The sequence below is a fragment of the Schistocerca serialis genome, chromosome 2 (assembly GCF_023864345.2).
Source record: "Schistocerca serialis cubense isolate TAMUIC-IGC-003099 chromosome 2, iqSchSeri2.2, whole genome shotgun sequence".
Lineage (NCBI taxonomy): Eukaryota > Metazoa > Arthropoda > Insecta > Orthoptera > Acrididae > Schistocerca > Schistocerca serialis.
The window spans coordinates 522,224,782-522,346,677 of record NC_064639.1 but is presented as its reverse complement, the minus strand read 5'-3'; the positions used below and the strand labels follow the sequence as shown (position 1 = coordinate 522,346,677).

The 121,896-nt window shown below is 42.2% G+C and overlaps 1 protein-coding gene across 1 annotated transcript; it reads right to left on the bottom strand.

Annotated features, from left to right (window-relative positions):
• Positions 1 to 5,665: 5,665 nt before the first annotated feature.
• LOC126456172 (uncharacterized) lies at positions 5,666 to 58,213 on the bottom strand. The gene is made up of 3 exons (XM_050091925.1): positions 58,141 to 58,213; positions 33,456 to 33,738; positions 5,666 to 5,921 (listed from the first exon to the last, which is right to left on the bottom strand). Exons 1-3 carry the CDS (start codon positions 58,211 to 58,213, stop codon positions 5,666 to 5,668), a joined length of 612 nt encoding a protein of 203 aa, XP_049947882.1.
• Positions 58,214 to 121,896: the final 63,683 nt, after the last annotated feature.

Here is a 121,896-nt window from a genome sequence, read left to right as displayed (position 1 = left end):
TCCTCAGGAGGGGGGAATTAAGTAGGCTGAGGAATAAATCAGCCTAAGCTGCGTATCTGAACCTTTGAACAAATAATGAACTACGTAAGTTAAGTTTCTTCGTAATAGTAAACTGAAAATCTTAACTACGCCTCGTAGTAGTACGTACAATATGGTTACTGATTTGACCTATTGCTATCTTGGCGACAGATCTGCAATTCGGCATAAAAAGAAAAAAAAATCCCTCTTGCTATTAAGGGGGAACGAGAGGGGACGGTTGAGAAAACCCGACCATTTTTACTACCGAATTCGAATGTATATATACTGAAGAATTATTCCTCAAAATAAAGATAATGTGAGCGTTTGAAGCCGTGCTTGCATGTAACGCCTCAGCGTTAGAGAACCGGTTCCGCGCTCACGCTCCCTCCGTTGCTAATTCTAATGGTGCAAAATTTGAGTAAACCTGATTGCTGGAGGGTTATTTGCGCGGTTTTACTCAAAACGTGAACGAAGGTTTCAATAATCTCATTTGGAGATTCACTCCAAAAATAACATCCAACCGAAGAAAAAAATGGTCAACATTGCTTCAAATTTGGTCGTACGTCTATTCGGTGTAGACTATACTGCATTAATGCACATGGCAAGTGCCCTTCAAATCAAAATCGGCGATGAAATGCGTCGATTCTGTGAAGATGGAGTGGCCAACTGCGATGGGCTTAGCGACGAAAAGGGCTTTGAGGACGAGCATAAGGGTCAAAGTAGCAGAAAGCGGCCATCCACTAGCCGGGGCGATAGTTACTATGGACCAGGCGTCGATGATATCCCAAAGTCCCAAGCTTTTTCTCTTTTTTTATATGATAAATACTTATCAAACTTTTGAGCGTTTTTCGCAAAACCATGTGTTTCAGCATGGCTTTAACGATTTTTGATCTCCTTTGAAGCAAACTGAATTCTCTTCAGTTCATCGTAGCAGATTTTTTTATGTTGATATTTCAAATGGCTCTGAGCACTATGGGACTCAAATGCTGAGGTCATTAGTCCCCTAGAACTTAGAACTAGTTTAACCTAACTAACCTAAGGACATCACACACATCCATGCCCGAGGCAGGATTCGAACCTGCGACCGTAGCGGTCTCGCGGTTCCAGACTGCAGCGCCAGAACCGCGCGGCCACTTCGGTTGGCTGATATTTAGCAATTTTTTTCGCCCAAACTCGTAAGGTCCAAAAAATGGTCATTTTTCAGATGCCTTTAATTTCGGCCAATACTTTTTTTTTTTTTTTTGAAAATCCCTACGATGAACTAAAATGACATCTCAAAGGATCAGAGTGCATTTTTAATTTCTTGTTCCAGATAACCACAACCGGAGCGACGACAACCGTCGATCTAATTCCTTTCAGAGCCGTCGCAGGGAAATCCCAACTACACCGTAAATATATTAATATTTTTAAATAAAATTACCAATAAAAACATCTATGTTTACTTTATTCATTGCAACAGATCCTATTTCTATACTACATTCCAGTACAGAGAAAAAAAAAAACTGAATTTGAGCAATATTTTCGTCCACCAATCTGTCGTTCCCCCTTAAGACGGGTAAAAAAAATTCTTTTATCGTTGTACTCTGTCAGTTTTTGACATTAGTACAAACTTTTTGTCCCTCCACAGCTTCCCAAACTGCCTCCGAATCTTAATCACTGTTCACTAATCAGATAACCTGTCACCATCAGTCCTTACGATCATTACAGGGTGCTAGACACGCCATATGCAGCCGCAGAGCGTACAAGGTGTGACTATAATATCACGGGACTATTGGTGCAAAAAAACTTCATTTTAAAAAAATATATACCCAGTTACTGTCACCCTCAATATACGACCCTCTCCTCCATCCCTGCAACCTCCAACCCCTCCCCTCCCCCCCCCCCCCCCCTCTCTCCGAATTTTCCGTTGATGGAAACAGTGCTGGAAGTTTCCTCGGTGAGCTCCTTTATGACGCGTGCCGTTTTTTCCTCCAGTAATTGAACGGACTGGAATCTTCTTCCTTTCAATGAAGATTTGACTTTCTGGAATACATAAAAATTACATGGGGCTAGGTCAGGCGAATAAGTTGGATGGTCCACCATTGAGACGCTGTACTTCGCTAGAAACCTCTTACGAGATAGTGCGGTATGAGTCAGTGCATTGTCTTGATGCACTACCAGTGAACTGTGCTAGCACAATTCGGTTCTTCTTCACGGAGTTGAGCAACAGCCATAAAGTACTAATTTTGACTAATAGTCTGGCCTTCAGAAACCCAGTGAAAATATACAATTCTGTGAATATCGAAAGAAAACCAACCATCATCAGTTTGAATCTTGATTTGCTCATTATAGCTTTTTCTCGCTTTCGTTGAAGTTGAGCCCTTCCAGTGCATGAACTGTCGCTTAGTTTCTGGATTATAAGTAAAAAGCCAAGATGAATGACAAATTATTACTGTTACTAAGAAATTAGAATAATTTCCAGTGATATTCAAAGTGTCGGTACAAACATTTTCACAAGTTTCTTATTATTTGATTGTGTGATTTTTCGGCACCATTTCCACTCACACTTTTCTCATGTTATATTCGTTATGTAAAATTTTCCTTCAGCCTCATCCGTCGATTCCTACAGTTTCAACAATCAACAGAATACTCAACCGGTGGTCAGAGCAAATCAGATTACCTGCTTCTTCAATATTTTCATCCGTTTTTTTATTTACAAGGCCGTCCAGGACGAGGGTCTACTCCAAAGTCTTCGTGAAATCGCTTGAACGGCCCAAAATCTAGTGATCGTGGTAAATAGTCTTCGCCATAGACTTTCTTCAGCCATAGACAGGTATCAATAGTAGCTTTTCCTCATGACAATTCGTTGCTCTATTATTACACGTATAAGTTTTCCGCCAAAAGAAAATAACAGCTGTCAAACAAACGAAGGCCACGGACAGAGTGCATTGGACTGAGAATGCTTCACACTATACAGCTATTGGAAGTTCATCTTTGTGATATGCTAAAACTGGCCTCTAATATTATTTTAATTTATTTCGAAAGAAGAAAATTATAAAATTCTTTTTTTTTTCTAGGTTGGGCTAATATTTCATGAGCGCAGCTATAAATTCGTCGTGTCAAAGAGAAATGTGATCCAGCGTTAAGCGATATCTCTGGTCTCCCTTGAATTGTGTGCCAAGAGAGCACATAAAATGTGCTTTTCATTCGTATTTGGATTAATTAATTTCTCTCTAAAGGAAAACGCACTAAATTCTGCTGAAGCCAAAGTTATTGAGTAGCTTCGACTTTTGTGGTTGCGCTTAAGATATATTCACTGAACAAATGATCCACACCGCGCAACGTAAAAAAAATCAGACTTCGTAAACAAATAAGATCTGTAATTTTTGGGAACATGTCTCTATGGAGTACAGCGAATTATTTATTATTTAAAATTAAATATAAACAATCACAACAATAATATACTCATTTAATTTTTTGTGTAAGTTTACCGGTTTCAGTCCATTTTAGAACATCTTCAGACCCAAACCATGATGTTCACTACTAGCCATTAAAATTGCTACACCAAGAAGAAATGCAGATGATAAACGGGTATTCATTGGACAAATATATTATACTAGAACTGACATGTGATTACATTTCCACGCAACTCGGGTGCTTAGATCCTGAGAAATCAATACCCAGAACAACCACCTCTGGCCGTAATAGCGGCCTTGATACGCCTGGGCATTGAGTGAAACAGAATTTGGGTGGCGTGTACAGGTAGAGCTGCCCATGCAGCTTCAACACGATATCATAGTTCTTCAAGAGTAGTGACTGGCGTATTGTGACGAGCCAGTTCCTTGGCCACCATTGACCAGACGTGTCAGTTGGTGAGATATCTGGAGAATATGCGGGCCAGGGCAAGAGTCGAACATTTCCTGTATCTAGAAAGGCCCGTACAGGACCTGCAACATGTGGTTGTGCATTATCCTGCTGAAATGTAGGGTTCCGCAGGGATCCAATGAAGGGTAGAGCCGCGGGTCGTAACACATCTGAAATGTAACTTCCACTGTTCAACGTGCCGTCAATGCGAACAAGAGGTGACCGAGACGTGTAACCAATAGCACTCCATACCATCACGCAGGGTGATACGCCAGTATGGCGATGACGGACACAGGCTTCCAATGTGCGTTCACCGCGATGTCGCCAAACACGGATCCGACCATCGTGATGCTGTAAACAGAACCTGGATTCATCCGTAAAAATGTCGTTTTGCCATTCGTGCAGCTAGGTTTGTCGTTCAGTACACCATCGCCGGCCGGTGTGGCCGTGCAGTTCTAGGCGCTTCATTCTGGAACCGCGTGACCGCTACGGTCGCAGGTTCGAATCCTGCCTCGGGTATGGATGTGTTTGATGTCCTTAGTTTAGTTAGGTTTAAGTATTTCTACGTTCTGTGGGACTGATGACCACAGATGTTAAGTCCCATAGTGCTCAGAGCCATTTGAACAATTTTGAAGTACACCATCACAGGCGCTCCTGTCTGTGATGCAGCGTCAGGGGTAACCGCAGCCATGGTCTCCGAGCTGATAGTCCATGCTGCTGCAAACGTGTTCGAACTGTTCGCGCAGATGGTCGTTGTGTTGCAAACGTCCCCATTTGTTGACTCAGGGATCGAGATATGGCTGCACGATCCGTTACAGCCATGCGGCTAAGTAGGCTGTCATATCGACTGCTAGTGATACGAGGCCGTTGGGATCCAGCATGGCGTTCCGTATTACCCTCCTGAACCCACGGATTCCATATTCTGCTAACAGTCATTGGATCTCGACCAACGCGAGCAGCAATTTGGCGATACGATAAACCGCGGTCGCGATAGGCCGCAATCCGACCTTTATCGAAGTCGGAAACGTGATGGTATGCATTTCTCCTCCTTACACGAGGCATCAGGACAACGTTTCACCCGGCAACGCCGGTCAACTGCTGTTTGTGTATGAAAAATCTGTTGGATACTTTTCTCATGTCAGCACGTTGTAGGTGTCGTCACCGGCGCCAACTTGTGTGAATGCTCTGAAAAGCTAATCATTTGCCTATCACAGCATCTCCTACCTGTCGGTTAAATTTCGCGTTATCTTCGTGGTGTAGCAATTTTGATGGCCACTAGTGTAGATGACGTATGTGAACCGAGCAGGCACTACACATCCACTGAGCAGTTAGCGTTCTTGAAGGTGTAGTGCATGCTAGACCTTCAAAAAAGTTTATTGCGTTTGTGACTGTTTATATTCAATTTCAAGTAAGATCTATGCAGGTTCTATTAAACGAAAGATACAGGTATTGACTATTAATACTAGAAATAATTGATTATCAGTCCGCAAAACGACACTGGCTTCAGCTAGTACAGTTAAAATAGCCACTGCCGTAATACGTACTTACTCTGCGACAATAGTACAGTTATTTTATAGCCACATATCATAACATAACGTCTTCCGATTACAGCACTACCTGCCTCGACACCTGGAGGAGGCGACCCGTGACGAATACGCCACAACCCATTCTCTCGAACTCGAGTGTAGTGGCTTGACAACTGCCGCTCCTCGCTAGGAGCGACGTGTCAGTCGTTGCGTGACGCAGCACCAGGTGGTGGGCCATCCCGCTCGCCAGAAGACAGGGGCGGGGTCCAGCAGGTCCATTACGGCGTGGGAGGCGCTCCGCGCTGCCCGCAGCATTTATCAGCGGTGATAGCGTCACGCGCAGCCGCCGGGCCGCCCGCCGCCGCGTAATCCCGGCGCGACGGCCGCCGTCTTGCGCCGCGCGTGCATTTCTCACCGGCGGGCGGCGCCGCGGCGCTATTAATCATGGCGTGGACGGCGCCTGACGAGGCCTGTGGGCTGCGGCCGGCCGGGCCGGGCCGGGCCGGTATCGCCGCTGGCCAGGAGGAGCCCCCGCTGTGAAAAATGTGCGCTGGGCGCCGCAGGACGCGCGACCGACGAGTCTATCACGCCCTCCGGTGCCCTCGGGTCGGCTGCGGCCACTCAGAACCACAGCAAGGGTCACTCCTCCATCCGAGGTGCACACCGTGCTTGTTACGAAAACGCTGGTATACTACTGTCGGTTTTACTCTTAGCATAGATTATTAGTAGATGCGGCAATGCATCACACAACACCACGCAGATGATATTTAAGATTTAAGACTAGTTTCTATGTTCGATGCAGAGTGAATGGATAACATCATTGTTATTACTGCTGTAGCAGTACATTTACACTGAAGTGCCAAAGAAATTGATATCGGCATGCGTATTCAAATACAGAGATATGTAAACAGGCAAAATACGGCGCTGCGATCGACAACGCCTATATAAGGCAACAAGTGTCCGACCCAGCTGTTAGATTGATTACTGCTGCTACAATGGCAGGTTATCAGGATTTTGAGTTTCAAGGTGGTGTTATAGTCGGCCCACGAGCTGTGGGACGCAGTATCTCCGAGGTACCGATGAAGTGGGGATTTTCCCGTACGGCCATTTCACGAGTGTACCGTGAATATCAGGAATCCGATGAAACATCAAACCTCCGACACCACTACAGCCGGTAAAAGATGCGGCAAGAACAGGACCAACGGTGACTGAAGAGAAACGTTCAACGTTACAAAAGTGCAACCCTTCCGCAAGTTGCTGCAGATTTCAGTGCCGGGCCATCAACAAGTGTCAACGTGCGAACCATTCAACGAAACATCGTCGATATGGGATTTCAGAGCCGCAGGCCCACTCACGTACCCTTGATGACTGCACGACACAAGGCTTTACGCTTCACCTGGGCCCGTGAATACCGACATAGGACAGTTAAAGACGGGAAACATGCTGCCTGGTCGTTTAAAATTGTATCGAGAGGATGGACGTGTATGGGTATGGGGACATCCTCTTGAGACCGTGCACCCTGCAAGTCACCAGGGGACTCTTCAAGGTAATGGAGGCTCTGTAATTGTGTGGGGCATCTGCAATTGGAGTGACATGGGATCCCTGATACGCCTAGATACAATTCCGACGTGACACGTACGTAAACACCATTTTTGATTACCTGCATCCACCGTGCATTCCGACGGACTTGGGCTATTACAACAGGACAACGCGACACCCCACATTCAGAATTGATACAAAATGGCTCTAGGAACACTCTTCGGAATTTAAACACTTCCGCTCGCCACCAGAATCCCCAGACATGAACGTTATTCAGCAAATCCGGGATACGTTGCAACGTCCTGTTCAGAAGAGATCTCCAGTCCTCAAACTCTTACGGATGAACAGCCCTCTAGGAGTCATGGTGTCAGTTCACACCAGCACTATTTCAGACATTAGTCAAGTCCATGCTACTTTCTGTTGCAGCACTTCTGCGTGTTCGCGGCAGCTGAAATTCAGTATGGTGTTGGCCTACTCTCAGCATTGATGACAGCGTCCATACGTTCAGTCAGGTGCTGGAAATTTTCTTGGGGAATGACAGCCCATTCTTCACGGAGAACTGCATTCAGGAGAGGTATCGATGTCGGTCGGTGAGGCCTGGCATTAAGTCTGAGTTTCAAAACATCCCAAGGGAATTCTATAGGATGCAGGTCAGCATTCAGTGCAGGGCAGCCCATTAGAGGGATGATATTGTCGTGTAACCGCTGCTCCACAGGCCGTGCATTATGAACAGGGGCTCGATCGTGTTGAAAGATGCAATCGCAATCCCGGAATTGTTCTTCAACAGTGGGAAGCCAGAAGGAGTTTAAAACATCAATGTCGGCCTGTTGTGTGACAGTGCCACGCAAGACAAGGGGCAACCCTCTCCATGAAAAACACGACCACACCATAACGCCACCGACTCCGAATTTTACTGTTGGCACTATACACGCTGGCAGATGACGTTCACCGCATCCTGCTATCGGATCGCCACTTTGTGTACCCTGATTAATCACTGCACATATCGTTTTTCCACTGTTCAATCGTCCAATATCTACGCTCCTTACACCAAGCGAGGCCTCGTTTGTCATTTACCGGCGTGATGTATGAAATATGAGCAGCCGCTCGACCATGAAATCCAAGTTTTATCACGTCCCGCCCAAATGTCATACTACTGATGCAGTTTGGAATTCCTGTGTGATCGTCTGGATAGATGTCTGTCTATTACACATTACGACTCTCCTCAACTGTCGGCGGTCTCAGTCAGTCAACAGACGAGGTCGGCCTGTGCACTTTTGTGTTTTACGTGTCCCTTCCCGTTTCCAGTTCACTGTCACATAGGAAACAGTGAACTTAGGGATGTTTAGGAGTGTGGAAATCTCGCTTACAGACGTCTGACGCAAGTGAAACTCAAATACCTGACTGCAATCGAAGTCCGTGAGGTACACGGATCGCCCCATTCTGCACTCTCACGATGTCTAATGACTACTGAGGTCGCTGGTATGGAGTACCTGGCGGTAGGTAGCAGCACACTGCACCTAATATGAAAAACGTATGTTCTTCGGGGTGTCCGGATCCTTTTCATCACATAGTGTATGTACGTTATTATTCCGTTCCATCGGTGTGGCATTGGTAGTCATATAATCATTCAAACTGCTTTTATAGCATCGTAGGGCGCTCTGCTCCTTTACACGTCTGATAGATAATTTCAGTGCACCACAGTCACAACTCGGAGACGTCGCAACACCTCACTGGTAGAGTGAGTCAGGGCAACGGCCGTATTCAGTATGGATTCTATTTAATTTTACTCACTAATTCCTGTCAATTAGAGGTCAAAAGTATAACATTTATGTGTCTCGAATCACTCCCGTTTTTGGTAGTTTCAGATTTTTTGGCAGTTTTTATCCAGAGAACTCTTACATTAGTGTTACATGAGGTAGCTGTTCGGCGTACAGTAGAGAACGATTTCTCGAACGAAGCGCGTTTCTGCGTAAGACAGGTACGTAGTGATCAATGGGTAGTTTCTTATTGCCTTGTATACCTTGGTAATCTCTAAGCAGGGTCTCAGTTTTACGAATTTGTGGTGGGGTAGATACTACTTAAAAGTGGAAGCTAGTAGACAGGTGTTGGTCTGATTGTACCAGTAATCACGTGCATCGTGCTGATGAGCTGAACGTCGATGAGGCTGGTGTGACAACTAGTACGCCTCGATGAAGCACAATATTTTCTAGCTGAAAAAACCAGTGCAGGAGCCGATGTACGCAAAGTCTACATTGGATCCCCTAGGCTCTGCCACAGAGCCGGTGAATGATGTTTATTGAGTTTTTATCTTGGCTAATGTGTTTTCCAGACATTTTTTTAAGGCAGAAGCCATCGAGCTCGGTGCCAAGATACTTGGGATACTTGTTTTGACGGAGAATATTGACATCAAATTGTACCTTGAGCTCAGCGTTTTCTTGTTTATCGTTAAGGTGCAAGGCACTAACTTCTCCCTTTCGGGTACTGGGCTTCGGTCTCCATTTTTAAAATTATGCATTAAGGGCTACTAAGGTCTCTGTTAGTGTTCTCTCCGACTGACGAAGTTCCTTTGACTGACGAACCAGAGATATATCGTCTGCGTAACAGAATTTCTTGAATACGGATCTGGAAAGTCATAAATATAAAGGCTGAACAGAGAGGTGCGAGAACTGAGCCTTGTGGAAGGCCATTATTTAATTTCCTTACTGAGCTTCTATTTTCATCCACACAAACTTGAAAGTATCGATTACGAATCATGTTAGTAATAAGAGATACTCTTGTTGGACATTTACTTATTATAAGATATTTGTAAATCATCCCTTCCCTCAAGACGGTGTCATATGTTGCTGTAAGGTCTATAAAAGAAAAAGAGGCTTCTATTTTCTCCTGGAAACCGGTTTCTATGAAAGTTGTCAGAGCTAGTGCCTGGTCGTTCTACTAGAATGCGTTATGCAATACACCCACCAATTCTATTGTAAGCAAGCCTCTCAACGAGCTTCTACGTGCAACTGAGTGAGGAAATTGGTCGAAAGTTGTGAGGGAGATGTGGTGATTTGTTAGGTTTTGAGAGTGCCAAAATTTTTTTTCATTTCCTTGGAAAATGTTCCTGTCATCAAAATAACAGAGAAGAAGCGAGTAAGCCAGTTTTTGGCATTTTCCTCATGATGGTGTAAAAACTCTGAATGTGTAGTATCCATTCCCCGAAGCCTTACTACTTCTGGCCACTGCTAAAGCTACCTCTATTCCATGTAGGGTGAATTGGGAAGAGGAGTTTGAATAATCTAGAATCTGTGCTTTCAGATATGTTAGTATTTTTTGATCCTTGAGGTATGGTGTTAATCCCTGATCTTGACGTTTTTATTATGTGGTTAACAACATGATTGGCTGAAATACCAGGCTTCTGATCAGGTTTATTAAAGGAGCCAGTTACAGATCTAAGATCAATCCGTCCTACTTGAATGTTGGAAATACAAGTTTTCTATCGTTTCAGACCAGCGCACTTTCCTTTCATCGTCATGACTATGAAAAAGTTCATCTGCAATGTCAATCTGCACATTTCTGTTAAACTGTTCATAAAAGTGTTCACATATCTTATCTCATCCTGGGGTATATTCTCCCCTATACCGAAAAGGAATATGTTTCTTATCAAACACAAGAACAGCTCCATCAAAAAGGCTGTTGCTCTTTGGTTCTGATAAAACAAATATATTTTTCCAAGTGGCTGGAGAAACCCTGCCTGTTAGCCTATCTAAAGTTGTTTCTAGGTCGTGCCACTGTCTTAACTAGTGGGTTGGATAAGGCAGTACTGAAAATAAGCAGTTTGTCTTGGCTATGTGGGATGTCTGACAAGACTTTTCATGTTGTAGAAATTGGCTGGTTCTTGCGATCATGAGAGACAAGTATTGTTCATTGCCTTTCTGCCATGAATCTGACCTAAATGTATCCAAATCCCTGGCATCGAAGACTAGGTAAATGTAGTTACTAACAGACCACTCAACAAGTGCATTACCAAGTCCTTGCTGCGCGTACACTTCCACTGCTCATAGTGGTTTCTAAACGTACCAGCATACACTGATGGATGGAATTACAGTCCAATGCATATGCTCAATGAACGTTACAACACGAATGGTTGCGTTTGGAGTGGTGAAGTCACAAGGAATGATGAACTGCTTATGAATGGCGTCGCCATGGGTTCAGTTATGAGTCGGTGTTCTGCATTACCCAAGATGGCCATTGCTGGAGCGTACTGCGGCGACTTATGGCACCACGTGTATTACTTCAGGTCACAGCTGGTAGAGATTGACGTAGCTCTGACGGCACAAAAGTACATCACGGATATGCTGCATTTTAATGCAATACCTCTCATTCGACAGTAGCTAGGTACTGTTTTTCAGCACGACAATATTTGTCCACTCGTGGCACGGCATCCATGCACCTTTCTTGTAATGCCCTACGAAAAAGTGATCTCATACTGCCAAGTTATTTGTTTATGTATCGTAGCACTAAAATAGCACAACTTTCGCTGTCAGCATTTAAAGTTTAATTTAGCTCCCTCCTTCTTTTCTGGGCCCGCAGCTCGTGGTCTTTCGATAGCGTACTCGCTTCCCGCACACGGGTTCCCGGGTTCGATTTCCGTCGGGGTCAGGGATTGTTCCTGCCGGATTGTTCCTGCCGGATTGTTCCTGCCTCGAGATGACTTGGTGTTGTTGTGTCGTCATCATTATCATCATCATCATCATTCATCTCCATTACGATCGGAAGAAGGCAATGGCAAACCACCTCAGCTAGGAACTTGCCTAGTACGGCGGTGCGGGTTTCCCGCATCGTCCCTTACGCTCCTCAGAGTATGGGACCTCATCTCTCTCTCTCTCCCTTTCTGGAAGCTTCAGTTTCTGTGTCAGGCAGTGCAAGTAAACGACATTGTGGATAACACCGCAAGCTACATTGTGGATAACACCGCAAGCTCCGTGGTGCTATTCGTAGCTAATGTCACTGTAGAGAAGTCGCGTCCGCAGATAACCGTAGCAAAATGCAGAAAGACTTGCAGAGGTTCGACGCTTCTTCTGGAGATTGGCAGTTTAATCGCATCACAAATAATTGTAACGTTCTGCAGATAAAAGTTCGGAAATCGCCCTTATTCAAGGGTATCTGGCGAAGAGTCACGCAAGGAACGCTCTGACTTAATTCCAGTTTTTCAGTCGTTTCCACAAAGTGTAAGGAGATGAAATAGGGGTGATCTAAAGACAAGCAGCACGTTTCATTACAGGTTCGTCAATAAACGCGAAAATATTTCCGAGATGGACATAGAACCCCAGTTGAAGACTTTGTAAAAAGGAAATTTACTATTACGATATTACTTTAAAATTTGCAAGTAATATAGCGTTCTTACTCAGTCCCATTTCAGGAAATAAGAAAGTGACAGTGGTTCTCGACGTACTTTCCGTCACACTCTTTAAGGTTACTTCTGGAGTACAGATGTAGTATAAGATGACACCATGTTCGGTAATTTTCAGCTACATTTGACTAATTTCTCATGGTAGCAGGAACACGAGCAGCATGTCATTTGTCATGTGATGATCATTATGTTTTACATATGTGAGTTAGGGGCATCATTACTTACATCATCTCCTAGGAATCAGTGTATTGTATTTATTAATTATTGATGGTCGCCAGGATATGTTTGTCACGTATTTTTTCAGCGATAGGTAAGTATTAGGGCAACCTTCCTTAAGAGACATTATGGGTTTCACACATTCAGGGGCAAATCTGATTGATTTATGACCCCTTCTCCCCCCCCCCCCCCTTCCTTAACCTGTTGTTCTGATATGTGGTTTTCCACGTAACCCCTCTACCCTCCCATCACCTTAACTTATTGTTCTGTTAGTTTTTTATGACCCCCCTGTGGGTGATCTATCCTTCCGAGAAACCTCACAACCCCCTCCCCATCCACCTCCCGAACCCATCTGCGTAACACCATTGCCAATAGAAGTACACCTTTTATACGAAATTAACTGACTAATTAATTAAATCGATGAATTAATTAACTGCTTCGCATCTTTTATACCCCCCAGCGCCATCCCCCCGCAACTAAGAGATTGGCGGGAAAAAGACTTAAACTGTGCAGTTACATAGCAAAGGATATACTGTTAATTGCAAAATCAAATGGTCGAAACTGTCTTTTATTTCGTGAGGAAAACTCGGCATTCTCTTCTGTTTTGGAAGAAGCAAATCTTTCAAAATACACCAAAAATAATAATTACATTGATCACTTTCTTCCGATCTCGCAAGGAATACCATCACGAAATCGACATTTACATACCGCACGTAATTACATTATTAAATATCTTCTGATCATGTCTTCGCACCGATCATAGAGCAAAAGTATCGGAAGCCACGCTGGTCAGGACACTGCGTCTTCATGTGCCCGTTCACCAGCCGCTTACGTTGGCTGCAGCACGCGCCGGTCTCTGAACCGGTCAAGAGGCCACCCTACACCAGCTTAGGCCTGATACGCTGCCAGCTGCGCCATAGCCCCGTGGAGGACCGCCGGACATGTCGTAGTATTAGCACATCTCAAGAAGCCACTTCCTGTCGTGTGCCACTGCTGGGGGGAATTTCAACCTACTAGTCCAAGTCAGCAGACCACGGTGTCTCAGATTACTGCGCGATTTTCTTGTGACCATCTGGTAGTCGTATTACCCCACAGTCTTTCGTTCCCGGAGGTGTTCTTTGACACCTGAAGTCTCTACTTGTAGATGTGTGACCCAATCCTTTGAAACGTCTCGACCAAGGTATTCCAGAATACTGCAATCTGATGGGTCCCGTCAAATCAGTGGGCAGAGCTTGTCTATTCAAACCATACCCCTCTGCCCCTGCTCCCATTCTGCTAAAGCAGTCTGCAGTGGCATCAGGCAATAGCATTGGCAATGGGAATTACCTGGTACGTTAATATTCAAATCACAACTGTAACTTCGTCTCCCAATAAGAATTTCGTAGTAGCGATATTAAATGCATTTCGCCTTATTGTTTCAGCATACTTCCACCAAATTGTGGATGAGTTGGAGGCGCAGAGGTTGCAGTGGCAGCAACAGCAGCAATAATGTATATATATATCCTTTTTTGTATACGTGATACGCTGGAGTCAATTAGTGGTCAGCCAGAGAGTCTTCGCTGTTATACATGATTTGTAAAATCAAAATCTATAACTGTAACTTTTCACTAAGAATATCGTAGTATTGAATATATGTCATCTTATTGTTTTATTATATGTCCAACATACAGTTGGTGAGCTGGCTTCTGAAAGCCAGCAAGAGCAGCAGCATCAGTGTTGTAAGTTGTGCTTATATATAATATGTATACATAAAACGTTGTAATTTGACAAAAATTTCATTGCATGTATAATATGGTGCATATTATTTGTGGTTAATGTGCACGGTTTTCTGTCAGAAGAAGAGGAACAGGGTCGGGTGTGTGTTAAAGATAAGCAGCAGCCATCTCCTGTAGTGGATATTACAAGAAATGTTTTTTTTTTCCTTATAGTTTCTGCGTATGTATATGTTTTTCTTACTAAAAACCATTCATATGTGGTTTTAGGTCACATCAGTTCAGGCGAGGAGGAAATGCCACAGAGAGTGGTGGAGATGGAGTGAGACCTTCATTGTCATGAACAGGTGTTAGAGGACCTGAGAGACATGCCAACGAGCCAGACGAAATAAGTAATTTATATGCATGTGCTCATCCCACTTATAAATAATAATAATCTGTGTTCTTTCTTCCCTTGCAGCAGCAGCAGCTACCGATGTCTGGAACGGTGTACTTAATTTGCATAACTCTCTCTCTCTCTCTCTCTCTCTTTTACTACACTGGCTGCGTCAATGGAACAATTCCCACAATCCTCCATGGCGTGGGTACTGGGAGTGGTGAAGCCATCTTCACCAATGTGGTGTCCGGTGAGGCAGAGGAGGCAGAATTGGTATTCATCACGCAGGAAGCTGCAGCCACCACCGTCATTGCCGCCCCCGCTGCCGCCCGTCCCCACTGCGACCGCCCCAGCAGCTGCTGCAGCCTGCCTGCTTGCACTTAAGTGACACTGCAACGTCTCCTCCATATCCACCTTCTTATCCCCGCCAATCGCACAAGGTACGGCCCATACCTTTCTGCTCGACTCCGCAAGCAGCTTCATCATCATCAACTAGCTGTAGTTATAGTATTAGTAGTAGCAGCGAATGTGTAGCTAGCAGCACTTCCCTCTCCCCTCCTTTTATTGGAGGACATCAAGTCAGTGACGCCATACCGCAGTTACAATAGTCGAAGAGCAAGCGCCTTTGAAGAGAGGATCTTGTTCACTAGGATCGAGAATCAGGCAGGAGGGTACCGTGATCCTGTTGGGGTTCTAAGGGGGTGTTTCTCATGGTTGTTAAAGATCTGCCATATCCCGCAGTTAACGGGAGTTAGGAATGAATTTTTTTTCACGTTTTCGGATTTTTATTTCAATATAAAATCTGCGATTTTCCGAATAAAAAGTTATATATATCACTTATAAACTCACATGGGAAGTTTTTTATTTTATTTTTTTTAAATATACTCTCCACCGGTTGAAAATGTTAACAAGTTTTTGCGTTCATTACTTCAAGATCTAACAAAATCGGTGATGTTTATGTAGAAGGCTGTGGATTTCTGTGTTATAAAGGATACATTACGTGTTTGTATTGGTAGCACTCTAAAAAACAGTACTTTATCGTTTCATACTATAAACACGCGTTATATGTCGAAGTGCCAATGTTTTTCAGAGGAAAAGTGACTAATAGATTGGCAAATCTTTCGAGAAGTATAGTATGACGCCAAAACAAATTGTTTTTAGGAAAATGAAGCAGGCAGTATGGGCTAACTTCTTCCACAGACTGTCAACTAATAAAATACCAGTACACCACCTTTGCCCTCTTCCATCTGATTCATGGTGTAATTACCGCAATGCCCAGTACTCAAACAGTTCGTACAGCCATAAACATTCCATCCCAGCAGCAGTCATGGGTATCATAAAACCTGCCAAATCCTGAATTACTGAAGAAGTGTCTGCATGGTCATATTCAAAATAATAATGAGTCGTTCAATAATCTTATATAGACTCGTTTACCAAAAAATTGTTTGTCGGGATGAGGACACTTAAGTTGCGGGTCAGTGATGCTGTTATTGCTTTTAAGGATGGCAGCATTGGTAGGATGAAAGTGTTACAGCACAAAGGAGTTAATCCTGGAGGAAACTGCATCAGAGAACTTGAACTGATGGACAAGTTCGCATTGATAAAGCAGAGTACGCAGCACAGTTGGCCACTAAGGAGTCCACGAAGGAGGAAAAAAACTAGGAAAAAGATCAAGAGGATGATGTACAGTATGGCGCAGGGTACTTCCGAGTCACTAAAGATGTAAAGTTAAGCATATATTAAGTGAATTTCAGTCGTTTGAAACTTTAGAAGCCGTTCCTGAAAATCTACATTTTCTGTTCCATTTTCCTCCAGTTCTCAGAAATCACTTCGAGTTGAGTATTAAAACTTTCAATGAGTAATAACATACATATCCCGAGTCTACTGAACTAAAAGAAGAACATGATGTTGTATATAACTCAAATTACTAAGGATAACGTACAAAAAGGTACAAAAAATTTAAACGTGTAATTAATACATTGTATTTCCGAAAGCAGTGCCTGAGATCCAATTATTGTAGTTCAGTAGACGCAGAACATACAGTTTAATGTACTGTAAAAGTTTCCTGTTAATGGATACAGTGGTTTCTGAAGTATAGGGAAGCCAAGTCACTAAATTTAACATTGAAGGGACAGGGTGTTCCAACTCCCCTTAAATGCGATGCAGTACGGTGCATTGAACTGTAGCACCTCCCAAAGATGCTTTCGACGTTGAAAAGACAAGTCTTCATTATCGCTGGGGAAATGGCGTGATATTGTGAAGCATATCAGTTACCGAGTGGTTTCGTAAATCCACCTTGGGAGCTATACTGGCCCAGTTTTCCGAGACGAAAGTTAGGGGCTCATCTGAAGCACTCAACCAAATACTACGCCTCAACAGCCATACACATGTCTGTTGTAGTTGTTGTGGTCTTCAGTCCTGAGACTGGTTAGATGCCGCTCTCCATGATACTCTATCCTGTGCAAGCTTCTTCATCTCCCAGTACCTACTGGAGTTTACATCCTTCTGAATCTGCTTAGTGTACTCATCTCTTGGTCTCCCTCTACGATTTTTACCCTCCACGCTGCCCTCCAGTACCAAATTGGTGATCCCTTGGTGCCTCAGAACATGTCCTACCAACCGGTCCCTTCTTCTAGTCAAGTTGTGCCACAAACTTCTCTTTTCCCCAATTCTATTCAATACTTCCTCATTTGTTATGTGATCTATCCATCTAATCTTCATCATGCTTCTGTAGCACCACATTTCGAAAGCTTCTATTCTCTTCTTGTCTAAACTATTTATCATCCATGTTTCACTTCAATACATGGCTACACTCCATACAAATACTTTCAGAAACGATTTCCTGACACTTAAATCAATACTCGATGTTAACAAATTTCTCTTCTTCAGAAACGCTTTCCTTGCCATTGCCAGTCTACATTTTATACCCTCTCCACTTCAACCGTCATCAGTTATTTTGCTCCCCAAATAGCAAAACTCTTTTACTATTTTAAGTGTCTCATTTCCTAATCTAATTCCCTCAGCATCACCCGACTTAATTCGACTACATTCCATTATCCTCGTTTTGCTTTTGTTGATGTTCATCTTATATACTCCTTTCAAGACACTGTCCATTCAGTTCAACTGCTCTTCCGAGTCCTTTGCTGTCTCTGACAAAATTACAATGTCATCGGCCAACCTCAAAGTTTTTATTTCTTCTCCATGGATTTTAATACCCACTCCGAACTTTTCTTTTGTTTCCTTTACTGCTTGCTCAATATACAGATTGAATAGCATCGGGGAGAGGCTACAACCCTGTCTCACTCCCTTCCCAACCACTGCTTCCCTTTCATGTCCATCGACTCTTATAACTGCCATCTGGTTTCTGTACAAATTGTAAATAGCCTTTCGCTCCCTGTATTTTACCCCTGCCACCTTCAGAATTTGAAAGAGAGTATTCCAGTCAACATTGTCAAAAGCTTTCTCTAAGTCTACAAATGCTAGAGACGTAGGTTTGCCTTTCCATAATCTTTTTCTTAAAAAAAATAAGTCGTAGGGTCAGTATTGCCTCACGTGTTCCAACATTTTTACGGCATTCAAACTGATCTTCCCCGAGGTCAGCTTCTACCGATTTTTCCATTCGTCTGTAAAGAATTCGCGTTAGTATTTTGCAGCTGTGACTTATTAAACTGATAGTTCGGTAATTTTCACATCTTCAACGCCTGCTTTCTTTGGGATTGGAATTATTATATTCTCCTTGAAGTCTGAGGATATTTCACCTCTCTTATACATCTTGCTCACCAGATGGTAGAGTTTTGTTAGGCCTGGCTCTCCCAAGGCCTTCAGTAGTTCTAATAGAATGTTGTCTACTCCCGGGGCCGTGTTTCGACTCAGGTCTTTCAGTGCTCTGTCAAACTCTTAACGCAGTATCATATCTCCCATTTCATCTTCATCTACCTCCTCTTCCATTTCCATAAAATTGTCCTCAATAACATCGCCCCTGTATAGACCCTCTATATACTCCTTCCACCTTTCTGCATTCCCTTTTTTACTTAGAACTGGGTTTCCATCTGAGCTCTTGATATTGATGCAATTGGTTCTATTTTCTCCAAAGGTCTATTTAATTTTCCTGTAGGCAGTATCTATCTTACCCCTCGTGAGATAAGCCTCTACATCCTTACATTTGTCCTCTAGCCATCCCTGCTTAGCTAGTTTGCGCTTCCTGTCGATTTCAATTTTGAGACGTTTGTATTCATTTTTGACTGTTTCATTTACTTCTTTTTTATATTTTCTCCTTTCATCAATTAATTTCAGTATCTCTTCTGTTACCCAAGGATTTCTACGAGCCCTCGTCTTTTTACCTACTTGATCCTCTGCTGCCTTCACTATTTCATTCCTCAGAGCTACCCATTCTTCTTTTACTGTATTTCTTTCCCCCATTCCTGTCAATTGTTCCCTTACGCTCTCCCTGAAACTCTGTCCAACCTCTGGTTCTTTCAGTTTATCCAGGTCCCATCTCCTTAAATTCCCACCTTTTTGCAGTTTCTTCAGTTTTAATCTACAGTTCATAACCAATAGATTGTGGTCAGAGTCCACATCTCCTCCCGAAAATGTCTCAAAATTTGTCTTACTATTATATAATTCATCTGAAACCTGTTAGTATGTCCAGGGTTCTTCCATGAATACAACCTTCTTTCATGATTCTTGAACCAAGTGTTAGCTATGATTAAGTTATGCTCTGTGCAAAATTCTACCAGGCGGCTTCCTCTTTCATTTCTTAACACCAATTCATATTCACCTACTACGTTTCCTTCACTTCCTTTTCCTACCGTAAAATTCCAGTCACCCATGACTATTAAATTTTCGTCTCCCTTCACTACCTGAATAATTTCTTTTATCTCATCATACATTTCTTCAATTTCTTCACCATCTGCAGAGGTAGTTGGCATATAAACTTGTACTACTGTAGTAGGCGTTGGCTTCGTGTCTATCTAGGCCACAGTAATGCGTTCACTATGCTGTTTGTAGTAGCTTACCCGCACTCCAATTTTTTGTTATTCATTATTAAACCTACTCCTGCATTACCCCTATTTGATTTTGTATTTATAACCCTGTATTCACCTGACCAAAAGTCTTGTTCCTCCTGCCACTGAACTTCACTAATTCCCACTATATGTAACTTTAACCTATCCATTTCCCTTTTTAAATTTTCTAACCTACCTGCCCGATTAAGGGATCTGACATTCCACGCTCCGATCCGTAGAACGCCAGTTTTCTTTCTCTTGATAACGACTTCCTCTTGAGTAGTCCCCGCCCGGAGATCCGAATGGGGGACTATTTCACCTCCGGAATATTTTACCCAGGAGGACGCCATCATCATTTAATAATACAGTAGAGCTGGATGCCCTCGGGAAAAATTACGGCCGCAGTTTCCCCTTGCTTACAGCCTTTCGCAGTACCACAACAACATGGCGGTTTTGGTTAGTGTTACAGGGCCAGATCAGTCAATCATCCAGACTGATTCTCCTGCAACTATTGAAAAGTTTGCTGGCCCTCTTCAGGAACCAAATGTTTGTCTGGCCTCTCAACAGATATCCCTCCGTTGTGGTTGCACCAACGGCAAGGTCCATGGTTCATGGGGGCGACACATGTCTGTAATCTAGTAAATGGAGGATCTTGCTATATACTTACTTACTTTCCGTGTCCGGAACTAGACTTCAAAAAATTAGCAGCCAATATGGCCTTGTCATTTGCCTCCCATAAGTCATTCATTGTGCAGGGAGTGTCTAAATATGGACAGATAAGCAGGTGTTGAGGATCCTGGACAGAACCACACAGACAGAGAGTGTTCTTATTCTCTTTTAGGAATCCCCATTGCTGCAGGTTTGTCTTGCACTTTGGCACTTCCACCCTCATACGGTTTAGGGTTCTCCATACTGTGTTTGGTAGGTCTCCACCAGGCACCAGTTCTTCTTTTACATCTTTATGGGGTTTCTCAGTGCGATTTCCCACCTTTTCAACCGATTCTCTGCAGCCGACCCTTCCAGGGCTCGGGTATATCACAGGAAACTCTTCCTCGAACAAAGGCGTCGGTTATCAGGTGGTGTCCATATAAAGGGTGACGCATGTCCTTTTCTTGCTTGGTTTTTTCGGCTTCGGGAGCGATGTCACGTCGTATGTTGGGCGGTGCGATCTCCATGATTATCTTGTGCACTGGGGTTGGCCTCAAGCATCCGGTAACAATTATTGCCATTTCATTCACCGCGACATCAGCTTTTCTCGCGTGTGTTGATGCAGACCATACTGGAGAGGCGTATTCCGCGGCTGACACACTGAGCTCAAGGGCTGAAGTTCTCAGGACTTTTGGGTTTGCACCCCAGGATCCGCTGTTTAGTTTCCTGATGATGTTATTTCTAGTTGAGACTTTTTCCCTTGTGACATTACAGTAATGTTTATAGGTCAGTGTACGATCCAACGTGACACCAAGATATTTTGGCGTTTTACAATGCTCGAGACGTCCACTTCTCCATATTAGATTTAATTCACGATTTGCCTCCCTGTTCTTTAAATGGAATGCACAGACCTGCGTCTTGGATGGGTTCGGCCTTAGGTGGTTTGCATCATAATACTGGGACAGAGCTTCCAAGGTACTGGTTAGTTTTTCCTCTACATCCATAAAATTGTTACCTTGGGCTGCAACTGCAGTGTCATCGGCATACATAAAATGGCGCGTGATGTTTGGCAGTGGTGGGTCATTTGTATATATATTATACGGAGCTGGGGCGAGGACGCTTCCCTGAGGTAGGCCATTTCACTGATTTCTCCACCTGCTCTTCTTGCCCTGGAGACAGACGAAAAATCTCCTATTATGCAGGAAAGTACCTATCAGTGATGTTAAGTGGTAATCTCTTGCCACATTATATACTTTCCTAAGGAGCCTCCGATGGTTTACAGTATCATATGCAGCTGAAAGGTCTATGAATGCCACTCCCGTGATCTCTTTCCTCTCAAACCCATTCTCGATATGTTGGGTCTGGTTCAGGACTTGACCTGGTCGGAAACCTGCCTGCTGTGGAATGATCTGTTGTTCCAAGACGCTTTCTATGCGACTTAGCATCAGGCGTACCAAGATCTTAAAACAGTGACATAAAAGAGACATAGGTCGGAAGATTTTTGGGTCATCAGAGTCCTTTCTTGGTTTCAGAAGTGCAACCACTCGGGCTTTCCTCCACATCTTTGGAGTATGGAGCCTTTCTACAAATGCGTTTATCAAATCTAGCAGCCACTGTAGGGTATTACTGCCAAAGTTTGTAATTTGCTCGACCCTAAGTTCATCGGTAACAGGAGCTCTGTTAATCTTCAAGCTGGAAATGGCTGCAGTAAGTTCTGACATTGTAAATGGTGCCTTCAGGTGATGATTTTCCTCACGTGCTAATGGTTCCTGGTACTTTCTGCCGTGCCGTGGGTTTTGCCATTCATAAGGAGTGCAGTGGCAACTTGGTCTGCCGTGACGTTAGTAAATTTATCATTTGACTTTGTGGCGTCACCGTTAAAGTTTTTTAACAGTTTCCAAGACCGCCTACTGTTCACTTTCATGTCCAGGTTCTCTACGAGGTCACACCATTTGGCTTTGAGGTTCTCAGCTATGACTGACATGAGTTCATCGCCTGCTAGAAGTGTCTCATCATCAAATGGGTCGTTATCGAAGAGCTTCTGGTATCTTTCCAGTAGTGGCTTAGCGTCCTGAGACAGTCCCATAATATACTGTGTTGTGTATCCTCGCGGTATTGTTTTCCTAGACACCTTCTGAACGAGTTTGACAAAAGAGTCGTAAATCTCAGGTTGTGGGGGAGTTTTTGTTACTTCTACATCAATGAGCTCTCTAAATTTCTTCCAATGGGCCTTTTTAAAATTGAACCTTCTTTCGAAAGGAACTTGTTCAGACTTAACAACTGCATTGACCGTCCAAATTATAGGCCGATGCTGCGTATGGGGAATTGGCTCCCCAATCAGTTTACCCCATAGGCCAAAGAGTTTCTTGCTAACGAAGATGTTATCGGGATCGTACCATTTCCTTCATCTGCCACTATTAAAGGAGCTTGGCGGTTTCTGGTCATGTATGAGCAGTAGGTCGTGTACCTCAGCCCAGGACTCCAGTTCCACTCCGCTGCTGTTAGTTTCTTTATAGGCCCATGTAGTGCTCTGACAGTTGACATCTCCCAGTACAAAATTAAAGTCTTGGTAACTGAAATTGCCAGGCTCAGTGACGACAAAATCTGATTCTGGAGATTTGTACAAAGAGGTAACGTTATATTGCTGAGTTCGAACGTTTAATATCTCAATGTCTTGCCTGTTAGTCAGTGATGCAGACGTGACTCTAAATCCTGGCCTGGCGAAGATGGCACTACCGTACCGTTCATGTGGTATCTCCAAATTCATCTTCCTTCCATCTATTTTGGGTGTGGATCTTGTACTGCCCCGATGAGTTTTTTAAATCAGGAGTAAGTCACATTGATATTCTTTACACAAGTCAGATAATAAAACTTTTTTTGTCTCTCGATATTGCTTCAATGTTTATCGACATCATCACAAGTGGCCTTAGAAAAGTCCGTTTGGGTACGGTCTTATTGGTCTTCATTTTCTCAGAAGTCCGTTCCGGTTGTTGAGGGATTAGCCGCTGATAGATCAACATTGCTCGGAGTGCGCCCGATTGCGGTTCTCGTTTGTGTGTTGCTGTCGCAATCTTCGGAAAGGCTCCTTCATTGCACCCCATCTAGCTATATAGAGCTGACAGGAAGGCAAGAAAAAAAAATCAAAAGGATTGGGCTTGTTTTGCATGGACGATCCCGGATTGTAAGAGCAGCGCACATCTCGATACTGTACTTACCTTGAATACATTGACATACGTGTTATAGCTTCGATGATACCGAGTTTCCCATCAAAATCCAAGTCTTACCTAAATCTGAGGCTCAGAATATTGGAAAATCGGTTCACGTTTACGGTCTCGTGAAAAGTAAGTCAGACGAGCAGAATGCTCATATAGTCGTGACCCCTCCATTTCTCAAAATTTATCAGTGAATGTAAGCTTCATGTAAACATGCTCTAATTCACCATCGAGAAAAATAAAGAGAAAGGCAATTATCATTATGTTTGGATCAAAGACATGTCCCAACTTCTATCCTCCCAATTGTCAACTGACCACTGTGTAAAACATATTTGCTTAAGATGTATAATTCTTTTTTCTCACATAAGTTATAAGCAGTGTACCTAGGAGATTGCGCTTCCCAGAACCAGTTTTCTATGCCTATTGTGGAAAACAAACTCATAAAATTTAAACATGATCACCGTCAAAAGCCATGCCCCTTTGTGGTGTATGCCGACTTTCGATGCCTGCTCTCGCTCCTAAGACATGCTGTAAAGGTGACCCCACAGCCTCACATACGTGCCATGTGTTGCACTGTACCAGACTGGTTCGTCCTATGATTCAAGTCTTGTTGTTCTTGCGGTCTTCAGTCCAAAGATTGGTTTGATGATACTCTCAATGCTACTCTAACCTGTTAGAGCCTTTTCATCTCTGAGTATCTACTGCAACCTACATACCTCTGAATATGCTTACTGTATTCATATCTTGATGTCCCTCAAGTCTGCCGTACTAAATTGGTATCACTTGATGCCTCAGAATGTGTCCTACAAACCGATCCCTTCTTTTAATCAGGTTGTACCACAAATTTCTCTTCTCTCCAACTCTCTTCACTATCTCTACATTAGTTAAGTGATCTACCCATCACCTCCATACGTGGCCACACTCAATACAAATACTTTCAGAAAGGACTTACTGAAAAATCTATACTTGATGTTAACAAAATTCTCTTCTCCAGAAACGCTTTGCCAGTCTACATTTTAAATCCTCCCTACCTTCGAACATAGTTACTTTGCAGCCCAAAGAGGAAAACACATTTACTACCTTAGCTATCTCATTTCCTAATATAATACCTGATTTAATTCGACTACATTCTATTATCCTCGCTATGCTTTTGTTAATGTTCATCTTATATCCTTCTTTCAACATATTATTCATTACGTTCAACTGCCCCTACAACTCCTCTGCTGTCTCTGGCAGAATTGCAGTGTCATCGGCAAATCTCAAGGTTTTTATTTATTCTCTCTGGACTTTAATTCCTACTCCAAATTTTTCTTTTGATTCTTTTACTAGTTGCTCAGTACACAGATTGTATAACATCGGGAATAGGCTACAACCCAATCTCACTCCATTCTCAAACTCTGCATCACTTTTGTGCCCCTCGACTCTTATAACTGCCATCTGGTTTCTGTACAAATATTAAATAGCCTTTCGCTCCCTGTATTTTATCCCTGCCACCTTTGGAATTTGAAAGAATTCCAGTCAATATTGTCAAAAGTTTTCACTAAGTCCACAGATGCTACAAACGTATGTTTGCCTTTCCTTAACATCCTTTCTATGAGAAGTCGTAGGGTCAGTATCGCTCCAAGTGTACCTACATTTCTCCAGAAATCCAACTGATCTATCACGAGATCGGCTTCTATCAGTCTTTCCATTGTTCTGTAAGGGATTCGTGTTAGTATTCTGCAGCCGTGACTTATTAAACTGATAGTTCGGTAATTTTCACATTTTTAGCATCTGCTTTCTTTGGAATTGTGATTATTATATTCTTCCTAAATTCTGAGAGTATTTCGCCTGTCTCATACAACTTGCTCACCAGATGAAAGAGTTTTGTAGTAGTTGGCTCTCCCAAGGCTATCAGTAGGTCTAACGGAATGTTATCTATTCCTGGGATCTTGTTTCGATTTAAGTCATTTTGTGCATCGTCAAATTCTTCCCGAACTATCATATATCCCTTCCCATCTTCCTCCACGTCCTCTTCCATTTCCATAATGTTGCCCTCATCTACATCTTCCTTGCATAGACCATTTACATATTCCTTCCACCTTTCTGCTTTCCCTTCTTTGCTTAGGACTGGCTATCCATCTCAGCTCTTGATGTTGATAGAGGTGGTTCTCTTATCTTCAGAGGTCTCTTCAGTTTTACTTTAGGCAGTATCAATCTTATCCCTAGTGATATATGCTTCTACATTTGTCCTTTAGCCGTGTATGCTTAGCCGTTTCGCACTTCCTGTCGATCTCATTTTTCAGACGTTTGTATTCTCTTTCACCTGCTTCATTTTTATATTTCTTCCTTTCCTCGATTAAATTACGTATCTCTTGTGTCACCCAGCATTTCTCCTAGCCCTCATCTTTTTACCTACTGCACTGTCTCCTACCTACACTATTTCATCTCTAAAAGCCACCAATTCTTCTACTGTATTTCTTTTCCGTGTTCTTATCAATCGGTCCCTAATACTCGATCTGAAACCCTCTACAACCTTTGGTTCTCTCTGTTTATCCAGGTCCCATCTCCTTAAATTCTTGCCATTTTGCAGCTTCTTGGCTTTAATCTGCAGTTTATAAACAACTAATTGTGGTCAGAGTTCGCATCTGCCCCTGAAAATGTCTTACAATTTAAAATATATTTCCTAAATCTATGTCTAACCAATATAGAATCAAACTGAAACCTTCTGGTGTCTCCAGGTCTCTTCCACATATACAACGTTTTCTCATAATTGTTAAAACAAGTGATAGCAATAATTAAAGTATTCTCTGTGCAAAAGCTCTACCAGATGGCTTCCTCTTTCATTATTTTCCCTCAGTCCATATTCACTTATTACTTTTCCTTCTCTTTCTTTTCCTATTGTCGAATTCCAGTCAGGGACGACTATTAAACTTTCTGCTCCCTAACTATCAGAATAATTTCTTTTATCTCATTATACATTTCCTCAATCTCATCCTCATCGGCTTAGATAGTTCGCATATAAACTTGTACTACAATTGTGAGTGTGGGCTTCGTGTCCATCGTGGCTACAATAATGCGTTCACTATGCCGTTCATAGTAGCTTATCTGAGTTCGTATTTTTCTACTCATTATTAAACCTATCCTTTTTGCTTTTGTATTTATAACCCTGTACTTACCTGACCAGAAGTCCTGATCCTCCTGCCACCGATCTTCTCCAATTCCCACTACCTCTAACTTTAACCTATCCATTTCCCTTTTTAAATTTTCTACCCAACCTCCCCGATTAAGGGATCTGACGTTCCACGCTCCGATCCGCAGAACACCATTATTGTTTCTCCTGATAAAGACGTCCACCTGAGTAGTCCTCGCCTAGAGATCCGAATGGGACTGTTTTACTTATGGAATATTTCAGCCAAGAGGATACCATCATAATTTAATCATACAGTAGATATGCATTCCCCGTGGCAAAAATTGGGGCTGTAGTTTCGTCTGGCTTTCAGCCGTTCGCAGTACCAGCACAGTGAGGCTGTTTTGATTGATGTTACAAGGCCGGATGAATCAGTCACCAAACTGTTGTCCCTGAAACTATTAAAGAGGCTGCTGCCCCTCTTGAGGAACAGTAAGTTTGTCTGGCCTCTCAACAGACACACCTCCTTTACGGTTGCACCTACGGTACGGCTGTCTGTACAGCTGAGGAAAGCAAGCCACCCTACCAACAAGGTGCATAGTTGATGGGAAGGATTCAAGTCTAAACCGCTACACATCTTATATCAGTGATAATCCTGCGGTTTGGCTTTTCACTGAGCTCGAAAAACTTTCATCGTAGGTTGATAATCTTTACAGCGATAAAGTTACCATGACCAAGTCGAAGAAGAATAAGTATTTACACAATATCGCGGTTGACTGCAATACTTGTGGGCTGCTGTTAGACAGAAAAGTGTCAACGCCTCGTAGGGACCACTGTCATCAGACGGGGAAATCTCGTGGCGTAGCCCACAATACATGCAATGTCAAGCATACGTTACCAAAGAAAATGTCTGCTTCCTTCCACTAAGCTGGTATAACGCTCACTTTCTTGCTGAACGTTGGGTGCTTTTGGTATGGAGAAAAATCGGATGGGTGTCCCGCCCGATACTGTCGAAAAATATATTTCACTCTCCAAACGAACGACAGTGAGAATTACGCTCCACTTCATTGACTCGCTAGTCGTTGAAACTCTACCTTGGAAGCATTTGCACATCACTACGCATCACTACGCATTTCCAGAAGAGGAAAAGTTTCTATTGGAAACAGTAAGAGGGTTTTCCCATACGAATGTCTGGATAGTACGTTAAAACTCAACAAACCCAGGTTACACTACATAATTTCATTCTCCAGCAACCTTACAGTCGATGCAATAACGGATCCAGCGTAAGGTCATGCTGTGAATTTCTGGCGGGAATTTAACATTTCCACTCCAGGTGCGTATGCACAGCTTCACATGGCCATAGGTGTGGGTTTGCTTGCGAAAGTTTTCTAGAAATGTCGGAGTCTATGCATGATCACATATTCTCTAAATCCCGCCTTTTATTACACAGCACATAGGTTTTCCTGGGACGCTATGCTCAAGACAACGGAGCACAGCATCGAACTATTGACTGATATGCTTCTTTTCTTTGCCAATGTGCCCACAGGCATGCATTGCAAATAATCCACGGATGGATGCCTTGATTCAAGTTACATGAATTACATTGGCGTAAATAACTTATACAGCAAGCAACGCAACAACCACTGCCGATTGTTGAGTTTCGATGGATGCAAAAAGACAAAATAGCTGCAACACCACCAGTTAGTGAACCCATCGCTGAAAGATCTGTGAGGACAGGAATGAGGAAGAGGATAATTACACATGATGCCGTTGGTACCGGAAGAAGCCTCGGTGCTTTAACCGGTCCTTTCTGCTTCAGAGCACTTTTAGCTGAATTCATCGTCGCCAGCATACAATTTTTTTAGCAGCCCTTCTTCTTCTTCATCGTCGTCTCTTCTTCTTCAGTGCATGACGTGCAGCTTCCATAAATTGCTTGAATTTCACACCCAAACGTAACCCAATGTTGCCTCGCACGGTTTTTTTTCAACTATAAATACTACAGATTGCTGTCCTATACCAATATCTGTTCTCGCACGTATTGCCTTGGCTTTATCAGCTAAAAGTCGATCTGCAGCGTGTCGTCCTGGAAGATCTTTATGTTTTGTGTGTGCAACATCGTGTTTAAAATATGCCTCGTCACTCAGATTAACACCCTTATCACCACAAAGTTTTTGAAGCTAACTATACCACAGAATGTGTAGTTCAATGGGAAGTTTGTCGAGAGTATCACCACCTCCTATAATGCGTCTCCTGTCATGCATGTTATGTTATTGCCCTGGTTGTGCTCTGAGCACCTCATTATATAGCAAATTGTCAGTGTCATTACAGCTGTTTGGTGTTGCAGGAAAACCAAACCACCTAACTGGTACTGTATTCCCCTGACATCTTATATGAGAAACAAGTCTGGTTCTGAGCTCTTCTTGCATTTCCTCGGTGTAAAATCATCCTGAAATTTCAATGGCACTACTATCCTTTAAAACGTAAGTTCTGGGTCTTGTTCTCTGCACTTTGGAAACCGTGCATATCTCACGCGGCCAGTTTGGGAGGTATGACTTCTCACATGCTGTTTTGAGTTTTGAGATGAGTAGCAAATCACTCACATTAAATTTCTGTTAACCTGTATCAAGCATTTTAATACAATAGTACACCATATCCATGAGTTATTTTCCACAAACATCGACTGCTCTAATTTTTGTTGTCCTATGTTTGGTTCGATAATACTGTGCAATTATTTCTAGGAGGGTATCTATACATTTGCATGAGTCGCGAGTACTAAAACGCATCCACATTTGACCATTTATTGTTTTTTCCTTACGTTCCGCGATACTGTCCTTCAGGTGGGTGACTGTTAACTAGGGATATATTCCATACTGCTACATCACAGTCTTGAAATAAGTGTTGAAAAACTCTATACCGCGATTGCTTAGGAAGTCGTCTGGGCATCAATTAGTCGCTATCTGCAACAAACACTTAAACACCACTGTGACATTTCTCCCTGTTTTTATTTTAACACGTAATTCCCAGGCAGATTTAGAGCATGTATCAATAACCACTAAAATGTCCGCCCCGGTAGCTGAGTGGAAAAAAAAAAAAAAGTGGTCAGCGTGACAGACTGTCAACCCTAAGGGCCCGGGTTCGATTCCCGGCTGAGTCGGAAATTTTCTCCGCTCAGGGACTGGGTGTTGTGTTGTCCTAATCATCATCATTTCATCCCCGTCGACACGCAGGTCGCCGAAGTGGCGTCAAATCGAAAGACCTGCACCAGGCGAACGGTCTACCCGACGGGAGGCCCTAACCACACGACATTTCCATTTACCACTAAAATATATTTGAATCTACTATTCTCATGTGAATAGTCTCTCATATCTACAATATCAGTCTGCCATAAGTCATCCAAACCTTTAATCATAAAATACCTACAAGGCTATCAATTGTGTGCTGGTTTGTGCAGTTCTTGAACTAGCGTCTCCATAATCATTCGATTAAATCTCCTTCAGTAAGGTCTGAAATTGTTGAGTTAACCTCTTTCGAATGAGCAGTATTGCCTGCACCATCTGAGACCACGAGCAATCGTAGTTCATCTATTACCTCATTTTGGTCGTCGTAGTATATATACTGAGGGAGCTGATTCCTGATTCTTTGCGCAAAAATATTTCTCTTTTTGAGAGTTTTAGGAAAATAAGGTTCAGTAAACCTGATGTTACTTGAAATTCACCATCCCCTACCTATTGTTTCATTTAAAGTTACAGGCTGCGTGCCAATGTACAGTTTTTCCAAAACGACACCGAATGCCCTGTCTATCCAAGTGTCACTCTGACAGATGCTGAAACTGCAATAGCTTCGTCGTCATCGTTGTGTAATTTCGCAGAGAGCTCATCGAAAGATTCAATAACTGGTTTAAACATTTCCCTCAGTATCTGTTCTCGAACCAAATGTCCTAACCTTTGCAGCCATAATTACTCTCGAACAGCCTTCCGTGCAGAGATGACGTTATGCTTAGTCGACATCTTGCTGTATACTTCATGGACTACTTCACAGGCTGCACCTCATATGCATTTCACTCAACCCTTACAGTTAAGTAATGTACTTTTTTTTTTTGTAATCCAATAATCTTTACAGCCAAGTCGTCTACTTTCTTTCTCTGAATGTTGTAGGTGTACGTCTCTAGATCATTAACCTTAACATCCAATTCGTTGATCAGTCTCACAAGGGTCTTGGCATAAGTCACTAGCTTGTTAACTTTACGTTCGAGAGCCTGAAATTTTCCATCTATGTCCAGACGCATTCTCTGTCCATGCGCGCTTATCCTCTTGAGTGCCTGACAGACGTGTGAACTTGTCCACGGTGAGGCGTATAATAAAATAATTATCACTTTTTTCGTAGACACGTATACAGGAATTCCTGGAAGTTCCGTCTGTACCTACAGTCATTCATTCAGTTTTCTTAGTTTATCGCTAATGAGAAATACATACTGCGTGTCATTCCAGCAATCTGCGCGTATCTTTACAGGATCATTGAGTGACGCGGGCTTCGTAAATCTGTTTTGGATACAAAGTGTCATATATGAAAGCTGTAATGAGAATTGCATTATCACTCTCCAACTGTTTCGGGATTCAGGAACATGTATGACTGAAAATATGTCAGCACACCCATGCGACGAGCAAAGCAGACACATCGTAGAATATGACACTGGGTTTCCACAGCAACGTCGTCAAATACGAACATTGTGTTTGGCTTTACTTTGTCTGGCGGGGGATTACGCTGCTTTGACTGAATGTCGTGTATGTTACACCACCTACACCCTGCAGTATGTTTTACAGAAGCTGGTACATGAGTTGAAACAGCGTTTTTTATAATACATACAAATGCTCCAAGCGGACTCCAGAACCAGTACCTTATAACAAATTCTTTTTGTTTCACCCACCTTCCATGATACAGACGACAGCAGATGTTTGTGTAATGGGCTTTCATAGACAACTGAACGCTTGTAATAATAATATGTACCAACTATAGAGCAATCTATTCATATACTTCAGCACTGTTGCACTTTGAAGAGCCAAAGAAACTGGTATACCTGCCTAATACCGTGTAGAACCCCCACAACCTCGCAGAAGTGCCGCAACATGACGTGGCATGAACTCGACTAATGTCTGAAGTAGTGCCGAGGGAACTGCTATCATTGATCTTGCAGGGCTGTCCATAACTCCGTAAGAGTACGAGCGGTGGAGATCTCTTCTGAACAGCACTTTGCAAGGTAACCCGGTTAATAATGTTCATGTCTGGGTAATTTGGTGGTCAGCGGAAATGTTTAAACTCAGAAAAGTGTTCCTGAAGCCACTCTCTAGCAATTCTGGACGTGTTGTGTGACGCCTTGTCTTGCTGGAGTTGTCCAAGTCCGTCGGAATGTACAATGGACGCGAATGGATGCCATCTGTCAGAGTCGTGTCTAGACGTATCAGGGATCCAATATCACTCCAACTGCACACTCCCCACATCATTACAGCCACCACCAGCTTGAACAGCTCCTGCTACATGCAGAGTCCATGGATCCATGAGGTTGTCTCCATAAACGTACATGTCCATCCACTCAATACAATTTGAAACTGAACTCGTCCAAACAGGCAACATGTTTCCAGTCATCAACAGTCCAATATCAGTGTTGACGGGCTCAGGCGAGGCGTAAAGCTTTGTGTCGTGCAGTCATCAAGACTCCGAAAGCCCATATCGATGACGTTTCGTTGAATGGTTCGTACAGTGACACTTGTTGATGCTCCAGAATTGAAATCTGCAGCAATTTGCGGAAGGGTTGCACTTCTGTAACTTTGAACGATTTTCTTCAGTCGTCGTTGCTCCTGTTCTTGCTGGATCTTTTTTCCGGCCGCAGCGATGTCGGCGATTTTTTATTTTGCCCGAATCCTGATATTCACGGTACACACGCGAAGTGGTCGTACGGGAAAATCCCCACTTTGTCGCTACCTGGGAGTGCTGCGTTCCATCGCTCGTTCGCCGACTGTAACACAACGTTCAGACTCATTTAACTCTTGATAACCTACCATTGTAGCAGCAGTGACAGATCTAACAACTGCTCCCGACCTTTGTTGTCTTATATAGGCGTTGCCGACCGCAGCTCCATATTCAGCCTCTTTACATATGTCTGCAATTGAATACGCAAGTTTATAACAGTTTCTTTAGCGTTTCAGTGTATAGCAGCACATTTCCGAACACATTATTCACTTCTTGTGAGAACTGCCTATCATTAATCATTTCACTTCCATCAAAAGGCTACATTCGAGACAAATAACTACGGGAAAAGACTTGCTAACACATTATTGTTTGTGGTACATGCTAACGAGTTTCTCTAGTCCTGAAATTATTTTCATTCTATTGTCAGTCTGTATACTATATCCTCTGTATTTATACTATTATCTTTCATCTTTCATTCCCGACAAAAAATTTATCTACTGTATTACGTGTCTCATTTCCTAAAATAACTTCACGAAGCACTTTAGAGGACAGACTATTTCACGCTTGTAGCAAATGTTCAAGCTGCGTACGTACTTACGAAACTGGTTTAAATCACATACATAACGGAGTAACTTTTGGTAACTGACCGTTCAGTGACTCAGAATTTCACATTACTTGTTGGTAGGGCTTTTTAGTTTTCTTCCACAAGGTATCGCCTTCTCCTTTCTAAGTTTCTTGATTGCAGTGTTAGAAAAACGCTTCGAACAACTCAGCATCAATAAACGATAAGGGGTGCGTTGGGGAGCGCACAGCTGCGGCAGCTTCTGATCGGATATTTCCTTTGTTTCTCTCGACTGTCTGAGCAGCTGCTGTTCTTCTGCGGGAGTGAAAGCTTACGGGAGTGAGCCGCTGCCGGAGGCGAGGCTTCCTCCGGCACGTCTAAGAAAGACGTGCCGATATTCCGTTATTACCTCCTGGGGAGCATTTTGCCGGATCAGCGGTTTTGGAGGTGACCATTCGTATGAGGATGAGCGCCGGCAGGGCGTGCTCAGAGACGAGACGGAAGGCCGACCTTCACTGACTGAAGGTTCCCTCACACCCCACCACTGTGCAGCCGAGCAGAGAGATAGCTGTCCGGAGGCGGCGTTCTGCATGCAGACGGCCACGGCACGGTGCGTGTCTGTGGGAATCACGCACACCGCCTTCAGATTCAGAGACCACGTAGAAAAATTCCTTTGTGGATCTTTGTATCTCTATAAGACAAAGCAAATGGCTCATCCAATGTCGTCATACACTACTAACAAAAGTTGAGCATAATTTTAGAAAGGAGTCAAATGGGCAGGGGAGTAGTCATGGGAAATGAACGTTAGGGTTTCTTCGTAAACAGGCCCTGTGCTAAAGACCGGAAAATATTACTGTATTCTTCAAGTAAATACGTGGTTTGAAAACTATTAAAAGCAGTGAAGTATAACAACTGTGCCCCGTTTATGAATCAACTTTTGTTGCTAGCTGTTGGTGAAGTTAATATAGTAACTTGAGAAAAAGGCCATTATGATCGCATTTTGCCGAGCAGCATACTCATCGCCGAATGTATAAACCTCGCTGACTGGAGATTAACTTTGACAGTTGAAAAAATGAAATGAGTTCACGAAAACGCTTTGTTGTATATCTCTAAATCTCGGTTAACTGCACAAGTTTTGAACTAATTTAAGAGTGGCCTGTTGTAATAATTTGGTTTTAGATCTTAACGTCATAATCATCATTAAAACCAATGTAAAACATATCGGTAACTGTCAATTCAGGGTCACTGACGTTGGCCGTTAGGGGCGGCCAATTTAACTGAGAACATACACAGCAGACGATTGTAGTGTCTTGTCAAACTTTTGAAACGTTTGCTGAGCAAGATGAAAATACGCATATTACAGAACGCTGTCCTTGTATTTAAGTGGATATGTGTGTGTGATCCAAAAGGTTTCGGTAGTATGCAAGTTTTAAATTGCTGAAGGAAATGTCGATATGAAGAACGGCACAGAGATAAACTGACATCGTCTGCTTAAGCAGAGCTGTCATCAATACGAAGACTGTTTTGTCCACGACCGTGATTTACTAATCATGATTCTATTATAGGTGGTATACCACTAATCGCAGGTGGTATACCTTTCAATAGCCTCACCCTTCCAATACGCCGATGTTGATGGTTTGATGTGCACTTCAAATCGCAGTGTAATAAGGCATTTTGGCAATAATAAACAATATCAGAGGAATAAGAGGTGAAACAGAATTAAGTCCTAGGACTGGAATGAGACCGAACCCTACAACTTTAGATCAACAGTGCACAATTCCACATCATTATTCGTGGATAAATGTTAAAGTTCATGATTCACCATTAAGTGATTACCAATTCTATTCACTAACGAGCGTGCTGTTGTCATGCAGATTTGGCTCTTCTGGGCATTCAGTAGTTAAATCATCGCCCTCTCTGACTACTTAACTGTCTAGAAAGCGCTTTTGTAAGATATGTTTCATCATTAATATCTCTTGCCGTGTTTCGTAGGTCAACATTCAAAGGAATAGTTCGAATTTCTTCTTTTTACGGTGCCGTTAATTGCAAGCAGATTCCAAAGACGGCCGTCATTTACGAAATCATCAACATCGATACTGTGGGATGAATGTATGAGAAATGTGCTCTTCACAAAGGAACTTAGTTTGTTGGATGACTCTTGCCCCAAAAACGTCTGGAAGCACCTAAAGAAAAATTGTTTGCTGACCAGTATTAGTATGATCAATGTGTAATGTTAGAGTTACGCAAGGGACAGGGATTCAATAACTTGTTGGTCATCGAACGTGTCCCCTAAAAGATGACACTGACTTTCTCTTAACAAATGTGTGAGATCTTACAGGAGCGACTCTACCAGATCTCCTAGCAATGTTGGTATGAATTGATCTGCTCTGATGTTTACAGGTGAATGGTGGTGGTGGTAAGTTCCTATGGGACCAAACTGCTGAGGCCATCGGTCCCTAGGCTTACACACTACTTAATGTAACTTAAACTAACTTACGCCAAGGACAACACAAACCCATGCCCGAGGGAGGACTCGAACCTCCATTAGGGCGGGGGACGGGGAGGGGGGGCCGCGCGAAACGTAGCAAATCGCCTCAGATCTCGCGGTGATGTTAACAGGGTTTGACAGAATATAGTTTTAAAAATTTGGGAGGCTAAAGAGGATCAAACTTGGTACGTTTTGGTGTAAGGAATCTATAGCCGGTAACGTGTAATAACGCTTCTACAGCACATTGCACTTTCTATGTACTCGTCAGGCTAAACGAAACACCAGAATGCTGTTATTAGGAAACTTTCATCGATAAAACAATAGGGCACAATGAAATACTGAAAAACGAATTCAGTGGGTTGACTGCTTTAGAGTATATGATCAATGCGACTGCCACCAACATCGTTACATGACGTACGACGACGAACCATGTGCTGACTGATTCACGCTTCCTTCTGATGCTATCAAGTGCTGAAAGGTTGTCCTCAATGAGCTCAGTTGTTGAGAACACAAGAGACCTCACGTTGCCTGACACGACAAAATCTATAGAGATTGTGTCAAGGGAACGCGCTGACCAAGGGACTGGGCTTCTCTTTCCAATTACTCTCCGCCTGAAGTGTCTATTTCATAAGCCCTGGCCCGACGATAAAAGTCCATTAGAGCATCATCGTTCTGAAACCAAAAATTAGTGCTCTGTTGCAAGGGAACGTCCTGCAGAGGTTCAGGCAAGGCATTTTACTGAAAGTTCAGATACCATCCAAAGCGCAAATGGTCTGGTGCGATGTGTGGTCCAATCTGATACACCACAACTGTGTACTGAGAGTCGCACATGATAACTTCTCGTACAGATTTCCAACAGTCCGCTGGTGGCCTTATTTCACATTTCCAGCTGTAGGTTCCTGATATCAAAACGCTCAAAATTTCGTCCTCCACACTTTCCCAATTTTTCAGATATATCTCAGTTGAATTTATGTTCGACTCGGGTTGTCCAGTAACGTCTTCGAACCAGCATCCAGCTGAGTATGTGTGTGATGCAATGTACGAATGAGATTCTAATAATGATTCTGCAAACTTCTGCACGGGTCTTTCTTAGGAACGGATCGATGTCGCATAGAGCTCGTGAACTACCTCGTAGAGAACTTACCACACCTCGCCGAGACTTGTAGAACATCTATGTAAATCATACAAAGTGTTGCGTCATTAGTTGCGGAGAAGATATTCTGGCTTTTTGAATTTATAAAACTTCTTCTTCAAAGTACCCCAGGACCGAACAGACCGACTATATAGCACGCTTTTTTTTTTTTTTTTTGCAGTAATTTATTTCAGGTGCATGTAAGTGTTTGTAGGTTTCCGCCCTCTCCTGGCAGCCAGACGGTATCGCTTACTTGGTATAGTTGCGGCTGTTTGTCTTCTTCTCGTGTTGACTGGTGCCACTCGGTTTAGTAAGCGTTGCCTGTCCGCTAGTGGCAGCAGCGGCGGTTATGCATATGTATATAATTGTTGCCCTATCTTTGGGGTGACGTCGTTGACTATCCGGGTCGTGTGAGTGGGCCAGTTTGGTTGTGGACTCAGGAGGAGCCAGATCCGCGCAGTGCCAGAACACGCCAGGACTGCTGGTGGCACTCATGGATTGCTGGACGGAAGGGCTGTGGTCACGAGGGTGCACGACCTCGTCGTAAACCGGATCCAGCAAGCTTTAAGACGAGTTAATTTCAATCCAAGTAGAGAAACCTCCACATTGTGGTATCTCACGATTCTCCAGTGCCTTGAGTTCGTGTTGCTGCTCGTAGTGTCACCGAAGCGAAGACCAGCGAGTGGAGTGCTTGGGGAAGGCGGATCTGATTAGCTTTCCTGGTCTTCTAATTACTATTTATTGCGTTCACTCTGTTACTATTTGTTAAGTTCAAGCAGCGGTATTTTTCCTGCCTCATGGCCGCTAACGCCCCAGTTACCTGCCCTAGGGGTTAGTGTATGTAATGGCAGTGTACGTTTCCTCGCCTTGCCTCTGCTGTCCGGTGAGGCGTGTAGTTTTGACATCTTTCCTGAGTGTAGGTCGGTTGACGGTTCTTCTACTCTGGTGGTAGTGATTCCTTTCTCGTTCCTGCGCTCTAAACACAGTATTCTGGGGACGTTGTGCAGACCGCCGGTTCCGGCTTTGGTGTATTGTTGTGTCGTTGTATTTGGTTTATCGGGCGTCAGGTATCTCCAGCAAGATTATCATTAGTCATTCGCTAGACTGCCACTAGTCTGAGTTACCATTTTGTGAAGTGAATCAACTCTTGGCTGTTTACCTCATCGCTCGCGAAAGCATTTGTTGCCGGACCTTCTCAGAGATCGATTCCTGGAGCACCGTCTGTGGCTCCTTGGTTCTTGTAAGACACGTGTGTTCTAAAAGGAGGTGTGATGGCCAGTAGTTCAGTGTACGCTCCCTTAGCACACGCCTTCTGCGGGTGTAATCTGCATAGTGCTCAGAGCCATTTGAAAGGGTGTAATCGGCCTCAGTACCCTGTAAGGGACTTATATACTGGTCCCGGTGTTTCATTATTGTATTGGTTATTACAATACCTTATAATGCCTACATTAAATGTCATATATGTCTAGTTAATAGTTCTGGTCGCCGTCTGGAATAAATCTAGCAGTGTAGTGTTCAGTGGATGTTAAAGGTTGTGTTACAAAGTTTACCGTCATCTGATTTCACCCGTTTGGTGATCAGTTGCTTTTATTTCTATTAACCTTTGCTATTGTATTTGATGTTTTACAGCAGGTTTCTAAATTGTTTATATTATTGCCTTGCCTGGAATGTAAGGCCTTCAGCGTGATTGTGGTCATTTTCCTTAAAATTCTAATTTGGTATTTGTATTTTAGCAGTAAGCGTTAAAACCTTATTTACTGCCATTCCTGGTGTCAGATGCCTTCTGCTGTTTTTGTGAAGACTTACCTTTACTATTTCAATACCTGTAAGTTGTAAATTGAAGCGAGTTCTTAAACAATTCTTAATTTATTGCCATTCTTGGCGTGTAGGGCCTTCAGCCGTGATTGTGGTCACTTGCCTTAAAATTCTACTTAGGTATTTGTGTTTACGCAGTAAGCCTTTAAAACCTTATTTACTAACATTCCTGGCGTCTAATGCTTTCTCCTGTGTTTGTGGCTACATGCCTTTAATATTACAATACCTGTACTTTGTAAGTTGCAGCGAGTTTTAAACAATTCTTAACTTATTGCCATTCCTGACGTGTAAGGCCTTCTGCCCAGATACCACTGGCTTGCTTTTAAAATATTATCTGCTGTATCTGTGCAAACTTTTCGAGATTCTGAAAAAGTAGGGGTAAGCTATAGGGAGAGACGGGTCATATACAATATGTACAACAACCAAGAGGGAATATTAAGAGTGGACGATCAAGAACGAAGTTCTCGTATTAAGAAGGGTGTAAGACAAGGCTGTAGCCTTTCGCCCCCACTCTTCAATCTGTACATCGAGGAAGCAATGATGGAAATAAAAGAAAGGTTCAGGAGTGGAATTAAAATACTAGGTGAAAGGATATCAATGATACGATTCGCTGATGACATTGCTATCCTGAGTGAAAGTGAAGAAGAATTAAATGATCTGCTGAACGGAATGAACAGTCTAATGAGTACGCAGTATGGCTTGAGAGTAAATCGGAGAAAGACGAAGGTAATGAGAAGTAGTAGAAATGAGAACAGCGAGAAACTTAACATCAGGATTGATGGTCACGAAGTAAATGAAGTTAAGGAATTCTGCTACCAGTAAAATAACCAACGACGGACGGAGCAAGGAGGACATTAAAAGCAGACCCGCTATGGCAAAAAAGGCATTTCTGGCCAAGAGAAGTCTACTAATTTCAAATACCGGCCTTAATTTGAGGAAGAAATTTCTGAGGATGTACGTCTGGAGAACAGCATTGTATGGTAGTGAAACATGGACTGTGGGAAAACCGGAACAGAAGAGAATCGAAGCATTTGAGATGTGGTGCTATAGACGAATGTTGAAAATTAGGTGGACTGATAAGGTAAGGAATGAGGAGGTTCTACGCAGAATCGGAGAGGAAAGGAATATGTGGAAAACACTGATAAGGAGAAGGGACAGGATGATAGGACATCTGCTAAGACATGAGGGAATGACTTCCGTGGTACTAGAGGGACCTATAGAGGGCAAAAACTGTAGAGGAAGACAGAGATTGGAATACGTCAAGCAAATAATTGAGGACGTAGGTTGCAATTGCTACTCTGAGATGAAGAGGTTAGCACAGGAAAGGAATTCGTGGCGGGCCGCATCAAACCAGTCAGTAGACTGATGACCAAAAAGAAAAAAAAAGAAAAAAACTGTATTTAATGGTAATTTGCTAAATAAACCACTGAAAACACTATTATTTACACAGTTGTTTATTCTTTCATTAATAACGTGTGGTATTTTTATTTATTTTTGAGTCTGGAATTAATGGTTTAAAATAAATTGTATGTAACGGTAAAAGGCAACCAATAATAACTGATTACGGCCCCGTCCACAATCGTAACCGAATCCTGCCTTTCCTTGATTGCTAGGTTTCAGAAACGGAGGCGAATAAATTATATAAATGGAATTAATTACGATCTAGACAAATGACAAAACGACAGAAGCCTTTGCACGTCAGACGCTCACTGGTACCTTTCAGATACGCGCGGATCAGTTTTTCAGCACGGCAACGTGGCTTGCGCTACCTGCTTCAGAACAGTCCATCATTGCCTAGCTTCTGGTGTTTTCTAGGCAACAGAACGCGACTACTGTACTGACAATATAAAGGATTCGTCCCCCATCTGTAGTCAATTTTAGAAACTGTCTATATGCTTTGGTAATACACTGATGGAAAAATTCGCAGCACCAAAAATGTAATTTACGTAGAGTAATAATATTTCTCTAATACATTTGTCTAGGTAAAATATTAAAATGATTCACATTGCGAGATTGCAGGTCAATGTAAGCGCGTGATAAGCCATTGCAAATGTGGAATGGTGGTGGACCAATAAACAGTGTAACTGCCAGAATTGTGTTGCAGAAGTGACGGATGTCAGTTTGTGGGATGGAGTTCCATGCATGTTGCAATTGGTCGATCAATAAAGGGGCGGTTAATGCTGGTTGTGGTTGACACTGTGGTTGTCGTCCTATGACGTTCATTGGAGACAGATCGGGTGGCCGAGCCGGCCAAGGCAACATGTCGACACTCTGTAGAACATGTTGAGTTACAACAGCGGTATGTGGACGAGGTTATCCTATCAGGAAACACTGACTGAAATGCTGTTGACAAATGGAATCAGAGCAGGTCGAATGACCAGACTGACATACGGTTTCGCATTGAGGGTTCATGGAATAACCACGAGAGTGCTCTTGCTGTTATACGAAACTGCACCCTAGACCATAATTCCAGATGTAGGTCCAACCTGTTAAGCACGCACCAAGTTGGCCGCAGGATCTCAGCTGGCCTTCTTCTCCAAACGAACACACGGCCCTCACTGACACCGAGGCAGTACCAGAAAACGGACCTGCACTCTGCCCTCCAGTGAGTCGCCAACGGTGGTAGTTTTGGCTGAGTGGAATGCACGTTACAGGGCGTCTAGCTAGGAGCTGCCCTTGAAGTAACCGATTTTTAACAGTTCGTTGTGTCACTGTAGTGACAATCATATTGCTACTCATATTGTTGTTGCAGGGTCAGTAGGATGCGCCACAGCAATACACCGAACATGACGGCCTTCCCTCTCGGTAGCGATACATGGCCGTCCAAAGCGCTGTCTTTTTGCGACGATACGTTCTCGTGGCCACCGCTGCCATGTACAGTGGCTCCTTGTCGCCTTCAAGGCATACTTCACCAACACCAACTCATCGTGTCTAATCGCAAAGGTAACTAAGCGTGTATTTAAATTAAACCTCATTTGCATCCTCATAGTGGCGCTACTAGCTCCACTCTTGCGCGACTCTTGAGAAATTTTAATAGACATTATCTTTTGCACGTAGAAACACGGTTGCCATATTTCGCTAATGTCTTAAACTTCTTTTAACTGATGCGATTTTTTTTTCGTCAATGTATTCGCACAGCAAGTTCAAACTCCAGATGCGAATTATTTTATGTAAATTATGTGATTCGAACGTAGTCCACAATCTCACAAGCACCTTCATTGATGTAGTATGTAAGGGTTTCTTTAAATTACCGCTACCAGTGACAAACTTTGTCAACTTTTCTTTTACTTATTTATTTAGCGACATGTTTCGAGGTAATACCTCATCTTCAGCCTAATGGCGTTACAAAAACAACTTTACAATAAGGTTATACTGATGTTACATAGTCTTTTCGTAAATGCTGTGGTCATATTTGTTCTTCTGGCGAGGCAGATTCGTTCGGCATCATGAACTTGAGTGGCACGGACTCCCGTTCACTCATCGGTCGAAAGTGTAGCTCAGGTATTACTGTCCCTTCAGGCTGCGTCACAAAGTAGGTGAAGCGACCGATCTCATAGTTCCGGTCTTCAAGTAGGATCCGCTGGGATGAGGCCTCCCAGAGGGTTGTTGCGTCACCAAACAGACAGCGCGACTTTCATTAGCAAAGGCGGAGCCTGCCGCCAACCACCACTGTCTCAGCATACAGCTATTGGCGAAACGTGCAGCCAGTAATCTCGATCGGTTCCTCGGTAGCTACTGTCAAAGTTTTTACTGTATGCGAGGCATCAAATAATAAAGAACGTACGTGCTCAGCAACCCTTCTCGACTAGTCATTGCTGAAGTACTGGATAATTCCACGTTCCCCCATACGCTACTCAAAGTCAAGTCAGAGACAGCCATTCCATTGCAATGGGTACAGGTGTTGGTCAGTGGCTTCTGTACCCGTTAGCAAACATGATTGGGAATTGTGTGGCTTCTCACTCCTTACTATGAAACACTGAACTGCTGTATCATTTACTGCACAGTCACCTTTATATCCGTTCTTAGTGCCAGAGACACTTACTATCACTTTGTGTTACACAGTATTTAGGAGGTAAAGAACTTCCTCTGATCAAAGTACACAAATAACAAAACAGGTATGATGTCATGATAAACTCCCAATGCATAACTGGGTGATAAATTTCAGAAAACCTTCAATTTGGAGGTGTATAGTCGAAGGATAATCTATTCAAATGGATTCTTAGGCAACTAACAACAGACGGTAACCATTTGGTCATGAAGGAACGGAATTGAGCTCTGCTGCACATGAACTAGTACAAAAGTATGCTACGTGGCAGACTTTCTACTTAAATGTACAAAAAAGAATGTACAAAAAAGCGCTAATGTTACTGTTGGTTGGCTGCATGCCAGGGGCGAACGTATGACGTCACAATCTAAGATGGTGGTAGCGGCAAAATTAAAAAATGCAAGATAACAATGGTAAGAAATGGAAAATAAACTGCACAGGCGGAAAATTTTTAAACAGTTCTAGCATCTGTTAGAGTAAAACAGCCAATTTCATATCAGTATTTTGCAATGGGGAAGGGGTGGGCGGGGGGGGGGGGGGTTGCATAAAACAAAACAGAGAACTTGTGTATAGACTGACGTCTTCAAAGTATCCAACTATCTATCAAAGCTATTCACAGTTTTACAGCAATTCGAAACGTCATTTACGCTTCTATTGACCTGGTGTGGTGTTCAAAGGTATTCGAGGTTGATAATGTGTTTTTAGACGGGCATGCAGTGGCGACGTTGACGAAAGACACGTCTACGAGACATAGTGCTTCAATGCTGTTGCAGATAGAGCTCACAGCCAAATGATTTGGCTGGCGTGCACTGCCCGCTTATACAGGGTGTTACAGAAAGGTACTGTCAAACTTTCAGGAAACATTCCTCACACACAAAGAAAGAAAATATGTTATGTGGACATGTGTCCGGAAACGCTTACTTTCCATGTTAGAGCTCATTTTATTACTTCTCTTCAAATCACATTAATCATGGAATGGAAACACACAGCAACATAACGTACCAGCGTGACTTCAAACACTTTGTTACAGGAAACGTTCAAAATGTCCTCCGTTAGCGAGGATACATGCATCCATCCTCCGTCGCATGGAATCCCTGATGCGCTGATGCAGCCCTGGAAAATGGCGTATTGTATCACAGCTGTCCACAATACGAGCACGAAGAGTCTCTACATTTGGTACCGGGGTTGCGTAGACAAGAGCTTTCAAATGCCCCCATAAATGAAAGACAAGAGGGTTGAGGTCAGGAGAGCCTAGAAGCCATGGAACTGGTCCGCCTCTACCAATCCATCGGTCACCGAATCTGTTGTTGAGAAGCGTACGAACACTTCAACTGAAATGTGCAGGAGCTCCATCGTGCATGAACCACATGTTGTGTCGTACTTGTAAAGGCACATGTTCTAGCAGCACAGGTAGAGTATCCCGTATGAAATCACGATAACGTACTCCATTGAACGTAGGTGGAAGAACATGGGACCCAAACAAGACATCACCAACAATGCCTGCACAAACGTTCACAGAACATCTGTGTTGATGACGTGATTGCACAATTGCGTGCGGATTCTCGTCACCCCACAGATGTTGGTTGTGAAAATTTACAATTTGATCACGTTGGAATGAAGCCTCATATTAACGAAACTAAAATGAGCTCTAACATGGAAATTAAGCGTTTCCGGACACACGTCCACATAACATCCTTTCTTTATTTGTGTGTGAGGAATGTTTCCTGAAAGTTTGGCCGTACCTTTTTGTAACACCCTGTACACAGAGTGGATGACGTTGGTTACGTAAGGCACTGATAACGGACTTAGACTTTGCAAGCACTGGCCGGCGGAGGTAGCCACACTGGCAGCACGCGTACTCTGCTGCGCCGGCCTGGCGCCGAGCCAGCCAAATCATTTGGCTGTGAGCTCTATCTGCAACAGCATTGAAGCTATATGCCTCGTAGACGTCTTTCGCCAACGTAGCCACCGCATGCCCGTCTACAAACACATTATCAGCCTCGAGAAACAGTGCCGCACTGCCTGCTGAGCGCCTAGCAAGTCGGTTATGCAACCCGTCCGACTTGGCTCGGCGCCAGGCTGCCGCAGCAGAGTACGTGTATTGCTAGTGTGGCTACAGCACGCGTACGGGATAACCTACGCCGGCCAGTGCTTGCAGAGTCTAAGTCCGTTATCAGTGCCTTACGTAACCAAGGTCATCCCCTCTGTGTATAAGCGGGCAGTGAACGCCAAATCATTTGGCTGTGAGCCTAGTTATGTTTATAGTAAAGTATTTACATTGTATACATACTCTTGTAGAAAAGTTAGTATTGATGAAGAAATACATGTATGGATGAAAGGACTTGGTGTACTTGCAGAAAGTGTAACTGTAACAGGAGATATTACCTTGTAATATAATTATTAATAAAGTGTGATCCCTGACAGGTGAGTGTACATCGCGAACCGGGGGCTGAGGGATGCAACAGTTGGAAAAAATTCTAAAACATAGTGCCGCGCTGCCCGTATGTATGTGCATGCGCACACGCACTCACTCACTCACACACACACACACACACACACACACACACACACACACACACACACACATAATTTTCATGCCATACAGATTAAACAGTACTTGTGAACATCCACATTTAGATCTCTGTACCACGCTCGGGGAAAGACACATTGGAGCTACTAATTAGATACTTCCATATCCAAGACACGTGACGCTCATCAAGTGTCACAATCTTATTTCATCATCTAAGATGTCTATAAAAGTACAGCTACTTCATCGGCAGGACAAACTTTATGTAAATGTATTTTCCCCTTTGAAAATGTCTCTCAAACCTAATGCCTAATACGTAACTGGAGAGTGTTCTCACGCTATCTCCATGTCTGAATTGCAACAAGACATATAAGGCTAAATGAAGAACACACTTCCTTCAGTACGATCGCAGTATAGAAGCTTCTATTGTTGTAGACAAAAACCACGTTGCGCTAAATTCACTAAAAGAGCCATCTAATTCACATGCAAGCTTAATGAGTGCAGGATGTCTACTACAGAGTGAAACAGAAATGATGTATACGGTAAAAAGTAATGTGCACAACTACAATAAAACTAAACGTATGAATGGGTCGTAACAGTGTGTATGTGAACAAGTCATGAGAAAACATGAAATCCTGTGTCAGCTCAGCTACTTGATTTTCGATTTTTGTATTTGCTTAAATGCCCCGTTTATAGTAGTTTATGACACACAGCATGGGTTACGCACTGTCGTGACCTATACGCTTAAGCACCGTGACAACCTCTTCATAACTGTTTACAACTACCTCTGGATCACGGGGTGCCGGGTTCGGTTCCCGGCCGGGTTGGACATTTTCTCTTCCCGGGGACTGGGTGTTTCTGTTGTCATCATCACTCATGAAAGTGGCTAGATTGAACTGTATAGAGATTGGGCGTTGACTACCGCGCAGTTGAACGTCCCACAAACTAGACACCATCATCATCGTTCATAACTTTAAGTTTATTGTAGTTATCTATAGACTTTTGACTCTGTAATACACTCCTCGCACCTAATAGGCTTACATCTGAGTTAGATGTCTCTTGAAATAAGTTTAGCTCTACGTGGTTTCTTGCATTCCTTAAACCTTTTCGTTAGTGATACTTTGTGTGACCCTTACAGGTCTGATCGGATTAGCATTTCCGCTCGGAATCTTGCGGTTTTCTCTTTGCATCTTGTTCCTAGAGTAATACAAAATGTAGGAAATTTTTAATTTTTTGATTGTTACTGCAATTTCCTCACTGCAAACAAGCCAACAGTATGGAACAAGAAAAGTTTCTATACTGCGTGGCGTACGAACTGTGTTCATCATTGTAAACCATACATATCGCCACACAGCACAATATGTGTACTTTAAAAATCACATGTGGCTGAAATATAACATGTTAAGTTGTAGGTCTAAATGTATCTGCGTACAGAAACACTCGTGACCAATATTGTTTCTGCACATAACCTAAGTTGGCTAAAATATTATGATAAGCAGACAATATCGGTACCCGCCACAAATAGGAAGTCTGAATTCGTGTAACATCCTGAAAGAATGCAATTAACGTTTAACTCATGGTTGACGGCTATAAATACATATTTTTGTAATGAACAAGGAGAAATTCGTAGTCCAGGGAACACAAAATTTTTACATACGACACAACGTGCTCAAAGACAATAATGGAACAAGTGTCTACACAGACACAGGAGTTTGGCCTCTCGAGAACATGATCTTAAGAACAGACGTCACATTTTCCAAAACCTTAGCTGAAAACTAAATTTATGGAAATACTTAAAAACTCATTCTATAACGTGAAACACACATGACTTCTACTGCCTGTCTGTTTGACCGCTTAAAGTTCAGCTGTCGATGAGAATAGTTTGATCTTTGTAAACAGGTCACCAGTGTATCACTGTGTCATAAGCCACACCCCCTGTACTGGGACTTCAGCATAATGTCACCATTAGTTCAGTATTTTGCCTGTCATTAGAAGATTCTGACATTTCGTGACATTACAGTAAAGAGCATGTGGCTCGTGACATGAAGGATAGGGTACAGATTTGTGCATGCCATTTCACCAATCTGATCATTTAACTTGTTGAAACAACTCTTGATTTCCTGATATCGACAAATCTCACCTTGTTGTCTACTCTCATTTGTTTTGCGAAACAAACTGCAACATGAAATCATTTTTCATTCTCAGATAATGAGCTGCTTTCGACGAAGAATACTCAAAGGAAAGATATGTTAGTCTCCATGGGTCAGTTGAAATGTGTCTCGAAAAGGAAGGAACCACAAAATAATCATTTCATTAAGTCAGACCGTTGAACCAGAACGGAGTGGAACAGAATAGTCTGGAACTAAAAAAAAATTTAACAGTGCATGCTTTCATACAGACTGTCGAAATAGAACGAACTCGAATGTACAGAAATGTCAGAATATTCCAAAATACATTTCATTGACAGAGGTTCTTAGAACGAAATGAATGAGAACATTAAAAAATTTGACAGTACATTTCTTTCAGATATATTGTCAAAATATAATGGTATGGAACAGCTGAACATCTTTCATCAGGCGGTAATGTTTGTCTCCTGTACACTGACAAACATTGCCGCACACTGCAAACATTAATCTATAAACTGAGCATCATTGTCGTAATCTATAAAATGATCATGATATAAACTAATCATCATTGTCCTATCCTTTAACATTTATAGGGTAACTTGTTACAATTTTACTGTTACATGGAGATATATGGGTCAAAATGTTCCAATTTTATCTGTAAAGTGGCGCTTTACTGGGCTACGTATCATGTAGTCTCCAGTTTGAAATAGCAGACGTCAACAAAAGTTTGTCATATTTTTTGACGAACTACTGGTTCAAATATTGAAATTTAATCAACAAATTCAGTTGTAATAGGTTTAGATGTACTACCCAAATCAATATATGAATATATTTCTCGGTCCGGGACTCGAACCTGGATTTCCCCATTACCGCGAGCGCTTGCCTTAACACTGACGCTACCTGTGCACGCTCCCCGGATTGACTTTGCCTTTCACATATTAATATTTGATGATAAACTACCGTTTAAAATAATGACATTTGTTTCTAGAATTCAACTTAATTGTAATACGTATAGATGTGCTTCTTAAAGTGAAATTCAAATGGCTCTAAGCACTTTGGGACTTAACATCTGAGCTCATCAGTCCCATAGACTTCGAACTACTTAAACCTAATTAACCTAAGGACGTCACACAGATCAATGCCCGAGTCAGGATTCAAACCTGCGGCCGTTGCAACAGCGTGGTTCCGGACTGAAGCGCCTAGAACCCCTCGGCCACAGCGGCCGGCTCTTAAAGTGAACAATATCAATTTGTGGGAAATTTTCCGCTTATCACGAGCGATCACCTTACCACTCTCTACTTGCGACTTAATACTCACCTGTATCGCTTTGAGGTAGTATATCTATACCTATTACAGTTCACTTAAAATTTACTTCTTGGATGATGCTGAAGTAGATAGTCGAAAGCACAGAAACCTTGGTTTCTTACATATGGCAGTGTGTAATACTACTATCCAGTATGGCGTTGCATCGAAATACCATGTAGTTTCCACTTTGTGACACCACAGCTTAACATTGTCAGCAGAAATATGACAGATGTTATATACTGATAGATAAAGTAAATACCCTACTGGGGAGAGGGATTGTAATATTATTGGGCTTTCCGTCGTAGGAAAGCTGTGAGTACCCTTGGAAAGGCATTCACCTAGATGAGTATTAAATGATCAACTTAAGAGATGAGACCTATTCTTTGAAACATGTTTTACATAATTTACGTAACTGTAAAGATGGGCACCTAGCGCGAACGCAAATACATCGATTGCGCATTCAAAGAAACATTTTAACAGGAACTGAGCTTTCCGCTTCGACCTATATATAAAAAAAAAAACTTCGTAGATCTTCAGCTTTTATCGTACTTCTGCTTGTAACGTGAAAACGTAAAGAAGGTCGTCTTTAAGCCATAAAAATTAGCGGCCTTTCCAACGTACACACAACAGTTATCAATTAATAAAATTCAAGTAATTTATGTTCGATACTGTAAATCGGCAAGTTATTGTCATGAAGGTGTTGAACGGTGCTAGAATTGTCTCGAAGAAAGGAGAAAAGTAATTACTGTAATTTGTGACAAAAGCGCGAACCAATAAGCAAGCACTGGACAGGCTGAAATCTGAGCGCACCATACAGTCAGAAAATTACTCATGTAAGTTATACAAAGACTTTTCAATTCCATGCCAGGCAGAATCGCTGCTGTCCTGCATTACGAAAGTGCACCAGCCTCCTAGTAAGAAACTTACGATATTGCTTTGGCTCAACAACGTACAACTGTAATGAAGACTATATCTGCTACCGTCAGACAGTTGATTACGATACCTGAACTGATACTTGAAGTCAAATTATGAGCATTCAGTATGACTGTAAAATGTCTCTGCGGAATCTCCAAAGATTGTGTTCATAACAAAGTTTAGGAGGACTGTTATTGCCAAGAAACAATGAAGGAAAATAATTATTGATAATAATCCTATCATCGTTTCCAATAATATACACATATAGCATTTATACGCTGATTCATTCATTCAAAGCAATATCGCAAACTCTGTATGTCCATCATTCTAGCACTGGTCGCGGTACTCGGCTGTTTGATTGATGATGTGAAATTAAACAACTTTCAGCCGTCAATTTTGAACCTTATTTTATTAGCGCCGAAACCGGTTGCCTAATAAAATAAGGTTGAAAATTGACGGCTGAAAGGAGTTTAATTTGACATCATGAATACTGTAAACGTTTTCCACTCTGACGACAATATCCGAAAAGCGTTTCGAAAGATCCAACGGCTTCTTGTGAAGATAACTGTCTCTGTCATGCAATTTTGTTTCGTAAATTGAAAGTAAAAATGTCTTCAGGTGATAGATCAAGGAAATATAGACGCTGAGATAGTAACTCGATGTTTTGACTGTCACAATTATCATAGCTGCCTGACAGTTGGATAATTCATGATTAAGAATATTATTTTCAGTTGATTTTTCCTGGTCTTACCGATGACTTACGGTGCACATATTATTGTATACCAATCAGAATTAGCTGTTCTTAGATCGTCTAAAGGATGGTCGCAAGTAGTGTAGTAAGAAAGAATGTGCAACATCAACAGTTAGAAGTCGGGCTATGTGAGCTGGTGGTAAAGCAAATGCCTGGAAACAAAGAGATTAGGGGATGAATTCCCGATGAAACCCGTCTGTCTTTAACTTGTACGTCACCTCTCAACTATGTGAGGAATAGCCAAGGACGGCAAGTGGTTCGGTTGACACGTTAAACTGTAGGTCCTCTTCCTCCAGTTGGAAAACTGGGGTCGATCAGAGACACACAAGTCGCCGAAGTGGCGTCCAATTGAAACACTTGCACTTTGTCTTTGGTCCACATGGACGCCATGATGATACAGAAGGTGAAGAAGACCACTGTGTTAGTCACACAATGTCTGTTAACAGGACATACGACCTTTAAGTCGAATTTGAGCGTGTAGTGACAGAAGTGTGAACGTGGTAGGGAAGCCAGAAAACCTGAAAAGGAAGATTCAAAGGTTCAGTCTAGGTACAGTGGGGGTTAGTGACTAGAAATGGAAAACAGATTAGCATTTCCGGTAAGACAAATATACGGTATCAGAAAACTGTATAACGGAAGTAGGATGCGTGAGATTCTGAATTAAGATGTGGGTTGTAAGGAGTACTCTGAATCTGATACACACTCGCAGCACAATGCAGTAATGGTCAAGGTTAGTCTGAATTTTAAAAGAAACGTCCTGAAGAAGCAATGTGCAAAGAAGTGGAATATAAGGCGTAACCAAACGAATCCAAAATTCTCTAAGGCTGAAGATACTTTCATAACGAATACCGCAGTAGTAACTTCAGTTGAAGAGGAAGCGACATCCATAAATAGAATTATCCCAGAGGCTAGAAAAACGAGAACGGTAACTGCGAAGAAACCTTGGCTATCAGTGGAAATATTTCAGCTGATCGAATGAAATAACTAGGAAGCTCAGGGAAGTCAAGACGAAATGGCTGCTGGAAAAATGTTAATAAATCGAAAAAGATATTTTCACCGGAGTGACGAGTGTCACTGGAACACCACTGTGAAGCGCAGATGAGACAGCAGAAGAAGTATATTGAGGGCCTCTGCGAGAGGGATGATTTGACTGAAAACGGCTCTTGTATCCAAGTTCGTGACAAGAATCATATACAGATGAGTAACAACTGAAATCGACGATCTATTAGATGATGGTTGGTTCGGCTTACTGGAAGAAAAATGGAGCACGAAAGAAGTTCTGACGTTGCCACTTATAAAGGAAACAAATCTTAAGAAAAATGAAAACACTTGCAAAGGATCTGTCGAATTGGAAAAAGATTTTTGAAATGCTGAGAATAACAGGGGTAAGCGACGGGAAAAATATTAGAATATACAGGATGTAGAAAATCCAAATGGATGAGAATATAAGATGTAACACGAAGTGCTCGTATTAAAATAGGTGAAAGACAGGGGCGCAGTCGTTCGTCACCACTCTTTGATTTAGACATCGAAGAAGGAATCACGGAAATAAACCAAAGAAATTTATGAGAAGAAATAAAATGCGATGTGAAAATATATCAATGATGAGATTCGGTGAAGACATTGCTGTCTTGAGTGAATGCGTAGAAGAACTGCAGAAGGTACAGAAGGGAATGAATGGTTTAATGAGTACAGTATGTTGGCTTACTGTATATCGAGGAAAGCTTAAAGTAACAGGAGTAGTACTAATGAAATTACCGATAACGGTAACATCAAAACTCAGGAACTCTAAGCGGACGAAATTACAGGATCCTAGTATCTTAGAAACAAAAAACACGTGATGGACCAAAAAAGGACACAAAAAGTAAGCAGAAGCCAAGAGTGCATACCTCGTCGAAATATAGACTTCAGGAAATTTCCGAGAAGCACATCGCTATCTTAAGACCTCTACAACAAAACGAAAAGTCGCCAAATCGAAAATCAGTTCCCGGAAATCAATTGCTTGACTGTGATAGAAGTGCTGACAAGTTGGTATAGTGCCCTTTGTCATTTCGATGTAACATGCAAAAATGCAGCATTGAATGGTAGCGGATCATGAACTGTGATAAAATTGGAAACGAAGTGAACTGAAGCATTCCATATTTGGTACTATAAAGCTATGGTGAAAATCATGTGGACTGTTAAGGAGTGATGAGTTTCGGCGCAGAATCGGCGAAAAAAAGAAAAGAAAGGGAAGGTCAAAACTTGTTATAAGATTAGTCGCCGCGCGGGATTAGCCGAACGGTCTCAGGCGCTGCTGTCTTGGGCTGTGCGGCTGGTCCCGGCAGAGGTTCGAGTCCTCCCTCGGGCATGGGTGTATGTGTTTGTCCTTAGGATAAATTAGGTTGAGTAGTGCGTAAGCTTAGGGACTGATGACCTTAGCAGTTAAGTCCCATAAAATTTCAAACACATTTGAACATTCTTGACATTAGTCAATAACTTTCTACTGTACGAGAAACTGTTGTAGGGGGGTCAAATATGTAGAAGAAAGATATTGAATAAATTAAACGAATAATTTAGAACTTAAGGTGCAGGTACTGGTCTTAAATGAAGAGGTTGACACAAGTGCGGAATTCGTCGAGGACAGCATCAAACCAGTCAGAATGCTGATGACCCCAAAATAAATTGTATCTCATGGCGTCTGAACCATCTACATTACTGTTCGCTGCAGCACAGCACAATGCGTCAGTGTTCATCTCTGTAGGATGGGATGAAGAGTGACTGGATGTAAAATACTTGATTTCATTTCCTAGTACTAAATATGATAGTGTTTACATCTCCATTCACATCAAAGGTGCCTGTGGTTCCAAATTCATGCAAATTCGCGAACTAGCATACGTGTTTATAGACGGTGCTGAAGCAGAGTACATCAGTCTTTTCATGCATAAATGCTCCGGTACTGGGCAAAAGTATGGACGAATTTGAACGCTGCATTGTTACGATACTTTAGTCAAATTGCACTGACGATTCGCGGTCGTTACTTTGTACACAGTCTTCAGTGTACTATATTCAGAAGCACATCGCTATCTTAAGACCTCTACAACAAAACGAAAAGTCGCCAAATCGAAAATCAGTTCCCGGAAATCAATTGCTTGACTGTGATGGAAGTGCTGACAAGTTGGTATAGTGCCCTTTGTCATTTCGATGTAACATGCAAAAATGCAATTAATGTTTACATTTTGACGACTGTTGTCCGACAGCACGTGTTGTAATATGGTTCTTTGTGATTATACTAGAGAGGTTGCTGCTAGGGTTTCGTGTACTCAGTGTCTCTGCATTTTGTATCTCACTCATTGTACTGGGATACTCCCTCAGTTCTTCAGGCAGCAAATGGGACTTTGCTGTTCACTAACTGAAACGGTACATTGTCTCTTTGGTCCTTTCACGAGCTGATTGTGTGTGTATTATTGCATTATGAAACAATGTGTATGTAGTGTGTTCAGTAACATGGAGTAAGGACTGAACGAACGCTGTCGCACTAGCCTTTTAGATTAATAAATAACTTCTTTGAAGCACAGTATTGTACATTAAGGTTAAAACGAATGAGGTAGCTCTGTTTCAAACTGACTGTACTTGCTACAATCTTCATTCGGTGATCCTGATTTAGATTTTCCTTGATTTCTGTAAAATACACAATATAAACCGCAGGATGGCTTCTACTATAACATTAGAGCCGTTTACCTGTACCATCGTTGACAAAAATTGAGCTGTTATTTTTTACGTGGCTATCTATATGAATTACGTTATTTTTGTCGCTCTTTATTTGTACTGCCAAGACATGTCCAACATCCTTTTAAAAGTAACTATAGATGAATTACTATCACGATTACTACTACAGTTACTAGTACTGTCACTTACGGCCAGTTCCTTACTACCTCTAGCTGTGACGTTTTTGAAGTGACGCAAAATACCATAGCAACGAAAACGCAGTTGCATAGCTCACAATGACACCTCGATAAAGGCATAAAGTAAATACCACATAGACAATGTCACACAGATATTTTCTACAAACAACATTACAGAAAAGGAAACACAATAACATGGTCGAAAAATTTCAGTACAGTTTGGGGGCTGAATAAACAGCTGTTTAGAGTATCCGAGGCAGAAAAAAGGTTCACCAGTACAAAAGCTTTTAACAAAGCAGAAATTCCATTTAATGTCTGTAAGATCCAGAACCTCAAAATTGTTAATGAAACACTGTCAGTGTTTTATAACAAAACGTGCAATGTATCCAGAAAAACATCAACTACTCTTACAAGCTGTATCAAAAGATGACATCCTCTCATGTAGAATTATCTGATACTATTATTGTGCCATTGGCGTCAATGCTGCAAATGAACATGGAAGTGGATGTTGTGTATATATCATACTGTTAACAATTACCTATCGCTGTGTAGTGAAATAATTAATGAAAATGTTAAGCATGATACAGGAAAATTATACGATGAGTTATAATCAGAAATACCACTAGACAAAAAATTATCACTTTATGCACAGCGATTAGACTATGTTTTTATGGAACCATACATTGTTTTTATAGCGTTAAACTAGGTTCGGCCACTGCGTGCAAAACTTCACGTGCTCACTATGTGCTGCCTACGTATGGTTCAAGACTCTGCTTGTCTTGACACTACTCGGTACATCTGTACTTCGTTCGGTGTGTATTTCATTTATCAGTGCGTTGCGACTCACTCTTCCAGGGTTTGGTGCGGCTTATTTTGATCGGCACGACCACCTCGGTTGGGCTGAATCGTGGTGTAAAAGCAATTGATCTATCGCTATTTGTTCGTGGTATAAAGGATTTTCACAGGTCCAGTAGCTGTTTCCACGAAAAGAGGCAATCTAGCGATCTACTGTCTCAATCCTTTAGAAATTAGTGGGAATTAAAGAGGGTAGGTGTGAGAACTCTTATTTTCTGTTATATAATAGCATAATCGACGAGCACATCAAAAATGCTATGAAACGGCATTCTTCTATGGAGATGAATTTAAAATTTTAATTGAGAATGAAAGATCTATGATTTATAACGATCGTCAGATAATTTGCACGAGATTTATTTTTCTCTCCGGATCACTCTGTGGTAAATAAGTAGGCACAGAACACAAGATAGAGTTGATGCGCGAGTAGTAAATTCTCTGAAGTTGCGCGCATTATTAAATCGTCAGTTGCAAAAGTTTTTGACATAACTGACAAAGAGTGTCGAGACGTTACGTATTAATGAAAACTACTCTGGTTAAGTCAAAAACCATGCCTGAGACACATTTGCTATTTAAGCACCGCTATTGATGAATTCATGAAGGATATAGGAAGCCAAGAACGAAAACTGTACTATCAGGAATGGATTGCAGACCTTACATTTTACACAGGGTTGACGGGAGACCGCCCTCAGCAGGACACTGCAAGGTGAGTTGCGACCAATTCCTAACGTCATGGAGAAACTGAATGCATTTAAAAAGAAAATGTCACTGCAATAAGGTCGTCGTCTGACAAAGAACACCGTCCATTTCCCTAAACGCGATGGCGTTAAAGAAAATTAGCATTTCGAACAATCCATTGTGGCGCTGAAAGAGTTACAGGAATAGCTTTCTAAACGTTTGAGGTCACTGCCTTTGAAGTGCTTCCAAGACCGATTTCCATTCCATTTGAAAGCGACAGTGTGCACCTCGAGACGAACCTGTTCGATCTGCAATGTAATTCCCGTTAAAAAGACAATTTCTTTTACGTTAAAGCTGTCCTAGAATTCTTCGCTGTTTTCCTCGGGAGCGGTTTCCAAGTCTCCATAATATGATTGCCAACGTGATGTCAGTGTTGCGATCAACATTTGTGTGTGAAAGGCTTTTTTCGATTACGAAACTAAAGAAGTCTATCGTACGTGGCAACCTGTTAAAAATCCACGTAACTGCGTCTGTGGCTATGCCGACTGTTTGTGCCAGATGTGTACTTTATTATCTATTCAGCGCTACACAATTAAATAAATAAAGTTAAAAACTAGTTTTGTTTGTGGTCTAAGTTGCTAAGAAGTATAAAATATTAAACAATGTTGCATGTGGCGCTTCCGCAGTTCCCTCCATACCCTTCACTCTTATGCTTCGATAGCGTGACGTGGCAGAAAGTAAGTGTGCACTTGGTCAAGAGAGACTGAAAACGTGCAGTGCTTGGTTGTGCCTATGCTAAATCTTAATTGCGATTGCTGTTTACATACAAATTTTGTAAATTTCTTTATAGGTCTCTTTCTTGGCTTTGAATTTTTGACTTTATTATTGTGTATTTAGTTGTTAAATATTAGATACGTGAGTGGCATATCACTGACGATGATGGAACTAGAGTAGTATCACAGTGACTACACATATTGTACAGAATCTTCACCAAAAATGAGCACTGTAGCTGTTTTCTTGAAACATTTATATGTTTTAATCACCAAACATTGGTTTTATCTTTTGATGCTTCTATTTTATATAAAAATTTGATACCTTTTGTGGCATTCTGTGTGTAGCAATGAAATATTACTGTAACACAGTCTGATAGCCGTTATGTTCCTCGATGTACTGATGTCAGTTTTTCAAAAAGCCCTTGACGTACCTTACTCCGTTTAGGCAGACTACGGTAACAGTAAAATGTAGAATCTCCTGTGCTGTGTATATATAAAATACAGGGGCAACATTATTGTAATAGGAAATGAGGATATGCATTTTTAAATGTTTTAAATACAAGCTTATAAGCTGAGACATGTGTACACCATTTATTGCCACAAATGAAACAATTATCATTGATGTGGACTGAAGCGCAGCGGAGGGCGACTGCACAAAAAAGAAAAAAAAAAAAGCTTGTAAAATTATTTCAGATTCTGAAAAACTTCGACCAGCGTTTTAACTGATAGAAAAGGCACACTTCCTAGATCTTATTCTGTAAAGACAGTTTGTAAGTCTTCAGTATTAATTGTATAAGAAATATCTGTGAAGTGACCTGAAATGAACTGAACAAACCACGTTCATCAGAACAGTACACATACGTACGACTAACTGGGAATACGAAAAGAGAGGAATTTGAAGTATAACTGCTAGGAACACCCTTCCAAATAACCTGATTTGCCCACGCTAACATAAACCTCTCAGCACACTGAAACAAACTATTGGCTGTGGTACGTTTCGAATCTAATAGGGAGTGGTACGTTTCGAATCCAATAGGGAGCATAGAGAAGTTGTCTTACTGATGTCGACATGCGGTGTACTCACTGAGAATTCATTGACCTGAGAGCAGAGACGTAGTAAGAAATGCTGTTTATCTCTCGGGACAAAAATTTTTCCAGGGAGTAAACAGCTCCAAATGTTTCGTCCACTTCTGTGTGAGACATACTGAGAAGTTGAGGAGACGATACCCCAACATAACGTGATGCAATAACTGAAACAAGTATCCATAACAGCGCATCGGTTTAATTGTGTCGTCAACCGACAGTTGGCAAAGATTGCGGAGTAGCGCCATCATGAACGCTGAGGCTGTAGGAATAAAAATATGCATCAAATCATCTTAAACGAAAAAGAAGAATACCTTAAATTAAACAGGTAGCTGGTGATCTGATAAGAATATAGGACCTTTCCATATCTCATGCCGTGCAATCTTCGCGACATACACCTGTGCAACTCGACCTTCGTATGGTTGCAGATAACCAATTCAGCAGTGTTCTAGACATGATCTAATTCCCAGAAATGCAATGTCATTATAAATGTAAACACCGGCGTAAGAAACCTGTATTGCATGACTTTTTTATCTGGTCGCAATCATAAACTGGCGCGCAGTGTCCCCCGCCGTGCAGTGCGCCTGCGGCCCGCTCGGCACCCACTCTTGCCTGGCCGGCCGGCGGTGACGTCTGCAAGACATACGAGACGCGGCTGGAACCGGAGCGCCCGCCTCATTTATCAACGGCCGCTGTGTCGCCGTGTCGCCGGCCGCCATGCTGCCCACTGTGCGCGGCCATTCGCTTCTGACGCCAGCGACGTGTCACACCCTCCCCTCCCACACGCCCGTTATGCCTCCTGTCACACACAGCCGGCCAGCAACCGCCTCTAGTTTCAAGCCTGTTTGACAAACTTTTACGGCATACTCGGTCCCCACTAGCTTTTGCTATACCACAGGGTGTTTCAATATATATGACCTGATTTTCGACGGTAATCATTACGAAACAAGTGATGCACCACAAGGAAATATCTGAATGGGCATTGCCTAAAGATCCAGAAAATCGCCGTTAAATGTCAATCAGTTCGTTTGCAGTGAGATGGCGTGCCCTCCACAGAAGGCGTTTTGTGTGCTGCAGTATGCCGAGAGTGAGTCAAAGATTACAGTGCAGCATGCTTTCCGTTAGTATTTTGACACTGATCCGCCTGCATCTAAAAACATTCGCCGTTGGTATCACTAGTTCGAAGAGACAGAATGCTTGTGCAAAGGGAAGAATCCACGTCGACCTCGCAGTTCTGATGACATGGTGGAAAGAATTCGGCAAACGTTTGAGTATAATCCACGGAAATCTACTCGCCGCGCAAGCCGAGACCTGGGAATGCCTCATGCGACTATCTGGAGAGTGTTAAAGCGTCGGTGTCTCAGTGACACCCTGCCTCGACGCAGGTAAGACGAGACATTGCTTTTGATTCTTTGCCTCTAAGACCGCCACACATGACACCAAGCGATTTTTCTTTTGGGGATGTATGAAGAAATATTTCATCTTTCCTTCGCCTCATTAAAGAGTAGAAGTGAAGAACAAAATAACACACGCCATAGCGTCTGTAAAAGCAGATATATACTGTAAAGTATATGACAAGTTTAACTACCATCTAGATGTTGTTCGCGGTGCTGCTGTTAGACGCACCGAGCATTTGTAATAGCGCGGCCAGAACTTTTAGATTTTGTGAGTGACTTTTTAACTCACTCTTGGAAACGGAAAATTTCGTTTTGCACTAGATGTAATTTGTCGGCTCAAGTAGTAACCATTGGAGATCTCCCTGGTGGAACTAGTTCTTAGGCTCACCTGTTCTTTACCGAATGTGTGTCGAGTCACAATAGCGACAAAACAGCAAGGCGCTTTATACTTTCAGCTACAACAGATTCAGTTCAGTTGCATAATTTATGAAAACATTCACCGATGGTTCCAGCAGTTTGAAAATAGTCATTGTTCATGCAAGTGCGAATCCACAGATCCTGTTTGTAGAAATAGAGCGCATTCAACGGTTTTCTACCTCTTCCGTCTACGTCCTCGTATCATCGGGGAATTAAATATTCTTCATACATCCTGTCTTGTGTGTTTAGCAGTGCCGTTTGTTGCTCGTGTCTCAAATGTTTCAAATGGCTCTGAGCACTATGGGACTTAACTTCTAAGGTCATCAGTCCCCTAGAACTTAGAACTACTTAAACCTAACTAACCTAAGGACATCACACACATCCATGCCCGAGGAAAGATTCGAACCTGCGACCGTAGCGGTCACACGGTTACATCGCACGGTTACAGAGTGTAGCGCCTAGAACCGCTCGGCCACCCGGGCCGGCGTTGCTGGTGTCTCTTCTGGTTGTGTGGTCGTGGTCCATGAAACTTTCCTGCTCCTAACGTTTCGTCTAGAGCCGCACTGGGCTTCTTCGGAGTTGTTTCTGGAGCCGACTGATTCGGCAAGACTCAGCGGATCAGAACCTCCTCTGTATATGCCCAACGTAGCTGTAGCGGAAACGTTAGGTGCAGAAGAGTTTCAGTACCGCGGCAATGCAAGCCATAAGGATTGCCAGCAAGTAATTGGATCATGAGTGGCGTTTCTGATTCAATCTGTTTCAAATTATATAGGATCTATTGGCTGAGAAGTACGTACAGAGTTTTGTAAAACCTGGGTTGGAGGACATTGACAGAGAGAGAGACAGAAGGTGATGAAGGGAGAGGGGGGGAGGCAGATGGACAGATAGAGGAATGAGGACAAGTTGGGCAAAGGGGGGAGGAGGAGATGGATAGAGAGAGGGACGGAGGAGCAGATGGATACAGAGGATCGGGAGTGGGGATGAGGAGGTGGAGAGAGCGAGAGAGAGCAGAGGATCTTTACAAGCATAGGAAAGAAACTAGACGGACAGTAAGATGGAGGAGGTTGATTTAGAGAAGATGAGCTGGAAATGGTTGGGGGGGGGGGGGAGAAGAGCTGGACGATAAGGGGCAGGAGAAGGTGTACAGAGAGAAATGGAATGGGTAATGGACGTAGGGGGGAAGGGTGAGACTGATCAAGTGATCTGAAATAAATACATTCCTGGGCAACAGCGGGTACTCATCACTGTTTTTTTCTCTGATGGCTGGGTGTTGTGTGCTGTCCTTAGGTTAGTTAGGTTTAAGTAGTTCTAAGTTCTAGGGGACTGATGACCATAGATGTTAAGTCCCATAGTGCTCAGAGCCATTTGAACCATTTGAACCATCATCACTATTTTTGTATAGACGAACCTTATTGTATTACTGGCTAGTGTCGGCTAGCCATTTTAAAATTCAGAATCGTCTGTGAAATGTCTTGTCATATTTAGAAACTATATCTCTCATTAAACCGACACTACAGTATCTCAAAATTACCGTTTATGTAATACATCTTCACATACTGAAAGCGGGTGTATGCATGTATGTTCCGTGTCTCCTCCTAAACGACTGGATCGATATCAACCGGACTTGATACACATAACTCTCAGCCCCAATGGAACCAACCACTAAGGAGGTAAGAACCACCTTCCTCTTAAATGGTTGGGTTGGAGGTGTAGCTCACGATGCAGAAATAGCTCCATTATATTCATCCATTGTTTGAGAATGAGAGTACTTAGCGACTTTGCTCACAATTTCAAACCTTTACGAGACTTTTCTCTACACCCATAAAATGATGAAAGGGTAAAGCTTATCGCTTATTACATTTCCGTTATTCATGCACCAAACATTCATCTTCACTCATTACCTTTGAATTTACTACATCTTTACTCCCAGTCTATCTGCTATACGCTTTGCAAACAGCATTGACATGTACCACTGAATGTATGTACAAAAATACATCATTGTACTACTCTTAGTTCAGGAGATATGACGTGATAAAGACTGAGATACTCTAAAATCTCCTGCACCGTGCATGATGTTTCAGTTTGTTACTTCTTTACTGCCAACTACATTCAACACATTTTGCAGGCACTACCCACATATGCTCGTACAACTGGATGTAACACCAAAAGTGTATCGTTGTACGTCATATAGCTCAGGAGATATGACGCTATTAACAGTGAGCTGCGTGAAAGCGAAACAGCAAGGCGTAACTGGCCAGATATGTAGGCGAAATATGTATACACATTCGTGTGATATATGTCAAATGTATATGAAATATATGTGGCACGGGGAAAAAGCTCCTCTACACCCCTGGAAATGTTTGATTCAGACTTGGTAGCTATATTACTTACTATCTGGAAACAAATACTGTGGGGTAAGCTCCATCAACCGCCTATGAGGGTGGTGGTTTATAATACGGTGAGATATGTGAACATGAGGAGATATATTTAGAGAGAAGAGAGGTGGACCAAGATATTGAAGAACAGATCTGTGCAGATTCAGGGGCATGGGGAAAATCGTGACACAGAGAGGGGGGTGGCAGATGGACAGAAGGAGAAAGAACAGGTGGACAGAGAAGGGGAAGGGCAGATGTACAGAGAGGGGACGGCAGATGGACAGAAGGAGAAAGAACAGGTGGACAGAGAAGGGGAAGGGCAGATGTACAGATAGAGGTGGAAGGAACGGATGGCGTTAGCAATAAACTTTATCTTTATTAAGAGTCTTGTAGAGAGTACTACGGACAGAAAGCAGTTTCAGCATTCGGAAATTCGGTACTGTGGACACACACCTCAAGAAACTAAGGAGGTTCACCAAAGACTTAAATTCCTTTCGCAGTTTATAGAGAGAAACTTACGTCCCGTTCCGTTTTACGTAAAGGTTGTTTACGGGAACCACGTATCGAGGCCTGTTTGTGATCTGGCTTTCTCACACATGGAGTAGACACTATTGACATATGCAAGCAAGAGCATTTCTTAACAATAAGTTGCCTCAACAACAGATCGGCCGTAAGAGGCAATCGGATCTGACATTGAACCACAGATTTCCCAGTTCGGGTGATCTCAAGATATCTGTTTCTGGACGTGTGTTAAAGTTTCCATCGTTCTCCACTGCCTACACCTGTGGAATGCTGAGATATCTTATAGCACCAGAAGTGAATCTAGGAAATGCAGGCATGTTCACAAAATTGTGGGTCATGTGTGATCGTTGCATGGATGTTAGTCGTACTTCCAGTGATTGTTGCATTGAATGTGTGGGGAAAGTAAATGGAAACGTTGCTGCAAAATGTTGTTGCAGAAAGATGGAATGGGTATACTTGTAACAAACATAAGCTTTTGAAATCGGAGTCTTCTTATGAAAATTAAAGAAAATAAAAAGAAATATGATACAATGTACAAGGCAAACACTTATCCCAAATTGCTATCTTCATTCATGTTGCAGACATAATGTTATGAAAATGATTCTGTCTCAAATCACATTTTACGGCAAATAAAATACACAATTTTACGCCACTCTGCTAAAACGATAATTCCTGTCCCGTCCTTTGTCTCTTATGACGGCGCCCTACACAGAAAGCCGTATTCTGTGAAAAGAACGTATAATAGACTATGGTACTATGATTACTATTATTCTCACCGGAATGCACTATTTTTGAGAAGGGCATAGCAGCCATGATATCTGAACGCACGAGTCGTGCTATCTATCTTAGTTCATATGTAAACATTTTACGAGGACAGTGGTTCATTGGGAATAGTGTTAAGGGCGTCAACGTTTCTAATTTTTTATACAATTTATATAATATTTTTTGTGTTAGCAGAAGAGCCAACACCGTGTTACGAGTGGAGGGCGAAATGCACGCGTTTAGCTCACGCAGGCTGGTGTTAGGAGGGAAGAACTATACTGACGCGAGGTCTGGAACATGACAAGGAATGATAATTCAGAAAGCGGACGTAATTAGTTTGATACTTAACTTTAAACCATTCATGATGAACGTAGCTCTTGACGGTACATGATTCACAATATTATCTGTTCAGAATACATTCTTGAAATTATTAATTATAGTAACTGAACAGGGCGCCTTGCTAGGTCGTAGCAAAAAACGCAGAAGAAGGCTATGCTAAACTGTCGTCTCTGCAAATGAGAGCGTATGTAGACAGTGAACCATCGCTAGCAAAGTCGGCTGTACAACTGGGGCGATTGCTAGGGAGTCTCTCCAGACTAGACCGGCCGTGTGGCGGCGCTCGGTCTGCAATCACTGATAGTGGCGACACGAGGGTCTGACGTATACCAACGGACCGCGGCCGATTTAAAGGCTACCACCTAGCAAGTGTGGTGTCTGGCGGTGACACCACAATATACACGACGCACAGGCTTTCCCCTCATTTGATGTTGATATATTCTTACTGTTATAAGGCTCAGCTACATGTGCATATGTCTGAGGATTTTAATCTCTAACAAATGCGTAAGTTCGTATCGTTTTCAGTTTGTGTGTTGGTATTCCAGTTGCCATGGGTTTATTTACCGATTGTCATTTTTCACTTTCATTCCATTGTTGCTATTTGGGTTTACACATGGTCATTTTAATATCTGGGGTAGTGAGTGGTGCTGTTAACACTAGAAAACGGAGTGCCAAGTTTAATTTCCGACACATTCATCTGTGTGAAATAGAAGGGTGACAGCAGCGGAGGCAACGAGGAACATTTTGCCGTGTATGGTTATAATGCTACTGGAAAGGAAACGGTAAGACAATAGTTTTGTTGTGTTAAAGAGGATTGTTTTTACATTAGCAACTCTTCACGTCCAGAAAGACCTTCGGGATTTGATGAAGATCGTTTCAACTCATTAATCCATAATGAACCACGTCAGTGTACTGGAGAACTGTCAAATGCGATGAAATGGGACCATTCAGCCATCGTATGACATTTGTATGTATTGGGTAACGTTCAAAATCTGTGGTATAGGTACCGCATGCCGTAAGCGAAAATCACAAAAATCATTGGGTGGCCATATGTACACCTCTGCTTGCTCGTCATCAATTAGCTCGTGAACAATACTGACCAGTTCTACCCTTTATCGTTCCTGTTGGCGAGAAATGGCGTCTTTATGTTAACGTAGGGCATAGAAAGGACTCGTTGAGCACAAAAAAAAACAGTAACTCCCCGTATAAACATCAGCTCACATTTAAATTTAAATAAATGACTGGATCGGAACTGGCAGTGACTTAAAGCAAAATTATTCCTTCCTTTTTTTTGACTGGTAAAAATTATCTTCTGAAAATCTTTTATATTATTGATAAATATCTGCATTCCATTATATGAAAAATTGAATATTGCAAATCTAGGTCAACAGGTGCTGATGAATCAGAAAAAGATTGAAATTCATTTTAACATTTAAGACAAGTGACTTAATACGCGCATGCCAATAAAACTAATAAAATTTACCTTACAATACATGGCTATGAATTGCGCTGTACCAGCGACAGACTACAACTGCACTGTAGCAGCGAGCGACTGCAACAACCGCCGAGACTGCCCTGACCTGCGACTCTATTGCTGCAAAGATATTTTCTGTCGCAAGTAGCGCGTGGGCAATACGTCGAAATTGCATTTGCTCCAGCAGCGTGGTGAAGCCCTTACAAAGTGTATCCTTAAGCTCCCACAACGAAACTTCGATGGAAACAGTGTGCAGTACATTCGAGTGATAAATAATGTGTAAACATTAACCAAATGATTTTCAAGGCAAGGGCCAGTTCTGTGAATCTATTACGTTGTAATGCATACGCTGAGGCTGACGGTGGTAATTTCTAACTGTGTCAATGTAATCAATTTTTTCTAGTTGACGCTAGTTCCTTGACTCAAAAACTCGGTTTAGTTCCATATCTCAAAACACTCGGTTTGGTACCTTTTACCGTCTGCGCAGTATTGAACCTGATGGCATAGGGCACCTTAAAAGAATAATTAATTGTATAACTACGTAACAATGAGAACAATACTAGCAAATAGCTTTACAGACATCCTCCAGCAGTGTGACTGCTCGTGAAGAGAGGGTGGACGGCAGTCATAAGTTAATTTAGAATTTGATGAAAGAACCCATAAATAAATTTGGCATACCAGCAGTATCCATGATGTCAGTAGTTATAAGTTAAATGGCATATCACTTGTAGAGTAGACGTTAGAGTGAAAGGAAAGGGAAAGGCTCACGAGTCCAAGAAAGTGCAGAATCCAATCACATTAATGTGACCAGCTCCTACGTTCGACGTCAACGTGCAATACCACTGACAGACAGCTGCAGGCAGAACTAGCGGTGGAAGGCATATAAAGCATCTCGGGATGATGTACGAAACAGTGCAGTCGTTTTCGTACTGTGAAAACGGAGTGATTTATCTCACCTGCAAATGGACATCACTATTGGCTTCTAGGGCCAAGGGTACTAGCATTTCTAAAACCACTAAGTTTTTAAATCGTTTGTTTTCCATCGTGACTGAAATCCACAGTGCTTGCAAAATGGCTGTATAGAGAACTAGCGCCGCGGCAACTGTGGTGCAGTACGGGCCATTGATGACAGCGATGAATGACGGGTGCGAAGATGTGCACGGCCGAACAGAAGTGAAACTATTGAGCAACTGACCGCACAAATAAACGAACAGAGTCTCCTCAACGAACTTCCAGCGAACGTTGCAGATTATGGGTATCCACATCAGGAGGGTGGTTCATGCACGAAAGCTGAGTGCTGCCCATCGGTGACGAGGGCTGGAATACGGAAGAAAATGCCGCAACGGGACGTCCATTGACTGGCGACAGGTGCCCTTTTCAGATGAATCGCTTTTTATGCTCCGTCGGGCAGATAGCTATTGACGTGCACTGTGCGAAATGTCTGAAAGCAAACAGCCTGCAACTATCGTTGAAATATCCAGGTCGTAGGACAGAGCATTATGTTATGGAATGTTTTCAAGGCATTCCCTATCAACACACGTATGCATTAATCCTTGGGAATGATGTCCACCTATGCAGTTTGTTTCTTCTCAGCACTGTATCATTCAACACCAAGACATTGCTATATGTCACACAGCTTGCTGTGTAGGTGTGTGATTCGAGGAGCACCAGTATTAGTTTACCGTACCATCGTACTCCCCTGGCCAGCAAACTACCCAGATAAAAACCCAGTCGAGAATCTCTGGGACCATCAGTATCGGGCTGTGCGCACCATTCCACTGAGGATCCTAGTACAGATGTTCAGGGCACTGGATTCGGAGGGCTCCACATCCCTTCCAGAATCTGACTGACCATTTTAATGCACATATCGCAGGCGTCCGTGCTGCAAGTGTCTTGTGACATGTGGTCACACAAAACAGACTGGAACTGTATTCGTTGTACAGAGAAGTATTGTTCCATTTTTTTCTACCCAGTTCTGCACCAGAACAGTAACACTGAACACGCAGATTGCCAAGAGGCTTAACAGTAAATGTAAAGAATTAATCATTCGCTAAACCAATACCTAAAAAATTAATAACAGTGTGAGTTAACACAGGCGAATCACAATATTGGCCTTATGCTTGGAAAACTTGAGAATTTCACACAATAAACTGGCCGCACACGTTAATTAAAACTTCATAAAGCAATTTTCATTGAACCTAAAACTGAATAAAGGATACACTGAGCCGTGCGCCGAATTCTATAGCTCGCGCACGGCGAGTTGAGCACCGTCGTTGTCGGTTAGAGGGTCTTTTATTTTCTCTCTGCTGGAAGACAGGAGGTGGTTTGTGCGAATAGGAGGGAGGCGGTAGGGACTGGACGGATGCGCTGGATGGCGTGTATGGTGGAAAGTAGGGGGCTTCCTGCAGACCAATTGGTCAGCACTGCCGGCGCACCGTTACTCTAGTGAGAGCGTTGGTGGTCGGCGTTCTCCATGCTGGGTGGTGCAGCCGTTGATGCGCCGTGCTGGACCAGACTAGTCCTGCCCTGGCTGCACTTGTTCGTGCAGTACACAGAGAATTTGGAGCGATTCGGCGAACCCCACTGGACATCGCCCTCCTTCATAAGAAGACCGAAACACATTGACTACAAGATTTTGCAGGGCAGAAGCCAACGGCATCTTCAAACTCCTTCGTGAAGGGAAGAGCCCAGTTCTGCTTCCTTGTGTTTATTGTAAATATAATTTGTATGTTCTCCAGCGACTTGTCTACACATCCTTCAGTTGGTAGTGTTTGTAGCAGACTGGCGCTGGCCTTTCACTTGCATTCTGAAGCATTTATTGTGCTGGGCCAGCCCCCCTCCCCCCCCCCCCCCCAACCCTCCATTCAACCACATTTTCATTAATGCGATTTTGAAAGTGTTTGCTGCATGTGGTCAAGTCTCTCTGTTGGTCTATCTGTAGGATAAATATTTTTAAAAATATTTGGGTGCTCAATTTTAGGTAAAGTACAGACTGTTGTTCTGTTGATTTAATTTTAAGGCCCGAGGACCTGCCCACTAAATTTCACATCTTGTCTCTATGTTGGCTTCTAGAAAAGAGATCCATTTTATTTAGTTGCACTAACTTCTTTCTTACAGTCAGTAAATTTATTTCTTTCCCCCTAGATACTACGACAACGGCCAACAAAAATAAGTGGTATTCTTTGTATGAAGCTTAAATGATGCTTGCTTCTGTTAAATTACATGTGAACTGTCTAAAAACAATTCCACGATGGCAATTTAAGTTATTGAGAAACTCTGATCGATCAGTAAGCTAATAATAGGCCACTGGTATATCTCAGGTTGTGGATGCTAGTTTGAAGAGTGCTTCTGCATTTATTAAGATGGTAGTGAATTTCTATCGTCGGTCTGTAGTAATTCCGGCTTTAATTGTCTACGTCGCTCGAACCTGTTAACTTTAACTAGCATCAAGAGGAGAGTTAACATTCAGTGTCACTTTTATCTTAATATTAGACACTGGATTTCTTTTAGGGCAAGGGCAAAAGCTTTAGTTTCATTTAACCTGTTCACTCCTTAAACAGCTTTGCTATATATGTTGCTTTCTCGGCTTTCTGCCGTCTGGGGGCTGGGTACCGAGGTCTTCGTCTGGGGTCTGTGTGTCCTTTGCGCTGATCTGACATGGGACTTCTCTATTACTTTATCACGATTCTCAGGTTGTGATGTGCCTCGGCATGACTTCCAATTTAAATTGTTAAGATTTAATATTTTCATAAATTGTAATTTTGTGAAATAAATTTTAAAGAATTTTTAAAATGTTTCGCCTCTGGAGTTTCGCATTGAATGCCTTTTTAAGCGGAAAAGCTCAAGATTATTTTGTTTTTCTAGTTTACCCTTGTATTGTTGGCTAATACGTTGCTTTAAAGAGTACAAGATAACAAAAGATGTTCAATACTTTTCCCCAGGCCTTCCTCCAGGACCTGTTGGTGGTGTCCTCCCGAGATACAAGCTACTGTTGCCTGTGACATACACTAACAAAATACGAAAAGAAACAACTAAAATTACACACAGAATAAGTTAAACGCTGAAATCTCAGATGTATGAGTAAATATGTACAAAAATCTGATAAGATGAATTTAAAAAGTAAACTGTTAACATTTATAAGCCACAGGACAGGCAATTGTTAATGCTGATAACGTGGCATACCTAAAATAACACGTCAGTTACAGTGAATATACGTGCATCAAAGCAATGACAGTGATTGACTGTACAAATTATACTAAAAACGCAAATTCAGATCAATATTTTTTGTACGGACACTTACCTATCAATACATATTCTCTTTAAACCATTAGTGCCAAGACCTATCATACGAAGAACCACTATGGCATGCCCCACCTATGAGGCCTGTCGTATGGTGCACCTCCGAATGTGTCTCACTACTACGAGGCTCATCACATAATTGGCCAATGAAAGTTTTATGAATACGAAGCTTGTCATACGACTGATTAATGAATGTTTGTTCTCACTATAGGGCCCATCATTTGATGGACGTATTTGATGGACTATTTAAAACTGGTCCTCTCTACAAAGCTCATAATATGACGGACCAATGAAAATGCACTGTCATGATGGGGTCTGTTATCTGACAGACTAATGAAAGTGTTCCCCTACCACAAGGACATCAAGCAACAAACGAAGAAACAAGTGCATTCACAGCGAGGCCTCTTATACAGTAGACTAAAGAGAATGTTTTTGTATGTCCATCCTTTTAGCATGACGTCTCTGGAACGACGGCCGTTTACTTTCGTGACAAAAAATAAAAATACCTACAGCCGTCCTTATTATTATATTTTATTTTGTCGCCACCAGTTTCGACGCTTCATTGCGTCATCTTCAGGCTGTTTGGATGTGGTACAGGGTGATACGAACCCCATGCATAACTCATCAGTTACCAGAATTACTGGATTCGCAGATAATGTGTCAGCACTCCAACCATTAACTGTCAACTAAGTTGATGGTTGGAGTGCTGACATATTATCTGCGAATTCAGTAATGCTGGCAACTGATGGGTTATGCATGGGGATCGTATCAACCTGTACCGCATCAAAACAGCCTGAATATTACGCAATGAAACGTCGAAACGGGTAGCGACAAAATAAAATAATATCATAAGGACGGCTGTAGGTGTTTTTATTTTTTTGTCACGAAAGAGAATGTTCGTCACTACGATGCCCACCTTATAATTACTGTCGTATGAATGTGTGTCCTCACTATAAGTCCTGTCATATGACGAATCAAAGAAATCACGCCCTCACTGTGAGGATCGTTACGCTATCGATCAATGAAAGTTTCCCCTCCTTACAAACTCACTCAAATATTTATCTCTGTACAGTGTTATCCACACAGAGTCGTAAAAAGTGACCCAACCTAAGTTCTAGTTACAGCATTTCACTTCTTTGTTTGAAAATGTGTTTTAAGTGAAATAATGCATGAACAGAGATGAACTTAAATGACGAATTCTAGTCATTTTTCTATTCATACTTCTCCTGTTTCTCAACTGTCGACCGAGAGTGAAACGAAATAATAAAAATATATCGACAAATTCCTAAGGACAGTGTTGATGCGAAAACCATGACCAAACGACAGGTCGGAAAAGTGTACCTTATGTCATCGTGTCCACTCTGGTGACGTTCTCCCGTTCTCTCACATATTATTTTCTGGTCCAGTAGAGCTTCCTCACGTGTATGACTCCGTACCACAGGAGGCCAAGGCTATTGCCTGAGTATGTGACACGTCACCAGTAGACATCAGATAGTATATTGAAATACCACAATTACTCAAAACAAACACACATGACTACCGAATAACAAATACCATCTGTGATTTTTAAGATTATGGTGAGTCAACAATGTAGAATTCACTTATCTGGTTTTCTACTACTTTTGTATGCGTCGCATCCCTGGTGGATACACTGTAGTTCACCGCATTCTGTTTTGGACAGTCACCTTGAGAAATTCGCTTCCTGCATCGTCTTACAAAAGTAACAATTCAGTTAACTATATGTGACCTCAGTGAAAGTTTGATGACTGCTTGAAGTGTCACATTCGCGGCAAAGAACAAGTTTTGTAGTTCTGATGATGACTGTCGAGAGTCGAAGTACGTTAAATGTAATTTATCTCTCGAATACCTGAAGAGCTCCTATCTTGTCAAGTCGAAAATTATAGTAGAATATACATATATATAGAAAACCTCACTAGGGTCTTATGTGATTCAGTTTACACCAAATTTTATCAAAACTTCACAAAAAATAATGGAAATGATTAGAAATTTACAAGAATATTAACTGAGTTTATTAAAAAGAATTTTATTTTATTCAACATCTGCTCGTTGTCCATCCTGTCTCGATGTCGTTATTGGCACAGTTTTAATTTAGAAGGCATACAGTTCCTGCTTGCGACATCGATTGCCTGTTTTATAACTTTATATTTACTGTTCCCCATTAAACGAAATGTTACCTTCTGTACTACTCTTTTCACATAACAACCAGTCGTCACAATATCAAACTTAGGACATTTATATGCACATGTTCGACATGACACTTATTCCCGTCGTCACATGATGCTAAGATAATTAATACTAGCGGTTTCAAAGTTAACGTTTTTACAAACAGATTGTTACTTATAACTCATTTTAATATAATATTTTACATTGTTCTAGAATCAATATTAACACTCATAACAATAATTATAGTAATAATGGCCGATGTAACCATGTATATATTTGCAATAATACGTGAGGAAACATCATGCAAATAATTTTTATATTGATATTTGAATCTAAAAATGTTATTATATGAGAGGTTTTAGTGGATCGTGTTGTTTATAAGCGCTGTATCTCGTGTTATTGAACAGAAAGTAAAAGGACGTACTAAACAACTTCTGACTTAGAAAGTTTATAGTAGTCTGAATAAATGTACATAAATACTCTGAAGCTATACGTAAAAGTAGCAGAACAGTAGCTCTATAATATATGTGTTTAAACCCAATAGTAATTTCTTTAATTATCAGTGGAAGTAGATTAGCACTATTCGCAAAATGTTAGTATGTAAAAATATGCTGGAGGCACTGTTTCTGACACTTAATGTGAAGCTTCACATGATTATATCGCTGGAGGGCATGCTTCGTGGTGGCCTTTACGGAGAAAGACGTACGAATGAAAGAATTAACTGCACTGTTGGCGATGAGGTTTATCAAAGGCTACCTTTGTGTAACACATGAAACCTCGTACGCTGCTGCTGCTACTGCACACTGAGTTATATGCCGTAGGCTACGATTCTTCTCCATTCTGGTACTGTCACATTGCACGTACGCTCTACGGGCAATTTTTCGGTTTGCTTCTCTTTTTTCGTTTGTGGTTGTACATTGTCACATAGCTGTTTCGCTGATTCTCCCTATTCGTTTGCCCAGGAGGGGGTTCCCAGTGTACGTATTTCTGGATGTCAATATAATCGACTGGTCACAGGCTTTATCATCAAATTCTTAGGATTATGGCAGTTTCACACAAGGCTTCGAAATGAAAATGAAAGTTAAAAATCACATACTCTCAGCAGTAAAACACTTTACCCTGTCGTTTACCAACGAATGATATGCCATGCAAATACTACGTATAGCTCGATGGATAGGCACCCAGTTGAATATTCAGAACTTTAAGGCCGAACAAAAATTTGTCAGCCTGGTAGTTATATTTACATCATGGCTCAATCACACATCTAAATTCCACATTTTTATAAAATATTGGTATTTCATTATTTTACCTTTGTGTCTGAGCCAGAGTCATATAAAACTTTCTGAAAGATACAACAGCCATTTGACTTTACAACATGTTTTATTTCACAGCCTAGATTTCAGCCTTAGGCCATTATCAAGTGTTACAACGGCAACAGATTAAAGCACAATAAAGGTATCAGACAAACTATCAGAAAAATTGCAGTGCAAACAGTTAAATAATTGTATTGGCTACATGAATTGATCTCTTTGCTACGTGTTATAAATCATTACACTTGATTACAACCCAAGTCATAGTCAAATCATGTATCGTCGGTTATATAAACCAGTTTTGTTGAAATAAATGCGAGAACATTTGTATAGTATGCTAATTTACTATCAATTAGAACGACTTACTTGATGCGGTGTGGAAAAATAAATGGCAAAATCACAGGTTTTAAATTTTGCTACACTGTGTCTAAGCAGCGACTGACGTAAACATAAGTGAAACGGTCGTCGAAGATCATCATGAAGGCATGCCAGTTTGATGTGATCCGTGGAACAATAAAGAGTCTCATGGCATGACATGGGTTCTATTCGAGTCTAATGATTTATGATACGTAAGAGAACAAATAGTGCAGCCCATACATTGATTTAACTGTTTCCCCTGTTATTTTTCTGGTACTTTGTCTAATACTCTTACTGTGCTTTAATGTGTTGCAGTTGTATCACTTGATAATGTCCAAAGGCTCAAATGTAGACTGTGGAATAACACCTATTGTTACAGTCAAATGGCGGTTATATCTTTCAGAAAATGATTATTTCAGTTTTGGAATTTACAGTTATAACACGAATGAGTACAGTACATGACGGGATAACATATGGCTAGAAGTTTGTTGCAAATATAGGAATTTCACAACAATCCCTGCCTGACAAAAGATGCCTTGCAGACAGAAGGGCAGTAGGAAACGAAATGAAGTTCAGCGTTGAGAGGGTATGTAATATTGTTTCAGTGATTGAAGAACTTGGCATCAAGAATCCTCTTCTCAGTATGACTGTGCTATCACTTCTCAGCTTGATGCACGCACTGATTTAGTTCGGTAAGGTGGGTATGGCTTTATACCTTTGTATCCTCTCACGTGGCAAGTTGGTCCACAACTGTTGTAACTTGTCCTTGATATCCTGGACACTGTCACTGGAACGGAATTAACGTCCGAGAAGGTTCCACACACGCTGTGCTATGCACAGACCTAATAATCGTGCAAGCCACGGACTACCTCGACATCACACAGACAGTTCGTTGAGGCAACTGCCATGCGCAGGCGAGCATTGTCTTGTTGAAAAATGCCACCACGATATCGTCGCAAGATAGGTAAGACATGAGGATGCAGTCTGTCCCTGACGTATCTCTGTGCCGCCACATTTCCCTCTATCACTCTAGCCGTGATCTGAGGTCATACCCATTGTACCCTAACGCACTGTACCTCTCTGAATCATTAGGAGAATGAGGCCTCTCCCTCGATGCTGCCGAAATTCCGGTCGGTGGCTATTCCGGGTAGTGCAGAACCGTGATTCATCGCTGAACGCAGTGCAACGCCATTCATCATCAGTCGATGTTTCCCGGTCACAGAACCACGTCAAACACAGTGGTTTGTGTTGTGATGTAAACGGCAGCCAACGTCCGGATGCTGCTAGTCTACGACTAATGGTGTGGGATCACACAGAATGTCGCAGGGAGTTCATTACTTGTTCTTATACAGCGGGCGCGCAAGTGAAGGGGCTGCAGTGTGCTTGGTGTACAGTTCAGCCACCGCTCCTAATGTTGGTCAGACGGGGTCGATTGGAACCTTGCCGATGACTATGCAACCCGCACGTTCCTGTGCAGATCGAAAATGGGCTGCTGTCACATCCGAATGCCCTACAGATCTGGATACTGCAGGATTCAACCAGACGGCCAAACTAACACCCACAATATCCTTTGCCTGTCAGGTGTTGATAACGCCGTGTCACACAAGTAGCCACTTCTTCGTGTACTTCACAGTAATCTGACTGTCACTTGTGACCGTTCTATCTCGAGAGTTACATCCGCCTCCCCCCCCCCCCACCCCCACCACCCACCCCTCCCCAAGCTGTGCACAGTGTTCAGGCAGTGGTGTATATTACGTCAGGGTAACGTATAGCAGTCTTTTACACTGCAAAATATTAATAGTGCCCTTAATTAATTTGCGTCACAGTTGGCTATAGTTGTATCTGGTACTCTGCACCGCGCATTTCATGAGATGACAAACAATCAAAATTCCAAAACCAACGAAGATCAAAATGAAGAAAATTTCATGTACAGTGAGAACTATATATTAGGCTAAATACGTGATTAAATTTATTGGTAATTGGAGTGTAAACTTGGTACAGACTACACAGATCTGCCACCTCTTGTAGAGTAGTGTAGCTAGCAACGAGCTGGAAGTAGTAAGTTGTGAGGTAATTAATGAAATGACATTTGTACCACAAAAGCAATAGTTCGTAAATACCATATATACACTTCATTCCTTAGCATCTCTTTAGCATTATGAAAGTTTCATCACATCCCCTAAACAGATAAAAAAAGTTTGCCATTTTAAATTATACAATTTACCATGAGTTGATTTAAAGCTTTATGTTAACACTGTTTCAATCTGTATTGGGCAAGCACATATGAACTAAAACTAACCGGAAAACATCGTTATCAACATGTTATATACTAACAGAGTTCACTCAAAAGACATGTGACGGAAATGGAAATCCCGTGTGGCTAGGGCCTCCCGACGGGTAGACCGTTCGCCGGGTGCAGGTCTTTCGAATTGACGCCACTTCGGCAACTTGCGTGTCGATGGGGATGAAATGATGATGATAAGGACAACACAACACCCAGTCCCTGAGCAGAGAAAACTCCGACACAGCCAGGAATCGAACTGGGGCCGTTAGGTATGACATTCCCTCACGCTGACCACTCAGCTACCAGGGGCGGGCAACCGTGTGATCATCGGCTCAGACCAGACAGTGAATCATATTTACAAAGCATTATAAGAACAGTGGGCAACGAATAATCGGCGCACTAGTAAAATCCGCGACACAAAGCCCAACATATTTCAATAATAACTTATTGACACTAACAGTTAAAACAGAAAGCTCACATTATAAGACAATTGGGCCGTGAGAATCATAATTATAAGCGGGCACTAACTAGAAGACCCACGCTAACACCCAGCTAATTTCGAAGGTAAATAGTAAACAATAACAACCAATTTGAGCTCGAACACCAAAAAGTTTCAGTTAATTAAGAATTGTGCTAATCAGATGGGCAACGATAAAAGATAATAAGCAAAAATAGCGGCCATATTTATGACGTAACAGATAAACAATGAAGTGCACCACTTGCGCTCTTAGAAATAAAAATATATATACAATTAGAACCAGAATGGTGCAGTGGCCTCAGGTTAGCCAAGAAAAATGTAATTGTCTTCACGCTGAACGCGTGCTACAAGCACAACCCACATTCTTCGCAAATTATTATCAACCATACACATGGCGCAACGGCCACAGCCGCACATAAGCGTAATGTAAAACCAATTAACGAACTGTCGTTAAACATAGCAAGTGGGACAGTTGGAAGGCAGAATGCAAGAATCCTCCACCACAGGAAAAGATGCTCACTAAACAATACACGTCCACTGCTTCACACTGCCTGTGTCCTAGTATTTGCTGGTAACCAACACTAGTCTGAAACTAAAGCAGTCTTGTATTTTGAGACCTGTGTCACTCGGTCAAGTGAATTTACTAACCGAGACCGCCGCTAAGAATACGACCCAACTCTGGCAGGTGCTTGCAGCTATAAATCCCATCGAGCCATCTGTTCGATGGTCCCACACCTGGTAGCAGTAGCAACAGCTGACCCCAACCCGATTCAGAAATTGTATTTTTATTTATTTAGATCGGTCTAGGATCCCGAAAATCGTGTTTCCGAACGCCGATACTGTTTGCGTAAATACACTACCGGCCATTAAAATTGCTACACCAAGAAGAAATGCAGATGATAAATGGGTATTCAATGGGCAAATAAATTATACTAGAACTGACATGTGATCACATTTTCACGGAATTTGGGTGCATAGATCCTGAGAAATCAGTACCCAGAACAACAAGCTCGGCCGTAATAACGCCCTTGATACGGCTGGGCATTGAGTCAAACAGAGCTTGGATGGCGTGTTCAGGTACAGCTGCCCATGCAGCTTCAACACGATACCACAGTTCATCAGGAGTAGTGACTGGCGTATTGTGACGAGCCAGTTGCTCGGCCACCATTGACCAGACGTCTTATGTTGGTGAGAGATCTGGAGAATGTGCTGGCCAGGGCAGTAGTCGAACATTTTCTATATCCAGAAAGGCCCGTACTGGACCTACAACATGCGGTCGTGCATTATCCTGCTAAAATGTAGGGTTTCGCAAGGATCGAATGAAGGGTAGAGCCGCGAGTCGTAACACATCTGAATGTAACGTCCACTGTTCAAAGTGCCGTCAATGCGAACAAGAGGTGACCGAGACGTGTAACCAATGGCATCCCATACCAACACTCCGGGTGATACGCCAGTATGGCGATGAAGAATGTAATTTTCCGATGTCCGTTCACCGCGATGTCGCCAAACACTGATGCGACCACCATGATGTTGTAAACAGAACCTGGATTCCTCCGAAAAAATTACAATTCGCCATTCGTGCACCTAGGTTCGTCGTTGAGTACACCATCGCAAGGGTTCCTGTCTGTGATGCAGCGTCAATGGTAACTGCAGCCATGGTCCCCGAGCTGATAGTCCATGCTGCTGCAAATGTCGTCAAACTGTTCATGCAGATGGTTGTTGTCTTGGAAACGTCCCCATCTGTTGACTCAGGGATCGAGACGTGGCTGCACGATCCGTTACAACCATGCGGATAAGATGCTTGTCATCTCGACTGCTAGTGTTACGAGGCCGTTAGGATCCAGCACGTCGTTCCGCATTAACCTCCTGAACCCACCGATTCCATATTCTGCTAACAGTCATTGGATCTCGATCAACGCGAACAGCAATGTCGCGATACGATAAACCGCAATAGAATACTATCCGACCTTTATCAAAGTCAGAAACGTGATGGTGCGCATTTCTCCTCCTTACACGAGGCATCACAATAACGTGTCACCAGGCCACGCCGGTCAACTGCTGTTTGTGTATGAGAAATCGGTTGGAAACTTTCCTCATGTCAGCACGTTGTAGGTGTCGCTACTGGCGCCAACCTTGTGTGAATGCCCTGGAAAGCTAATCATTTGCATATCAGAGCGTCTTCTTGCTGTCGATTACATTTCGCGTCTGTAGCACGTCATCTTCGCGGAGTAGCAATGTTAGTGGCCAGTAGTGTAGATTAAATGCATAGGAGACGCCTGCAGAGTTTTTACAGGAAGGCGCTAAGTGAACGCAGTGGACCGTGCGGGCTGCACCTGGCAGGACGCCTAACATAACGGTGCTTGGCGACCGGCGTGGAAGTTACATTGCGCTTACAGTTACATGTTGAAGGCGCGCATGTCTCATCTTGCAGCATGACCGTGTCAAGCTTGTCGGCTGTCGAATCGAACTCAGATGAGATGACAGATTTGGGTACTTCATTCTATGCCGCTGGACCTCTATGTCAGAGCTACTGTCCAGAGCACTGGGTATGTGAACCAGAGGTGATCGTACTTAATGGCACCCCACACCACAAGTTACGACGATAACGGAAGCAGTGTGGCGGTGTTCGTCTTCCCCGGAGCCTCTATGCATGCATATGTATGTCAGATTACAGTCTGCAGCATCGAGACTTGTCTGAAAAGAGGATGTGGTGCCACTCTTGTTTCGAGTATTGTCTCTGATGCCAAGCGAAGGGAAGCTCCATCAGTTATCGCCGGTGACAGTCAGTACTTCTCCTGACATTATTGCACTGTCCGTGTCCGCGTCTTGTTTCAAACAATCCCAACACGAAATAAATGGCACCTCGGGTCATCACTCCTGGTTGTTGGGAAGGCGACAGTCGGTTTGGTATTCTACTGCTGTTCGGGGCTCTTCAGATACTTATTTTGCATGGAATCTCATTGACTGTAGTAGAATTGTCTTAAGTGATGAGTGCCGCATCGAAATTAGCCCCGACGACAGCGATGAAGTGCCTCGAGACGTATAATGGTGGGATAGCAATCTGAGTGTAGAATGCCATATGGCCCAACAACTGGGAGTGATGGTCTGATAGAAGTACTCCTGGCTATCATCTGAAGCACTCCTACATGACAACGGTACGTTGACGATACTATATGCCCCGTTTTGTTGCCAGATCTCACTCCAATTCATAATTTTCGGTTCATTTCGGGCAGCACCCTCAAATGAGCTCGGAGTTTTGGAGCTATAACTCATCAATTGGACAGAATTAGGCACGATATCCCTCAGGAAGACATCGAACATGTCAGTCAATGCCGAATTTGATAGCTCCTAGCGTAAGGTCCAGAGGTGGACAAAGGCGTTATTGACATGTGAAGTTCTTCCTCTTGCATAAAGCTTCAGATATGTCTGAAACTGTAAACTTTTGTTTCTTCGTACATGTGGACCAGAAATCGGCGGTACGTATGGTGGTCTACATGTACCACCGATTTCCGTCCCGTTCGGACTATTCCTTCGAAGAGTACTTGTATATGTAGAGTGTATTTGTCCTCTCGGTAAACGTCTCTTCCATTGACTTCTTCCATACCAGAAAGTGTTTGCTCGTCTTGAAACTTCGGATTCCTTATTCGCATGACGGCTGTGCGATTCCTACCACATCGAGCAATAGTATCGCAGGAAGACAAACCGCTGCCACGATAGACCGCGATCCTGCTACTATTGGGTACAGGAAGGTGTTGGTATACCTTTCGCCTTTTAGGCGAAGTGTAACAGAATTAACTCACTACAATATATATTCAGCCACTATTTCCTAGCATAAAACCCGCAGTATAATATTTCCATACACACAGAAGGTCCCTGTCGTGCTCCTACCTGTTTTGTACGATTCTGCGCAAATGCTAATCATCCGTATATCCAGGCATTCAGTTCGCGCCGGCTTCGTGGTGTAGCTGTTACAACGGCCAGGATGTGATCCGTGCAGAAACGCCTTTCTGTAATGCACCTTGTCCCACAGACTCCTCTGTAGTGGCGGACACGTGTATCCGAAGCGCTACCGAATAGCCCCGATGCGCCACCTGCCCGTGCATGCTACCTCTCAATCTACAGCGGGAGCAGACAGGAAGTCCGGTGTGAATATCGAGCTCCACCCGCCGACGCCGCCCCCCGTCCGCGTTAGTAATTGGGATAATAGGAGCGGGGGCGGCGGAGCGGACTGCGCGGAATAGCAAATCCAGCATTTGCGGGGGCGCTAAGTCAGGCGGAGCCGCGAGCGCAAATATTGACACGGCTGGGAGGCAGGTGCTCGCTGCCTGCTGCTGCTGCCGGCTGCCCCCGCTACTTAGTGCCGGGAGCGACGCGCGGGACGCGGCACCGATATATGCAAGCCGACGTGCCTGGCCGAGCCCAGCGTGTCTCCCCCGAATAAACAGATGGCGGCCGTCCCAGTGCACTGCGGGACTTGCAAGCAAGCGGACCCGGCCGCAGATTAGTTTACTGTCTGGCTGAGAGAAATCATTACAATCCACTGCAGCACTTCTCTGCAACTTGACCGCTTCGGGGGTAAGTTCTGTAATATACGTCCAATTTTACCGCCACTGGCTGAGCACGCTCATTAGCTCTGTTGATTTCCCTGGCGCCTATTAAGGTGTAAGCTTTCTTTGTGACTTATCTACATAAAGAATACTGAATAGTCTTTTCCAAAAATTTTCTCCCCCTGTAACGTATCCTTAAGACACCATATTCAGCTGCTGAGAAATACCAACTGTTGGTTGGCCTTGTGACCAATGTAGTGAAACAAAACATTAATCCTAATGAAATGCTGACTTTGAAATAATGAAAAAGAATCTAATAGAATCCCGAAGGAACGTAATTTTGTACCTATTGGAAGTCATTACTGAAGTAATTATGTAACACAAAGAACAATGTCTCACTTTAAATATCTTCAAAACAAAAATACTGCTCCAACCAAAATAATAAAATTGTTTAACATTACCTTCACTAATCACTATGAATCGATGTGCTTACTTAGCACACCATCTGAAAGTCCTGTTTGCTCACAACAATGCAAAAAGATACCTCCCCTGAAAGAAAAGTAACTTACCTCCTGCTCAGCTCGCTGTTTTGCATCTGTGTCCTGACGTTCACGAAAGCAAATTGAAGTCAACAAATGCACCAGCTAATAAAAGAGAAATTCTTTGCTTGTCAAGGACAATCTGTGGCTACCTGTGGCGTAAGGTGCAATGCGAGCACGACAGAATATTAAAACCTTCGTAGGAATGATGGAGCAAGATTTTACTTTAAAGAAAACCGTTCTTGAAAAATTAAACTTTAATAGTTGGCGGAAGACTATACAACATAAGCAAACTCAAACAATTACGAAATTCACTCATTACGTAAATTACAGCTATTTACACCAGCCGCTTGTTTGTTACACAGTCTGAAAAAAAGCAGTTCAAATTACCACTAATCGTGAATATTGTTAGTTATCTAAGGGACAAACCATTTCTTCAATTAACAGTTTTTGCACACAAACTTTTCGTTCTTGGGTGTCCTTTGGGTACTTTGAAATATTCCTCCAAACTTCTTTCCCTATCCATATAGTCAAGAAAATGTCTTCATAAACAAGTTTTCATCTCCGTAACAAAGTATTAGAGGTAATTTCTCCCAGGATCACAAATTTCCTTCTTTAAAACTTAAATGCATGCTACAATGCCTCTAATAAGAATGTCATAACGTTGCACAAGGGACTGGCGACGAAGCACACCACATATTACGTTAAACACAGACTCAAAGATGTTATCCACTAAACTTGTGCAGATCGCTCTTTGTCCCAATATACAAACGGCGAAATATTTAAAGTGGCAGAAAACATATGAAAACCTTGTAACACCATAGGTTAGACATTACATACCTTTTGTTGATACATTTTGCTTTATGTTTTGTTCAACATTTCATCGTTCAGTTTCTGTAAATGTTGTTGGATTGAATCGATAACACAAAATTGTATACTACTTTCTTTGTAAAAACTTTTATGTCAGGGTTTGTTTCTATGCAATGTGGTGTATCTGTCATTTAAAATCTTTGTCTCATTTGGAGGGAACCAGACTTACTGTATACAATTGTAATTTTGTTTAAATAATTTTTTTGTAGAAATGTCAATATGTGCAAATGTTCCGTTTTATTTAATATTTTTGGTTGCTATTACGTAAACTGCTTACCTTCACTTAGGGTTCTTAGTTATTTTGTAAGTAAAAGGTGGTGTGGTTCCCCTCAGGAACGGAACTGTGTAGCGCGCGCAAAATGTGGTGGACATGGATAGAAAGGTGGAAAGAGTGGAAGCGTCACTCGGGGACGAGCTACCAAACTATCAACTGCTCATGTAAAAGTTGTGTATTGTGCCGGTTCCGAGAGAGGCTTTTCCTGACGCTTTCCAATGCCTCGGATCGATGGATAAAGAGCTGGAACTATTCTGGAATTGGTGTCTATCATCGCCACCAGGAAATGACAGAGTCCAGCAATTGTACCCGCAAATCCATCTACCAACATGCAATCGCCACCATATAGCGCAATCACTGAAAAGGAACCAAGGAGTAGTAGACACGTACAGTGATGGATCAGCTCATGTGGATGATTTATTTGTTTCCAATAATAAGGTAAACCATAAGAAGAATGGGGCCGCTCCCTTGACGCTGCCGCACTTGGTGTCGGTGGCTATTCCGGGTAGTGCAGGACCGTGATTCATCGCAGAACGCAGTGCAACGCCATTCATCATCATTCGAAGCTTCCCGGTCACAGAACCACGTCAAACACAGTGGTTTGTGTTGAGATTTTAACGGCAGCCAATGTCCAGATGCTGTTAGTCTACGACTAATGGAATGGGATCACACAGAATGTCGCACGGAGACCATTACTTGTTCTCACACAGCGGGTGCGGAGGGGACGGGGCTGCAATGTGCTTGGTGTACAGTTCAGCCACCGCCCCTAATGATGGTCAGACGGGATCGATTGGAACCTTTCAGATGACTGTGCCAACCGCACGTTCCTGTGCAGAACGAAACTGGGCTGCTGTCACATCCGAATGCCCTGAATATTGCAGGATTCAACCTGGTGGCCAAACTGACACCCACAATACCCTTTGTATGTCAGGTGTTGATAACTCTGTGTCACACAAGTGGTCACATCTTCATGTACTTCACAGTAATCACACTGTCTCTGGTGACTGGTGACCATTCTGTCTCAGAGAGTTACAACCGCCCCCCCCCCCCCACCCCCCACCCCTTTCAGAGGTGTGCACAGTGTTCAAACTGTGGCGTATACTACGTCAGGGTAACATATAGCAGTCTTTTACACTCAAATTAAGCAAGGGTACTATTATTGAGTCACAGTTGATTATTGTTGTATTTGGGACCTTGCATGTCGGATTTCATCAGAGGACAAATGGACTATTAAAATTCCAAAACCACCGAAGATCAAAATGGAAGAAATTTCATGTACAATAAGTACTATATAGTAGGCTGAATATCTGATTAAATTTATCGGTGATGGGCGTGTAAACTTGGTACAGAGTACATAGATCTGCCACCTCTCGTAGAGTAGTGTAGCTAGCAACGAACTGGAAGTAGTAAGTTTTGAGGTAATTAATAAAATGACATTTGTACCGGACAAGCAATAGTTCATAAATACCATACATGCACTTCATACCTTAGTAGTTCTTTACCAAGTACGAAAAATTCATCTCATCCCCTAAACAGATAACAGAAGTTTGCCCTCCCCCCCTATTCTAACTCCAACTTTTGCTGTTGCCCATAGATTAAAAAGAAACGCGAACTGATTGTAATCGACCTGCAAGTGGAGTAGAAAAGAGTTTGGCAACTGCAATAATTTAATTTGATAAATAAGTTAAATAAAGGAAAGTTTCTTTAACGTAGTGAGAAATGAAAGGGTTGCTCTACCGATTAACAGAATGAAAGTTCTGTCCAAAATAACAATATGATTTATTATTACTAAACTCAAAATAATAAACAAAACACATGAAATATTTACAATACATCAAATTGGCTCAAATTGGACACTGAAATAAATGCTGTGAAGGTGAAGTTGTCCCTAAACTAGATTGTGACATTTATGACGAAGTGGTATGTGGAGCCAATTCCTTGCAACTCAAATCTTAAGAGAAACACACAGCCAACCCAACATTAATTGCTGCTACAGTAGTGAGAACTCAGACAATGAACGTCCAAGACAGAACAAAGTTAGAAAAGACGAATAGGCGTGCTCTACTGAGCTCTGATTATCGCCTAGCAAAAATGCCTGCCTTGCTGGTGCTGTGGACGTACATAACCAAGCTGTCTTCTTAGCTGCATGGACACGATCTGGCGTACTGGAAGCGATGGCTGGTTGCTTCGATGTCCCGTCGTGGTGATGATAATGTCGCGAGTATAGCCCGAAACAAATTGTCCTGGTCTGATTGTTCCAGACTGAAGACTTCCTATCAATACAAATGCGCCTCTGACGGAGACACAATCACTGATGGTACAGTGATTGATTTTCACAAGCGAAGTCACACAGTAACTCCGTTACAGTCAACTTTAGCCAAAACTACCCAAGACAGACAACATAGGCCGCTTGTACGCAGAACACTCAATTGCCAACTGTAATCGGAAAGCTACGTTGACGTCGAAACTTCAGCAACTTCGTTAAACAGTTACAATCAAATAAAAGTATATTAGACAGCCAACGGAAGACAGGCTGTCCAGAGCAGCGAGGGCTCAGTCTTGTAACCTACTCCGACCGAGAGGCGAGAGCCAACTTCTACAAGAGCACCCGTACAAACCGAACACAGAATATTCCCGCCCCCACGACAGTGGCCGTGCTTAAACGTTCCAATCAGCAACTCGAAAACCGGCGGAAAATTCCACTCTATTGCCAAAGCACTACCATTCGACCAATGGAGATTCTTGGCGCCAATTTCTGCGCCGATTTTGCTATGTCTCGGAGCTATGCCCTGAGCAAGCCAATCGCAGTTACGATTTTGCAGAAAACGCAGGAATTTGCCCGCCAAGACTGCCTGGGTACACAAGCCATTCCCACGCCTCGCTGGTAGCCCACCGGAAAGTGTTTTCGCTAAGTTTCTGCGAAGTAACGGAACCTCTAGCCCAGCCGCTCCTTCAGGCCCCTGCGGGCGTGTCTCCACCGCTATGATGACAATGTCGGCGTCTGGAAAGCATTCACTCGACTCCCTCATGCCCGTCTGCTTAACCCTTTCAAGATCAGCAGAGCCCCCCTGTCACCGGACCACCCGGGTGACGAGAGATGCTGTGTGGGAAGTCCACGTGTGAAGGAATAGCAACTTATCACCACATGCAATCAGAGAGGAAAATCGAATTTCTCAGAGTAAGACAGAAATTTGAGAGGGGGCTTCCGCCACCTTTCTAATTTATTTTGAGCTACCCATTAGTACTGTTTTTATCTGTATTGGGCAAGCCCATATGAACTAAAAACTAACGGGAAAACATCTTTATCAGCCTGTTATCTACCAACAAAGTTCACTCAAAAGACGTGATCTGGAAATGGCGTGTGGCTAGGGCATCCCCGCAGGTAGACCATTCACCTGGTGCAAGTCTTTCGAGCTGACGTCACTTGGGAGAACTTGCGTGTCGATGGGGATGAAATGACGATGATAAGGTCAATACAACACCCAGTCCCTGAGTAGAGAAAATCTCCGACACAGCCGGGAATCGAACCCGGGCCGTTAGGTATGACATTCCGTCGCGCTGATTACTCAGCTACCAAGGGATGACAGACGTGTGATCATCGGCTCAGACCATACAGTGAACCATATTTACAAACGATTATAAGAACAGTGGGCAATAATTAAAACGTGTACTAGTAAAATCGGAGACACAAAGCCTAACGTATTTCAATAATAGTTCATTGACACTAACAGTTAAAACAGAACTCTGACGATATAAGACAAGTGGGCACTGAGAATCATATTTACAAGTCGACACTAATAATAAACTTCTACCAGAAGGCCCACACTAACAAACATCTAATTTCGAAGGTAAGTAGTTAACAATAACAATTAATTTGAACTCCAACACCTCACAGTTCCAGTTAAGTAATAATAGTACTAATCAGATGAACAACGATAAAGGATAATAAATAAAAATAGCGCCATATTTATGACATAACAGATAAACAATAAAGCACATCACTTGTGCTCTTAGAAATATAAATATATATACAATTAGAACCAGAATGCCGCAATGGCCTCAGTTTAGGCAAGAAAAATGCACTTGGCTACAGGCTGAACACATGCTACAAGCACAACTCACAATCTTCGAAAATTATTATCAGCCATGCACATGGTACAAAGGCCACAGCCGCGTGTAAGAGTAATGTAAAACATTTACGAACTGTCGTTAAACATAGAAAGTGGGACAACTGGAAGGCATAATGTAAGCACCCAACACCACAGAAACAGTTTTTCACCAAACAGTACACATCCACTGCTTCACTATGCCTATGTTCTAGTATCTTGCATTTTGAGGCCTGTATCACATGGTCAAGTGAATTTATTAACCGAAACTGCTGCTAAGAGTACGACCCACCTCTGGCAGCTGCTTGCTGCCACAAGTCACCTGCTCGATGGACCCTCTCCTGCTAGCGGTAGGCAACAGCTGCCCCTAAGCCGATCCAGAGATTGTATTTCTAGCTATTTAGTTTGGCCAAGGATCCTGAAAGTCGTGTAGCCGATACTTGTTGGATAAATAGATTATTTATGAAAACTTACCTCCATTTATTCTCTGTCACATTACCACTTAGGATCCTTCCCATGCTAAAGTGATTACCGAGTGTCCATACTGAAAGAACATTAAAGCTCAGTGTTTACTAATTAATGCCTCTTGAAGATAGTAACAAGGAACTAAGTTAAAGTTATTGTAGCAGAACTGAGTAGTATAGTAAATGATGCTTGCTGAAAACAATTTTTCTGTTAAAACTGCTTAGTAAAATTTTGTTGCCAACTTATAAAGTGAATGTTCCCAAAATTGTTGCTTATAGAGTTTTGCAAATAAAATGGTCACAGTGCAGTCTGTTGAAGATCACCAAAATGTGACTTATTGCCTTATAACCACGTCAAGTTGTGTTCTACTAAAGTAAAAGTTGAGAACTATTACTGCTGAAAGTTACATGTTCATGCCTGTTAAGGGCTTGTTTCTCTACTGTATTGAAAGTGTGTTTAGTTTCCTCTGCTACAGTGGTCAAGAGTAAGGGCCTCCCTCCATTGAAAGTAGTTCATACGTACAAAGTTACTTAATTGTAGAAAGTTTTAATTACTCTGGCTATTCAAGTCAAATGCTGTACAATATTGCATATTAATGGTGTAACAAGATCCACAGTTTGTCTATTATGTCCATGCTAGATAACGATTAATAGAAAGACCACTATCTATGAAAACAGTAAGTTCTTTATTCAAAAGACAGTGAGAAGTATGCTGTTAGTGAATCCCATTTAATTTTCATTTTAAATAGAAAGGTCTTTAGTAGTGAGAGACTTAATCCATTCACAATAACTAACTTTGCCGTGAACCATATCCATATTTCTTGTCAGATAGGAATATGTTTGAAAAGTAACATTGAACCTATACCCAATTTACGATTCTACAGTGAATATTAAGAGTAACTTTATTGAGACCATTCAGTTTGACTAAGTCCTCAAGGTAACAGTGTGTTTCGTTATCTGTTATATTTATGCAAATAGTTTGTTCTACTCTAGCTGTCAGCTCCAACTTTAAAATGAACATATGCAGGTGCCAGAGTTCATTGCACTCTAGTGTGACAAAGTATAGGCTGTGATTGCCCATTGAAGTTACTTATTTTTAGTTTCTTGAACAAGAATGTTACTCATTCTTATGCCTAATTAGGCTGGCGATCGTTGTTATTATCATTAGGACACTGTGGATAGGTAAATTATTGTTTGTTACTGTTTAAATATTTACATGATTCTGACTTTCACTTCCGATAAGCCACCTCCGTTAGGTACAACACGGTCAACATAACAAAATACCTTTCAGAGAGTAATACTGCTCTGTTGCTTTATACCATAATTGCTTTATCAAGATAGTTTTATTTCACGGCCTGCCTCCCACTTTAAGGTTATGATATAGCAGTAGCAGACGGTAGTGTTATAACCTTACAAAGTATAAAGATTTATTCATTTTATATCACTTTCAAAAAAACTGTGTGGAATAGAAAACGTTTATCACCCCCTTGTCTTCAAAAAACGCTTTCTCAGTGTTACTGAGTTCTCGGTACACTGATGCGTGTTCCTAAACCCTATACAGGTGTCAAACCATGGGAAAGACATCTCAAACAAGCGTTAGTAGAATGCATGTGTGCCATTTGTACCAAGCTGTGCTTACCTCTTTGTAATGATAATATTAATGTGGGGTGCTCGGTGAGTGACACCTGAGATTGCGCAATGTTGGGCAATATGTTTTCACTGATTGTGTGTGAGAGAGAGGGTAAATAAACTGGGAAACAGAAAGCGTCCTGCGTAGCGTCCCTAGTGACATGACACTACATCAGCCATGTAAGAAGCCGCCCATTTGTCGAACCCAGAAGGCAAAAAACATAAAATGGGCCAAAACACTGAGGGCTCTGACTAGCCTAAGATAAAAGGCGGCACTTCCCTACCCTCCTTCAAAGCAACAAAGCGGCATTTGAGAGGAAGCGGCGGAGATGAGACGTTGCGTGTCGGGAGTAGACCCCGCTGATCGCGTTAGAATATGCGGTATCTGTTAAGTTGTAGCACTGTTTAGAGTGTCTTAAATGTAACCGTCATTGTAATGGCGTGACACGTGAGTGTAAGGCTGTTGTAGTCTGCATATAGCGCACAAGGATGGTAAATCATTGTGTGAAAGTGTTTTATAAACAATTGCACAGGATATTACTAGAATTAAAACTTGCATCCCTTGAGAAGGAGTGTAATTCCGGGACTGCACATCACGCGGTACGCCACGTAACATGATAAAAATGGTATTGAATAACTTCACAAATATTAAAAAAAACTGACATCGTAACGAAATAAATATTATTTCAGAAAAATGACAAAGACTGTAATGAATTAATATGATCTGGGAATGTAATTTCAGTCTTTGTTCTTTTGCAGAAAGGATCGATGTCTCTTCCCTTTTGTTACTCCGTAGCGTAAGAAGCCATTTCGTGACAAGGCACGAAACGTGTAAGTTCCATGTAATATTTAGCCGAAAATATAATAAAAAATTACTTTAAAGTGTTCTAACATTTTACATGTACTATCTCCTATATTCATGAAGCTTCGAAGTCAACGTATTTATGCAAATTTTATAGGGGAACATTGGAGCAGAGGTCAGCGCCATTGTTCTAAGAGATAGCGGCCCAGACTCGTATCTTAACATTGATTAATTATAACAAATAAAAGAAAATGTATATGTAAAAGAATTGTAGAAAATTTTTTCAATCGATGTTAAACATTTCGTTTAATATAAAAATATCGGTCAGATAAACTAACTGCGAGAAATACTTCAACTGAGTCACTGACGTAAATAATTTTCCAGTTGTGAAGCAGCCAGAATAACACTAACTCCAACTATTCATAACATATAAAAAAAATACGTAAGGGAACCACCACAAAGTACCTACAGTGAGGTATGACGGACGTGCGTATCTCCACCAGCATTCTCACCGATCTCAGACCATGTATGACGAATAGAATAGGTCCAGTAACCGGTCTTGCAAACGCTAGGGCAGTGTTGAAATACATGAGAAACGTTCCTTTTGGGCTGCGGTTCTACTTGTTAACAATCTAAAACTGAATTTTATCACCTCGTCACAGATAAAAGGCAGTATCTCAATATTGGTGTCACTTGCAACAAAAATTGTCTTCCTTCTTAATTGTCGAAAAGTGACGTTTTTGGGATCGCGGCTGTGTACAAAATAATAGATGATCCTGCTAAGATCCGTCCAAACAGGCAATGAAGGCCCAACGGTACAGACTGGCCAACGTGTCATCCTCAGCCCTCATGCGTCACTTGATGCGGATATAGAGGGGCATATGGTCAGCAAACCGCTCTCCCGGCCTATGTCAGTTTACGAGACCGGAGCCGCGACTTCTCAATCAAGTTGTTCCTCAGTTTGCCTCACATTGGTGATCTGAGGGGAGCCGTTGTTATCACTGCTGCAAGACCGTTGGCACAAGATGATCCTTGCGAAGAAGAAAACAGGGCGTAGGTACTGATAACAATCGTATTTATTTACACCAATGGCTCCCTTACCGGTTTCTAACCGGCAGCCTCACCTTCAGTGGTTCAAATGGCTCTGAGCACTATCGGACTTAACTTCTGAGGTCATCAGTCCCCTAGAACTACTTAAACCTAACTAACCTAAGGACACCACACACATCCATGCCCGAGGTAGGATTCGAACTTGCGACCTTAACGGTCGCGCGGTTCCAGACTGTAGCGCCTAGAACCGCTCGGCCATCAACTTCAGTGGTTGTTCTACTACACTTGTTGTTCTTTTCATTACTTTTCAACTGCTTCTTTCTTTCAAAAACTATATTGGTGTCCAAATTTAAAGCAACAAAGGGGAATTTTGTAAGATTGTGTTTATTTTGCCTGAAAACAGTATAAGCAGGTGGTAATAAGGTATAGTACAGTTTGTAATCAACTGCAACATGCATAACGATAGACAAAATGTACTTGGTTTTTTCCAACCAGCAGGTTTGCTTACATATTCTGACAACTGGTTAATGCGCTCAGTATGGGATGTGACCACTTCAGGCACCAATACAGGCCTGACAACTGTTGGTACTGTCATGATGGGCCGCATCAAACCAGGCAGATAAAAAAAGGAGCTGATAGGACACCTGCATCTGAATGTGACTTACGTCCATTATTCATAGTGAGTCATACATCTTTTATTAACAGACATTATACTGGACTCTCTATTTCTGCTGTCAGCGAGTTTCAATTCTGGGGAGTGGAATAAGACACTTTTGTAAATATAGAACAATGAGAAGTCACACATTTTCATGATAGATAAAATTAATGGATTTAGAGCCGTATAAACTTGGGCCCTGTACCTGTTATGCTGTGTAATGCAGTAGCCACTGGAAACTATCACCCCCTCGTGCATTGTGGAATGACAGCTATGCAGAGCCGGTGCTGTTCTGGGTATGCTAATAGATGCTGGTCTATCGACTGCTGGCTCTAGGTTTGCCGAGTTCCGATCACCGTTAACGTTGCCGGTTGTTGCTGCGGAATTTGGTGCCATGTTTGATACTGGATTTTCAGCGCTAACTGCATCGTGATATCTGTGTAGGTTTGCTGTCCGCATAGTACCTCGTTCTCATCTTTGCGCCTATACCAAAATCCTAAATATGTATTCTACGGTTCAAACATGTACAAACAGGCACACGTAATTAAAAACGCTGACAATATTTTAGTTCCGATTTATGGTCAGTGACTCGTAAGTAAATTATAAACCTAGTCTGATCACGTCTGATGATGCAGCACTTACTGGCAGTATAGAACACCGCAATCATAACATATTTATTGACTTTAATTTTTCCATAGCGTGCCATGGATCTGAGTACCAGTTGACTGAAAAGAATGCATCCGACGTAGGTCAGGAAGAACTTACAGAACATCACAATGACATAGGTGTCGAAGCAAAAATAGACCTATTGATCGTTGTTTAGAATCAAATATCTTTTTATTCTGTGTCTGCAGAATTAAACAAATGGTATTTTTTCTTTCGGACTTGTTTATTGCCAGAAAAGTTACGCAGATGTTACATTGCTGATAGCGCCGAAAATACAACAGTCAATGCCGCCTGCAGGTCGTCCGTTCCCTTATAGGCCAAAAGGTTACCCGAATCGACTTCGGGCCAGTATACAGTGCCACCTTACAATGCTTTCGTTGGATTTTACATCTTATCATAATGTTATTAAACCAAAATGGTTGACCCGTGGTGTGGGGGTAGCGTCTTTGATTGATCATCAAAACGTCTTCGGTCCCGAGTTCGAATCACGCCGCTGCTTAGATTCCGATTAATAATCAGCATTGGCAACCGAAGATTTGCGGCGTAAGAAACCACCTCTAATTCTGCCGACGGCCTTGTCAAAAGCGGAGGAGAGGACGGAGATTCAGGGAACTCTCTTGTCCTAGGAGTGGGAAACTGCTCCTAAAGGCGGAAGAATCAGCAATGACCAACGATATGAGTATGCAGAAAGTAATGGAACCCACTGCATTAAAGACAGCTAACGTGTATCCAGAGGACATTTGGCCCGTAATCGAAGAAGTGTAATGATTATCTCTCCATTGGCATTCCGGAATAGTCCCCAATTCGAATCTCTGGAGGGGACCGCCAAGGGGGAGGTTACCATGAGAAAAGGATTGAATAATCAACGGAAGGATAACGTTCTACGAGTCGGGGCGTGGAATGTCAGAAGCCTGAACGTGGTAGGGAAACTAGAAAATCTGGAAATGCAAATGCTCAGTCTAGATCTAGTAGGGGTCAGTGAAGTGAAGTGGAAATAAGTCAAGGATTTCTGGTCAGATGAGTATAGGGGAATATCAACAGTATCAGAAAATGGTATAACGGGAGTAGAATTCGTTATGAATAGGAAGGGAGGGCAGAGACTATGGTACTGTTAACAGTTCAGTGATAGAGTTGTTCTTATCATAATCTACATCAAACCACCACCGACAACGAAAGTTCAGGTACACATGCCCACGTCGCAAGCTGAAGATGAGGAGCTAGAGGAAGTGTATGAGGATATTGAAAGGGTAATGCAGTATGTGAAGGGATATGAAAATCTAATAGTCTTGGGAGACGGGAAAGCAGTTGCAGGGGAAAGAGTAGAAGAAAAGGTTACAGGACAATATAGGCTTGCGACAACGAATGATAGAGGAGAAAGAATAATTGATTTCTGTAACAAGTTTCAGCAAGTAATAACGAATTTTCTGTTCAATAATCACAAGAGGAAGAGGTATACTTGGGAAAGGCCGGCTGACACGGAAAGATTTCATTCGATTACATCATGGTCAGACAGAGATTCAAATACTGGACTATAAGGCGCACGCAGGAGCAGATATAGACTCAGATGCAATATAGCAGTGATGAAGAGCAGGCTGAAGTTTAAGACATTAGTCAAGAAGAATCAATACGCAAACAGATGGGATACAGAAGTACTAAGGAATGACGAGATACGCTTGAAGTTCTCTAAGGCTATATATACAACAATAAGGAATAGCCTAGTAGGCAGTACAGTTGAAGAGGAATTATCTGGTAGCTGGGTGGGTGTTACAAATTTATACTAAGTGGTATACAGTAGCCTACAGATACTTCGCTGTGTGACTGGTGTTGGCCGTACTTTTCGTGTTACTTTCTGATTCTTTCCACCGATTCGTTTCTCTTGATATGCTAGGTTTCGTGGACGTTTATGATAATTTAATCAGCGAGATACAGAGCACACAATTCGCCCCCTCTTACGGCACCACCCGCGAGAAAATCAGCAATATATTAGCAGCATAGGGTCATGTTTTGCTGACCACACTCAGTAATCTTTGCAGGTATTCGATAAAGAGACACAAGATAATAGATCCGCCGGCTGACCCCCAAGGAAAAAGTTTCCTGGCGTGTTTGATAACCTTAAAATAAAGTACAGTCCACACAGCCCTGGTAGTAATTTAGCGGCCTGTGGTAGAGAGATATTGGGAACAAGTAGCTCTCTCAAAGGCTCGTAAGCCGCAGATATATTTCAATCGCCAGAGTTCCATTGGTAACGCTATAGTTTTATCTAGCTCTTCTTGTGGTAAAAGTGCTTCAACTTTAAAACCGTTACTGGTCTTTATATTTTGCCGAATGTGTTTAACAGTAAACTTCTATTCCTCTAGAACGTTATTCGGAGCTAATTTCATTACAACTGTGCTTCCAAAATTTTCCATGCCTGTGGGACACTAAACATTAGTACACTGTTGTCGAGGAATTTTCTTTGGTCTTTCCAGACCGTAAATAATACCTCTATTTAAAAGTTGGGACAAATATGGTTGAAATCGGTCAAGGGGTTTAGAAAGACCTTTTGACAACCAAACGTAGGTCACACATTTTTTCTTGTATCTCTAGCGAATTTTACCCAGGAGTTTCGATTTCACGCAGCTCAATGTTTATAACGTCATATCTCCTCAACTATGCAATTTTGCAGGGACTCCCAATAGCATATGTGAACACTGCCTGCGAGATGTGTTGCGATTGGTGTTATTAGCAAAGAAGTAAATGAAATGAGCGTATGACATTGCTGGCCGGGATGCTCCGTCCGGGGAAGTTGGCCGCAACATTGGGCGAATCGCGGGCCGGTGATGACGATGGAATGATGATGAGGACAACACAACACCCAGTCCACGAGCGGAGAAAATCTCACACCCTGTCGGGATCGAACCTTGACACGCTGCAGGAGAGGCAAGCACGTTACCAGCCAGCTAAGCAGGCGGACAGTAAAGAAGTATTACAGTAAATTTTCAAGCTTGATGTGGCAGTTTTCCACGTATTTCAGTGATTTTGACGTCATATCTCCATGTGTTATATATATAATGATATATTTTTGCAGGTAATTTCAGCGGTCTTCAGACAAGCATGTATGTCGGGCAACCACAGCTGTGAGTAGTCACCTTGGGTATTAATAACAGCTTCAGTTGTACGTAGACCTCACTGGATCACTCCCGGTTTCGTGCTACTAAAAGCCACATCTTCAGATGAACATATGACTAAAACATTAGAGCGCTCTAATGCTATACTCATATGTTCACCTGAAGATGTGGCTTGTAGTAGCATGAAACAGGTAGTGATCCAATAATAAGGGACTAAGTACACATGAAGCGATTATTAATATCCAAGATAACTTTTAGATGTATATGTGAAACCTGCCTGCAAAATATGCTACGAATAGAGTTATTAGTAACGTATTATAAAATTAAAAGGTCATGCCTGATGCGGCAGTTTTATTGCATGAACAGCGAATATGTAGTAACCAAGGAAAAGTCTCATATTGGTTTGAAATTGTGTGTAACGTTTCTTGCAAGTCACTAAGTGCCCTCATTGTCAGATACTAGACGAATGTAGTCTGGCTGTTGGCGCCCCGTTAGATAGGCTTATTTTTCATCCGCACCGCCACCCATTCGATAGATAGGGCATCTTTACCCCCAACTTGTTCTTTCCAGACAGTAAAGGATATGTGTACCAATCTTTGTGGTAATCTGTCATGTAGATTAGGAGAAGAAGCAGATCATACGTACATACATACATAGATACACTTTTACAATATGTGGGGATATTACGGCCACCGTAAACCAATTCTCAAGAATCCCAAATCTTTCAATCCTTTTCAGTTTCTTCGGACGATGACTAATTTCCGAGTGCCTTTCATCAAATTCATCCATTAGAAAGTGTAAGCAGTATAAAATTTCCGTCTATTGTTGCGACAGAGCGACTTGAAGCTGAACTGCAACAAGCTGCCGACTATTCGTGTTAAGGCGGATCCTAGATTGCAAGCACGTTTGGCAGACCATAAACACGTCATTCATCTATGTCCAGTGGTATTGTTCAATGTGGCGAATAATTCACGTCGAAACTATCTAACCTCAAATGAAAAAAAATATTTTCTGAAAGATTCTTGCAATGTACTCACACCATACACGTCAGAAATGTTTGCAACTGTCTCCACTGAATGCAACCGTCTATCGCATCCAAAGGCAATAAAATGGCGTGCATTTAAAATTTTTCACGCTTCATGCCTCGTTTTCTAACGCTTTAAAATCTGTCCTCATAAACCTCAAGTAAACAACATTCAGGAAGTAACCGCAAGAGCTATTTAGGAACTCCAGTAGAAAACGACGATTAATAAATATGGGCTACACTACTTACAACAACGTGTGTGACAGTACACTACACGAAATCTCCATGAAGTTTTACATCTATCTACTTTTTTGAGGTATGCTTGGTCCTGATGGATTACGTACATCGATATACTTCACATAACATGCTGCATGAGAAATCGTCACTATTCTCTTGCCTATGAAATTATATGAAGCGAAATGTGGTTTAAAAAAGTGAAGAAGGGAGGCTGCTGCTCTTTGCGTTTACACTGCGCCAGATTTGTCAGCTGGCCGTAAATATATAAACAAGCACGGAAGACCAGGTGTAAAACAACACTTCCTGCGTAACTTCACTCATCGTACCGTGTTGGCAGCTAGTGCAACTCGCTGTTACGTGATACTATTTTAGCGATTACAAAATCACGTTAAACGTAGGCAACTGTGTAGCCAAGACAGCTATTGAATAGCGATATGGACAGAAAAAGCAATGAAGGTTTGAAACAGGCTGTAATCACTCTGCAGCGAATCAGAATTCTCTTTCAGCCTGGAGCGCCCTTCTTTACCACAAAATCATGAAGCAACGCTCAATGCAGTTCGGTTGTCTTTTTAATGATTGTAGTTTACTTTATGTTAGAGGTCTTCGTACGATTCACACAGCAGGCAACCATTTTTAACAAATACGAGCGCACCCTCTTCGACCCCTGCTAGGGCCAGTTGAACAATGTAGGGTTATACTGTGGTTCCAAATTCACAGTAAACTTCACCTCCCTTCGACTGATACTGGAGAGGTGTCGGTGCAGGCTGGCCCACGACAGAAACGGAAGTAGCGGCAAGTTGAAACTCTGCCACCGGTAACTTTCCTCAGAAAGGATGTTTTATTTTAATAGTGGGCCATTCGGCAAGTAAGGTCACAGGACAGCTATTTCTTCGTTTGAAGTAGAGATGTTGAAATCATTGGTGCCTTTTTTGCAGTGAACAGATGGTGTGTCGTGGGTAGATTGTTTTTGGCCGGCTGGTGTGGCCGAGCGGTTCTAGGTTCTACAGTCTGGAACCGCGCGACCGCTACGGTCGCAGGTTCGAATCCTGCCTCGGACATGGATGTGTGTGATGTCCTTAGGTTAGTTAGGTTTAAGTAGTTCTAAGTTCTCGGGGAGTGATGACATCAGCAGTTGTCCCATAGTGCCCAGAGCCATTTGAGCCAACTCAGTTTTTAAAATAATTGAAAAGCTACGATCGCTTCAATATCGTTGACTAGATGACCGGTTTCAGCACTCTTAAGGCACCATCATCGGATCTGAAACGTGGATTAACATTTATCAAACCATATGTGCCATGACGTCCGTATGGTTTTGTAAATGTTAATCCACGTTTCAGATCCGATGATGGCACCTTCAGAGTGCTGACACCGGTCACATAGTCAACGATATTGAAGCGATGGTGGCTTTTCAATTATTTTAAAAACATTGGAGCCTGACTGGGATTCGTACTCTGTTCATCAATTTCACCAGGTTTGTCCCAACTGAGACGTTATCATTCCACTGTGTCGTTGTTTCTCCAAGATACTCAAATCCTCAGTGTCTTCAGGAAATGCGTGTGCCTGTGTTCGACCTCATGGTCGGGATAAAAGACGTTCATTTCATCAGTTCAAGTTGGAGCATGTGCACACCGAACTATAGGTGAAAATAAATTTTGATTTTTTTAACACCTCTCTGTGAGTTGTTAAAAATAACGGTTGGTGCCTGTATTGACCCCAAATCACACACAGGACTTTTCGTCCTGTCACTTCAGGTTGAAACATGGCATTCCTAGTTAATAGTGAAAAACATTTCGTATGCTGCCAGCAGCAATGATATGGGCAGCGTTCTCTTCCTAGTCAGCACATAACTTTTTGTCAGCTTTTCCCCAATCAGAAATGTACACATCTCACTACTCGTGAGCTAAAACGATTTTAAAGTCTGTTCGTGAATAGAAAGCAACGACGATAAGTCTTTTAATTTCAGTTTGTCACCTCAATTCCAGTGAAAAACTTCCCTAACTAACATTTGATTGTGCTCATTTAACAATCCAGTCACGTGCTGCGTTCGAATCACTTTCCCACACAAAACTTAATGACATGTGACTTCAAGTTTAGACAAGTGTACGCTTTGTTAGTAGATCTTTCGTGGTTAGTTAGTAGGAACAAGATTTCTCATGTTATTTATAGCTGAATCTTGGTTTTTGAAATCTACTTAATTGTGAAAATTTGAGTTTACAAGCGTTAAGGCTTGTGTCATCTACAATAACGTGTTTCTGATATTTGAGGAACTGCATTATTAATTTGCTTTTTGATTTATAGCCATACCGACCAGTTACCTGTAGTGTTATTTTACACTGAGGTGACAAAAGTCGTGGGATACGTCTTAATATCGTGTCGTAACTCCTTTTGCATGGCTTAGTGCAGCAGCTTGTCATTGCACGGTCTCGACAAGTCGTTCGAAGTCCCATGCAGTAAAACTGAGCAATACTGACTCTGTAACCGTCCTTAATCCTGAAAGTATTGCTGGTACAGTAGTTTTTGCCGAAACTGACCGCTCGATCATGTCCCATAAATGTTCGATGGCATTCATGTAGGGCGATCTGTGTGGTCAAATCATTCGGTAGAATCGTCTAGAATGTTCTTCAAACCAATCGCGAACAACTGTAGCTCGCTGACACGAGCATTTTCATGGGAGTGTGAAGTCCATGAATGACTAAAAATGGTCTCCAAGTAGCGGAACATAAGCACTTCTAGTCAATGATAGGTTCTCTTGCAACAGGGTACACAGTCCATGCTATGTTAACACAGCCCACACCATTAATGGAGCCACCACTGGCTTCCACGATGCCTTGATGACACCTTGGGTCCATGGCTTCGTCAAGCTTCAGTCAATCCCTATCATCAGCTCTTACCAACGCAAATCGGGAATCGTCTCACTAGGTTGTTAGCTGAAGTTTATGGCGGGTCATGGCCTATCGAACATAGGCCGGTGTGAGGTGGAGCGTATACAATTAAGTTAAGTAGTGGTTTTGACTTTGTACATATGTACTGTTAATGTTTTCCTTTTCCTTTTCGGTTATAAATGTATAGCTATGGTGTTTTTTTATCATTGACAAAGGTCTTCTTAGGCACTTGTGGGTTTTATTGTCGTTCTGAAGAAGGTGTAGTTATCTACGCCGAAACCTGGGTTAACACTGAACACTAGGTGCTTTTTTCGCAATCTAGGAGGATTCTTAATATATTAAGCAATGATTAATGACGCATTGCGATGTTGAAGGTTCCTACTGATTTCCAGTCGTCTGCGATCCAACCACGAGCCCAGGAGAGGCACTGCAGGTGATGTCGTGCTGTTATCAAAGGCACTGGCATTGGTCGTTCGCTACCGTAGCTCATTAAATACAAATTTCGTCGCACTGTCCTGACAGATACGTTCATCATACGTGCCACATTGGTTTCTGAGATTATTTCACGCAGTACTGCTGGTCTGTTAGAACTGAAAACTGTAAAAAGAGCAACACAGGTGAAGGCCGTCTGTCACTGCGTTGTTCGTAGTGAGAAGTAATGGCAGAAATCTCGTACTCTCGGCACACTCTTCACGTTGTGGAACTTGGAATATTAAATTCCCTAACGATTTTCCTAATGGAATGTCCCACGCATTTCCATTCCGCGTTGAAAGTCTGTTAATTTCCGCCGTGCGGCCACAATCACGTGAGAAAGCTTTTTACATGAGTCGCTTGAGTACAGTTAACAGCTCTGCCAATTCACAGCCCTTTTATACTTTGTGTACGCGATACTACCTCCGTCTGTATATGGGCATCTCTCTGTCCCGCGACTTTTGTCAGCTCATTGTATACTGAACATTTTGTATAGTCGAACGACTTTACCGAAAATAGAGCAGAGGACTTTCAATACAGCTATGTCTTATGGAAGGCATTCAAAGCAGACAGAACGCAATTGAGGCTTGGGCTACTTTTGAACATGATAGTACACGTGACGTTTCTATTAATTTGTTTTACTTTATTTTAAACAATATTCATTACCCGCCCTCAAACGCAGAACGAGCTGTTACAAATCGTACCAAAGTAGAGTGAGTGTTCACAAACAAATACCAAGAAAGCTGGATATGACCAGCACTTGCCTTACAATCAAAGTACAACTCAAGAAGACGGTGCTTAGCACGGATGAAATGGAAATATTTAACACTTCTGGTAAACCAAATGCACAACAGAAGATATGAAAGGGTAGTGTACATCTAGTACGTTTCTTTATGCGTACACAGAGTAAAGCCGAAAGCCAACCACCGTGTGTAGTGTACCAATGTCGCTGACGACTATGGCCAACATGTTACGACCTTCGGTTACGGTGACTGTTTGTACTTGACTGATTACGTAGTCATCTGGTCACGCGTGTCGTACTGGTTACCGGGAATGGTGCCACGTGGCCACAAGCTTTACGATTCTCTGAAACGGAGGTAATTAAAAGTCGTAAAATATTAGGAGCAATTAATTAATCCGGCGGCCGGGATGCAGGAGATTTATACGAACAGCGTTAAGTGGCCTGTAACTCCCCGGTGCGGCGGCGCGTAATAACGCGGAAGCTGAAAAACGAGAATCTGAGGCGCCGGCCAGGCCGCGTGCGTGGCTCCGTCTTGTTTCTTTTCCGGTACGCGCAGCTAATGCGACACAGAGCAGGCATCAGACTGGCGTGAGCAACGCGACATTTTCACATCGAGATTTATCACGCATCTTTAGTAGCCTTTTGTCTGTCCTCTGGATCAATCCAATTTTGTCCATTAGCTTATGTATATTCAACGCTGAAGCTTCGACAACGCAAACCAATGAAAGAATGTGTCACGGTCACAATCGATCCACCAGAGATGGGCCACAAGCTCACTCATCAAGTGCGAAGGTTGATAAAAATTCTCCATCATTATGGGGATCATTATCATTAGATTATAATGAGACCATAGGTTCTCCCGGCGTATACGATATTCAAATAACGGGATATTCAAATACGGGAATACAGCCGGGTGACGTCGTGTACAGTGGCTGAGAGGGCTGTTTTACGTTCTCGTAGAGTTGATCTGGATATTATTAATTTTCCAACGGACAGGGGCAATGCTGCTGCTGTTTTGGACAAGCAGGATTCCGTTCAAAACTGTATTGTTTACTGTCATATTCATCGTATCGTATGATCTGCGCTGTGCTTGCAACACACTGAACGACTAACAGCCTCCTGAAGAAAAGTTCCTTACCTATGAAGAGCCTCACTCTAATTCTGCTGTTCCCCTCAGCTCATATGGCCTCCATAGGGTCCATAAGGAAGGCCTCTTCGACCGATTGCGAGTAACATTTGTGCTCCTACATATATTGTAGAAAAACACCTCTCTACTCTTTTCAATCCTATAGTATGTCGGTACGAACACCAAATTAAGAACACGGCGGATATCTTGCGTCGATTAGAGGGAACACGTAAGTTCTGATGTGGTATCTCTCTTCAGTCATACTCCTCTGTCTGATTCGTTGCGATTGATTGAGTTTAGGTCTGGTAGTGAATTAACGAACCTATGTCGACATGTGTTGACATCCACTTACTTTTAATTCAATGATCAGTTCCACGAGCAGACAGACTTAGTTGCGACTGGAAGCCCGTTGTCACCTTTTATTGCTAGTTTGTCTATAAAAGATACCGCGGAACGTGCCCTGGGGACTTTGAAACCTGCGTGATTACTTCCGTTGTTTGGCCTCATAGCAATGACAATTTGAACGACTTTTTAGAACACCTAAATTCAGTCCGCCCGAACATTCATTTCTGATGTAGGTGGAGAGGACGGCTGTCGTCCTTCCTTTCATGTGTTGGTCAAGAGGAAGCTGGATGTTGGGAAATGCCGTTTATATGAGGCCGGCTCACACTCACCTGTATCTGCAGGCAGACAGTTATCATCATATGGCTCAACGTGAAGGGGTACTTCTTACCTTGGTTCACAGGGTCCATGTCATCTCGGACACCGAGAGTTTGTCAGCTGAGTTAGCCCATGTCGAGGTCATCTTTCATCAGAATGGTTATAGTTTAAAAAAAATTAGACGTTTCTTGCGGTACCGACCAACTGCACACAGGGTGAGTGATGATAACACCGTAGTGGCACCCAAATCTACGGATTTTTTGCCTTACGTACGGAGCATCTCAAACAGGATTGAACGTATTATGCGGAAATTTGAAACGTTTTTCGACCCCCATCTAAGATCAGCGTCCCTTTAGCTTCCGTAAACGATGATTTTGGTTTGTGTAAGGCGGTGTCTACCGTTTTCCATGTAGCTGTGGCATATATATTGGCCAGTTTATCAGGACTGTGGAGAACCGGTGTACTGAGCATCAGCCGGCATACACGTTTACAACAGCTGAACAGATCTTCCATTGCAGAACATTGTGTTGGCACCTTTCTTCCTGTAGCATATAACAACATCGATATTCTAGAACGCTCTTAAAGCTATTAGGATATTGTTATTAAGGAAGCTGTTTAAATTAAATTGGCTAGTAACCATATAAGAATGGTGGTTTTTGTTTAAATTCTTCATTGGACACTGTTCTCTAACTTGTCAAAAAATTTAAAAAAAAAAAATAAATGAAAACAGAGAGACGGAGCTATGCTAACTCACCCGTCGATTATTAATGTCACTATCGATTACGTCTGAAATTGACCATCTTTGGGTTTTGATGGCCCTAATGCTTACAGTGTGTGTGTGTGTGTTGTCTATCTTTACGGAATTTCTCTGAAAATCGAAGTATTACAATGGCTTGCACAGCACTCACTTGCTGCAGTTTTGCAACGAGAATACTAGGGTATGATCCAGTCGAAACATCGGCAGTCGTAGTCGAGGTTACCCAGCTGCGTTCCCGGAAGTTATTAATCAATAGCTTACATTACACATGTAGTTGGAAATAAATGTGCTTTAGTTTTGTAGGAGGAAAGACTGATTAACAAAAAAATTTCAAATGTGTATAAATTCCTAAGGGACCAAAGTGCTGAGGTCATCGGTCCCTAGACTTACACACTATTTAAACTATATTATGCTAAGAACAACACACATACCTATGCTCGGGGGAGGACTCGCGCGCGGCCACTCCCCGCGGCCTTTGATTAACCTGTAGCCGTTAGTGCAGTAGCATCAGGCGAATGAGAGAAGAATCGCCATTACTCTAAGTAGCATTCCGAGATATTAGTAATTCCCTTCCATCTAAACAGAAAATGATACACTGAAAAGCGTACAGCACATTGCAGTAGCTCCCTCTTAATCATACTATGTAAAGTCTGTAGAATACTCGAGCAGATCAACTAGAAATTTCTGGAATACAACTTTAATGTCTATGTCACTGCATGGTCTGTTATTGTGGTTATAGAACATTAATTAGTCTCTAGAAACCGTGTTTGCTTTCTGGGACTCAGTTGCGAATAAAAGAAAGGCTGAGTTTTATTCTATTTCTCTCAAGAGTAGAAAAAACCGCGAAGAAATTTCTTATTTTCACACAATGTAACATCTATTATTAGGGACTAGCTCTCCCCTTTTATACAGCCAATAGAATGGGAAAAGACGTAAACAAACCCTCGAGATAAACACTTTTGCGTTAAGGACACTTTGCGTCTTCCAAATCGTTCGAGCAGCAGTAGGAGTAATTGAGCAAAGAACACAAAAAGGGATGTGCCCTTACATTTTTTCAGGTCCACATAGTAGTCCTAACTTCAAATATTTAGTACCCATTAACCAAGATTTTTATCCATCTTCTCATTACAGTTACCTGTATCGGATGTTGTTTTGCGAAAACTGAGAGTAATGTAGATTATTGATAATTTCTCCTTCTATTCCCTACTTTTTTCATTTTCTTGTTATTATAGTTAATTTTGCAGACACTCAATAATTGTTCTTACATCTATCGAACCACAGTTATGTGTGTGAGACTTAACTCTGGTGAACCGTTTCTGAAGGTAGATAGGAACAAGAATTCAAGTTACTAAGCGCTGCGTTTAGTAACTGATGATGACATTAATTTGTTGATATTCGAAATTTCTTTGCTCAAACACGTAATCTAGCACTGTGTAACGTTCCTTTTGAACGTTTCATAGTCATTCTTCCAATCGCACCGCCTTTGGTATTAATTGTATCTTTCTGTTTCGTCTACGACACATAGAATGTCCTCTCCGTAGGTAGAAGTCGATCTGAGTGGATGGTCTACGGGATCAAGACACTAGAAAATAGTCCCCATTCCCGACGTGGTGCATTCCAAAAGCCTACATACGTGAGCTATTCATAGGGCGTGTGTGAATGAATATTATTCAAATCAAAACGAACAGATTAGCTGAAACGCGAGAAAGCGTCATACACACTCCTGTGACCCCGGTAGCGATACTTTGCGGCAACCGCCTGTTGTTGATTTAAATTATGAATAATCATTGAGTAAGACAAGTGGAAAACATGTAATTACAATAATTACACCGAAAATAAATAACACAGGGGAATTAAAAAGGTAAGCACTCAACCAAAAGTTATCTAATTGAAAACCAAAACACAGAGTTTGAACTGCTGGACGTTTTAACATAATTTCTATTCGTGTTGTAGGTGCTGTGATAAAATACCACAATAATCTTCATCCATATACCGATCACTGGTGCCTCCTGTAGTGATAACTGAATGATGCAATGATGTCTGAGAACATCATAACAGGAATTTCTCTTGACATGACTGGAAACTCTAGAACGAAAAGAAAAGAATAACAATACATTCACATGGGAAGAAGTCATGTCAGCAGAGAAAGAATTTTCAGACATAGTTCTGTTGTGGGATGCATGAATCTTTCAGTTACTTGAAAAATCTTCACTGGTAATGGGAATAATTATATACACTGAAATTATTTCTCAAAAATAGAGAACACCGGATGAACGGTAAGCTAAATGCGATACGTGAAAACAAACGATTATGTTTCTCACAATATTCTTTTACAGAGTTTTATGTTTAGGATTGTGGAACAATTGTACTAGAAATTCAAGTCAAGAGTCAGTTATTCGCAAGTGTTTTTTTCTGCCGAAACTTACGTGGAATGTGTATTCACTCGTTCTACAACGGTAAAAAAGGAAGTCGCCTGTCGACAGCATTTATTGAAATTTTCCACCAGAAGACTAAAAATAAATAAAAATCTCCTATTGGAGGTTTCACTAAAGATTTGTACTGTACTTACTGTGTCATGTGTACGTCGAAATAAATATGAAACATGACTGGTGAATCTCTACCAGTAAGATGTTATAACTTCGCAGTAGGACCTAAATCAAGCCCTCTTGTTTCCATGTACCCCTTCAGACAGATATTATGCAGCTTGACGTCGTCCACCAGAGTAAGACGCAGCGAGGCACACCGTTTTATGGTATGCAGTTGCCCAAATCCTGGCCCGTACACGAAGCATCGGAATGAGTAATTGGTTCACACGTGTGTGTGTGTGCGAGAGTAATGACCAGATTTTACAGTGCAGCCCAAGTTCTCGACAAAGGATATCCATTAGAGCGGCAGTGGTACGACGAGACGCGTGTGAAATTTATCGTTAATTGAAACCAGGACCGTATCAGTTTATTAATTTCCGTCACGTCGTAAATACCGCGAGCGTCAAAATGGGCAGCGAAAACAGCGCAGGCCGCCCCGGCGTTAAACTATGGCGTTTTTTACGACCAGGTCGTTAAACGCTGCTGAAGCTAGGGTCGGGACGTATCAGTTGGCCACGGAATGCGCTAGTCATCGATTTCGTTTAATGAAGCCAGCGCGACACCACAACACAAGTGGGAATAACAGAAACACGTTCCGAAAATTCCTTCTGAATTTGAGCATTTTACGCTTACGTTTATCACATTTCGTGGAGCTGGACGAATTATACTTATAATCAAAGGGTGTAACTACAAGACTGAAAGCAGACTACCGAGAAGGATCACATAAAGTAAAGGAGGAGAAATATTTACTGTTGAATGACTGTGAATTCAAGAGAAACCCAATCTGTGTCCACTGAAGATATTAGCAAAAATAGTTCGGGCAGTACATAAAATGAGGAAACCGTTTGTTACGTTTTTCATCTTTGTACTGACCAAGTGATGTCACGTAAGAACTTCAGGAAAACTACTTTTCTTCAGAATACACATAAGAGCAACATCTCTCTCATTATGGAGGGATGCTGACTCAGTCTTTCAGGATAGAAAATGGGAAGTTGCGGTACAGATGATGGCCCAGAGATCACCAGTGTGTGTTGGTGTGTGTGGTGTGTGTGTGTGTGTGTGTGTGTGTGTGTGTGTGTGTGTGTGTGTGTGTGTGTGAGTGCAGTGGGTGAAGTGTTATGAAACAATGTGTGTACAGTGCGTGCAGTGCAGTGACTGATAGTGATATATGAGTGAACAATGTGACATTACATTATTTAATAAGTTATTTGTAAAAAAAGTATTGTATACCAGGAGTAAAATCTAATAATTGTTTCGCTACGGTCGCAGGTTCGAATCCTGCCTCGGGCATGGATGTTTGTGATGTCCTTAGGTTAGTTAGGTTTAACTAGTTATAAGTTCTAGGGGACTAATGACCTCAGCAGTTGAGTCCCATAGTGCTCAGAGCCATTTGAACAATTTTTTTAAAATAGTTGTTTAAAATAAGGAGTCTGTAAATATATGTGTATACGAATTGGCTTATTTTAAATTGGTCTAAACTTGTAAATACTTTGACATGTCCCATGTCCTTGTAAGAAGAGATCTACAGATGAATAAAGTTACTACCACCACTACTACTAACAAGGGAACCTCCCCATCGCACCCCCCTCAGATTTAGTTACAAGTTGCCACAGTGGATAGGCTTTGAAAAACTGAACACAGATCAATTGAGAAAACAGGAAGAAGGTGTGTGGAACTGTGAAAAAATAAGCAAAACATACAAACTGAGTAGTCCATGGGCCACATAGGCAACATCATGGACTATGTGAGCTCAGTAGCACCGTGGTCCTGTGGTAGAGTGAGCAGCTGCAGAACAAGAGGTCCTTGGTTCAAGTCGGCACTCGAGTGAAAATTTTACTTACTTTATTTTTGCATAGTTATTATCTGTCCTTTCGTTCATTGACGTCTCTGTTCACTGTAATAAGTTTAGTGTCTGTGTTTTGCGACCGCATCGCAAAACCGTGCGATTAGTAAGACGAAAGGACGTGCCTCTCCAATGGGAACCGAAAACATTAGATCCCAGGGCCATAGATCAACCGATTCCTCCACAGGAAAACACATCTGATATATTCTATACGACACTGGTGACGGCATGTGCGTCACATGACAGGAATATGTTGTCGGCCCACCTAACTTGTACACTTGGCGAATGGGTAAAAAGATTCTTCTACCTTGCCCGATTTAGGTTTTCTTGTGGATGTGATAATCACTCCCAAAAAAGTGATGAAAACATAAGAGTTTGTCACATAAATTGAAAATAAAAAATTAAACTTTTCACTCGATGGAAGATTTAAACCAAGGACCTTTCGTTCCGCAGCTGCTCACGTTACCACGAGACCACAGCGCTCCTGCGTTTCTAGTGTCCTTGATGTTGCCTATCTTCCCGCGAACTACTCAGTTTGTATATTTTGCTTATTTCTTCACAGTTCCACACAACTTCTTCCTGTTTTCTCAATTGATCTGTGTTCAGTTTTTCAAGGCCTATCCACTGTGCCAACTTATAACTAAATCTGAGGGGGGTGCGATGGGGAGGTTCCCTTGTAAGAGGGAAACACTGACCTCATCGCGAGATTGAGTGCAACCTGGTAGCATAGCCTGTAGGCGACGCTGGTCTGCTACTCGTTGTCTATTCCAAAATGCTACCCTTATTTCCGGCGGTTTATTTGAGCGAAGAGATGAAAATCAACGAGAATCAAGTCAGGGCTATGTGATGTCCCTTTCTGTCAAAAACGTTGCAGTGGCGACATCGTTGCACCTACAGTGTGGCTGAAAATTGTTACGAAGAAGGATACGCGAAACAGTTACATTATGTGGTCAAAATTGTTACGTTGTTTTCTATTAGTGATTGTATTACATTTCATTTTCGTAGGAATCCAAGAAATGATCAGGCGGAACACTTTAACAGCCACTTCACACATGGCGGACGATACTGTTGTTGTAGGCATGTTTATAAACTCACTGTGCGCTCAAAACTGACAATGAGATGTGACATGGTGACCATGCTAGAGACACTGCACGCCACGTCTGCGCAAAGCTTTCCCCAATTTTCACTGTGGTTTTTATGTTGTGACCGAAAGAATGCTGAAAAAATTGCCCTTCTATAATACTTTTATGTAAGTATTTTACTTGCTTTTTCTTTCTTTCCACTTTCTATCACCTTCTTTCCTTCCTTCCTTTTCCCTTTTTATTTCCACATAGTTAAATTTTTACGTTAATTTTCTTGCCTTGACATCGTTCTATGTTGGGTATCTTGGCTGAGACTGTGGAAAACCTCTCATTTCTTATCTTATCACTCCTAATTTCCCACATCCTCCTATGGGACCACATATTAAACACTCCGATTTTATTGTTTTCCGTTTTTCCAAATTCCATGATTCACTACAATACAACGCTGTGCTCGAAACGTAATTTCACAGAAACGTATCTCTCAGAGTATGCACGAGTTTACGTACGGTATTATCTGATTTCTCATGGCCATGAATTCTTTCTTTTCCTGTACTAATCAATTGCTTAAGTCCTCCTTCCTGTGTCAGCCAAGTGTTGTTTTTTTTTTTTTTTTCTTTTCAGGCAGTTGAATTCTTTTATTTCATCTACTTTTTGAACCCTAATTTTGATATAAATTTCTTCCTTTATCAATGAACTAGCTGACAAACCCGATCTGGCCTGAGTATTTATTTTGCATTCCCAAGTATTTATTTTGTCAAATGTCTATTAGGAATGGAAACCGAATAAACTGTGTTTATAGAGTGATATCAAAAAAAATTCCGTATTATGAATTCGTGAAATCGACTTTAAACTATAAAACATTCGCACAAAGAAATATGTGTAGTGTTCAGATTTATAAGTACAGCTGCTTGACGTGTCTACAGCATGGTTTTGTAAGCGTCTCTATGGCATTACCTTTTCATAACTCTACAAAGGGCATTGTTTTCTCCTGCAGCCGTTTGCGCTTCACCGTTGAAAGTGGTCCAAACTCGACTGTAGGAGTGTCTTAGTAGTAAAAGATAACTGTATTGAAACTTGATGTATAATGTGGTATTTCTCTCACGCTTATGGGTGTTTATGATGTCATATCTCCTGAACTATGTGGGGTACCGTGATATAGTTGTGTAGGTGCATTTTGCAGCATATTTGGATGCTGTCAGCGAATAGAGTTAGTAGCACAGAAGAAATAAATTTAAGCGTCATGCATGATGCGGCACTTTTTTCATGCCCTGCATTGTCTGTGACGTCATATCTCCTGAACTAAGAAGGTAGATGTTTCTCATCCCCACAGCGATTGTCGACTGACGGTAACATATATGTGGACCAAGTTTGATTGAAATCGGTGCAGTGGTTTAGGGGGGGATGTGGAACACACACACACAGATACACACACACACACACACACACACACACACACACACACACACACACACACACATACACACACGCGCGCATGCGCACCCATACATACATACATGCATTTTTATAAAATATATAAATAACGCAATTCCGTCATCTGTATTTACAATATTAGCGGCCCACGGAAAGTATATGAGTATTCATGGCAAAGGGCTTTACTGACTGACCAGAAATTATCTGACAGCCTCTCCATTAACGTCTGTCACTGATTATTCCCTGAATGTGTCCCCCCCCCCCCCCCCCCCAGATTGAATCCGCGCAGTTGAGTGTTGTTTTATGGTGCAAAATGTTGTTGTAAGGGCGCAATCCGCCACAAAGTATCTTAGTAACGAACTCCGGAAAAACTCCGAACATCCACGATCACTAGCAAAGCAAAATACAAAGATCGGTTTTAGTTAAGAGTACGTCACCCTCTTCAACTTCGCAATTCATACAATCTCCACCACCTGCAGTATGTGTCGTGTCATATTAGAAACGTATGTGTAAGAAACACTGGTGGTCGGCATGTCATAATTAAAATAAGCGTCGACTGCCAGTGTTATGCTCATGCCGATTCTGAAAACTGGAGTCTGTACTACAGATTCCGCTATTCTGACAATGTCGGGAACACATAATATTTGTAAATGCTTGAATGAGTAGACATATTGTTTGTATTGACCAACAAACGTTTGACGTAAGTTAACAACTATTTTCAATATATGTCGCTGAAGAATATAGAGATGTATTATCTTAAATCAGGAAACAACTTGCGGATCATAGGAAGTAAAATGTTATACAGATATAAAATAAAGGGGTTTTGAAATTGGTAAAGTGTGCAGGAATCCAAATATTAAGCTGGGAAGGTACCGCATTCAGCCAGATTATATTGAGGATGCCACAGTAGCTATGTACTATACAAGCATATCAAAATGTATTTAAATATTGGTACAGTGAAACACATGAAGCCAAAAACATAGTAACCAACGAAAGACAATTACGTTTCGGAAGCAATGTATAGTGAATGAACTCAAATAGAATTAACTGGCCTAACATTACTATACTGAACAATATATCAGAGGTGAAAAGTCGCATTCACAAGGTATAACAGGACAATGGAATTCTTTTGGGGGGGGGGGGGGGGGGAGGGCGGAGTGGGGAGGCCGTCGTGATTGTACTCAGGTGATACATACGAAATGATTTCCCATTTCATTACTGCCGACCGACAGTCTTTGAACGCGTAATGGTAGTTGCAGATAGATGCATGGGAATTTCTGAAATAATTAGGGAATTCAGTATTCCGAGATCCACAGTGTCAAGAATGTGCCCAGAATAGCAAATTTGAGGTATTACGTCTTACCACTGACCGACCGAGAGCGGCGTCTTTGCGTAGAGTTCTCAGTGCTAATAAACAAGTAACATTGAGTGAAACAACCGCAGATATCATTGTGGGACGTACGACGAATATATCTGTTAGAACAGTGCAGTGTCGTTAACGTGCTATGGCAGCAGACGACCTACACGAATGCCTTTGCTAAAAGCACGGCATCGGCTGCAGCGACTCTCCTGGGCTCGTGACCGTCTCGGATAGACCAAAGGCGACGGCAAAGCCTTGGCCCAGTCAGTAAAGTCCCGGTTTAGATGGATAAGAGATGCTGAGTGTGGCGCAGACCCCTCGAAGCCGTGGACCGAAGTTGTCAACAAGGCACTATGCAGGCTACATATTGGCGTGGAATGTGCTTACGTGAAATTCACTAGATCCCCTGTTTCAACTGAACGCATCATTGAGTGGAAATGGTTATGTTCAGCTACCTGGAGGACAGTTGCAGCCATTCAGGGCCTTCATGTTCAAAAACAACTATACGGTATGCCAACATGCCAAAATCGTTCGCTATTGGTTTGAAGAACATTCTGGACAATTCGAGTAAAGGATGTGGCCACCCTGATGGGCCGACGTGTATCCCATCGAACTTGTATGGGATCTAACTGAGAGGTCAATTCGTGTAAAAAATGTTACTAGGATGCGCATTTTCATCTTAGCATTACACAGAAAGCAGCAGGGTCATCATATCAATCATACACAGCTTGTTTTGAACAGTTTAATTTACCTTACACAATTTAATACAGCAAGACAGACAAAAATCTAAACCTCTGCATCTCATACACAAGGCACAAATAAAAATATCCTGAATGATAAAAAAAAGCCACTTAACCAAGCGGAGCCTTAATGAATCTGATCGGTCACTAATGACAGAGTATCACTTAACAAGACCGAAATTATACTTTAAGCCCAAAGTACATTCCCCAGAGTGGGGGAGGAACGGGCTATCAAGCTTAACGCCCTGACGGAGCCAGAAACAAAGAGCGAAGCGACACTCAACATAAAGACGGACTGAGGAGGCCGGCTTCTACATGGAGCCGGTAAAACGAATCACAGTTCTGCTGGGAAAGGCCAAGTGGTCAAGCTCCGATGCCACGCCCCACCGTGCCGGGAGAAATGGACTGCGCTCCACGTAACTGAAACATAAATCAACTAAAACTGCACACTTGCATTTATACATTCATACTACACGAGATATAAAACCATAACACCTAAAACAGAAAAGCTCGCCTCAAAAATGTTTTTAACTCAGTAACTTAAGCGGTCATTTAAACACCATAACACGACGTGATAGTAACAGCTGAATTTATTTTAAAGACAAGGCCGAGCACAACTATATTTTCATGAAAAAGATGTAATTTTACGAGACAGCATCGTCTTACATTACTCGTAACTAATGTGTAGTTACTTGTATCTATAAAGCATGATTAGCACCGCCATAAAAATACAATCACTAAACAAAGAGCAGCTCATCAGTCTTGCTTACATATATCTGCTGACGCTTTATCAAGTAGTAAGAAACCAAGGTGGAATGCCTAAGGCACGTTATCATGGCATGTACGGCTTAACTGGCCATGGCACACTCGGAACCAAACTCATACATATACTATGTGACCAAAAGTATCCAGACTGTCCCAAAAAATAGGTTTTTATTATTAGGTACCTTGTGCTGCCACCTACTGCCAGGTACTCCATATCCGCATCCTCAGTAGTCATTAGGCATCGTGAGACAGCAGAATGGGGCGCTCCGCGGAACTCACGGACTTCGAAAGTGGTCAGGTGATTGGGTGTCACTTGAGTCATACGTCTGCACACGAGATTTACACACTCCTAAACATTCATGGGTCCACTGTTTCCGATGTGATAGTGAAGTGGAAACGCGGAGAGAGACGTACTGCACAAAAGCGTACAGGCTGACCTCGACTGTTGACTGACTGAGACCGGCGACAGTTGAAGAGGATCGTAATGTGTAATAGGCACACATTTTTTCAGACCATCATACAGGAACTCCGGGTCCACTGCAAAGTACAATGACAGTTAGGCGGGAGGTGAGAGAACTTGGATTTCATTGTCGAGCGGTTGCTCATTAGCCACACATGACATCGGTAAATACCAAACGACTACTCGCATGGTGTAACGAGCGTAAACACTGAACGGTTATACAGTTGTGTAGAAGACGAATCACGGTGCCCTATGTGGCGAGCCTATGGCAGGGTGTGGGTATGGCGAATGACCGCTGAACGTCACCTGACAGCGTGTGTAGTGCCAACAGTAAAATTCGGAGGCGATGGTGTCATGGTGTGGTCCTATTTTTCGTGGAGAGGGCTTGCAGTCCTTGTTGTTTTCCGCCGTACTATGGCAGCACAGCCCTACATTGATGTTTAAAGCACCTTCTTACTTACCATTGTTGAAGAGCAATTCCGGTATGGCGATTGCATCTTTCAACACGGTCGAGCACCTGTTCATGATAGACGGCCTGTGACAGAGTGGTTACATGACAGTAAGATCCCTGTAATGCACTGGCCTGCACAGAGACCTGACCTGAATCCTGTAGAACACATTTGGAACGTTTTGGAATGCCGACTTCGTGCCAGGCCTCACCCATCTACATCGATACTTCTCCGCAGTGCAGCACTTTGTGAAGAATGGCCTGCCATTCCCCAAGAAACAATCCAGCACCTGACTGAACGTATGCTTGCAAGAGTGGAAGCTGTCATCAAGGCTAAGCGTAGCCCAACACCATATTGAATTCCAGCTTTACCGATCGAGGGGGCCACGAGCTTTGAAGTCATTTTCAGCCAGGTGTCCGGATGCTTTTGATCATATTGTGTATCAGAGGATGGACTGTTAATCCAGGTGTCCCTCCGGGAAGCTCTTCTTCTCAACGTTCACTACGAGGTGAGCACAAAACCGTCGCCGGCCGCAGCACCCCACTCGTAACAGCATAATGAGCGTGCGCACCAAGAAATGGTCAACTTTCCGATCCCGCAGTATCTCGCGACTGACAGACCACACAGTAAGGCCGCTGCCTCGACGCTACTGACTTAAACAGCCGAACCAATAACGAACAACTGACTCGAGACCGGCCACAAGAAAATCGAAAGCAAAGATGACACTAGTGGGACAGAAGTACTGACGCCAGCTCCTTGACGTATCAGCTGCACCAGCAACACTTCTGCAGTTATTGACGACTATAGAGGCAGTATGGGTCATTATATCTGTAGGGGACTTCCAACGACTTGTGAGTTCAATCCACGTCGAGCTGCTGAATATACCGGGCAAGAGAAGGTACGATACGATTTTTGTCACCTGATTGTACAGGGAGGTCAGTCCGAAAAGCTTACAAAGGAGTTGCAGAGTAGGTTGAGCTGAGAAAAAATTGTTAAGAAAAGAATTCAGCTTCGATTTAATTAGTATTGACGTAAGGCAGTCAGGTCATTTTGGGCGCAATTCCAAGCAGCCGGTGAGAGACAGTGTCACGAAAAATGTTCTTCTTTTGGTTTTATCAAACAAACAAACTTACCTTTGGATCACCTGACTTACGTTTATCTCTTCCGATAAAGGCACATTTGACCTTTTATGTTAAAAATAAATTAGTAATGGCTAAAAAGCTATTTTTATTTAAAAACGACGAGTTTCGGCGTTGTTAGTCATCGTCAGATTGTGTTAAACTGTCAATTGAAGATCATTGCGCCGACTACCAAAGCTCAACGTCATCCACATAAAGATAAAGCCGTGTGAGTGAAAATCCGGTTTTCTGAATAACTAAAATGGACTTTGGGAAGATCTGAACTGTTACAGCAATAAGTAGATGACAGAGTAGAGCCGCTCGTACATGTTGGCCAGCGTGCCAAACAGCTGATCGCTGTAGCTGGCAGAGACACTAGAATTACTGGACGGCGGATGGCCGCATATAGCAGCGCTAATACAAAAAAAGCACAGTAGATGGCGGTATTATGTTAAGTTACGAAGAAGGCTGATATGGGAATGACTCGCCTAAACTTAATGAGAAGGAATACGTTAGATTAAAATTAAAGTTATTATGTGATGAAAATTAAAATTATGAAAAGGTAACATGGGCTAGCCAAATCACGTTCAATACAATAATACTTGCTTCACACATTGTATAAGCAGTACCGTGGTAAATGACAGTAATATTAAAAGTCAGGCCGCATGTACGACGTAAATAAAGCATACAAAAGCAGCTTCAATTACCAGTCAACTAAATACACCAACTGTAAAACTGCTATAAAACTTTTACCTATCTCAGAATTGTAAAAAATTTACAAGTCTGTGTGAGGAGCAGAATGCTGTGACACTGCACTATTAAATGTACGCTCAAAACCCACACAGTTATAATGAATGTCCACATAGGGCAATAAAACCTTAATCCCTTGACTACCATATACGCCGACCTAAATTTTTAATTGCCTACATGGTAGCCTTGGGGTGAAAACACATTACATTAAAAAAGAAAAATAGAAAGTCCAGAGCCAATGATACTCACTGGATAGGTCTTAGCTTAGAAAACAAGAACATAATGATAAAAAACTATTGGAATAATAATGCTTAGTCAATGGAGGGACCTCATGACAGGTATCATGGAATCTTAAAATGACTGATTCTTGCTAACTAACTGGTCAGTAAGAAGAATACCACTATGTTCGCGTGACAGTATAGCAATTTCCAACTCTTCTAATAAGTTCATATTTTTTTCCCTTTTTGGCGTAATGGAGTACTGTTAAATTGCTTTGTGTCGGCGGCTGATGTCCACTAGATTTTATGTGCTCTGCAAACGCCGAGTGCTGTTTAACCTGCCCATTTCTATTCAGTAAATTTTCCCAATTGTAGTCTTAAATCTTTGTCCTATTTATGATGCACCACATTCACTGGAATTGGTCTTTTAGGCATTTGTCTGTATACGGCTGTTCATTGTGTATATAACGGCTCTGTAGGCTGTTGGCCGAAGCAAAAATTACGACTACACTCTACTTTCTGAAAACTTCGGCTAGCTCGTACGAAAGTTTCCTACCAAGAGTATTCTCACGAAATTGGGAGTAGTAGCCGGTGGTGCCAGTGGGATTTGTACTCATTTTGCGAGGTCTTTTTTCTGTATAGATTGTTAACTATCGGTGCGGTATGACCGTTACAAACAGCAATGTACTTGAAAACAAAAGAAACAGTTTGTGGACGTTAGCTTCGGCCAACAGCCTACAGAACCGTTTTATCCCCAATGAACAGCAACATAGAGACAAATTAGCTGACTCAGACGTGTAAGAGGTTAATTTCAGTGAATGTGATGCTTCATAAATAGGACAACCGGGTTGGATGATAAAACCTTGATTTCTTGAGCGTTTACTGAATAGAAAAGGGAAGGTTAAACACCATGCAGTGTTTGCACAGCACTTAAAATCTAATTTAAAAATACTCCATTCGGCAAAAAAAGGGAAAAAATCCGAAATTATTAGAAGAGATGGAAATTGCTAAACACTCACGCGAAAAAAGTGGTGTTCTTCTTAATGACCACTGGGTTAACAAGAATAGGACATTTTATGATTTAATGATACCTGTCATAAGTGCCCTCATTTGACTTAGTTTTTAATCATTGTACTATTGTTTTGTAGCCTACGACCTATTCAGTGTGTACCGTAGGCTCTGGACCTTCTGTTCTCCGTTTCTTTGGTATGGTGTATAATGTATTTTAATCCCATGACCACCATGTAGGCATTTAAATGTTTAGGTTTCTATTGCCATGTATGAAAAATTTACTTTAAGTGTGTGGCTTTTGAGCCTGAATTTAACAGTGCAGTGACATAGCATTCTTCCCCTCACACAAACATGTAACTTTTTTAACTTTTGTAACATCTGTAAAAGTTTTATTGCAATTATACAGTTGGTTCACTTAGTTAATTGTTAACGGACGTTGCTTTTGTACGCTTCACCCATGTCGTACGTGCTGTCTGACGTTTAATATGACATTGATTTACCATAGAACTGTTTACCTGGTATGTAAAGTAAGCATCACTGCATTGCGAGTGATTTGGATAGCCCATATTAGCTTTTCAATAACTTTAATTTTCATTACATTTTAGTAATTCTAGTACTGCTGCCGGATAGACCGTTCAGCTATTTGGCATCCAGGCCAACATGTACACGTGGATCCATGCTGTGATCTCTAGCTGTTATTACAGTTCAAGTGTTCCCAAAGTTACTTTTATTTATTCTGACTGCTTGATTTTCATCCAGACAGTGTTATGTGTATGTGGATGACACAAAGCTTTGGTAGCCGGCACAAAGCACACAATTTGATAGTTTTAGGTAACCTGATTATGTCTGACAGCGGCGAAACGCGATATGTATCAATAAAAATAACTTAGCCAACGAGACTGTTTTGTATGTAATATAACCATGACAATAGTTTGCTGTATGAATCAGCCAACGAGGGAATGGTATTAAAAGTACATTTTAACTGGTAATGAACAATTGATGAAGTGCTAACCTACGAACTCAACAGACGTCTGTGCATTTCCGCATTTTAGTGTTTGTAGGTACTTGTATTGTTAAGAAAATAATTCCGTACGCTGTGAAGTAATTCTTAAGAAAAAAAATTCCATTCATTGCGCCGTTTCCGAATTAATTAGCATTGAAGTTAGCCAATCAGGTCGTTGTGATCTCAGATTCAAGTACCTGCACGCGCTAAAATGTGTTAAGGCACAGACCGTCTGTTGGTCCGTGAGTTCCCACTTGTCCAAATGCTCATTTCCAGTTAAAATATGCCTTTATCGGAAGTAATAAGTTTAAATTGGTTCAGCAAAAGATCAATTTTTTCGGTTTGAGGAAATCAAAGGAATAACACATTTGGCGAGACTATCTCTGGCGGGCTATCTGAATCCCCGCTCCAGATTAGCCGAGCGGTCTTGGGCGCTGCAGTCATGGACTGTGCGGCTGGTCCCGGCGGAGGTTCGAGTCCTTCCTTGGGCATGGGTGTGTGTGTTTATCCTTAAGAAAATTTTGGTTAAGTAGTGTGTAAGCTTGCGGACTAATGACCTTAGCAGTTAAGTCCCATAAGATTTCACACACATGTGAACATGTGTGCTACCTGAAACTGCTCGCGCAACTACCTCAGAGGCTAACTTCAATGATAATTAAATGGAAAACGGCGTAACGTATCGATATATTTTCTTAACAGTTACTTCTCAATGTGACGAACTTTTTTTCTTAACATTTACTTCACAGGACGACATGCCCTGCAACACCCTTACAAACTTTTGAGACTTTTTCTGAGCGCCCTGTATACATCAACGTTGCACCTTCCATAGATTATAGGATGATATTCTAAATTGCGAGAGGTATAAAGTAAGATTACTCTCCACGTATATCATTCTCAGTAGACTTACTCAAAGTTTCTGATGCTGAATTAAAAACGTGGTCGTTTAGCTTTTGACGTTGTACTTTTTGGCTCTTGTGCAGAAAACACCAACGATGAATGAAAGAAGTTAACAGAAAAAGTAAAAGGTGGTCCAGAAAATCAGGATGATATGTCTCAGACGGTGTATAGCACACATAAATGAAAATGATAAAGTTTTGAGAAGGTATGGAAGCTGGCGAACGGGACGTATATGCAACAGGAATTTCCTTGCGGGATTGTAAGATGGCCTACAATAAAATATCGAGGAGACTTTATGTAGCCTACTGTAACGTGATCTATCCAGCTTTAGAAACTGTTACATATGCGCCCACAACAATGGCGTCGTTGGCGAAACTGTCCACTTTCTGAGTGTTCCAACCTCGACCATACGAAACTGCGAGGACATCCACAGCAATAGTCAGCTAAGGTAAAAGTTTTTGGGTACGATACAACCCCGGCCCGTCACAAGTTCCTTTCCTGTGTCTAGCTCCTCATCTAGTACTTGGAACCCGCGTTCTGGCTCTGAGCACTATGGGACTTAACATCCATGGTCATCATTCCCCTAGAACTTAGAACTACTTAAACCTAACTAACCTAAGGACATCACACAACACGCAGCCATCAGGAGGCAGAGAAAATCCCTGACCCCGATGGGAATCGAACCCGGGAACCCGGGCGTGGGAAGCGAGAACGCTACCGCACGACCACGAGCTGCGGACCCTGCGTCCTCAATCGTTTGCTAGATGTATTCCAATCTCTTATCTTCCTCTACAGTTTTTGCCCTTTACAGCTCCCTCTAGTGCCGTGGAAGTCATTCCCTGATGTCTTATGTGGCGCTGTTCTCTCTCGCCTCGATGGTGATGGGTGTCCCACTCGAGATGACGTGGAACGGCGTCCATCGATCACGATAACGCCAATCTGTAACTATTAGAAAGAAACAGACTGCTCGCGTGGTTTGGTTTTTTTCAGATACTGTATCTCGAAAATGATACCACTGTCTCAGTGGAGCAGCACGCCGGAGTGTGTGCGCCGCCCTTGCTTGTAATGAAAGCAGTTGTGTTCGTTGTCTGTCGATCTTCTTCACTTATAAATGTAGCGACTGCACCACTCGATAACGCGATGCCTTCATTGACCTGAAATAACCGAAAGTTGATTCCACGTTCGCGACAGACCCTTCAGTTTACGCGAACTTGCTCATAATAGTTCTTATGTCCGGTTTGAGAATGGTTATTCAAACGTTAAAAAATAGTGTCTTGAATCATCACTCCCTCACCCAGGCCGAGGCTACATTATGAATTTTGCGAGGATATTAATTTGTTAATTATTATTCCGTCGCCAAGGCGTAGCTACGTCTCGTATTCAACAACTGCACGACGTAACTCCACAGATAACATACCCTTGAGCAATGTTCAGAATGCATCGCAATTTTTGTGTTAAGTTGTTGCTGCTCACATTTAAAGTATTACTAATTCACTTGGCACTTTTATGTTACTAGAATAATCAATTAATTTCACGAATACACTTTAAATGGGCATGAAATGATGTAGGCAACGCGGAGAATTAAGGTTGAATTATGGTTTATTTTTCTTCGTAATTATTGTCTATCCCTACGCTGAGCACACACACCAATATGTCATTCAAGGAATTGAATATGTTAACCTCGATAATTCTGACCTTGACGTTAACTTCTGACAAAACGGCGAAATTGCAATTCCTTAGTGATTGCGCTTAGTCGTGGCCTACTCAAATGTAATAATCGAGTTTATGTCGGCGATCAGTCTCTTTCTGTGTGTGTCCTTTGATGTTCGTGACTATTAAGCACCACGAAAGCTAAGTCCCATCACAAATCAGTAATTACAAGATTCACTTTCTGTCACATACATCAAAATCCCGTTATTTGTCTAACAGTAAACTTGATCCTACTTTAGTCCGACGTCTGACTATTATTTCGAGGCTGTATCGTAAAACTTTAAACTTCAAATCAGCTTTAAAACAATCTATCAGCGTTTACCATGCGTACTACCGTTGCCCGAGTACAAGGGAGAAGTGAAGTTAATATCTCCATTGCAGAGTTACATTGTACTCACAGCGAACTATAGCTCGATGCGGCTACAACTCTCTTCTGGGATAAATGTTATCTTCAGCCGATTTATGGTCTAGACTTTAACCTTCGTAAATAATACACTACTGGCCATTAAAACAGCTACACCAAGAAGAAATGCTGATGATAAACGGGTATTCATAGGATAAATATATTATACTAGAGCTGACATGTAATTACATCTTCACGCAATTTGGGTGCATAGATCCTGAGAAATCAGTACCCAGAACAACCACTTCTGGCCGTAATAACGGCTTGATACGCCTGGGCATTGAGTCAAATAGAGCTCGGATGGCGTGTACAGGTACAGCTGCTCATGCAGCTTCAACACGATACCACAGTTCATCAAGAGCAGTGACTGGCGTATTGTGACGAGCCAGTTGCTCGACGACCATTGACCAAACGTTTTCAATTGGTGATAGATGTGGAGAATGTACTGGTCAGGGCCCCAGACGAACATTTTCTGTATTCAGAAAGGCCCATACAGGACTTGCAACATGCGATCGTATATTATCCTGCTGAAATGTAGGGTTTCGCAGGGATCGAATGATGGGTAGAGCCACGGGTCGTAACACATCTGAGATGTAACATCCACTGTTCAAAGTGCCGTCAATGCGAACAAGACGTGACCGAGACGCGTAACCAATGGCACCCATACCATCACGCCGGGTGATACGCCAGTATGGTGATGACAAATACACGCTTACAATGTGCGTTCACCGCGATGTCGCCAAACACGGATGCGACCGTCATGATTCCGTAGATAGAACTTGGATTCATCTGAAAAAACGACGTTTTGCCATTCGTGCACCCAGGTTCGTCGTTGAGTACACCATCGCAGGCGCTCCTGTCTGTGATGCAGCGTCAAGGGTAAGCGCAGCCATGGTTTCCGAGTTGATAGTCCATGCTGCTGCAAACATCATCGAACTGTTAGTGCAGATGGTTGATTTCTTGCAAACGTTCCCATCAGTTGACTCAGGGATCGAGACGTGGCTGCACGATCCGTTACAGCCATGCGGATACGATGCCTGTCATCGCGACTGCTAGTGATACGAGGCCGTTGGGATCCAGCACGGCGTTCCGTATTACCCTCTTGAACCCACCGATTCCATATTATGCTAACAGCCATTGGATCTCGACCAACGGGAGCAGCAATGTCGCGATACAATAAACCGCAATCGTCATAGGCTGCAATCCGAACTTTATCAAAGTCGGAAACGTGATGGTACGCATTTTTCGTCCTTACACGAGGCATCACAACAACGTTTCACCAGGCAACGCCGGTCAACTGCTATATGTGTATGAGAAATCGGTTGGAAACTTTCCTCATGTCAGCACGTTGTAGGTGTCGCCACCGGCACCAACCTTGTGTGAATGCTCTGAAAACGGCATCTTCTTCCTGTTGGTTCAATTTCGCGTCTGTAGCATTTCATCTTCATGGTGTAGCAATTTAATGGCCAGTAGTATAATTTTTGAATTCTTTCTTTAAAGTTTCTGTTTTCTATCACATGGTATTTTTCATTTAGACCTTTCTTTATGATAATCATTAGTATTTATACAACATTCCTGTTAATCAAACTGAGAAGAGTGTAAATTTTGTTGTCAGTTGTTTCCATCACTGTCAGGATGACTAATTTTGCTGTACCTTTTGCAACAAAAAGGGTGGTTATTATGGGTTCTATGTTTGGGCTGTTACACTTAGCCGATGTTCGGTCATTCTGTCCCTTCTCCTTGTCAGTGATTTCCACATATTCCTTTCCTCTCC

Bases quoted from the DNA above. Each gene is read 5' to 3' on its own strand.
- LOC126456172 (XM_050091925.1), bottom strand. From the start codon at position 58,213: ATGGCGGCCGGCGACACGGCGACACAGCGGCCGTTGATAAATGAGGCG. The intron at 33,739-58,140 runs GTATGTCTTGCA...TGATTCCCACAG, and splicing joins TCCGGTTCCAGCCGCGTCTC to ACACGCACCGTGCCGTGGCC. The intron at 5,922-33,455 runs GTAAGCTTTCAC...CATTTTTCACAG, and splicing joins TCCGGCAGCGGCTCACTCCC to CGGGGGCTCCTCCTGGCCAG.